At 46.8% G+C, this 121896-nt stretch overlaps 1 protein-coding gene across 2 annotated transcripts; it reads right to left on the bottom strand.

Moving 5' to 3' along the window:
- Nucleotides 1-689: 689 nt before the first annotated feature.
- LOC134980841 (zinc finger protein 354C-like) lies at nucleotides 690-56322 on the bottom strand. 2 transcript variants are annotated; one of them, XM_063947827.1, is made up of 5 exons: nucleotides 56132-56322; nucleotides 53378-53601; nucleotides 46095-46221; nucleotides 33351-33452; nucleotides 690-3218 (listed from the first exon to the last, which is right to left on the bottom strand). In XM_063947827.1, exons 3-5 carry the CDS (start codon nucleotides 46219-46221, stop codon nucleotides 919-921), a joined length of 2529 nt encoding a protein of 842 aa, XP_063803897.1. In that variant the 5' UTR covers nucleotides 53378-53601; nucleotides 56132-56322; the 3' UTR covers nucleotides 690-918. The 2 variants fall into 2 exon arrangements, with proteins under 2 accessions (XP_063803897.1, XP_063803896.1); XM_063947826.1 differs by having other exon boundaries at nucleotides 56174-56322.
- Nucleotides 56323-121896: the final 65574 nt, after the last annotated feature.

The raw sequence follows: 121896 nt of genomic DNA, 5'->3' as shown, positions 1-121896 counted from the left end.
GTAAAAGTTAACTATAGCGCCACAAATAGCAGCTAAACGGGTGCCGTTCAGTAGGATCTGCTTGGCCTCAAGGAGACTGCAAATGTGCGGCAGTCCCGCCGCTGCCGGATCCAACCGCAGCATGCTACGGTTGGGCCGGATGACAGGACGGCGGGATTTCAATGACAACACATATATTTCAATGTATGTATGTATGTGTTCACACAGTGCGGCACTGAAATCCTGTGGGTCACTGGCTGGATCCTGTTCTGCGGGAGTCCGCAGAACAGGATCCATGTGCACACAAATTCCCCCCTCCTGGCCAAGCGGGAACTGCTTGGCTGCTATATGTGGCCCCAGCCTAAGAGGGAGATGATCTGAAAGATCAAGCACTTAGGCTAAACAGTGGATCTTGTTAAACTGAAAAATGAATCTACTGTCTTTAATAAAGAGAGAGTGACAAAAAAAAAATGAAAACCATTGAAAATAGAATATACAAATGCCTAAATAAATGTGGATGGGTGTGAAATATATGGGGTCTATATAAAGTCCCAGCCAATCAGCACCGAACTGCTATGTCACAGGATGGGTTTGAAAAATTACACAGTTAGGAGCTGATTGACTGGTACTTTATCCCCGCCCACTTTATCTCCATCCAAAGCTTAGTAAATAGACCGTATGGTTTTGCTGAAATATGAAACTGGCACAGCAAGGGTCAAATAACTTTAAAAAGGCAACACATCAATACATTAGCACTTTTGTTAGTTACAATTTCACATTAATGGTGGAACAAAAGTCATAACAAAACAGGTTATTCCCATAAAGTTATGTACAGTAGACTTTCTATCCACGGTAAGTTATTGACATAAAAGGTGCCCTTCCTTATACTTCAGGCATATTACATTCTTATGTAATTGTTACATACACACCCGACAATATTCAAAGAGATTTTGGAGCATTAGTTGCCATTATATTCTCAAAAGGGATAAAATATAGCTTCTCACACAGCGTGCAAACGTGTCGATCTGCTTCATTCGGAAACACTTTCCGTAAGATTAGACTGCAATCTATGCTTTCTTTCTTCCCACAGGTACTGCATCGATGCACTACTGGCTTCTCATGCACAGCAGCATGTCTAACTAGTTGCGAGCGTGTTGAATATCCTTTCACACAAACTTTACACCTATATAGATTCTCTCTTGTGTGGCCTTTTAAATGTGTAGAAAGGCTGCATTTCACTGAAAAACTCTTGCCACAAGTGGAGCAGAAATAGGGTTTCTCTCCTGTGTGGGTTCGAAAATGTCTGACAAGTTGAGATTTCCTGCCAAACTCTTTGCCACATTCAGAGCAAGAAAATGGTTTTTCCCCTGTGTGAATTCGCTCATGCGCTTTGAGATTGTGTTTTAGAGCAAAGCTTCTTCCACACTCACCGCAAGTAAAAGGCTTAAGTCCTGAGTGGATTTGCTGGTGTAAACTGACTTGTGATTTCCTGCCAAAACACTTCCCACACTCCGGGCACGGGTGGAGTTTTTCTCCATGGAGAGTTCTCATGTGTGACTTTAATGCACTTTTTTTATGAAAGAACTTCTCACATATTGCACAGGGATAATTGTGCCCTGAATGGATTCTCAGATGACGGTCTAGCGAGGATTTACTGGGGAAAGTGGATTTGCATTTAGTGCAAACATATGTCTTCTTTATGTGTTTTCTCCTGTTTTTTAAAATTGCTGAACTGTTGTTATACGTTTTTTCCCCAGAGTCGCCTCTGGTCCTAGTCTTGCAAGCTGTGTGCACTGTAGTATGTAACATTAAACTGTACCTACTTTTATATACTTTCTTGCCTTTGTAACAAGAAAACACTTTCCCCATTACAACAGATCTACATTGTGGCTTACTCATCTTGTGCAGCTTTGTGTGCAATAGAAGATGGTATTTAGACCTGAAACATTTCCCACATTTAGTACATTCACGTTTCTTGTGGGTGTAACTCAGGGATCGCATGTGTTTTAACATATTACTAAAGCAGTTTCTGTGTGGATGTTTCACTCTTTTTGACATATGCACACTAGGTTGTGTAACACACTCATACTTTATATCCTGGGAATTACTTCTCTTTCGTTGAGATGATTTGGACAGATTTTTAAAGGACGATTCCGCTGAGTTACCAGTCAATAGGGACTTTGAGGCGTTTTTATTGGAATTAAATGCAGATTCAAACCTTGTAGCAGTATGCTTAGTGAACAGGTTAGAGTTCTGGCTTTTAGCTGTGTGACCTGGCCTGTCATTGCTTTGTGTATCACATTTACTGTGACATTTCCATGTTTGAGAATTATACACATTGGTTGTCTCTTTTCTCTCCATAATGAGGTGAGGTTCATTCTTTACATTTCCTTTAAGCGAAACAATAGTTCCTTCAAATGAGCTCGGACGTGGATCACTGTTTTTGACACCTGTGTTACTAATGTGCCCAGATATCGGATGCTCCACTGGTTCATCTTTTACTACTGGTGACACTGGTTCTTTTCTATTGCATAGCACTGCACTCTGATCACTGATCACATCATAGTGTTCCTGTTTAGGTGTGAGACATAGTTGGCTGTTGTCACTTGGCTGCACAGGAGTCAGAGCGCTCAATTTATACACACAGGATGTAACATCACTGAGCTGTGTGTGCAGACAGGGTTCTTTCTTTAGCTCTCTATCAGACAGAGTCACATCTCTTCTCTGCACTGGTATATGATGCAGATCACTGCAGTGTATGTTTAATGACATACTACAGTCTTCTGATTCATCTTTCACTATTGGTGCAGAACTGGAATCCACCCCATTAAACACCAAAGCCCAGTTGTTACTAGCCTGAAAACAGTCTTGTGTGTGACATGGGCTGCGGCTACTCAGTAGATTACACTTGTCTTTATATGGAAGGTTCTGAGCTATTGGATTATACACACACGTTATCTCTTCATGTAGACCCACTTCTCGGACAGACACGGTGATATGATCTTCATTACACAGCCTCTGATGCAGATCATTGCTCTCTTTGTGGGCTGGCAGCTGAATTTCCTCTGGTTCGTCTTTTACTACCCCAATGTATAGCGAAGATGCCTTTTTGTGTTTTTTGGGCACCACAGTACTTTCTACTAATGTTCTTTTAAGCAAATCAACATTCTCTCTTTCAGCTGTGATACTAAACCACTCAGTTATCTGAAGATCTTCTGGTTCCTTCTTCATCTCATAAACTGCATAAAAAAAGGAGTAATAATAAAACCGAGAGGTATATAGAAAAGGCATTCCAACACAAGCAACCAAATAATTCCAGTAATACACACATACATACATGTAGTGATGGTCACAAACTTTAGACAAAATAATAATAATAGTTCCTTCTATAACTAACCATATTATGATAACCTACAGTATCCGGGTCTGAAAAAAGTCTGGTAAGAATAATGAAGGGAAAAAAATCCTTTACTGGAGGTGAACAACAGGAAATCAACCTTCTTAAATTATGGAAGTTGCAATTTTGTTTTTTTTTAGCTCCTGTAAAACAAGAACCTTTTCACAGATTGTATTGTGTACTATCAAGGCTAAACTGACTGATTAACCTATAAGCTCAGTCTGTTATTGTTTTTGACGGCTGCCACAAACTAAGATCCTAACGCTCTCACAGTGGGGATAAATGTAAGAACGGGCGCTATGGGGGAGAAGCGGTATAAGCGCACGTTATGTGCGCTATACTGCCTCTCTCCCATGTAAGAAGGCTGCAGGGAGTGCACAGTGACAGGGGCGCTATGCGCTCCTGTCCATATCGACGCTGCTATCTATGAGGGCAATGTATGAACAGTCAGCATCGCGTGAGTAGCAAGATCCCACACATGTGCACTGGAGCCAGCCGGAAAGGAGACACAGCGCATCAGTACTGAGCTGATGCGCTGTGCACTCAAGGGTGGCATCGCCGGAGGGTGGGGGCGCGCTTCGGCAGACAAGATGTTAATACATCTTGTTTATGTCCCTTCCAGCTTCACCTCGGTAATGAGGCGAAGCAGGAAGTGTTAGTGCCGCTATAATACATTTACCCCTATGGGGCTTATTCATTAACATTATTTTTACTAAAATAAATGTGAAAAATTGTGTTTTCACACCCTTTTCACATTATGTTAGTATCACTCAAATGTATTAACCCCTTCAGTGGTTTGCCCGAAAATCTTCCAGACTAGCCAGCGCTGACAGCACTGGCAACCCCGGAAGACTTCCGGGCATACTACTGACTGATTCCCCGGGAACAGCCGTGCAGCAGTTGCACGGCGCCCGGGAATCAGTATGCTCCATTATGGAATTTAGCCCGCCCCCCGGACTCCTATTTGCCAGGGGGCACGCTTAGCAGTAAAATGGCTTATGCTGATTCCAGGGCACCGCAAGGCGGCCGGGAATCAGCGCTGGGGCTGGCGATCCCCGCAGGCAATCATCAGGCGATTACCTCGCCCTGCCCCATCAGTCGCCCCCCCCCTTACAACTCTCCCCACCACTTCAATTTAAAAACACCCCCCTCAGGGTGTGTTTTTAAATTGAAAACTTGCCACTGAAGGGATTTAGGGCTTTTGAAGCAGTTTTCGTGAAAACTGCTCCAAACCCTTTAATTGATATTTTGTTAGTAAGCCACATTGCATTTCCCATACTTATAATGGGAAATGCGACATGGGCGAATTTAGTAAACAAAACAAAAAAAAAAGTGAAAAAACACCGCAGTGTACCCTGTGATAATTACGCCAGCTTCAGCTGGTGTAATCACAGGGCAGCACTGCAATAAGCAGCCTTTTGCACAGTTTTCTCAACACCTCTCCCCCCAGCAGAGAAACCTGTGCGAGACCTGGCTCCGGCGATCAGCTCTGTTTGTCTGATGGACACACAAGCTGATCACCTTTAAAAACAACACAAAGACAAACATACTTACCAGTGGCAGGTCCGGGGATTGGTGCATCAGTAAGCACTGCCGGGCAACGGGTCCTCCATGTGATGCGCTGTGACTCCTTTGCAGTAGAGTGGCGCTGCAAAGCGACAGCTCACTTTACAGCACCAGGGGTCACAGCACAGAAGCAGGATACGGCGCCCAGCAGCCTCCTAGAAGCAGCGGACACAGACTCCTGGGACTGGTAAGTATAAATCCCAGGGGGGGAGGGGGGGGGGGTGTTTGCGGTGCGGGGTTAGTCGCGATGGGGGAAAGCCCACGGCAGCAGTAGTGACGGACAGCAGCACATGCGCAGAAGGACATCGGGGTATTTTGTACCAAAAATAAAAATACCCCCATGATGCTGCTGAGATGCACTACTTGGACAGAGTTTTCTTGCAAACTCTGTCCCTGCATGCGATAATTGATACATCCATGCAATGTACTCAATTATCGCATTGCGAGTTTGGCCGAATTTATCACCTGTTATCCGCATCATCAGATGCGGATGGTGATAAATCGGCTCCTTTGTATCTCGCTTTATATTTATGTGGTGTAAAATGTGTAACATATTTTTATAATTAATTAATTGGGTAGACTGTACTGTGAATAACCAGTCTGATTGGAGAGGAGCATCGTGCTATGTGACTCAGGAAGCCAAAGCAGTTACATGATACTCCGCACACTAGGGGGTCTATTCATGTCGCAGTGAAAAGCCCTATTTTGCTGATAACAGGGCTTTTCACTGCTTCCTCCTATTCATAGAAGGAGTTACGTTGGAGAAATCTCACATTTCTCCAGCGGTGCCCCAGCTCTGTGTCAGGATAGCTTCGCCATACAGTGGTATGGGGAGAGCGATTCATAGAAGCACACGAAAGCTCTGCTTTCCAAAACAGACTCGCCATCCCAGGATAGCGTAAGGAGGCCGGTGAGAGGAGAAGAGCAGTACTTACCCAGTAACTATGCAGTACGCAACTAAACGAAGTGGTACTGAACCAAATAACATAAGCAGGAAAACGAAGCGCTGGGCGGGCGCCCAGCATCCTCTACGGACTACGAGAAAAGGATTTACCGGTAGGTACCAAAATCCTATTTTCTCTAACGTCCTAGAGGATGCTGGGGTCCACATTAGTACCATGGGGTATAGACGGTACCAAAGCTCCCAGAATGGGAGGGAGAGCGCAGAGGCTCCTGCAGAACTGATTGACCGAACTTCAGATCATCGGAGGCCAAAGTATCGTACTTATAGAACCTTGCAAACGTGTTCGACCTCGACCAAGTAGCCGCTCGGCAAAGCTGCGTTGCCGAGACACCCCGGGCAGCCGCCCAGGAAGACCCCACCTTATGAGTAGAGTGGGCCTTAACAGATTTTGGACACGGCAGTCCCACCGTAGAATAGGATAGTGAACCTAATCCAGCGAGAAATAGACTGCTTGGAAGCAGGACACCCAATTTTCTTGGGATCGTAATAGGACAAACAAAGAGTACGATTTCCTGTGACGAGAAGTTCTCTTCACCTAAACCTTCAGAGCCCTCACGACATCCAAGGACTTTAAAGTAATCGAGGGGTCAGTAGCCACTGGCACCACAATAGGCTGGTTGATATGAAATGCCGACACAACTTCTGGAAGGAACTGCTGACGAGTCCGGAGCTCAGCTCTATCTTCATCGAAGATCAAGTAAGGGCTTTTGCATGACAAAGCCCCCCAGCTCCGAGACACGCCTAGCAGAAGCTAAGGCCAACAAAGTGACCACCTTCCATGTACGAACTTTGAGCTCCACCTCCTGTAGAGGCTCAAACCAAGCCGACTGGAGAAACTGCAACACCACGTTAAGGTCCCAAGGCGCCGTAGGCGGTACAAAGGGAGGTTGGATATGCAGAACTCCCTTGTCAAAGTCAGAAAAATATCCCCATACACGTTGCCATATTTGCACCGCACACTGGTCCGTGCTGCGCATGCGTACGCTCTCCCGTGAAGGCGCATACCCGCAATAGCGTGCACTCGCAGGCGCGGTATGCGTATTTACGGTAGAGTTTATGTAGTCGTAGCGTGCGACTCATTCGTTACATATTTTCACAATTAATGTAGTTTATAGATCATGATCCCTTTGATAGTTTCTGAAAGTTTGGTTAATATAGAAGGTCCCTGTTTAAAGTAATCCCTCTTTGTATTGTACGAAGGGTCTAACAGGAATCATACAGCAGTGTTTGGTACCCATCGGAAGAGTATTTAATTAGCAATATTCCGGTGTTGGTTTGGAGCGTATTAATCGCTCGTGCGAATAGTTATGGACATAAGAAGTTTATGTCCATTTCTATTATTTACTCATACTCAGGTATGCGGCGGGAAACCTAGTTTCCCACCCACCTGAGCTGTTGGAAATCGTCACAGCCCACCTGTATGAATCAACCTATGACCTTTTGTTGTGATACAGGGTCGAATTCCTTCATCCAATGGACAATGGGATTGTAGGGACTATGAGATTGCATTGTGTGTGGGGCATAAATAGGCAGGCCGACCACATCCAGCTCTCACTCTTCAACGGTTCTCATTGCTGAAAATCGGGTGCTGGATGTCCAGGCGCATGCGATCGTTTACCCTGTGCGTAAGTTTCTCTCCGTAATCATTGTCTTTCTGTGAGCCAATTTCTCTCATCTCTCTCCGTCTCTCTCTCTCTCTCTTTCCCTTCTCTTTCTCTCGTATCTCCCCTAGACTAGTATTGTATTGTATTAGATAGTATTGTATTTTGGTTAGGAAGTCTCTGTTATATTGTAGTGTATCATTTGTACTGTTATCCCCTTTTACAAGTATATTAGATATAATACAGTTAATAGGCTTTGGACCCTAAACCAGTATCTGTGTATTTCCTATAGTGTTAAGTGTTCACTTGAGCGTCGGTGACGCTCAAGCAGCTTTGTAGTTAGTCAGGTAACACAAGGTTGCACTTACACCCTGTATTCACATTAAGGTATTCCGTGTATTTCATTGGTATAAGGTTTAGACATAAAGGTATAGCGTTGTGAGCGTCTGCGCCGCTGGTGATCTCCTCGTGGTCTCGAGCGTCCGCTACGCCATAGCGAATCACTACTCTAGTCATAGCCAATAACGTGTCCTGTGATCACTGGGCCGTGAGCGAACGTGACGCTTGAGCGTCTCGCCTACGGCTGAGCGATCGTTACGCAACTAGCGTACCATTACGGTACTTCTTAAGTAAACAGCGTACAGTGTTCTTAGACTTCATAAAAGGTTGTTTATACGACAAGGGAATTTAGCATTGTCAATTGGGGACTCGTCCTATCCTTCTCATATCTGCACTAGGTAGATCAGCAGACATTATCCCCCCAGCAAAGGGTGGGAGGTTGTCTCGCAGTGCTGACGGGATAAGCGTCTGCTTCGCTTAGATAAAGAGTGCTGAAGGAATCCGGGAACCGGAAGTAAGAACAAAACGCTTGTGTCTTTTAAAACTGTTTTATTTCTCTTCTGTCTTGCGTATACACGCACGCATACATTTATCTGCATTTCTTTTTCAAATTTCGTATATCACTATTCCTGTTTGCCAAGTTTTATAGTTGATAGAAAGTGCTAAAAGAGATTTGCTGTTATTTCATAGTAGAGGTAATAGTTAAAGTATAGACCAACACACGGCTTGTCTAGGAGACAAGACAGTCAGTGTGGTGTGCGGTAGATGATCAGGGATCACCTACATTGATAAAGGTAGAAATTGTGTTACGGTGGATCTTTGTTTTGCGTACACGTGTCCCTAACAAAAGACTTGCGTACGCAATCCAAACGGCAGACGCACGCAGCGTACATTACGCAACGTAGCGTCTGGTTACGCAACGTAGCTCAAGTCACGAAAAGTTGAATTAGCGCAAAGCGATAATTAGCGCAAAGGCGATAAGTAACGCACAGCGGTAAATAACGCGACGCGGTAAATAACGCAAATCTATTTTTGGAAAAATCTGAAATTTAGTTTAACAGATCCTGCTCCTAATTAGTAACACTGTTGGACTGAAGACAATTTCTGCGCAGAAATAGATATAGAAACAAAAGTGTACATGTGTTGAGTGAGTGTGGTTTTGTATACAAAAGTTTATATAACTTAGAGGTTGAACCAAAAGGAAAGTCGGGTACTCGTCAAGGGACACACGTGTAAGTGACATATACGGTGGCTAGGGAGGCATCCTTGGTTAAATAATATTTGAGCATTAGAGTATAGCGGACCATAAGGTAACAGACCAGGAGGTCATAAGGTAACAGACCAGGAGGTCATTAACAGACGGTAACAGACCAGGAGGTCATAAGGTAACAGGTAAAATAGACAAAGAGGTCCGCTATAAAAGTCCAGTGGCACAATGCCTGGGGTGTTGGTGCAGAACCCATATAGGCCATAAGCTCTTGCTGAAGGAATCGCGGCCGGAAACATCGATTCCATTGATCTTTCAGTACATGACAAGTAGTGCTTATGTACTGAACGATTGGACCGCACGTAATTGTGTGCAGTAGTTAGTAATCTGACCTAATACCATTAGAGTAAAGTGGTCACAAACGCTATCTGTACATTCTGACGTGATTTGTGTAATTTTTTATTTTTGGAAGGGAAGTTCGCTGGTCACTCAGGAACTATCTAACAACCCCAACTTTACTGGAAAGAGTAAGTGTCCTTCGGGTAACCCTCATATGTTCCAGTAAACAGAAGGTTCCATAGGGGCCCTGTATCGAGTACGCCAGCACCATATCGGTGTGATCAGGTCGTATTGGTCGAGGTGGGCGAGTGAGTGGGGTACTCGGTAAACCGCCACCGCCGGCCTGCCCAGGACATCTTGGTTTGTTTGTAAGGGTTCGCTGAAAACCTTGAGATAAAGATCCAAGGAGGAATAAGCAACACCTGCAGAATTATGGGGGCCAGTTGTTCAGGTAGGGGGCGATCAACCTCGGTTCGGGTTGATTCAGAGAACCGACCCGTTGGGTCGGCAAGGTACATCATGTGTGAAAAATATGGAAGTCACACCGAATCTTTATGTGATGAATGGGAAAGAATGACTGTACAAGACAGGGACAAATTCCCAAGAATAGGTAGCTTCAGTCCAGACGTGTTACAAAATTTAAGGAGGAGGATATGTCTCGTAAAATCATCAAAGAGACGAATTCAGCATCATGATTACTTACAGTTATGGCACCAGGAAGGTGAGATACAGAGAGGTTTGGCTCTGGCGGCGGGATCTGGGGCAGTCAGGAAGCTGATAGCCACAGCTCCACCTCCACCATACATTGCAGGAGAGAAGTTGATTACGGAGAGAAACGCACTGGGTTGTAAAACACAAACTCTTAGTAACCCTGTAAATGTTAATGATGTTAACCAAATAACTCATGCAAGTATTAACCCGTGCAAGATGTACCCTGTTTTGAACCTTCCTCAGGAGTGTGATCAAGAAGAAGATTCGGCAACAATTTCAGCGCTCTCTCTAGCGGCCACCATATCAGAAACCACAGTAGGAACTGCACCACCCACGAGATTAGTTAAGGCCCCTAGCGGAGGGATAGGTGAGGTCGTGTCAACGGGTAAGTACGGCACCATGCATTACACTGAAACAATTGTACCACAACAAGCTGTAGAATCTATACAGGAAGAGGCTGTTAGAATTGCTCCTGTAAAGGTGATAGTAGTTCCCAATGGGAAAACAGATGCATCAGGAGCCACACCCGTCAGGAACATTGCCATGTATTGCCCGTTCACTAGAATGGAATTGAGGACCATAGTGTCTGAATTCCCAGACCCCAGAAAAGATTTAGTGGCAAGCCAAAAATACATCAGGGATCTAGGAAACACTTTAGAGCCCAATAATAAGGATTGGCAGATAGTGCTAAGAGCTTGCTTACCTTCCAATGTCGACTCAGTTAAATTCTTGGCTGATTGTGGACTAGATAAAGATGTACCGCTTACAGATGTGTACGACCAGGATAATGTAAAAAGGATAAATTTACAGCTAAAGGAGTATTTCCCAGCCGTTGTTAAATGGAATAAAATATTTTCCATTAAGCAAAAGGAGTCCGAAACGGCAGCAGAATATTTCCACCGGGCACTATCAGAAATGGCAAAATACACTGGTATAGAAGACATTAAGACCAACCCAAACCATCAAGAAGTAGCAGTATCTGTACTGATGGATGGTTTGAAAGAAACATTAAAAGCTAGGGTACAGACCACACAACCATGTTGGCGAGGTCTGTCAGTGTCCACATTGAGAGAGGCTGCTGTTGATCACGACAAAAACATCACTAGACAAAGGGAGTCGCAAAGTGATAAGTTGATGTCCGTAAGTATACAGGCGCTGACCACAAGGCAGCCTGCGTATGTACCACCGAATCCTGTGGGTAAGGCAAGTGTAATAACATGTTTTTCTTGTAACAGACCGGGACACTTTGCACGAGAATGTAGAACAAAGAATGTACAAAGATCTTTTCAACCCCCTAGACAACAACACAACACACGACATTGGGAGCAGGGTCCACAGAGGCGGAGTTTTGAGCCACATACAGGGGAAACAAAAAGATATCCCCCGAACAGAGACTGGCAGGCCTCTGGTAGTTCCCAGCTAACTCCCCCACAAGTAGTTGCTGCCAATGGGATTCAGGGAGGTCAGCATACCCAATAGGGGTGTGGCCACACCTGTAATCTGCAGCCAGTTAAATTGATTGCCAGTCTTGGAAGCGAACCAGAGATTGCAATCAATGTAGCTGGTAAAACTTTAAACTTTCTTGTAGACACAGGGGCGGCCAAGTCAGTGATAAATTCGACAGTGGGCATGAGAACCACTGGTAGGACAATTCCAGCCATGGGAGTAACAGGAGTAGTCCAGCACTACCCTGTTAGCAAACCAGCCGAGATTACAATAGGGCCTTTGCATACCAAGCATTCCTTTTTGCTGGCTGCATCGGCACCAACTAATCTCCTGGGTAGAGACTTACTATGTAAAATGGGTTGCGTCATTTATTGTACTCCTGAAGGTGTATTCTTGGACATACCTGAGAATCACGCTCAGGAGGTACGAGACATGTTAGACTCCCCATCAAAATTAATGTCACATTCCATTATGACAAATAGGAACCCATCCCAAGTAGAAGAGATGACATCTCAGATACCAGAGTCACTTTGGACAAAAGATGGACAGGACACTGGATTAATGGCAAACGTAGCTCCAGTAATTGTACAAGTAAAAGATGGTAGGATAGCTCCAAAAATCCCACAGTATCCTCTGAAGCCAGAGGTGGAGTTAGGAGTTTTCCCAGTAATAGAACGCTTGCTGCAACAGGGCATTCTGGTAAGAACGTCCAGCACAGCCAATAGTCCCATCTTCCCTGTTAAAAAGAGTGGGGGGAGGGGTTACAGGCTAGTGCAGGATCTAAGGGGGATTAACAAAATAGTTGAGAGTCAGTTCCCCGTAGTGCCTAATCCAGCTGTCATCCTAATGCAAATTCCTCCCACTGCCAAATTTTTCACTGTTATTGACCTCTGCTCCGCTTTCTTTTCGGTACCTCTGCACCCTGACAGCCAATATTTGTTTGCATTCACATACAGAGGAGTCCAATACACGTGGACTCGGCTACCCCAAGGTTTCATAGATAGTCCAAGTATATTTTCTCAGGCTTTGCATGATTGTTTACAGTCTTTCCAACCAGAGAGTGGATCAGTATTGATACAGTATGTGGACGATTTATTACTGTGTTCAGATTCACTGGAAGCATCTCTGAAGGATACGAAACAGCTCCTGTTTCATCTTTCAGACACAGGTCACAAGGTTTCCAAAGACAAGTTACAATTATGCCAAACTAAGGTAAAATATTTGAGACACTGTCTAACACAAGGACTGAGACACCTGACCGCTGATAGAATCCAAGCCATTAGAGACATGACACTGCCACAAACCCAGCAACAGATCAGGACGTTTTTAGGAATGTGTGGGTATTGCCGTAATTGGATCCCAGGGTTTTCCATATTGGCGTTACCTTTGCAGGAAATGGTCTCTTCAAACAAACCTGACCGGATTTCGCATACAGACGAATCCGAAACAGCATTTGAGAGACTCAAACAGTGCCTAACGCAGGCACCAGCACTAGGTATGCCAGACTATGGGAAACCCTTTGAACTATACGGAACAGAAAGTGCTGGGTGCGCAGCAGGTGTACTAACCCAAAAACACGGTGACGCCAGCAGGCCAGTCGCATACTACAGCGCCCAGCTAGACACGGTAGCGCGATCCCTCCCCACATGCTTGCGTAGCGTTGCGGCGATAGCATTACTAGTGACAAAAAGCGAAGATGTCGTGCTAGGCCACAACCTCACAATCCATACACCGCATGCGGTATCTGCCTTATTGAATTCTGCCCAAACCAGACACGTCTCATCAGCAAGGTTTACAAGATGGGAATTGGCATTAATGGCCCCAGTAAACATCACCATAAGGAGATGCAGTGCATTAAATCCTGCAACATTTCTCCCAGGTGTGCCTGGTCAGACACAAAGGGTGGAAGGTGAGAGTGATGGGGAAGGAGGATTTAATGCAAAGGGAGATACACATGATTGTATGGAATATTTGACCCAAAATTTTACCGCAAGGCCTGACATCAGTGACAATCCACTGGAAGATGCAGAACTAACGTTCTACACGGACGGTAGTTGTCATAGACAGTCAGACTCGGGAGACTTGTGTACTGGATACGCAGTCGTAGATGACCAAGGCACCATAGAAGCGGAACCGCTAGGCCCACCTCACTCAGCCCAGGTTGCTGAACTGGTCGCCCTAACCAGAGCATGTGAATTGGCTAAGGGTAAGTCAGCCAATATCTACACCGATTCTAGATACGCCTTCGGGGTAGTACATGATTTCGGAGCCCTATGGCGGCTCAGAAATTTCATGACGGCAGCTGGTACACCGATAGCGCATGCAGCATATATAAAAAGGCTTCTAACAGCGATACAGGAACCCGACAGAGTGGCTGTTATCAAATGTAAAGCACATACATATAGCCAAGACCCAATATCCCTTGGTAACAGCCGAGCAGACGAAGCCGCAAAGCTTGCAGCTGCTACCCCCATACAGACAGACACCACACAACTGATGGTATTTAATACCATCAACACACAGAAGTTGTGTGAGATGCAGAATTTGTGTTCCACACAGGAAAGAGCAGTCTGGAAGGCAAAGGGATATGGCCAGGAGTCCTCCGGGCTCTGGACGGATGGACATGGTAAACCAGTGGCCCCCAGGGCATACCTTCCATGTCTGGCTGAAGCAGCTCACGGGCTGACTCATCTAGGCAAGGAGGGGATGTGCAAATTGGTAAGAGCATACTGGTGCGCCCCAGGATTCTCCTCTCATGCGAGTAAAAGAGCAATGTCATGCCTTACCTGTCTGAGAAAGAATATTGGAAAGGCAATACCTACAGAACCATCCCATATCCCACCTGCCGGCGGCCCTTTCCAGGTAATACAAATCGACTTCATTCAATTACCCCCATGTCGAAATTTGAAATATGTACTTGTTTGTATAGATGTTTTCTCGAATTGGGTCGAAGCTTTCCCAGCAGCTACAAATACCGCTATGTTTACCGCTAAGAAAATTGTGCAGGAATTTGTATGTAGATATGGTATCCCTAGAATCATTGAAAGTGATAGGGGTACCCATTTTACAGGTGATGTCTTTCAAGGAATGTGTAAGTTGATGGGAATTGATAGCAAGCTGCACACTCCGTACCGTCCACAGGCGAGCGCGAAGGTCGAAAGAGTGAACAGCACTATTAAAAATAAATTGAGTAAAGTAATGGCAGAGACAGGATTGACGTGGCCAGAAGCTTTACCCATTGTTTTGTATAGCATCAGAACCACTCCCAGGTCCCCTCTTAATCTGTCTCCTTTTGAAATCTTGTTTGGTCGACAACCGCATGTCATGATTAACCCCCAGGATGATTTGAAATGTAACAATGAAGTAACTGTAAAATACTTGATTAACATGAGTAAGCAGTTGAGGAATCAAAATGATAATCTGAAGTTGGTGATTCCTGATTTACCAGATAGTAATTGTCATGACATTGAACCTGGGGATTATGTAATGATACGAAATTTTCTACGCTCAGGTTGTCTTATTGATAGATGGGAAGGACCATACCAGGTCTTATTGACTAGCACCACAGCATTGAAGGTTGCTGAAAGAGAGACTTGGGTCCATTCATCCCACTGCAAAAAGGTTGCTGATCCAGAGAGGTCCCGTGATAAGGAACAGACGGTAGAGGTTGTATCACTGGAGTGTCTGTTCCAGGAGGACTGAGGCGGCACCTGAGCCTTGAAGACCGAAAGCAGTTGTTGACTCCCTTCTCCCTTTTATTGTTTTCCTCCACTTCCCATCCCCTCTTCCTTGAAATTTCTTTTTCCCCCTTCTCATTCTTCTCTATTTCCTCCTCAAAGATGGACTTGCCCCAAGAGACTGTGATCCGGATTTTGATGTTAACCATGATGTTGACCAGAGCAGTCTGTTCCGGCGAGAGTACCATAGAGGTCGAGAGAGGTTCTGGAATGGGTTCCGATTATGATGATGGAGGCGTAGTTTTCCAAGATCAACCAAACCAACAAGCAAAGGCGAGTATCAGAAAACGATCCGATAGAAGAAATTGTGATGGATTGTTAGCTGAAGAAAATTGTATCTGTAGGCTCTGTGATAATCTGGTTGAAGATGGATGCATAAAGAAATGCCAATCTAGGTTTAATATCCATATGGACCGGCATCCATTGAGTGACTATCACTCCTTAGTGGGTAACGTGTTAAACCAAACAGATTGTTGGGTATGCTCTCAAGTACCTCAGGGTCACAGCAAATCAGGGCTAGTACCATTTCCTTTAACGTTAGGGGAGGTACTTGAGCTAAATGGTGGGAGACCGGTGGACCGGAGGTTTAACATCTCCAGCCCTCCTAGTTTGAAGCTCCACCAATACCATGTGGATAGGTCCCTCTTATGTTTCAACATCTCCAATCCCAGAAAACCGGGAAATTGGGAAGTGTCATGGAGCAACCTTACCATGACCTTTTCACACAGAGCAGATAGAATGCCTACAGATACAGAGCTGGTACGCCACATAGCCAGTAGAGGAAAATCTTTTCGGTATCGATATACCTTAGGAAATAGGATTACTAGAGTTGGAGAGGTATCACCAGGATACTGTGCACATATCGTACAAACTGATACGTGCATTAGGCAGATGGAAGAATTAGGGTCAGGAGATTTCACCTGGAAGGTTTGTAACATGGTCATGTCCTTCTCCGTCCCATATGTTCTCCCCGATGATGCATATTTCATATGCGGGAGAAAGGCGTACAAGTGGCTTGCCCCAAACTCTGAAGGATTGTGTTATATTGGAAAAGTATTGCCTGAAGTGATGACTGTTACACATGACAAAATGAAAGACATACACCGTGGTGCCCAAGCTCCTTATACTCACACTCATTACGAGCACCGAGTTAAAAGACAACTGTCGGAAAGGTTAGAGCATCCGGCCTCTGATCTTATCCATGAATCCACCGGGATTCAGGTTCTGGTAGCGTTAGATTTCACTCGCACCGCTCGAGGAGTGATGAATTATAGATACATTTCCGCACTCGCCAATTTGTTAGATAATATCACTGAAATGTATGATGACACGTTTAGATACACTGGAAGAGAACTTCAAGCTTATAAAACAGAACTAGTTCAGCATAGGATGGTTCTTAATTATCTTACAGCAGTAACAGGCGGATATTGTGTTACATTGGCAACACAGTACGGCATAAAGTGTTGCACTTATATCACGAATAGCACCGAGGATCCGGTAGAGGTCATAGACCAAAAGATGGATGATATTCTCCAATTGAAGTGGGAATTTCGTCGGAAACACAATCTCACCCTTGCTGCTGTAGGAAATGAGCTGACTGGTTGGGTGTCATGGTTGAACCCGCGAAATTGGTTCTCCGGTTTAGGAGACTGGGCTCAAGGAGTCATAATGGATGTTGGAAAGTTTCTCCTATGTATTTTAGGTGTCGTTATATCGATTGGATTGATATCTAGATGCGGGCAGGCTTTAATGAGGTGCAAACAAAGTACAAGAGTGATGAGCTTGAGGAGTGAGGAAACTGTAATTAACCTGGATTTGATTTATGACCCAATGATAGAAACCAGGATGGGATGAAAATGCGATTATACGGTCCGTTTCTTTCACCTGTTTTTCTGCTTTTCTCCAAGATACAAAGACCCCCTTGGACGAGGAAGTTGACGAGACGCTATACAGACAACAGACAAGCACCAAAGATGAAGTTTTGACTACCTATGATATGGACACTTGATGAACTTTGCCATGGATCCCCAGTTTCCCTAGTACATTTAAACTCACGCTAGCCCAACATTTTTTGTAAATCCGATGGCTCTGACAAAGCTATTTGCTCATGCCCAAGGAGCAATACAGCGCAAAGAAGACGACTCTCAACAGATACCGAACACAACTTCGACGACAGATGTACATTTCCCTGACATAGAATATCATTGCATTTTCCATAAGTGTTCTTTATCTTCATCTCTACAACCCTCAGGTAATGACACACATAGACGATAGGGAATACAGGCACAGATATCAGCAACCACATACCTCCCCCATTCATGTATCATCAACTAAAATGTGCTCCCCATTTTGTTCAAAATCCGAAAAGAGCTCGGTAAAGTTTGACAGCCCATCCACAGACCTGTACCACAGGATAAGAAGGAATTCAAATGTATACTTCGCAATACCTCGAAGCTTGATTTACAACACGTACGGCACGATGATACATGACCCTCCAAACATGGACTCATACACACATGCTTCTGCTATCACACTAGGTCATACCCTCTTCACACCTACTCCTCTCTCCTCCCTCACCCAACCATGGAAATGAATTAACCCCTGACATATATTTTTCTCCTTTTGAAATGTTTTAGAAGGTGGCAGTTATTATTGACTGCCAAAGGGTGGACTGTCAAAGTCAGAAAAATATCCCCATACACGTTGCCATATTTGCACCGCACACTGGTCCGTGCTGCGCATGCGTACGCTCTCCCGTGAAGGCGCATACCCGCAATAGCGTGCACTCGCAGGCGCGGTATGCGTATTTACGGTAGAGTTTATGTAGTCGTAGCGTGCGACTCATTCGTTACATATTTTCACAATTAATGTAGTTTATAGATCATGATCCCTTTGATAGTTTCTGAAAGTTTGGTTAATATAGAAGGTCCCTGTTTAAAGTAATCCCTCTTTGTATTGTACGAAGGGTCTAACAGGAATCATACAGCAGTGTTTGGTACCCATCGGAAGAGTATTTAATTAGCAATATTCCGGTGTTGGTTTGGAGCGTATTAATCGCTCGTGCGAATAGTTATGGACATAAGAAGTTTATGTCCATTTCTATTATTTACTCATACTCAGGTATGCGGCGGGAAACCTAGTTTCCCACCCACCTGAGCTGTTGGAAATCGTCACAGCCCACCTGTATGAATCAACCTATGACCTTTTGTTGTGATACAGGGTCGAATTCCTTCATCCAATGGACAATGGGATTGTAGGGACTATGAGATTGCATTGTGTGTGGGGCATAAATAGGCAGGCCGACCACATCCAGCTCTCACTCTTCAACGGTTCTCATTGCTGAAAATCGGGTGCTGGATGTCCAGGCGCATGCGATCGTTTACCCTGTGCGTAAGTTTCTCTCCGTAATCATTGTCTTTCTGTGAGCCAATTTCTCTCATCTCTCTCCGTCTCTCTCTCTCTCTCTTTCCCTTCTCTTTCTCTCGTATCTCCCCTAGACTAGTATTGTATTGTATTAGATAGTATTGTATTTTGGTTAGGAAGTCTCTGTTATATTGTAGTGTATCATTTGTACTGTTATCCCCTTTTACAAGTATATTAGATATAATACAGTTAATAGGCTTTGGACCCTAAACCAGTATCTGTGTATTTCCTATAGTGTTAAGTGTTCACTTGAGCGTCGGTGACGCTCAAGCAGCTTTGTAGTTAGTCAGGTAACACAAGGTTGCACTTACACCCTGTATTCACATTAAGGTATTCCGTGTATTTCATTGGTATAAGGTTTAGACATAAAGGTATAGCGTTGTGAGCGTCTGCGCCGCTGGTGATCTCCTCGTGGTCTCGAGCGTCCGCTACGCCATAGCGAATCACTACTCTAGTCATAGCCAATAACGTGTCCTGTGATCACTGGGCCGTGAGCGAACGTGACGCTTGAGCGTCTCGCCTACGGCTGAGCGATCGTTACGCAACTAGCGTACCATTACGGTACTTCTTAAGTAAACAGCGTACAGTGTTCTTAGACTTCATAAAAGGTTGTTTATACGACAAGGGAATTTAGCATTGTCACCCTTCAAAAGGGTCTGAACCTCCGGGAGGGCAGCCAATCGTTTCTGAATGGAAATGGGCAGGGCTGAAATCTGGACCTTCACAGATCCCAACCTCAGCCCCATATCCACTCCTGCCTGCAGGAAGAGGAGGAAATGTCCCAGTTGAAATTCCACCGCAGGAAACTTCCTGGACTCACACCAAGAGACATATTTCTTCCAAATACGATGGTAATGTTTAAACGTTACCCCTTTCCTAGCCTGTATGAGGGTAGGAATCACTTCTTTCGGAATACCCTTCCGAGCAAGAATCAGGCGCTCAACTTCCATGCTGTCAAACACAGCCGCGGTAAGTCTTGATAGATGAATGGACCCTGTTGCAGCAGGTCCTCCCGAAGAGGAAGAGGCCTCGGCTCTTCTTGCAGTAGATCCAGAAGGTCCACGTACCAAGCGCGCCTTGGCCAGTCTGGGGCAATGAGGATCGCTTTAACCCTTGTTCTCCTTATGAGCTTTAAGATTCTTGGGATGAGTGGAAGTGGTGGAAACACGTACACTGACTGGAACACCCACAACAGCAGGGCGTCCACCGCCACTGCCTGAGGGTCCCTCGACCTGGAACAATAACGCCGAAGATTATTGTTGAGACGAGAGGCCATCATGTCTATTTGGGGTAGACCCCAAAGATCTGTTACCTCCTTTAAGACCTCCAGGTGGAGGCCCCACTCTCCCAGATGGAGATCGTGTCTGCTGAGGAAGTCTGCTTCCCAGTTGTCTACTCCCGGAATGAAGATGGCTGACAGCGCCAACGCGTGCTTTTCCGTCCAGAGGAGTATTCTGGTGACCTCTGACATCGCCACCCTGCTCTTCGTTCCACCCTTTCGGAACTGGCACCACAATAGGTTGGTTGATATGAAATGCCGACACAACCTTCGGAAGAAACTGCTGACGTGTCCGAAGCTCAGCTCTATCTTCATGGAAGATTAAGTATGGGCTTTTACATGACAAAGCCCCCTAACTCCGACATACGTCTAGCAGAAGCTAAGGCCAACAAAGTGACAACCTTCCACGTGAGAAACTTGACATCAACCTCCTGTAGAGGCTCATACCAGTCTGACTGGAGGAACTGCAACACCTCGTTAAGATCCCAGGGCGCCGTAGGCAGTACAAAGATGGCTGGATGTGCAGAACTCCCTTCAAAAAAGTCTGAACCTCAGGGAGGGCAGCCAACTGTTTCTGGAAGAAAATGGATAGGGCAGAAATCTGGATCTTTATGGATCCCAACCTCATTCCCATATCCACACCTGCCTGCAGGAAGAGGAGAAAACGTTCCATTTTCCAAATACGATAGTAATGTTTAGACGTTACTCCTTTCCTGGCCTGTATCAGGGTAGGAATAACCTTGTTCGGAATGCCCTTCCGAGCTAGTATCTGGCGTTCAACTTCCATGCCGTCAAACGCAGCCGTGGTAAGTCTTGATAGGCGAACGGCCCCTGCTGCAGCAGGTCCTCCCAAAGAGGAAGAGGCTTCGGCTGTCCAGCAGTAGATCCAGAAGATCCGCGTACCAAAACCTTCTTGGCCAGTCTGGAGCAATAAGGATCGCTTGAACCCTTGTTCTCCTTATGATCTTTAGCACTCTTGGAATGAGTGGGAGTGGTGGAAACACGTACACCGACTGGAAAACCCATGGAGTCACTAGGGCGTCCACCGCCACTGCTTGCGGGTCCCTCGACCTGGAACAATATCGCCGAAGCTTCTTGCTGAGACGAGAGGCCATCATATCTATTTGAGGTACTCCCCAAAGATCTGTTACCTCCTTGAACACCTCCAGATGGAGACCCCACTCTCCTGGATGGAGATCGTGTCTGTTGAGGAAGTGTGCTTCCCAGTTGTCTACTCCCGGAATGAAGATTGCTGACAGCGCCAACGCGTGTTTTTCTGCCCAGAGGATGATTCTTGTTGCCTCTGACATTGCAGCTCTGCTCTTCGTTCCACCCTGTCAGTTTATGTAAGCCACTGTCGTTACATTGTCCGACTGCACTTGAATGGCCCGATTTCTCAGAATATGGGCCGCTTGGAGAAGACTGTTGTAGACGGCTCTTAGTTCCAGAATGTTTATCGGCAGGCCGGCCTCCAGACTTGACCACCTTCCTTGGAAGGTCTCCCCTTGAGTGACTGAGCCCCAGCCCGAAGACTTGCATCCATGGTTAGATGGATCCAGTACTGAATCCCGAACCTGCGGCCCTCCAGAAGGTGAGGCAGTTGCAACCACCAGAGGAGTGAAATCCTGGCCTTTGGTGACAGATGTATTCTCTGGTGTATATGTAGATGAGATGCCGACCACTTGTCTAGGAGATCCAGTTGGAAGGACTGAGCATGAAACCTCCCGTACTGCAGAGCCTCGTAAGAGGCTACCATCTTCCCCAGAAGGCGAATGCACTGTTGAAACGAAACCCGGGCTGGCTTCAGGACATCCCGGACCATTGTTTGTATCACCAACACTTTTTCTTCTGGAAGAAACACCCTCTGCACTTCCGTGTCGAGGATCATTCCCAGAAAGGACAACCTCCTGGTTGGTTCCAAATGTGATTTTGGAAGATTCAGGATCCAACAGTGTTTCCTGAGCAGGTGGGTCGTGAGAAGAATGGACTGTAACAGCTTCTTCCTGGACGATGCATGTTTCAGTAGATCGTCCAGATATGGAATTATGTTCACCACATGTCTGCGGAGGAGAACCGTAATTTTCACCATCACCTTGAATACCCTCGGCGCTGTGGAGAGGCCGATTAGCAGGGCCTGGAACTGATAGTGACAGTTCAACAGTGCGAATCAGAGATAAGCTTGATGCGGTAGCCAAATCGGAACGTGGGAGGTACGCATCCTTGATATCCAGGGATACCAGGAATTCCCCCTCCTCCAGACCTGATATCACCGCCCTTAGAGACTCCATTTTGAACTTGGACTCCCTCAGAAAGGGGTTTAGTTATTTTAAGATCAGAATGGGCCTGACCGAACCATCCGGTTTCGGTACCACGAAAAGGTTCGAATAGTAACCCTTATTTTGCATCTGTGGAGGAACCGGTTCAATAACTCGTGCCTCCACCAACTTCTGAATGGCTGTAGGATAGCCCTGTCTGCCGGCAAACCTGATTTGAAGAACCGGTGCGGAGGGAGATCTTGAAATTTCAGCCGCTACCCCTGGGACACAATATCTTGTACCCAGGGATCCAGGCCGGACGACACCCAGACATGAGTGAAATGTCTAAGTCTCGCCCCCACCGGCCCTACCTCCAGGCTGCGCGGTCCCCCGTCATGCTGAGGACTTCGGCATACCTGAAGCAGGTTTCTGTTCCTGGGAACCCGCAGCAGCAAGTTTCTTGGATTTTGGTCGACCTCCTCTAAAGTTGGTGTTGGATGGTTTGGCCTTTCTTGCTTTAGTAACCCGAAAGGACTGAAGCAGCTGAAGAAAAAGGTTTCTTCGTAGCAGGTGCAGCGGAGGGAAAAAAGGGTGACTTACACGCTGTAGCCGTGGAAATCCACACATCCAACGCTTCCCCAAAGAGAGCCTGACCTGTGTAGAGTAGGCTCTTCACACCTTTTCTGGATTCCGTGTCAGCAGACCACTGGCGCAGCCACAGTCATCTGCGAGCTGAGACCTGCATGGAAGAAATTCCTGCAGTCATTGAACCCAGGTCCTTCATGGATTCCACCACAAATCCTGCAGAATCCTGAATGTTACGTAAAAACAAATCAACGTCACTTTTATCCATTGTATCCAAATCCTCTAGTAACGTGCCCGACCACTTTACTATAGCTTTCAAAATCCATGCACAGGCAATAGTAGGACGTAGTATCGCCCCTGAAACCGTGTATATGGATTTGAGCGTAGCATCAACTTTGCGATCTGCCGGCTCCTTTAAGACGGTAGATCCTGGAACCGGCAAAACCACCTTTTTTGAGAGTCTGGATACAGATGCGTCAACTATGGGTTGGTTATAACATTTTTTACTATCCTCCTCAGGAAAGGAAAAAGCAACCAGAACCCTTTTAGGTATCTGAAATTTTTACTCCGGATTTTCCCACGCTTTTTCAAAGATAGCATTCAATTCTTTGGATGCCGGGAAGGTTAGCGAAGCTTTCTTACTGTCTGTGAAGTAAGCCTCCTCAACCGGCTCAGGTGTTGTATCAGTAATATTCAATACATCCCTAATAGACTATCATCAACTGCAGCCCTTTAGCAAGCGATGCGGTCGCCTTGAGCACATCCCCATCACCATCCGCCGTATCAGAATCGGTATCCGTGTCATCTTGCATAATCTGGGCAAGAGCACATTTATGGGAACCTACAGAGGTAGGCCCTGAGGTAACAGAACCGGACCAAACTGACAAGAGTTCTGTAAAACCTGAGTTGCAGATTCATTCTGTGCAACCCTAGTAGAAATCTCAGCCATCATAGATTTAAAAGAGGAAAACCATTCAGGCTCCCTTGCTGGTATCTGCACTAAAACAGCGCAATCCTGATTACCTGGAATGAGATCATCCTGAGAGGACAAATCCTCTGCAGCATATGACACAGAGTCCCTAGACAAGCTAAAATGAGACCCCAAACACTCCACACACACACACGGGAGGTTAGACTGAGTTTCACCCCCAAGAATGGCAAGAGAGACACAGAGATTGGATCCAACCCACACACAGCGCTTTCAAGGTAAGGGGAGACCCCCACCTTGATAGGTTACACAGCCTGTATACAGCCTCCCCCCCCCCTTCTACAACCCACTGGTACTGTTAGAGATAGCTGGAGTTGACATGGGAGGGACTTGCTTTCACTGACAGCGCTTCTGCAGGCAGGAAAATGGCGCTGAACGCTGCGGGGTCCTCTCCGAGAAGCTCCGCCCCCTTAATGATGCCGTCTTCCCGCTCTTCTGAAGATTATATTAACCTGAGGAATTGTGCATTGTGCTGGCAGCGATCCGGGGACCCTGACAGGCTTGGAGGTCAGTGTAGGGTTTAGGCGCTGGCTCAGGGCGCCCCTCACAGCGCCGCACTATGTACCGCTGAGCCCCGGAGCGCAGTTAGCACTGCTCTCCATACCCTGTTGCCGCCATCATCACACTGGCTTCCCGCTTGCCAGGGGGGCCGGTGACTTACTCGCTACTGATCTTCTGGCTCTGTAAGGGGTGGCGGCATGCTGCGGGAGTGAGCGGTCGCCTAGGGCGGCTAACGAACATCACCCTCAGGAGCTCAGTGTCCTGTCAGCAGAGATAGTGCCAGCAGCCTCCCTGTAAAATAATAAACTCTAAAAATAAACTTTACTAGAGAAACTCTGGAGAGCTCCCCTAGCTGTGACCGGCTCCTCCGGGCACATTTTCTAAACGGAGTCTGGTAGGAGGGGCATAGAGGGAGGAGCCAGCCCACCCTCTCAAACTCTTAAAGTGCCAATGGCTCCTAGTGGACCCGTCTATACCCCATGGACTAATGTGGACCCCAGCATCCTCTAGGACGTAAGAGGAATAAGTTGTTTTCTCTCCATTTTGCTTCACTTGTAATCACTGTGTGCATATGTTCCATTACTTTGTAAGGAGGTTCAAAACACTTATAAAATAACAGTAGTAAGGATGACATTAGGTGCTCCACTGACACATGATCCTTCTGACTACTCAGGTCGCACACAGTTCATCCGTCCATTGCTAAGATAAAGAATAATTTGTGCACATAACACTATACAAAGTATTATACACACGTCTCACAAAACTCCGTTCAGGATCATGTCTCAACATCATTAAAAATTATATATTCAATATACTGCCTCTTGAATTTTTTTTTTCTTTTCCCATTTTACATAACATTGCGACTAAGATGCATTTTTCGCAAAAAGAAAAAGACGCTGAACGCTTGCAGAGTTGCACAGGACCTGCTGGATCACTTGCACCAGGCATATTGAGGCTAGATGTAGAATGATGCATCTGTAGCAGGGTCCTGACACTCATGGACTTCCAACAATCCCCTTTGGCTCCACTTTGGCACACAATTGAACAGGTCCTGCCGGGCACCCAAAAACAATTATTCTCCCCACAGATTCTAATCAAAAACTTTAGAGATGCTGCTTTGGATCTCCCCTGCTACAAAGATAGTCAAGCAGCACTGAAGGTAATCATTCTTAAAACATATTTTACGTGCTGGCATATACACATGGTATTCCTAAAATGTTAAAGTAGTAACTGTAGCTTGAACCCCAAGCCATATGTTTTGGCCATATGCAAGTTTGTGGACCCTAATAAACAGAAGAGAAAAAATAGGATTTTAATACCTATCGGTAAATCCTTTTCTCTTAGTCCGTAGAGGATGCTGGGGTCACATCAAGAACCATGGGGTATAGACGGGATCCGCAGGAGACATGGGCACTGTAAGACTTTCAAAGGGTGTGAACTGGCTCCTCCCTCTATGCCCCTCCTTCAGACTCCAGTTATAGGAACTGTGCCCAGGGAGACAGACATTTCGAGGAAAAGGATTTATTGTTAAACTAAGGTGAGATACATACCAGCTCACACCTCAAGCACGCAGTACAACATGGCATTCAACATAACGCAAGTCAGCGGCATGAACAACGTCAGCAACAGGCTGACTAAAAACGTAACACAACATGTGTTGAAACGTAACAAAAAACTGCAGATACAGTACGCACTGGGACGGGCGCTGAGCATCCTCTAGGGCAGGGGTGGGCAATTATTTCAGCTGAGGGGCCACTTGACATTTCCTGTCAGTATCCGAGGGCCACATACAAAATAGCAGCTTGCCCCACTTGCCAAAAATATAGGGACGTGGCTTCATATGGAAGGGGTGTGGGCAAAAAATAATACAGATTCATATTAGGCTGCACAATAGTCTCCATTATTCAAATTGCGCCACACAGCGCCACTTACACACATTACACCAGGTAGAGCCCCTTTTACACACATTACGGCAGGTAGAGAACCTTTTAACACATTAACATTTTATTTAGGATAATTATCGTGCAGCAAGCAAATTATCCAGTGTCTTATGGACCCTGGGGAAAGGTGTGACACGGTGACAGAATACGGTGGGGGTGACACGGTGACAGAACACGGTGGGGGTGACACGGTGACAGAACACGGTGGGGGTGACACGGTGACAGAACACGGTGGGGGTGACACGGTGACAGAACACGGTGGGGGTGACAGAATACGGGGGGGGATGACACAGTGACAGAACACGCTGGGGGTGACACGGTGACAGAACATGGGGGGTGTGACACACTGACTGAACACGGGGAGGGGGGGTGACAGTGACAGAACACGGGTGTGTGACACGGTGACAGAACACGGTGGGGATGACACGGTGACAGAACACGGGGAGGGGGGGATGACACGGTGACAGAACACGGGGAGGGGGGGGTGACAGTGACAGAACACGGATGTGTGACACGGTGACAGAACACGGGGGGTGTGACACAGTGAAAGAACACGGGGAGGGGGGGTGACAGTGACAGAACATGGTGGGGGTGACACGGTGACAGAACATGGGGAGGGGGGTGACAGTGACAGAACACGGGGGGTGTGACACAGTGACAGAACACGGTGGGGGTGACAGTGACAGAATACGGATGGGTGACACGGTGACAGAACACGGGGGGTGTGACACAGTGAAAGAACACGGGGAGGGGGGGTGACAGAACACGGTGGGGGTGACAGTGACAGAACACGGGGGGGTGACATGGTGACAGAACATGGTGGGGTTGACAGCGACAGAACACGGGGAGGTGACACAGTGACAGAACACGGGGGGTGTGACACAGTGACAGAACACTGGGAGGTGACACAGTGACAGAACACGGGGGGTGTGACATAGTGACAGAACACGGGGGTGTGACATAGTGACAGAACACGGGGGTGACACGGTGACAGAACACGGTGGTGACACGGTGACCGAACACGGTGGGGGTGACACGGTGACAGAACACGGGGGGTGACACAGTGACAGAACACGGGGGGGTGACACAGTGACAGAACACGGGGGGGGGGGGGGGACATAGTGACAGAACACGGGAGGGGCTAGTACAGCGAGAGCTAAAGATCTCTCCCCCAAACCTAAAAACAGTCTGACGCCCCTGCCCGCACACACAAATATATGCACACTATCACACACACACACACACACACACTTTCTTTCACTTTTCCCATTAACTTACTGATCTGGCTGGCAGTGACAGGAAGGATGGATCTGTAGCAGTCTGGCTCTTGTCCCGTGTAGCTCCGCCCCCTGAGGTCCCGTGTAGCCCCGCCCCCTTCTCGGCTGAACACAGCCGTTGTCACTGGGGACTCTGGAGGAGGCTGCTACAACGCAGCAGCAGCAGTAGCAGGGGAGAGAGGCGCCGCTGGCAGCTTGGAGGAACTGCAGTGCAGAGCAATGACAAGCAGCTCAGCCGGTCGGGACGCTTGTCATTGCTCCCTGTTGGGAGGCAGTGGGCCGGGCAGGATTGGTTTGCGGGCCGCATCCGGCCCGCGGGCCGTATTTTGCCCACCCCTACTCTAGGGACTAAGAGAAAATTATTTACCGGTAGGTATTAAAAACCTATTTTCTCATACGTCCTAGAGAATGCTGGGGTCACATCAAGAACCATGGGGTTATACCAAAGCTCTAGAACGGGCGGGAGAGTGCGGATGACTCTGCAGCACCGATTGACCAAACATGAGGTCCTCATCAGCCAGGGTATCAAACTTGTAGAACTTCGCAAAGGTGTTTGAACCCGAGCAAGTAGCCGCTCTGCAAAGTTGTAATGCAGAGACCCCCCGGGCAGCCGTCCAGGACGAGCCTACCTTTCTGGTAGAATGGGCCTTCACCGATTTCGGTAACGGCAATCCAGCAATAGAATGAGCATGCTGAATCATATGACAGATCCAGCGCGCAATAGTCTGCTTGGAAGCAGGAGCCCCAATCTTGTTGTGAGCATACAGGACAAACAGAGCCTGAGCCGTTCTGGTGACATAAATTTTCAAAGCTCTGACTACATCGAGAAACTTCCATTCCAGCAAGGCATCAGTAGCCACTGGCACCACAATAGGTTGGTTCAAGTGGAACGACAAAACCACTTTCGGCAGAAATTGCTGACGAGTCCTCAACTCTGCTCTATCTTCATGAAAGATCAAATAAGGGCTCTTGTGAGACAAGGCCGCTAATTCAGACACCCACCTTGCGGATGCCAAGGCCAACAGCATGACCACTTTCCAAGTGAGGAATTTCAACTCTACCTTCTGTAAAGGTTCAAACCAATGAGATTGAAGGAACTGCAACACCACGTTAAGATCCCACGGTGCCACTGGGGGCACAAAGGGAGGTTGGATGTGTAACACGCCTTTCACAAAAGTCTGAACTTCTGGAAGGGAGGCCAATTGTTTTTGGAAGAAAACCGATAAGGCTGAAATTTGTACTTTAATTGAGACCAACTTTAGGCCCGCATCCACACCAACTTGTAGAAAATGGAGAAAACGTCCTAACTGAAATCCGTAGGAGCATTACTGGATTCACACCAAGACACGTATTTTCTCCAAATACGGTGGTCATGTTTAGACGTTACTCCTTTCCTGGCCTGAATAAGAGTGGGGATGACTTCCTTGGGAATACCCTTTCGGGCTAGGAACCGGCGTTCAACCGCCAAGCCGTCAAACGAAGTTGTGGTAAGTCTTGGAACACGCACGGCCCTTGCTGTAACAGATCCTCCCTCAGAGGAAGAGGCCAGGGATCTCCTATAAGTAATTCCCGAAGATCTGGATACCAAGCCCTCCTTGGCCAGTCTGGACAATGAGGATCACTTGAACCTTTGTTCTTCTTATGATCTTTATTACTTTTGGAACGAGTGGAAGAGGAGGAAACACATACACCAACCGAAACACCCACGGTGTCACTAGGGCGTCCACTGATATTCCTTGAGGGTCTCTCGACCTGGAACAATATCTCTGAAGTTTCTTGTTGAGGCGAGACGCCATCACGTCTATTTGAGGAATTCCCCAAAGACTCGTCACTTCTGCAAAGACCTCTTGATGAAGACCCCACTCTCCTGGATGGAGATCGTGTCTGCTGAGGAAGTCTGCTTCCCAGTTGTCCACTCCTGGAATGAAGATCGCTGACAGAGCGCTTGTATGCCTTTCCATCAAGCGGAGAACCTTTGTGGCCTCTGCCATTGCCGCTCTGCTCTTTGTTCCCCCCTGGCGGTTTATGTACGCTACTGCTGTTATGTTGTCCGACTGAATCAAGACGGACCGATTGCGAAGATGTTCCACTTGCAGAAGGCCGTTGTAAATGGCCCTTAGCTCCAGAACGTTTGTGTGTAGACAAATTTCCTGGCTTGACCATCTTCCCTGGAAGCTTTCCCCCTGTGTCACTGCTCCCCAGCCTCGGAGACTCGCATCCATGGTCACTAAGATCCAGTCCCGGATCCCGAACCTGCGTCCCTCTAGGAGATGAGAGCTCCTAGAGCCACCACAGGAGTGAGATTTTGGTCTTGGAAGACAGGATTATCCTTCGGTGCATGTGCAGATGGGACCCGGACCACTTGTCCAACAGGTCCCACTGAAACACTCTGGCATGGAATCTGCCAAACTGAATGGCTTCGTAGGCCGCCACCATCTTCCCCAGCAACCGAGTGCATTGATGGATCGATACTTTTGCTGATTTCAGAAATTGTTTGACCAGGTTCTGAATTTCCATAGCCTTTTCCACTGGAAGAAAAACTCTGTAATTCTGTGTCCAGAATCATTCCCAAGAAAGATAGCCGTCTCGTCGGAACCAACTGTGACTTTGGCAAGTTTAGGAGCCAACCATGTTGCTGCAGAATTGTCAGGGAGAGCGTAATGTTCTGCAGTAATTGGTCCTAGGATCTCGCCTTTATCAGGAGATCGTCCAAGTACGGGATAATTTTGACTCCTTGCTTGCGCAGGAGAACCATCATTTCGGCCATTACTTTGGTGAAAATCCTCGGAGCCGTGGACAGACCAAACGGCAACGTCTGAAATTGGTAATGACAATCCTGAACTGCATCAGGTAAGCCTGATGTGGAGGATAAATGGGAACATGTAAGTAGGCATATTTTATGTCTACCGACACCATAAAATCCCCCTCCTCCAGACTGGAGATCACTGCCCGGAGAGATGCCATCTTGAATTTGAATTTTCTTAGGTAGAAATTTAGGGATTTGAGGTTCAGGATTGGTCTGACTGAGCCGTCTGGCTTCGGGACCACGAACAGGCTCGAAAAAAAGCCTTCTCCCTGTTGCGATGGGGGAACCCTGACAATGACTTGATTGTGACACAATTTTTGTATTGCGGCGCATACCACCTCCCTGTCCGGAAGAGAAGCTGGTAAGGCCGATTTGAAAAATCGGTGAGGGGGAACGTCTTGAAACTCCAGTTTGTACCCCTGGGACACTATTTCTAAAACCCATGGGTCCAGGGCCGAACGAGCCCAGAACTGACTGAAGAGCTTGAGACGTGCCCCCACCGGTGCAGACTCCCGCAGAGGAGCCCCAGCGTCATGCGGTGGATTTGGCAGAAGCCGGGGAGGACTTCTGCTCCTGGGAACTGGCCACGGGCGGTGATCGTTTACCTTTTCCCTTTCCTCTAGTAGCAAGGAAGGAAGACCTTTGGCCTTTTCTGTATTTATTGGGCCGAAAGGACTGCATCTGATAGTGGTGTGCTTTCTTTTGTGGTGCAGGCACATAAGGTAAAAATTATGACTTACCCGCGGTAGCCGTAGATACCAAATCAGCGACGCCGTCACCAAACAATACACCACCTTTATACGGCAGAGACTCCATAGCTTTCTTAGAGTGAGTATCAGCATTCCATTGATGAATCCACAATGCTCTCCTAGTTGAGACTGCCATGGCATTGGCCCTTGATCCCAAGAGGCCAATATCCCTCGCAGCTTCCTTTAGGTAGACTGCAGCGTCCCTGATATAACCTAGTGTCAAAAGAATGCTATCCCTATCCAGGATATCTATTTCAGATGACAAGTTATCTGCCCATTTTTCGATAGCGCTACTCACCCACGCAGAAGCAATGGCTGGTCTGAGTAGCGTACCCGTGGTGACATAAATGGATTTCAATGCATTTTCCTGCCTATGATCCGCAGGTTCCTTTAGGGCTGCCGTGTCAGGGGACGGAAGAGCCACCTTTTTGGACAGCCGTGATAGAGCTTTGTCCACAATGGGGGGGGGGGGGGTGACTCCCATTTTTTCCTATCCCCAGAGGGAAACGGATACGCCACTGGAATCCTTTTGGGAATCTGAAACTTTTTGTCAGGATTTTCCCAAACCTTTTCACAAAGCGTGTTCAGTTCATGAGAGGGAGGAAACGTTACCTCAGGTTTCTTTCCTTTATCCATACAGACCCTAGTATCAGGAACAGCAGAGTCCTCAGTGATATGTAATACTTCTTTTATTGCCACAATCACGTACTGAATGCTCTTAGCCAGTTTTGGATCTAATCTGGCATCACTATAGTCGACACTTGAGTCAGTGTCCGTGTCGGTATCCGTGTCTGCCAGCTGGGCAAATGAACGTTTTTGTGACCCCGAGGGGGTCTGGACTTGTAACAACACATCCTCTACGGATTTCTTCCATGCCTGGTTCTGAGACTCATATTTATCCAATCTCTTATTTATCAGAGCCACATTAGCATTCAAAGCACCCAAAACATTCACCCAATCAGGTGTCGGCGGTGCCGACAGGGTCACTCCCACAGCCGTTTATGTCCCTAACATAGTCTCCTCCTGGGAAGAGCACTCCGCCTCAGACATGCCAACACACGTGCACCCAACACCCACAGACACACTAGGCCTATAGGGGACAGACCCACAGTAAAGCCTGTCAGAAGGACACAGAGGGAGTTATTGCCAGCTCACACCCCAGCGCTCAATCCCGATCTGAAACACCACTGAAAATGCCCCAGACATGCAGCGCTTTTATAATTAACATATAATGCACCAAAATAACTGTGTGCCCCCCCCCCCCCCCCCCCCCGTTTTTCACCCTGATGTCTCTGCAGCCTTGTGTAGAGAAAATGGCGCCGGGCTGTGTGCTGTGAGGGCTAAGCTCAGCCCCCGTAATGGCCCGTTTCAAACCCGCTCTTTTCAAATAAATTTTTATACTGGCGGGGGTCCGGACAGTGCCCTGGCACTATGTCCGCTCTTGCCAGTTACTTATAAAGGTCATATATGCTGCCCATGGCGCCCCCCCTGCGCCCTGCACCCTGTAGTGCCGCTGTGTGTGGAAGCATGGCGCGCAGCGTGCGAGCGCTGCGGTACCTCAGAAGCCGTCACTGAAGTCTTCTTTTCTTCTTCTGCTCACCTGTCTTCTGGCTCTGCAAGGGGGGTGACAGCGGGCTCTGGGAACGAGCATCTAGGCGTACCTAGCGATCAGACCCTCAGGAGCTAATGGTGTCCTGTAGCCAAAGAAGCAGAGCCTTTAAACTCACAGAAGTAGGTCTGACTTCTCTCCCCTAAGTCCCACGAAGCAGGGAGACTGTTGCCAGCAGTACTCCCTGAAAATAAAAAAACCTAACATAAAAGTCTTTTTCAGAGAAACTCAGTAGAGCTCCTCAGAGTGCATCCAGTCTCACTGGGTACAGATTCTAAACTGGAATCTGGAGGAGGGGCATAGAGGGAGGAGCCAGTTCACACCCTTTGAAAGTCTTAAAGTGCCCATGTCTCCTGCGGATCCCATCTATACCCCACGGTTCTTGATGTGACCCCAGCATCCTCTAGAACGTATGAGAAATGCTCATGATCACAAACTATTTTCAGACTGAAACCAAACAAACAAAGCAGAATCAAAAGACACTGGAAAATGTTAATGGTTTTGGAATTACACTAATATATGTCTAAAAGCGCACACCACCAAAAAATAGTTTCTGAGTGTCTCTTAAGTGAAAAGCCATTCATGTCATATTGCTTAGGTTAGAAAACTATTTTTTATGTTCAGTAGCAAACAATTTTGGATGCTGAATTACCTCTTGATAAGTCTTTGTGTATTTCTGTATTCAACACAGCAAAACATGGATCCAGCCCATTTTCAATTAATGATATTAATTCAGGCTTCAGACACAGCGTACCTGGAAACAATTCGTAAAGTTTTAATAATTCATATCATACAGTATATTTGTGTTGCTTTCATCTTCTCCCAAATCATTTGTGTACATTTGTTGTTAAAACCACCCTTAATAGATCAGAAACATAGCATTTTGACGGCAGATAAGAACCACTTGACCCATCTAGTCTGCCCTAAACACATGTATATGCACAAACTTCGGATGCCCTGGAACAGGGGGAGGGAAAGAGTGCAGCATGTGGTGATGAGGGGTGGTCTTCAGGTTGCCGGCTGTCGGGATCCCGGCGCCGGAATCCCGCCACCCGGCATACCGACACTTTTTCTCCCTCTTGGGGGTCCACGAACCCCCTGGAGGGAGAATAGATAGCGTGCCACCGTGCCCGCAGCGAGCCCGCAAGGGTCTCATTTGCGCTCGCCCAGCTGTCGGTATGCCGGCTGTCGGGATTCCGGAGTCGGTATGCTGGTCGCCGGGAGCCCGGCCGCCTGCATACCCTACTACACCCGGTGATGAGGGGTGTGTGTGCCTCTGGTCTTGTCTGTACAATGAGCCAGATGTATTAAGCCTGGACAGGTGATAAGGAAGTGATTAGTGGAAGGTGAAAGCACACCAGCCAATAATTACTGGTTTGACAAATGACAGTTAGGAGCTGATTGGCTGATGCATTATCACCTTCCACTTATCACTGCTTTATCACTTCTGCAGGCTTAATACATCTGTCCCAGTGTTCCTTGTCACTATCTCCCCGTCACCCCTGCCTCACACCAGTCACCCATTAACTCCCCGTCACCCCTGCCTCCCCCAGTTACTCACTATCTCCCAGTCACTCACTCTTGCTCTGTACAAGTGCGTGGCCATGCTCTTTTCTTGTGAAACCACACCCCTTTTTGTGGCGCATGCCTTCGGCGTGCACTGTCCCTTTAAGAAGTTTATCCCATCAAGGGGCGCCAACATTTATTTCTCCTGCAGGGTCCACAGACTATCCACAGGATAAACATTGGGATATGAGGTAGCGTCAGCGGATTGGCACTAACGATCAAAGCTTTCGGCCTCCCAGAATGCAACGGGCCTGTCCCCGTCTCCTGGTTCAGGCAATTCAGTATTTTGTTTGGTGCAGCAGGAGCCGGACCATGGTCAATGGGCTGCTGGTTTTTAGCAGCCATAAGTTTATTTTATTTTTATAGTTTTATTCTTTTTGAGCGATCTTTCTAAAAAGAGTCTTATACGTATCTTATAAAGAGTCGCTCCAACAACTCCCCGCCAGGTCGCGACAAGGCTTACCCACGTGTACAGTGCTGTTTTGGTGGGCATCTGTGTAGGATGTACTAGCAATTCCAGCAGACGTTATCAGGCTGTGGCCGGAGCACGGGGAGAAGGTAAGGCGCTGGTTCCGCTTAGCTGGGGAGATGCGAGACACAGCCGCACTCTTTTCGGGATGGAGCCTACCAAACAGTCGCTGACACGTCTGCCACCTCGGGTAGACCAGCGCTAGGCCCCAGGGATCATAAGCTCCAAGGATTAGTGTGAGGCTGGGATCCCTGGGGGTTGAAGTCAGCAGTGGGGAGTAAGATGTTCCTTGTCGCCCCTCCCCCCGGCTCATGATCAGTTTCCCACCATGAACTAATTTCCCGCTTCCGTCTGAGACGCTGTGCATCAAAAGGGACCCAGTCACAGCATAGGCAGCTGTGTGACTGGTGCATCGGTGTTCACTTGGGCATCTGTGTTGAATGTTGGGTTCACTGGGCGTTTGTGTTCACTATATGCGTCTGGATCCACTCAGCGTCCACTAACGTATTGATCGATCCTGGAAGCTGGATGAAATCTCCATGTATCCCACTCTCCTGAGCCAGGTGATGCAACACTAAGGGGGTCATTCATGCGTGGCCGGACCGTGCAGGGAGTGGCCTACAGCGGCAGCGTGACGTCTCACGCAGCCACTGCGGGCCAGGGAGCGATGAGTAGCTCCCGGCCAGCACGCTAAAGCTGCGCTGGCCGGGAGCTACTCTTAAAGTGCAAAGGCATCGCCGCTGTGCGATGCCTTTGCACTTCTGCGGGGGAAGGGGGGCGGCACTGACCTGCGGGGCGGACTAGCCCTGTGCTGGGCGTCCCCCCGCAGTTCTGAGTTCATGTGCTAAATTTAGCACAGCTACGATCAACTCGTGATGACCCCCTAAATCTCTACCTACCATTGGGTACGAGTAGTTGGATAGGTGCCTGATGCATATGAGTCTATAAACTATTGCTGCCGTTTCTTTCGCTGTGCGACTGAATACGTTAAAAGTCCTATATACAGATGGGTTCATGTTTATCTTGACCTTTAATAGGATTAACTGAGATTGGGCAGTCTGACTTAATCCCCTGCTGTAATGATTTAATCCCCTGCTGTATTGTTCTCTGTATTGTATTGCAGCTGAGAACAATAGTTGAAGGGTTTATGTTAATAAACCATGTTGTGCCTAGGCGCAGCAAACTAGCCAAGATAACAGTGGACCCATCTGTAAAAGGTAATGCAGTAATATGTTTTTCCTACATACCTGAAATGTATCTGTAGTTGAATATGTGCTCATATTGACTATACTAATGTATAACTTGTGAGTAATTGCTAGTGTGATTGCCTACTTTACTATTTCTTGTCAGTTTCTGTGTATAATACCAATCTACAATGCTGGTGCAAGTCAGGGAGGGATCGGATTGTATGTCACTTTGACAAGCTTTAAAGTGATTTCAGTCACAAATTGTGTAGCTAATACCATACAGGTGTGTGATTTGTTTACTAAGTCTAGGAGAGGCAAGGGTGAGGAGGATACACTCTCCACAGCAGCACCAACACTGATTTCATGTTTGTCCTGCAAAGCTGGGTTAACCTCTCAGGATCTGGTTCAAAATGGATTATGTGCAAATTGTTTTAGCTTTCATCAAAGCCTCCTGAATAATCAAAGGCAGGCACAGGTTCAAATCTTACCCCCATGGGCTGCTTTTGCACAGACATTATCCAATATAGCTGAGCGGATAGCTCAGCTCCTATACCAGGGATAGGTTACCCTATTCACCCTTACATGCAACATTCTCCCTGGGTTTTATCACATCCAGTCCAGGAATCTGCAACCTTTCAACAAAAACAGGCTGAAAGGCCTGGGGGAAGGTAAATCACAGTCTACACGTGTTTCAGATGGGGACTCGTCGGAGGATGAGGATTCCTCGCATTCTGGTTCTGCATACAAAGATGAGGCTGAAGGTCCCAGCTCAGTGGATACACCTGAGCTAATTAGTGCTATGAAAGCCATTCTATCCTTAGAGGAAGCAGCAAAGCCTTTGTTAAAATCCAAGGCTCCTGTGTTTAAATGTCCCAAAACAGTCAGAACTGAATTTCCAGAGTCAGAACAACTGATGGAGATTATGCAAGAGGCTTGGGTCATACCCAGTAAGAAGTTTAGAATTCCAAAGAAATGGAATTCCTATTATCCTATTCAAGCTGGGGACTGTTTAAAGAGGGAGTTGGCTCCCATAGTAGATACACACGTCATTCGATTGGTGCACTAAACTACATTTGCCTTCAACATCATTAAATGATGTTATGGATAGAAAAATAGATGTTTTTTTTTTTTTTTAAAAAGCCACTTTCTCGTCGGTGCAATTGTAAGACCAGCCATGGCTTCAGCCTGGATGGCAAAAGCAGTGGCGGCCTGGGCTGATGCATTGGAGGATGACCTTTCATTGACATCTAGAGAGCAAAAATCCCAAATTACACATATTAAACAGGCGGCTATTTTTATGGAAGAAGCAGCCTTCAGAAAGTATTTTTACCTCTGAACAAAATATCCACAATACAGTCGAGGATTCAGGAGCTGCTACACAGTCAAAGGGCATCCATTCACGCAGCTACGCGTGTGATGGGATCAAAGGTGTTGACACACAACGTGGTGGAGTATGCGCAATTCCACTCCAGGCCTCTTCAACATCTGATATTTCCAAATGGAATGGGTTACACAAGACAAAAACTCAGACTATGGTCCTTCCTCTGGAAGTACGGAGGTCGTTAGCCTGGTGGCTACAGACATCCCATCTGGACAAAGGGAGACCCTTTTGGATCTCAGATTGGGAGGTTCTGATAACGGATGCCAGTCTTCAGGGCTGGGGAGCAGTGTCAGGAAAAAGTTGCTTCCAGGGACAGTGGACCAAGGAAGAAAGTTGCCTGCCAATAAATATATTGGAGCTTCGGGCCATATATGTGGCACTCATTCAGGCAAAGGACATTCTTCAGGGGAAACCAGTTCAAATTCGCTCGGACAATGCAACGGCAGTAGCGTACCTCAATCATCAATGAGGAGCTCGCAGCCAAAAGGCAATGAAGGAGCTAAGCCACACGTTAAGGTGGGCAGAACTTCATCATCCAGCCTTGTCTGCTGTGTTCATTCTAGGAGTCCTAAACCGGGAAGTGGATTTTCTCAGTCAACACGCCATTCATGCAAACGAATGGGCTTTACACCCCGAGGTCTAACAGACTCTGGTAGATAAGTGGTGGTTACCGGAGATAGATCTCATGGCTTCCCGTCAGTACAACAAAGTTCCCGCAAATGGGTCAAGGACAAAGGATTCCAAAGCGACCTTTGTGGATGCCCTGTCAGTAAGATGGGATTTTCATCTGGCATATGTGTTTCCACCGATCGCCCTCTTGCCCAGGGTGATGCGAAGGTAAAATAGGGAAATGGCTCCAGCTTGGCCCAGAAGACATTGGTACACAGATCTGCAGAGGATGTCGGTGGATACTCCTTTCCTACTCCCTCAATGTCCAGATCTACTGCCTCAGGGTCCCTGCTATTACAAGAACCTGGATCGGCTGTCTTTGACGGTGTGGCTCTTGAGACTTCCATCCTGAAAGCAAGTGGATTCTCACAACAGGTAATTCAAACAATGCTTAGAGCAAGGACACCATCCTCAGTTCACATTTATTACCGAATATGGCAAGCCTATATTCAATGGTGCATTGACAGGAAATTTGACCCTAGATCTTTCAAAGTTTCCAGAGTCCTAGCATTCCTTCAGGCAGGAATGGACAAAGGTCTACGGGTGGCTTCCTTGAGAGTTCAGGTGTCAGCATTGACTGTATGGTTTCAAAAGAAAAATTGCTAACCTACAGGATGTTCGCACTTTTTTCCAAGGAATGCTTCACATCCAACCTCCTTCTGTTCCTCCTACAGCTCCTTGGGAACAAAGTTTAGTCCTCTAGGCGCTTCAAGTTGTCCCATTTGAACCACTGAAGCAAGTGGATCTTAAATGGTTGACAGCTAAAGTTCTCTTTCTACTGGCTATTGCTACAGCTAGAAGAGTTTCAGAGTGTCGCCGTCCTTTTCTGATATTTCATCTAGGATAGAGCGGTTTTCAGAACTAAATCTGGTTATATTTCTAAGGTGGTGTCTAAATTCCATCTTAACGAAGAAACTGTAGTCCCGGCTTTCCAAGGGCCGGACCTTTCTGCCGGAGATGCATCATTGGACGTAGTCCATGCTTTTAGGATCGACATGGATCGTACCCAGTGCCATCAGAAAGACAGACACTCTCTTTGTTCTCATTTGACAAGAGAGGATGGCCTGCTGACCAGCAAACACTGGCGAGGTGGCTTTGGTTGACTATTTCAGAAGCATATTCTTAAGCTGATCTCCCTATTCCGGCTAATGTCTCTGCTCACTCTACTCATAAGGTAGGTCCTTCATGGGCAGCACAACGTGGTGCTTCAGCTGAACAGATATGTAAGGCAGCCACATAGTCTACCATTAACACATTCATTAGACATTATGCCTTTGCCTCTCAGGACACTGCATTCGGGCGATGGATTCTCCTGTGCAATCAGGAGCGTCTCCTCCACTAAAATTGCTTTGGGACATCCCAATGTTTATCATGTGAATAATCTGTGGACCCTGCAGAAGAACTATGTAGTTATGGTAGACCGTCGATAACTCTATTTCTCCTAAGTCCACAGAATCCATAGGGATCCCACCCTGATGCACCTGATTTGAGGATCCTTACACCTACTAACCTCTTCCTTCTTGTACTTAAGTGTGTGTATGTGTATTCTTCTCGCCTGATTAGGGCTCTCTATGATGCTCCTGCCTTAAGCTTTGGAAAACAACTGAATTGCCCGAGCCAGGAGGCAGGGATATAGGGGACTGGCCCTTTGCATTCTGGGAGACCCGAAAACTTTGATCGTTGGTGCCATATCCCAATGTTTATCTTGTGGATACTGTGGACTTAGGAGAAATAGAGTTATCGACAATAAGTCTACCATAACTACATATTTTTGCTTACCAAAAAACAAACAATAAAACTGGACTGACCCTGAATGTGGGATGAAACCATAATACCCAGAGGAGAGTATGGAGCAAGCAGAGAAAGCATGTACATACTGCACACAGTAAGGGCTAGGGTGGGAATCAAACCCATGACCTCAGTGCTGTGAGGCAGTAATGCTAACAATTACAGTACACACATCTGTACTGCCCTAAATGTCCTCACAACTGTGATCACATATTGTACTCCAAGTATCATAATCTTATGGTGTTGGATATTAAGTATCACTAGTAACATGCAGAATCATTTGAAATCTCTACAGTTTAATTTCTTGGAAAGTACATTGCACTGGTTACTGACACCAGCGACCACATCCCCTGCTTATAACCTGTTAAAATTGTCACCTATGCCCCTCTCAGAAGTGCTGCCACTGCTGATTCGTATCCTTCTGTATTCAGGTGCAATGTTGCCAGGTCCTGTTAGATTACCCATTTTATTGCTTATTTAAAACGAGATTTATGGTAAGAACTTACCATTGTTAAATCTCTTTCTACGAGGTACACTGGGCTCCACAAGGAACAACATCGGGGTGTAGAGTAGGATCTTGATCGAAGGCACCAACAGGCTCAAAGCCTTGACTGTTCCCAAGATGCATAGCGCCACCTCCTCCATAACCCCGCCTCAGTGCACAGGAGCTCAGTTTTCATTAACTAGTCCAATGCAGTAGCAGGTAACAGAGACGGCATCGTTAGCAGCCACACACACACCACACACTCGCGACAGGAGAAGGTGTCAGCGGCTAATGCCATACCAACCCAAAGAAGCAAAGTGCGTCAGGGCGGGCGCCTTGTGGAGCCCAGTGTACCTCGCAGAAAGATTTAACAACGGTAAGTTCTTACCATAAAACACGTTTTCTGCTGCGGGGTACACTGGGCTCCACATGGAACAACATCGGGGATGTCCTAAAGCAGTTCCTTATGGGAGGGGCCGCACTGTAGCGGGCACAAGAACCCGGCGTCCAAAGGAAGCATCCTGGGAGGCAGAAGTATCGAAGGCATAGAATCTAATGAACGTGTTCACTGAGGACCACGTAGCCGCCTTGCACAATTGTTCAAGGGTCGCACCACGGCGGGCCGCCCAAGAAGGTCCAACAGACCGAGTAGAATGGGCTTTGATGGTAGCAGGAGCTGGAAGACCAGCCTGTACATAAGCCTGTGCAATCACCATTCTAAACCATCTGGCCAAGGTCTGCTTGTTAGCAGGCCAGCCACGTTTGTGATATCCAAACAGCACAAAGAGAGAATCAGACTTCCTAATGGAGGCAGATCTCTTCACGTAGATACAGAGAGCCCGTACCACATCCAAAGACCGCTCTTTGGAAGACAACTCAGGAGAACTAAAGGCTGGAACCACAATCTCTTGGTTAAGGTGGAAGGAAGACACCACCTCAGCCAAATAACCACCTCGCAAGCTGCCTAACACCTTTAGATTTTGACTATATAGTCAAAATCTTACAGATTTATCTCAGTGTGTGTACACACCATAAGTAAAACACCCTATACTTACTTAACATACTTATCAAGAAGTAAGTGAAACATTCATTTTTAACAAAGACGAATACTGGGGTCCCTTGTGCAGCCATATGAGCAAGGTTATCCGATCTATTGATCTACACTAAAAAAGGTATACAGTCAATAGGTCTACCACTAATGGTCGACAGGGTCAAAAAGGTCAACATGACAATGGTCGCCACAAGTTTTAAACTTTTTTCAACTCTTTCATACTTTACCATCCACGTTGACTACGAATGTGGTAACCTGTGGCGAGCGCAGTGAGGCTCCTTGCCCGAAGCATGGCGAATCGAAGTGGTACAGCAATAGGCTGTTTTGGTGGCAGAAAAGTGACAAAACAACCCAATAAATATATATCAGAATCCGCTTTATTGGTCAGGTATACTTGTGCATACTAGGAATTTGTCTTCGGATTGCTATACAACAGCCAAGTAGGTAACAGATAAGCAGGTGGTGGGGGCAAGTAAAGTCAGACAGATAGGTATACCGTAGGGAAACAAGTGAGTTGCATGTACGTCTAGTCAGTCAATGCTCAGGAGTTCAGCAGGAGGACCGCTTGGGGAAAGAAACTTTTGAGGCTTCTGGTGGACTTGGCAGGGACAGCCCTGTAACGCCTGCCTGAAGGAAGCAAGTTAAACATGCTGTGGCTGGGGTGTCGCTGGTCCTTTACTATCTTTGTTGCCCGATTTTTAGCTCTGGACAGGTACAGGTCCTGGACAGAGGGAAGGCCGGTCCAATGATCTTCTCTGCGGTTCTGACCATCTTTTGGAGCCTGCATCTGTCCCTCGTGCTGGCGGAGCCGTACTATACCAGTATCGAGGAGCACAGTACCGACTCCACAATCGCGGAGTAGAAGAGGAGCAGAAACTTCTGTGGGATGTTGAACTTCCTTAGTTGCCAGAGGAAGAACAACCTCTGCTGCGCTTTCCCGACAGTGGCGTCAGCATTGGACCCCAATTTAAGGTCCTGGGAGATAGTGGACTTCTTTCATGTTCCTGGGGACCACAATCGATACCACACTGTCAGCAATTGTTAGCGGAGGTGCACTAGCGGACTTCTTCCTGAAGTCCACTATCATCTCGACAGTTTTGAGGGGGTTGAGCTCAAGGTTGTTGTGGCTGCACCACTGGGCCAACCGGTCTACTTTCCGTCTATAGGCCGATTCGTCCTCGTCCTTGATGAGGCAGATGACAGTGGTGTCATCAGCGAATTTGATGATCTCTACTGATTGCACCTTTGAGGTGCAGTCATTTGTGTACAGGGAGATGAGCAGGGGTCAGAGGACACAGCTCTGAGGGGCCCCTGTACTAATGGACCACGCTTGAGAGGTGAATTCCCCCGCTTTCACCACCTGTGTCCTATCTGTCAGGAAGTCTACTATCCAGGAACAGGTAGCTTAAGGGATCCCTAGCCGAAGTAATTTGGGGTGGACGACTGTATTGAAGGCCGAGCTGAAAATCAACAAACAGGACCCTCGTGTAGGTATCGGGAATGTCTAGGTGCTGTAGAATGTAGTGCAGGCTAACTGCATCCTCGACACACCAATTCGATCGATAGGCGAACTATAGGGGATCCAGTTGGGGACCAGTCACAGTTTTCAGGTGATTCAAAACCAGACGCTTAAACGTTTTCATGGCCACAGACGTTAGTGCTATCGGCCTGTAGTAGTTCAGGTTCGTGATAGAGGGTTTCTTGGGGACCGGGACGATAGTGGACATATTGAGGCAAGTAGGGACTTTCTGTAGCTCCAGCAATTTGCTGAAGATCTTGGTGAAAATGGGGGCGAGCTGACCCGCACATGCTCTCAGGGCAGATGGTGACACTCAGTCAGGACCCGGAGCTTTTCTGGGTTTGGCTCTTTTGAACAGTGCCTCCACCTCTTCTTGGTCGCCTTGCAGTGCCTGGAGTTGGCCGTCGGTGCTCGGGGCATCATAGAGGTGATTGTTTGGGTCGCAGGGGACTTCTTTTGCAAACCTGCAATAAAAAGTGGTTCAGCTCGTCTGCTAGGTCTTGGTGCATGGTGGTGGACTTCAATGTTTTCCAGTAGTCTGTTATGGATTGCATTCCTTTCCATACAGACACGGGGTCATTGGTGGAGAGATCGTTTGTCAGCTTGTCCAAGTACCGCTTTTTTGGTAGCCTGATTTCTTTAGTCAAAGAGTTCCTAGTTCGGTTGTATAGTGCTCTGTCACCGCTGCTATAGGCCTCCTCTTTGGCCCGAAGAAGTTGCCTGACCCGGGCATTAAACCAGGGCTTGTTGATGTTCTAGATGCAGTAAGTCTTGGTAGGTACACACATGTCCTCACAGTAGCTGATGTAGAATGCGACAGTGTCTGTCAGGTCATTCAAGTTGGCTGCCGAGGCCTCGAATACCCCCCCCCCCCCCATTCCGTGCAGTCGAAGCAGGACTGGAGCTACCTCTTAGCCCCGTTGGTCCATTTCTTAACAGTCTTGACGACAGGCTTAATCGCTCAGCTTTTGTGCATACTGCAGGTAGGGAGTAGGTGGACGAGGCAGTGGTCAGATAGGCCAAGTGCAGCACGCGGGATAGACCGGAAGGCAGAATTGAGGGTAGGGTAGCAGTGGTCAAGGGTGCGCACTTCCCTAGTGGGACACGTGACTTGTTGTTTGTACCTAGGTAGCCCTTTGCTCAGGTTAGTTCTGTTGAAGTCACCCAGCACTATAAGCAGAGAGTCTGGGTGTTTTTGTTCTATGTTGGATATGCATACGGCCAGGTGGTGCAGTGCTTTGTTCGCGCAGGCAAGGGAGGAGTGCACTCCCACAAGGACAATTGAGGCAAATTCCCGGGGAAAATTAAAGGGGTTGCAGTTGATACTTAGCATCTGCAGATGAGGGCTACATGATTTGCCTAGGATTGTGACATTGGTGCACCATCTGTCGTTGATGTAGAAGCAGATGCTTCGTTTTTCCTGAGAGAACCTTGGAGCGATCAGCCCTGAAGAGACCAATGCACAGCAGAGACATTGGGTCGCCGGCAATATGGTCGCCCAGCCACGTCTCCGTAAAGCAGAGGAAGGACGACCCTGCGCTGCCCAGGAGGGACAGTTCGTTGAACTTGTTTGCCAGTGAGCGCAAGATCGAGAGCAGGATCGCGGGTAGTGCAGACCGTTGCCCTCGCCGCCACCTCACTAGGGCGCCTGCGCGACAGCCTCTCCTCTGAGCCAAGGTCCTTCTACTAGGGCTGACATGAGGGCCTCCGTCATTCTCTTTCCGGGGTCGCCGATCCGCCTGCCAGTCACCGTCTGGGCTGCGGAGTGCCACGGCCGCTCGCTCATTCACTTCGGCGTACATGACGTCTGCATCCCTGCCACACAGGGCAGCGAGGGCTGCAAGGGCCGCTGATCCACCCACCGGTGGGCCCGAACGTGGGGTAAGCACGCGGGAGCGCTCCAACTTAGTAGGGCTTCCCTGCTGTATTTGGTCACCGGTGGGGTAGACAAGGACAGGGGAAAACAGGTATTTTGGCTGCGCTGCATAGCTCTGAGGCAGGCATCTGCGGCGCCATCTTGAATTGTACTCGCTATAATCGTTGATGTTATAACCTACTGCTGCTGTTTAATCCAATGGGTATATTTGAAACAAGTAATAAATAAAATAACTTTGCTTTTTCAGTTGCTGATTTTGTCAATTATTTCAGGACAAAGTAGGCTTGTAGAAAGGTGTTAGAATCCAATTCCTATTGTATAGGTGTGAAAAATCTCAGTGAGAGAGGCATTTGAAGTAGATTTCTTGTGGGGGTAGTGATAATGGCTGGGATCCTGCAAATTGAAATGAACAGTGACCCTCAGCAAATCAGAGCTTGAATATACTGTATATTAGTTGATTAATGCAAGAAGTCAGTTATTTGTTGCTCAGAGAACAGAGATAAATGATGTCTAAGTAAGGGGCTGTATGGAGCCAAAGAAAGGTTGCAGTCCACAGTACATTGTCTGGGATTGCCAATGCAGAGTACAGTAGATTCCAAACTGAAGGACTTCTCAGTGGAGAGAGGCAGAGATTTCAACCCAGTGTGTATCACAGCGCAGGAATGCAATCCGTTGGTTTTGATGAGATGTCCGCGTAGAGTAGCACAAGTTAAAGGTAAGTACTTGGATATTTATGAGGATTCATAGGTCACTTGTGGTGAATTTAAGCTGTGTTATGGAGATGATCAGGAGCATGCAAAAGGTGAGGCAGCCATCTTGTCTGGCTGTTCATGGGTTCATATACTGTGTGAACTTTTTTTGTGTCGACCCTGTCTACCTTTTCTACTGTCTATCTATTCCATGTCGACCTTCTGATCCGGTCGACCAATAGTGGTCAATGTATTGACTGTAGACCTTTTTAGTGTAGATCTAATGATCCACACCCATGAGCAAGTGCTATGACAATATGACCCAATTCTTCTTCCGTTCTTCAATGGTATACACTGGTATAACAGCAGTATGGCCGATGATGAACTCCAAAATGGCTTAGGGAAGGGTGTTTTCCTGACAAGACACCCAAGCCTTACACAACAGATGGATTAAGGCCAAAAATGAGTAATTTATCACAATGTCACCCAATAAATAAAATAAAATGTATGGCTATGTTTGGTTTAGAGGTGTTATTTAAAAAATAAAAAACATTTCAAGCAATTAGTTGTTCACAGTCAACAACATGGTAACAACTGCACATCCAACTTACTGTAAGTATGAATCACAGAGAACCAAAGATCCAATAGAACACATTGACACCATGCAAAGGGCAGGTAATTTCCACCTACACCACAGCTATCTGTATTCCGACTCACCCAGTGACAGGAAGTTCTGATAATTCTCCATCATCACTTCTTTGTAAAGTGTCTGCAATGGCTCTTCCAGACTTTCCCACTCTTCTTTAGTGAAATACACAGCAATATCTTCAAAGTGGATATGCATCTGCAACATATATATTTAGTTCACAGTGCATGTTTTTAGAGGTCCACAACTTTACAAATATTTTAATGAAACAGATAATAACCCCCGGGTACATGTAGAGCCTCGTACACATCCTGGCGCTCGAGCGGTATGCTATATGTTAATGACATCACCTCCAACGCTACCTTCCCACAATTTGCAGATGTTCGAGAAGGATCAGTAATCCCTCCTTCGGATTTTTTTCGTTATCTGCAAATCAGACATTTTCACTCCACCATCACCACTACCCTTCTACACAGACAACTGTCCCCCTTCGAATATATTAGCTGGAAACGCACAAATACCAGAGGCCTCATCTCAGATATTTATGCTTTACTTAACGACCACCCCACGCCGTCCCGGGCCCCCCACGAGCTAGCATGGGAAAAGGAGTTGGGACTCGCTATAGACAATGAAGATTGGGTGGATATTTGGGATAATGCAGCCTCCAGCTCCATTTGTGTACGAATAAAAGAAAACATCTATAAATTACTCTATCGCTGGTATTATGTCCCCTCCCGTCTACACACTATGTTTCCTGACACCTCGGATAGATGCTGGAGAGGCTGCACAGACGTTGGCTCGTTCTTGCACATGTGGTGGTCCTGTCCAAAAAATTTTAAGATTTGGAGTGAGCTTATCACCTTGCTCTCGCGCTTATTTGACACTCCTATCCCTCCCGACCCCCAATACTTTCTGCTCCCCATGACCCTCCCTACCCTTAACAGGCAACAAAACAAGCTATTTCGGCATATAGTTTCGGCAATGACATGCCAAATAGCCACGGACTGGAAGAACCCGACTCCCTCCCCAATACCGGTGATACTCTCCCGAATTTGGTACGTACTCAAAATGGAATATATGACAGCTGTTATCCGTAACACCTCGAAACAATTTGATAAAATCTGGTCCCCATGGCTAACCTTACAACAGGCCCCTTCCCCATTTGTAACTTGACACCATGCATCGCAGCTCTATTTATCTTTTGTCTCTGTAGGCCACCCCCAACCCCACCCCCCTTCTCTACTCCCCCTCTTTCCTCTTGGATTGGATTTGATCCAACTCCTCTATTTTCCCGATTCCTACTACTCTCTCTCTGAGTATTACCCTCCACTCATTTCCTCCGTTGACTCTCTTTGACGGACGGCCACTCCGTTGCCGAGAGTTACTCTTCTTAATTGCCTTAACTTTCTTTTAAAAATTAAAAAAAAGGGATCCACTCAGTTGATGTTATAAAGTAAAGTAGTTACATATGTCCTACAAATATTTAATATGCTTGGATGTTCTGTTATTAATGTAACAATTTTGTGATCCTTCTAATAAAATGTGTTTAAAAAAAAAGAAACAGATAATAACAGAAATAAACTAGTAAATAATCTCGTAGACCGTGTTCACTCAGGTGTTGAACACAATTCCATTTTCTGAGTATACAGTATTTAGTATTTTCTAATTTTCAAACCAAGTGTACCAAGTGTATGTAGCTACAGGTAGGCATAACTGGGCTGTAAAGCAGATGTCCAGATATACTAATTTCAAGTATGCACGGTTGCTGATAATACTATTAGACTATACGTACAAATCCAGCTGCAGATTTGTACGTCTCCGCATACAGGAGAAAATATGCATTGAGCTCTGTGTATGGAACAAAGGGGTCTATTTACTAAGCCTTGGACGGAGATAAAGTACCTACCAATCAACTCAAAAATACCATGTTTCAGGCTGTGTTTGACAGTTAGGAGCCGGTTGGCTGGTACTTTACCTCCATCCAAAGCTTAGTAAATAGACCCCTAAAAAGGAGATTTATGATGGACATACCATGGTTAAATCTCTTTCTGTGAGGTATATTGGTTCCAAAGGGAAACATCGGGGTATAGAGATGGATCTTGATCCTGGCATCAACAGGCTAAAGCTTTAGACTGTCCGAGGATGCATTGGGGCCTCCTCTATAACCCCCCCTCCAGGCACTGTGAGCTCAGTTTCGTTAACCAGTCCAATGCAGGAGCAGGTAAAAGAGAAGGTAGATGTTAGTCACATAAAACCACATTCTCACGACAGGAGAAGGGACTAGCGGCTAATGCCATACAAACCCATAGAAGCTAGGGGTGTAAGGGCGGGCGCCCTGTGAAACCAATGTACCGTGCAGAAAGAGATTTAACCATGGTAAGTATACCATAAATCTCCTTTTCTGTAGCAGGGTATATTGGCTTCCACAGGGAAACATCAGGGATGCCCTAAAAGCAGTTCCTCATCAGGCCATTTAAGGTCCACTGACTCACGAGGCTCAAATGGAGATTCTTGCAGGGCATTCAGGACAACAGACAGATCCCATGGAGCCACAGGAGGGACATAGGGAGGCTGAATCCGTAAGACACCCTGAGTGAAAGTATGAACGTCAGGTATAGATGCAATTTTTCTCCGAAACCATACCAACAAGGCAGATACGTGAACCTTGAGGGAGGCCAGATGAAGGCCTAAGTCCAGGCCTCTTTGCAGAACTCTGAAAATTCTGAATCTGTATGCATCATAATTCTTATCAGTACACCAGGTGAAGTAAAAATTCCAGAACATTTAATACATCCGGGCAGATGCCGGTTTGCGGGCTTTTAACATAATTTGGATGACCGCCTCAGAGAATCCTTTGGCTCTCAGGAGTGATGCCTCAAGAGCCACGCCGTCAAAGCCAGCCTGGCCAGGTCCAGAAAGACAAGGACCCTGTCTGGGTGCTGAGGAAGTAGAAGAAGAGGACGTTCTATCCTGCAATAGGTATATGCAGGTAAGCATCCTGCATATCTAGGAATACCATATAATCTCCGGGTTCCATGGCCAGTACAATTGAGCGCAGAGTTTCCATACGGAACTTGGACACTCTCACAAACTTGTTCAGTGATTTTAGGTTGCGTATGGGCCGGAAATACCCATTGGGTTTCGGTACTAGAAACAGGGTCGAGTAGTATCATCTGTCTCTCTGGGACAAAAGGTACCGGCACCACCACTCCTGTATCCAGGAGGATACGCACAACCAATTGAAGAGCTTGCACTTTTAATGAATCCAAAAGGGATAACCATGGTGCAAAACTGGTGAGGGGGACATCTCTTGAAAGAGACTGAGTACCCGTAAGAGACAACTTCTCGCACCCACGCTTCTGAAGTGGTCTTTAACCAGACCCGTGTGAATCGCAGAAGTCGGCCTCCCACCCTAGGTTGCCCCAGGGGGAAGCCCGCTCCGTCATGCAGAAGGCTTGTCGTGTTTAGAAGCAGGCTAACGGGCCACCCAGGACTGTTTTGTCTTGGGCTTTGTGGTTTTGGAAGCACGAGTTTGTCTCAGGTATGTCTGACCTTTTGCTTTCCCTTGAGGTCGAAAGGAGTGAAAAGTGGTACCTTTTGTCTTCTGTGCAGAAGGAGTAGTATTAGTCTTAGCCGTCGCTAAGTCAGCCACAATCTTATTGAGGTCTTCCCCAAATAAGATGTCTCCCTTAAAAGGGAGAACTTCCAAGGTCTTTTTGGAGTCCAGGTCGACCTTCCATGACCTCAACCACAGAATACGGTGAGCCAGGATGGATGTAGTCCACGCCTTGGCTGCCAACACACCCGCCTCAGAGGACGCCTCCTGAATGTAATAGGCGGCGGTGGTAATATGAGACAGGTATTGTCTGGCATTGTCAAATATATCCTGGGACAACTTATCCTCTAATGCCTGAACCCATGCTTCAATTCCTTTTGCAGCCCAGGAGCCTGCTATAGTGGGTCTGTGCACAGCACCTGTAAGGGAGTAAACAGACTTCAGGCATCCCTCCACACGCTTATCAGTCGGTTCCTTCAGTGAGGTGACAGTGGTGACAGGCAGAGTAGATGACACCACCAGACGAGTGACATGGGAATCCACTGGCGGTGACTTTTCCCACTTGTTACACAACTCTGTAGGGAGAGGATAGCGAGCTACCATCCGTTTAGATGGGGAGAATTTCTTCCCTGATGTAATCCAGGGTTCTTGTCGTATGTCCACTAAATGGTCAGAATGCAGCAATAATGTTTTAGTTACCTTCTGATGTTTAAACTTATCAGGTTCCTTAGACACCGTAGTGGAATCCTCATCAACACCTGATTTTTGCAGGATCTGCTTAATAGCAATCACTAGGTCAGGGACTTCAACCCGAGTTGTAGATTCCACGTCAGAAGCAGCTGTGTCAGTGTCTGACAGGATAGTGTGCTCCCCGTCCTCTTCAGAAGAATCTTCTGAGAAATTAGTGGATTGTGAGGAGGAAGTGGTCTGCTGAAAAGACCTCGTGACACGAGAGTCTCTTGGGGCAGTCTTATGTCTAACCAAAGATTGATTCAATTGCTGCAACTGGGTAGACAAATTATCCATCCAAGGTGGATTTACCACAGGGACAAGATGTGACTGTAATGGTACAGGAGGTCCCATAAGGCGTGTCACAGGTATATTTAACATAGTTGAGAATGCCGCCCAAGGTGGCTCCTGATTGGTTACAGGAGCTGCAGACTGACTGGGAGATGTATGGCACATAGTACACAAACCATCATACAAAACCTTGGAGCGTCCTCGGATTTCCCGACCTTTGTGTTAGACATTTTCAGTTATGTAACAACAGAGCGTATTAGTACGATACAGCCAGACAGAGTACAAAACCTTGCGAATAAATTCCCTAGTAGGTGACTGCAGACACAGTACACAACACCAGCGATTAAATCCGGTATTATGTGGCTGTGTACACAATAGAATACCTTAGTTGGTAAATACTGTGAAACACTATATATGAGACCCTGATGCACTTAGTCCTTTTGGGTACAGAATACAGTGATAGACAAAGCTGGGATACACTGAAAGTGAAATCCACACAGCAGATACAGGCACACACAGTCACAGTGACAATGCAGATAATTATTTTAGTAAGACAATAAAACTGCACTGGACTAATTATATATAACAAAGCGCGGTCTGAGACCGGATGTATATATCAGAATACTCATACAAAATATATTCAATGTATTCTGGCACAGGTACACATGTTCTTATCTAATGCCGTCTTAATATTGACATGTAGAATACTTAAGTGTCTGTAAAATCACAGCGCTGACGTACAAGCGGATTTACAGGGGAGACCTTGACCTGCAGTCCCGGAGATCAGTCGCAGCTATGCTTAGAAGATGGTGACCAGCATCTCAGTCAGGGAGTGAGGGAGAGTGTGAGGCAGCTCCAGGACGGGAACACCAGCAGTAGATGGCGCCCTGAGCCGGGGAAGGGGCTACAGGTCAAGCGCCGGCTTCCCTATGCTGGTCCTCACCACCTGGTACTATGGAGTCTTATTAAAGTGGGCATTAGTACACCCGACCTGTACTCCTATGACCTGGTGGATATAATGGGGTCCCTGCTCAGTGACAGTGTCCACGCCAGTGTCGCAGTCAGTCTCCCTAGACTGCGATCGGAACGCAATTTAATGGAGGGTCCCACCTGGGGGACCCTCTTACCTCCTCCCTTCGTAGCAGCCACTCAAACCAGGAGAGCGCTGCGACCGTGTGCCCAATGCCGGAGCGTCCCCGCCGCAAGTACCTGGGAACTGAACCAGCGGGAGTATGCAACGCCGCTGGGGAGGTGAAGGAGCCGCAGCACAGAATGTCACCCTGACATGTAAGTGCTGTGGCCCTTGAAGTCTTCAATTTAAAGCTTTTCCAGAGCTGCCCAGTGCAGCCCCGTTAGGTGACCTGCTCTGCAGGGCACCAACTCGAAACTCAGCTCACAGTGCCTGGAGGCGGGGTTACAGAGGAGGCCTCAAAAGCTTTAGCCTGTTGGTGCCTGGATCAAGATCCATCTCTACACCCCAATGTTTCCCTGTGGAAACCAATGTACCCCGCTGCAGAAATGTAGATATTCATCCGCATGCATAGTTGTACACTTATGTAACTGCACAGACTGATCCATCTGGTTGTGGGCATAGCTGTCATCAGCATTCACTGCCCCAGTCCTAAGGGGTCTACTTACTAAGCCTTGGATGGAGATAAATTCGCTGGAGATAAAGGGGGTAATACAGAGTGGATCGCAGCAAATTTGTTAGCAGTTGGGCAAAACTATGGGGGTCATTCTGACCCTATCGCACGCTGCAGTTTATTGCAGCGCCGGGATCGGGTCAGAACTGCGCATGCGCCGGCGTTTGGCTGCCGTTTCGTGGGCGCAGTCCGGCCAACGCAGGCGTGGCCGGGGCGGGCCGGGGAGCGACGAGTAGCTGCCGGCCAGCACGCTAAAGCTGCGCTGGCCGGGAGCTACTACTAAGGTGCAAAAGCAATCGCCGCTGTGCGATGCTTTTGCACTTCTGCGGGGGGGCCGGCACTGACATGCGGGGCGGGATTGCCCTGCGCTGGGCGTCCCCCGCATGTCTATGGACATGATCGTAACCCTGCAAAATTTGACAGGGCTACGATCAACTCGGAATGACCCCCTTTGTGGACTGCAGGTGTGGCAGATATAACATGTGCAGAGAGAGTTAGATTTGGGTGGGTTATATTGTTTCTGTGCAGGGTAAATAATGGCTGCTTTATTTTTTCACTGCAATTTAGATTTCAGTTTGAACTCACCCCACCCAAATCTAACTCTCTCTGCACGTTATATCTGCCCCCCCTGAAGTGCACATGGTTTTGCCCAACTGCTAACAAATTTGCTGCTGCGATCAACTCTGAATTAGGCCCAAAGTACCAGCCAATCAGCTCCTGTCATTTTTCAAACACAACCTGTGGCATAGCACTTAGGAGACGCTGCAGTAAAAGGCTCAAAAAGAAATCACTGATTTCTTTAACAGACCTGTTTTCGGGTGCCATAACAGTGTTAACCCACAGGTCCAGGAAATGATCCCGAATTCTGTGTATTAACGCCTGGAAATGCGGTAATTTACTAGCCAAGAAAAAGGGTCTCTAATTGAATAGCCCCAGTTGTTAAAGCCCAAGGGTACCACCCTTTGGTAGATTACTGCATCTGACTGAATTCCACCCTATGTATCACTCGTAGATACAGATGTGTGAGTTTGGCAATAGAGCATGAACAGTGCGAAACATTACAAGATGTGCAACTCTGCATCAGGAAAGAGCGAGAGGGAGAGAGAAAAATATAGGAGGGGGAAGATAAGTTTACCTCTTTCCAGAAAAGGATACAGCCTTTTATACTGGTTTCAAGGGAGCCACAGGATAAAACTACTCCTGTCTGTAATCTGTGGATCCCATTCAAAATTGTTCTCCTTAGGCCGCTAAGAGCTCTTGCCTGGGAAGCAGCTTAATCTCAGTAGTTGTGTACTCATCAACCATCTCCACACCTGTGCAACCCTTTCTCTTTTTCTGAAGGAGATTACTTATGTTTATCTGCAATAACATGAAAGTTAGAAAAGTAATTGGCACCCATGATTGTTTATTCCATATTTAATAAAAATAATAATAATCAGACTTTGTATTTGATTCAACAGAATATTTAAATACAACACATGAAAATGACATGGCAGAAATGATGGGACCCATAGGGGTATATTCAATTAGCGTCGGATCCATTCCGACATGCATTTGTCGGAATGGATCCGACAACTCCTATTTAATCTCATCTCAATTCGACTTTTTCAAGTCGAATTGAGATGAGGGACCCAGAGGAGGAGTGGGGGGGCGCGGGGAGAGCCGCCGGCAGACGGTGGAGATCAGCGCTACAGTAGCGCTGCAGGAGGATGTCACACAGCCGCCCGACTTCACGGCAGTGTCCACCCGGCTTCAGCAAGCGTGACGTCACTTGCTGGAGCCAGGTGGACGCTGCCGTGAGCGGCGCGGCTGTGCGACATCCTGCTGCAGCGCTGTGCTGTAGCGCTAATCTCCCTATATGCCCGCGGCTGTCTCCCGTCTCCCTGCGGCTATTCCACCTCTCTTCCACTGGGTCACACATCTCAGTCCGACATTATTTTATGTCGGACTGAGATGGTCAAAAAGGGCCCCGTTTTCGACACAAGCAGGTGGATCGGTAGCTATTCCGCCGATCCACGTGCTTTTTGACAACTCGAAAAATTTTGGGTTATATTGAATAGGTCGAATCACGATTCGACCTTAAAAAGTCGAAAACTGACGTCTTTTTGACAGATGGCAGCTTTCGACTTCAATTGAATATACCCCATATTTGATTACAATTCAGATTCAAAGCACCTTATGCCAGACGCAGCTCCAAAAACATAACAGAGCCTCATTCATGTTTCGCAGTAGGTCTAGTGTTCCTGTCCTTGAAAGTTCTTTTTTTAATGCGTGAATATACAGTACAGCTGATGTGACTTGCCAGAAATCTCCAGGACATTGCCCCAGAAGCATTGTGTCAGTTTGCATTTTTGCAAACCCCCCCCCCCCCCCCCAGAAGTGGAGTCCTCTTGGGTCTACTTCCATGGAGCCCTCTCTTGCTCAAAAAGCGTTGGATGGTGCGATCAGACACTGAAGTAGCTTGACTTTGGAGATCAGCTTGCATCTCTTTGGAAGTTTTCCTTGGCTCTTTTTCTAATATAATCATATACAATATAATCATTATACTTCCGTTTAATCTGGGGTCAATTTTCTTCTTGTGGCTATGTCCAGGGAGGTTGGTTAAAGTCCCAGACTTTAAACTTCTTAATATTTGCAACTGTAGGCAAATGAACATCAAGCTGATTGTACATAGTCTTATAGCCTTTAACATGCTTGTCTAGAATTTTCTTTCAGATCTATTCATATAACTCACTACTTTGCTTTCTCTGGTCCATTGTTCATTGCGGTGCAGAATAATATGCTACCAAACAACAGTGACTAATAATAATTTAAGTCTTTTCAGTTTCTTTATTCTATGACATGACAAAAGGCATGCAGGTAATACATAAGACAATAGGTTTTAATTTCACGAGTTTTGAAGCATTATTTCAATGAGTTGTAAGGATACCAAGAAATTTGTCATCACACACGTTTGGGTGATGACCCAATTGCGTCAGTAGCATGTGCACGTCAAATCTAATTTGCACAGTGCGCGCTCCAGCTCCCACTGCAAGCGCCATGTACGTTAGGTGCAATATTCAGGCAGCACGGACGGTGTAATGCCTCACAGCACTGAGGTCATAGGTTCAATTCCCACCACGGCTTTAACTGTGTGTAGTTTGTATATTCTCCCCATACTTGCAGGGGTTTCCTCCAGGTACTCCAGTTTCCTCCCACAATCTAAAAATATACTGGTAGGTTAATTAGCTCCCAACAAAATTAACCCTGTGGTGCCTGTGTCTGTATGCTTTACGGTGTATGCTTAGAATGAAAGCCCCACTGGGACAGGGTCTGATGTGAATGGCCAAATATTCTCAGTAAAAGTCCTGTGGAATATGTGTGCGCTATATAAATAACTAGTAGTAAATGCATGTGCTACGGCATTGACAAGAAGAAAAAAAAATAGGACCAGGAACAAAAGGTGGTAAGTATAACGGAACAGGCGGAGCTGGTGAGCAGATGGTGTATAAGCTGGTTTTAACAACAGAATACTTTTTTTTCTTGCTTTAAATATAAGAAGAATTCTCCTACAACAGAGTTTTTGATGCATCCATCTAAATGAACAGGATAAAAAGGGATGTTCCTAAAATGGTGTGTATATAAATAATTTAATGTTGGAAGCCCTCACTGCACATGAAGTAAACATATAAATGCACACAGAATTGCAGACATATTGTCTTCTATTGGAAAACACACACGTACAGTACAGTAGCTGCAATCTAATGAAGGCATAATAAATGCAAAGATGCACAAGAGCGATAAGGAATGATGCACAATAACGCATTACTAGTAACCAAAGCATTTAGAAAAAATAGAAATAAAAATTCCCATTATCAATCCAGTATCTTTATATAACGTAATACATTACCACACATTATATGCCTCTCCCATCTCTATGCGTATCATTCACCTTCATCCATCCATGTGTCACGTGTATGGTGTTGTATTGTACAGTATACAGTGTATGTACTTCCTTCTATGGGATCTGCCTCTTGTCTCAAATCTTCGGGAAACAGGAAGCAAGGCTTTCCAGCACGTTTCCAGCGATTGGCTGAAAGAGTCACATGACAATACAGAGCATTCTGGGAAACGTAGTTTCATTGTCACATTCTGCAATTATAACACATACCACAGCATTCAGTGAGTGCAGCTGCTGAAGTTGCAAGCGTTGTTCAGACAGGATGTCAGAAAGATTGTTAGTCGGTTACTTTATGGTAATCATTGTAAACTGCATGAGGGTTTGAGGATATTACAGAAGGCCCAAAATAAATAATATGATTTGAAAAATATAGAGGTGAACAGCCCATAACTAGGCTTACCACACTAGACCTTTAAACCGGTACGCTCATGAATCACACAGGTTCTGTGACTGATTAAAACTAGAGATGAGCGGGTTCGGTTTCTCTGAATCCGAACCCGCACGAACTTCATGTTTTTTTTCACGGGTCCGAGCGACTCGGATCTTCCCGCCTTGCTCGGTTAACCCGAGCGCGCCCGAACGTCATCATGACGCTGTCGGATTCTCGCGAGACTCGGATTCTATATAAGGAGCCGCGCGTCGCCGCCATTTTCACACGTGCATTGAGATTGATAGGGAGAGGACGTGGCTGGCGTCCTCTCCGTTATAGTAGAAAAGAGTAAAGACTGAGTGACTTAGTTATAATTGTGGGGAGGATTGGGGACGGGGAGCAGCTGTTAGGGAGTACAGTGATTTAGATTAGGAGAGAGAGAGAGAGAGAGATTGACCTGATTTACTGGAGCTTAGGTGTACTGTAGAAGAGAGTGCAGAGTTTACTAGTGACTGACCACAGTGACCACCAGACAGTGCAGTTTTATTTAATATATCCGTTCTCTGCCTGAAAAAAACGATACACACAGTGACTCAGTCACATACCATATCTGTGTGCACTGCTCAGCCCAGTGTGCTGCATCATCTATGTATATATTATATATCTGACTGTGCTCAGCTCACACAGCTTATAATTGTGGGGGAGACTGGGGAGCACTGCAGTGCCAGTTATAGGTTATAGCAGGAGCCAGGAGTACAAGACAGTCACATACCATATCTGTGTGCACTGCTCAGCCCAGTGTGCTGCATCATCTATGTATATATTATATATCTGACTGTGCTCAGCTCACACAGCTTATAATTGTGGGGGAGACTGGGGAGCACTGCAGTGCCAGTTATAGGTTATAGCAGGAGCCAGGAGTACATATTATATTAAAATTAAACAGTGCACACTTTTGCTGCAGGAGTGCCACTGCCAGTGTGACTGACCAGTGACCTGACCACACTGACCACCAGTATAGTTAGTAGTATACTATATTGTGATTGCCTGAAAAAGTTAAACACTCGTCGTGTGACTTCACTTGTGTGGTGTTTTTTTTTTTATTCTATAAAAAACTCATTCTGCTGACAGACAGTGTCCAGCAGGTCCGTCATTATATAATATATATACCTGTCCGGCTGCAGTAGTGATATATATATATTTTTTATATCATTATTTATCATCCAGTCGCAGCAGACACAGTACGGTAGTTCACGGCTGTAGCTACTTCTGTGTCGGCACTCGGCAGTCCGTCCATAATTGTATACCACCTAACCGTGGTTTTTTTTTCTTTCTTCTTTATACGTACATACTACGACATCTCTTTATCAACCAGTCTATATTAGCAGCAGACACAGTACAGTACGGTAGTTCACGGCTGTGGCTACCTCTGTGTCGGCACTCGGCAGTCCGTCCATAATTGTATACCACCTAACCGTGGTTTTTTTTTCTTTCTTCTTTATACATACATACTACAACATCTCTTTATCAACCAGTCTATATTAGCAGCAGACACAGTACAGTACGGTAGTTCACGGCTGTGGCTACCTCTGTGTCGGCACTCGGCAGTCCGTCCATAATTGTATACTAGTATCCATCCATCTCCATTGTTTACCTGAGGTGCCTTTTAGTTGTGCCTATTAAAATATGGAGAACAAAAATGTTGAGGTTCCAAAATTAGGGAAAGATCAAGATCCACTTCCACCTCGTGCTGAAGCTGCTGCCACTAGTCATGGCCGAGACGATGAAATGCCAGCAACGTCGTCTGCCAAGGCCGATGCCCAATGTCATAGTACAGAGCATGTCAAATCCAAAACACCAAATATCAGTAAAAAAAGGACTCCAAAACCTAAAATAAAATTGTCGGAGGAGAAGCGTAAACTTGCCAATATGCCATTTACCACACGGAGTGGCAAGGAACGGCTGAGGCCCTGGCCTATGTTCATGGCTAGTGGTTCAGCTTCACATGAGGATGGAAGCACTCAGCCTCTCGCTAGAAAACTGAAAAGACTCAAGCTGGCAAAAGCACCGCAAAGAACTGTGCGTTCTTCGAAATCCCAAATCCACAAGGAGAGTCCAATTGTGTCGTTGCGATGCCTGACCTTCCCAACACTGGACGTGAAGAGCATGCGCCTTCCACCATTTGCACGCCCCCTGCAAGTGCTGGAAGGAGCACCCGCAGTCCAGTTCCTGATAGTCAGATTGAAGATGTCAGTGTTGAAGTACACCAGGATGAGGAGGATATGGGTGTTGCTGGCGCTGGGGAGGAAATTGACCAGGAGGATTCTGATGGTGAGGTGGTTTGTTTAAGTCAGGCACCCGGGGAGACACCTGTTGTCCGTGGGAGGAATATGGCCGTTGACATGCCTGGTGAAAATACCAAAAAAATCAGCTCTTCGGTGTGGAACTATTTCAACAGAAATGCGGACAACAGGTGTCAAGCCGTGTGTTCCCTTTGTCAAGCTGTAATAAGTAGGGGTAAGGACGTTAACCACCTCGGTACATCCTCCCTTATACGTCACCTGCAGCGCATTCATAATAAGTCAGTGACAAGTTCAAAAACTTTGGGTGACAGCGGAAGCAGTCCACTGACCAGTAAATCCCTTCCTCTTGTAACCAAGCTCACGCAAACCACCCCACCAACTCCCTCAGTGTCAATTTCCTCCTTCCCCAGGAATGCCAATAGTCCTGCAGGCCATGTCACTGGCAATTCTGACGAGTCCTCTCCTGCCTGGGATTCCTCCGATGCATCCTTGCGTGTAACGCCTACTGCTGCTGGCGCTGCTGTTGTTGCTGCTGGGAGTCGATGGTCATCCCAGAGGGGAAGTCGTAAGCCCACTTGTACTACTTCCAGTAAGCAATTGACTGTTCAACAGTCCTTTGCGAGGAAGATGAAATATCACAGCAGTCATCCTGCTGCAAAGCGGATAACTGAGGCCTTGACAACTATGTTGGTGTTAGACGTGCGTCCGGTATCCGCCGTTAGTTCACAGGGAACTAGACAATTTATTGAGGCAGTGTGCCCCCGTTACCAAATACCATCTAGGTTCCACTTCTCTAGGCAGGCGATACCGAAAATGTACACGGACCTCAGAAAAAGACTCACCAGTGTCCTAAAAAATGCAGCTGGACCCAATGTCCACTTAACCACGGACATGTGGACAAGTGGAGCAGGGCAGGGTCAGGACTATATGACTGTGACAGCCCACTGGGTAGATGTATGGACTCCCGCCGCAAGAACAGCAGCGGCGGCACCAGTAGCAGCATCTCGCAAACGCCAACTCTTTCCTAGGCAGGCTACGCTTTGTATCACCGCTTTCCAGAATACGCACACAGCTGAAAACCTCTTACGGCAACTGAGGAAGATCATCGCGGAATGGCTTACCCCAATTGGACTCTCCTGTGGATTTGTGGCATCGGACAACGCCAGCAATATTGTGTGTGCATTAAATATGGGCAAATTCCAGCACGTCCCATGTTTTGCACATACCTTGAATTTGGTGGTGCAGAATTATTTAAAAAACGACAGGGGCGTGCAAGAGATGCTGTCGGTGGCCAGAAGAATTGCGGGACACTTTCGGCGTACAGGCACCACGTACAGAAGACTGGAGCACCACCAAAAACTACTGAACCTGCCCTGCCATCATCTGAAGCAAGAAGTGGTAACGAGGTGGAATTCAACCCTCTATATGCTTCAGAGGTTGGAGGAGCAGCAAAAGGCCATTCAAGCCTATACAATTGAGCACGATATAGGAGGTGGAATGCACCTGTCTCAAGCGCAGTGGAGAATGATTTCAACGTTGTGCAAGGTTCTGATGCCCTTTGAACTTGCCACACGTGAAGTCAGTTCAGACACTGCCAGCCTGAGTCAGGTCATTCCCCTCATCAGGCTTTTGCAGAAGAAGCTGGAGACATTGAAGGAGGAGCTAACACGGAGCGATTCCGCTAGGCATGTGGGACTTGTGGATGGAGCCCTTAATTCGCTTAACAAGGATTCACGGGTGGTCAATCTGTTGAAATCAGAGCACTACATTTTGGCCACCGTGCTCGATCCTAGATTTAAAGCCTACCTTGGATCTCTCTTTCCGGCAGACACAAGTCTGCTGGGGTTGAAACACCTGCTGGTGAGAAAATTGTCAAGTCAAGCGGAACGCGACCTGTCAACATCTCCTCCTTCACATTCTCCCGCAACTGGGGGTGCGAGGAAAAGGCTCAGAATTCCGAGCCCACCCGCTGGCGGTGATGCAGGGCAGTCTGGAGCGACTGCTGATGCTGACATCTGGTCCGGACTGAAGGGCCTGACAACGATTACGGATACGGACATGTCGTCTACTGGCACTGCATATGATTCTCTCCCCATTGAAAGAATGGTGGAGGATTATATGAGTGACCGCATCCAAGTAGGCACGTCACACAGTCCGTACTTATACTGGCAGGAAAAAGAGGCAATTTGGAGGCTCTTGCACAAACTGGCTTTATTCTACCTAAGTTGCCCTCCCACAAGTGTGTACTCCGAAAGAGTGTTTAGTGCCGCCGCTCACCTTGTCAGCAATCGGCGTACGAGGTTACATCCAGAAAATGTGGAGAAGATGATGTTCATTAAAATGAATTATAATCAATTCCTCCGCGGAGACATTGACCAGCAGCAATTGCCTCCACATAGTACACAGGGAGCTGAGATGGTGGATTCCAGTGGGGACGAATTGATAATCTGTGAGGAGGGGGATGTACACGGTGATATATCGGAGGATGATGATGAGGTGGACATCTTGCCTCTGTAGAGCCAGTTTGTGCAAGGAGAGATTAATTGCTTCTTTTTTGGTGGGGGTCCAAACCATCCCGTCATTTCAGTCACAGTCGTGTGGCAGACCCTGTCACTGAAATGATGGGTTGGTTAAAGTGTGCATGTCCTGTTTATACAACATAAGGGTGGGTGGGAGGGCCCAAGGACAATTCCATCTTGCACCTCTTTTTTCTTTTATTTTTCTTTGCGTCATGTGCTGTTTGGGGAGGGTTTTTTGGAAGGGACATCCTGCGTGACACTGCAGTGCCACTCCTAAATGGGCCCGGTGTTTGTGTCGGCCACTAGGGTCGCTAATCTTACTCACACAGCTACCTCATTGCGCCTCTTTTTTTCTTTGCGTCATGTGCTGATTGGGGAGGGTTTTTTGGAAGGGACATCCTGCGTGACACTGCAGTGCCACTCCTAAATGGGCCCGGTGTTTGTGTCGGCCACTAGGGTCGCTAATCTTACTCACACAGCTACCTCATTGCGCCTCTTTTTTTCTTTGCGTCATGTGCTGATTGGGGAGGGTTTTTTGGAAGGGACATCCTGCGTGACACTGCAGTGCCACTCCTAAATGGGCCCGGTGTTTGTGTCGGCCACTAGGGTCGCTAATCTTACTCACACAGCTACCTCATTGCGCCTCTTTTTTTCTTTGCGTCATGTGCTGATTGGGGAGGGTTTTTTGGAAGGGACATCCTGCGTGACACTGCAGTGCCACTCCTAAATGGGCCCGGTGTTTGTGTCGGCCACTAGGGTCGCTAATCTTACTCACACAGCTACCTCATTGCGCCTCTTTTTTTCTTTGCGTCATGTGCTGATTGGGGAGGGTTTTTTGGAAGGGACATCCTGCGTGACACTGCAGTGCCACTCCTAAATGGGCCCGGTGTTTGTGTCGGCCACTAGGGTCGCTTATCTTACTCACACAGTCAGCTACCTCATTGCGCCTCTTTTTTTCTTTGCGTCATGTGCTGTTTGGGGAGGGTTTTTTGGAAGGGACATCCTGCGTGACACTGCAGTGCCACTCCTAAATGGGCCCGGTGTTTGTGTCGGCCACTAGGGTCGCTTATCTTACTCACACAGTCAGCTACCTCATTGCGCCTCTTTTTTTCTTTGCGTCATGTGCTGTTTGGGGAGGGTTTTTTGGAAGGGACATCCTGCGTGACACTGCAGTGCCACTCCTAAATGGGCCCGGTGTTTGTGTTGGCCACTAGGGTCGCTTATCTTACTCACACAGTCAGCTACCTCATTGCGCCTCTTTTTTTCTTTGCGTCATGTGCTGTTTGGGGAGGGTTTTTTGGAAGGGACATCCTGCGTGACACTGCAGTGCCACTCCTAAATGGGCCCGGTGTTTGTGTCGGCCACTAGGGTCGCTTATCTTGCTCACACAGTCAGCTACCTCATTGCGCCTCTTTTTTTCTTTGCGTCATGTGCTGTTTGGGGAGGGTTTTTTGGAAGGGACATCCTGCGTGACACTGCAGTGCCACTCCTAGATGGGCCAGGTGTTTGTGTCGGCCACTAGGGTCGCTTAGCTTAGTCATCCAGCGACCTCGGTGCAAATTTTAGGACTAAAAATAATATTGTGAGGTGTGAGGTATTCAGAATAGACTGAAAATGAGTGGAAATTATGGTTTTTGAGGTTAATAATAATATGGGATCAAAATGACCCCCAAATTCTATGATTTAAGCTGTTTTTTAGGGTTTTTTGAAAAAAACACCCCAATCCAAAACACACCCGAATCCGACAAAAAAAATTCGGTGAGGTTTTGCCAAAACGCGGTCGAACCCAAAACACGGCCGCGGAACCGAACCCAAAACCAAAACACAAAACCCGAAAAATTTCAGGCGCTCATCTCTAATTAAAACCAGGTAAAATGCTACGCGAAAGGACTTTTTTCGCTATTTTTAGGGCGAAATGGGATTTGCCCTATTCAATAGCAGGGCTGTTTTTTCGCCTAGTTGAAAAATTGAGCCAAAGTGAAAAACGTGGATCGGCGAATCCACGTTTTCTCACCTGCCCTGCGCCTGTGGAAACAGCCCACGTTTTTCACCACCGCAGGGGAGAAAACATGTGGATTTGCTGATTTTGAGAAACATTTTTTCGCCAATGCCTTTTCACAAAAAAAAGGGTGAAAAGGCACTGGCAAAATGCCTTGAAAACGGCCCGCAATTGAATATGCAGTGAGTAAATCCGATAGCGAGATTAGAGATTACCGAAACTAATTGAATACCACCCATAGTATGGTAAGCCTACCCATAATAATACCCTTTCTTGCATATTTTGCTTTCTGTTTGTTACATTTTGTGGTGCTGGAGGACTGGCACACCCAGGGGACTGATTGTCATCTATAAATATAATAGGCTAACGCTGCTCCTCACCTCTGTGGTGCTGCCGGCAGCCACTGGAGGGCTCCAGACGGTGCCATATAATAGACTAACGCTGCTCCTCAGCTCTGTGGTGCTGCCGTGGCCCTGTAAAACACATATGGTATGACAGAGGCACCAACTTTGTTGGAGCAGCCATGGAATTACAAATTCACTCAAGCACTGACACTAAAGGTGTGGCGAAATCCCTTACTAAACAAGGTTGTATGTGGACTTTCAACCCTCCTCATTCTTCTCATTTGGAGGAACTTGGGAAAGGATGATCAGCATAATGGGGGTAGTTCCAAGTTGATCGCAGCAGGAATTCTGTTAGCAATTGGGCAAAACCATGTGCACTGCAGGGGAGGCAGATATAACATGTGCAGAGAGAGTTAGATTTGGGTGTGGTGTGTTCAATCTACAATCTAATTTGCAGTGTAAAAATAAAGCAGCCAGTATTTACCCTGCACAGAAATAAAATAACCCACCCAAATCTAACTCTCTCTGCAAATGTTATATCTGCCACACCTGCAGTGCACATGGTTTTGCCCAACTGCTAAAAATTTTCCTGCTGCGATCAACTTGGAATTACCCCCTATACACATACTTGCCTACCCTCCCGGAATGGCCGGGAGGCTCCCGAAAAACGGGTGACCCTCCCGGCCCCCCGGAAGAGTAGGCAAGTCTCCCGATTTCCGGGGGCCCGCCGCCCACTTAGCGAGTAAAGTGGGCGGTCCGGGCAGGTGATGACGCGATTCTTGTTGAATCGCGTCATCGTAACCACGCCCCCTGCTGTATAATGCCGGTAATCGCGGCATTACACAGCGGGGGGGCTTAAATGACGCGATCCAGAAGCCACACCCCGTTCCTCCTCTGGCCCGCCCCCCTGCCACGTCACCTCACTGCCCGCCCACCCTGCTGAGCCGACCGGCTGCTCTCTCCCGGAGAGAGCAGCCCAGAAGTCAGCAACTATGCCTATACACAGAATCCTTGATTCTATCTATCTCCAAGTAGGAACTGCAAGACTTACAAGAGTTTAACTACCTTCATGGCTGAAGTCTCAGTTATTGTCAATGGCAGACCCTTAACTTCAGTTTCTAATAACCCAGAAGATCCACTTCTGTTTACTCCTGTCACTCTTCTTACTAAAAAGACTGGGTCTACCTATGCTCCCTCTTCTGCATGTTTTAAATACCAGGAAAAGGTCTGTGAATGCAAAACAGACTTGGTAACTCTTCTGGGCTTTAGTAAAAAACAGTTAAGGGGTTATGGATGGAGACTGAGGGAGGGCTCCATCCATTAGGGCCATTTCAGGTCTTCAGCCTGAGAATAGGCTATTTAGTACTTGCTCCTGAAAGAGGCTGATAAAGGTGTGTCAGTGTTTTACTCAGTGTCTCACTAAGAGACACTGTGATGTACTAGTCGTGAGTACTGTGCACATGCCTACAGTATGTTTGTGGTAAGGGCATTTTTTGAGTGAGGGAGCCTTTTTGTTTATTTAGATTCCAGATGGGCTAGAATTGTATTTTATGTTTTACTATGTCGAAGTCAAAAAAATATTACATAAAGAGAACATACAAACTACACACATTATGAGTCGCTATACTTGCAAATACGCGCAGCGAGCACAGCAATATATGGTAACACACGCATTTACACGGACATGCCACAGAGATGCATTCGACACTTATCTCATACAGTACATAATTATAATAATATCAAGCGCCAGACATCATGATGATTTAAAATGATATATAATGAAGTAATGTCATGTATGTGTATTATTTGAACGAAACCAGATAGACCGGTCATGTTTACTATTGAAGCAACCAGATTGATGTGTAGATTCATTTGATGCTTGTTGTGAAGTTGTGGGACATTGCAGCGGATAATTATGATTACATGTATAAAAGCTAAAATCACTCTTATTAGGACAGTGGACAGGAAACTCAGGCCAGCCCTTTGGATGTCTTCAAGGCTGAACCTGATTAGCATATACAAAGGGACTGGTGACTCATCGTGAATCCCTCCCCCAGAAACTAGATAACACATTGATCACACAGGAGCTCAGTTGCTGTAAGGTCTGAGACGATGATGGAGTTATTGCCAGCTCAGTTCCTGTTTTGGTCTCAGGAGGTAAGAGGGTCCCCTAGGCGGGACCTGCCGAAATCACGATCCAGATGCGGTCTCCATTGACGGATCGCACCGCTGGTGAGGACACTGTGGCCGTGCAGGGACCCCACTATATCCGCCAGGACAAGGAGCACAGGTCGGATTTATTAAAATCTGTTTAGTACAGGCTCCATAGTACCCGGTGGCGAAGTCCAGCAGAGAAGATAAGTCTCTGACCTGTAGCCCCTCCCCCAGCCCCAGGCGCCATCTACAGCAGATGTTCCCACCCTGGAGCTGCATCTCTCTCCCTCACTCCCTGTCAGCGCTTGGGCGCCATTACACAGAGCTGCGCTGATTCTGGGACTGCTGGGCACTGTCTCTTCTGTAAAGCCGCCTGCCTCATCAGCGCTGTGCATTTTCAGGACACTTAAGTATTCTACATGTCGTTTAGACAGTGTTAGTTAAGAACAAGTGCATAACTACAGGGAAATTTAGAACAAGTATCCCGTGATATACATCCAGTATTTACTGTGCATTGTTATATCTGGATACATACATAGCTTTACTTAGTATTGCTAGTCCAGTGCAGTTTTATTGTTGTTTGTAATGATTTCTGCAGTGTGCATGTGACTGTGTGTGCCAGTAGCTGCTGTGTGGTTCCTATTCTGTGTATCTCACACATCTTGCTATCCCTATATTCTTTACCCTGACCGAGGGCTAAGTGCGTCAGGGTCCTATATATATATATATATATATATATATATATATATATATATATACACTGCTCAAAAAAATAAAGGGAACGCTAAAATAACACATCCTAGATCTGAATGAATGACATTTTTTTTTTGTTATAAAAATCTTTTATTGAGACATCATGAAAATCACAAGTTGAATATAGATCATAAAGTAAAATTAAACAGATATTAAAGTCAAAAGGTGTACATCAATTTCTTCTACTTTATCTAATAATAAAGACATTAGTTTTCCAATAAATCATCAGTTATCATGCTAGTGTTATTGTACACAGTATAGGCAACCAAGAGGGAGACCGCCACAGCTGCCCGCACCTAGACCAAAGATATAGGTTGTTCCTGTGCAGCCAATCTAGTCAGGTACCATGTGGTGTTTTTGAGGCTGTTATGAATGTTTAGACGTGTAGTAAGGGGCAAAGTGGAGATATAGGATTCCCACAGGTGAAAAAATCGTTCCACTTGTTTACCTTTATCTACAATAGCCTCCACCCAGTCCATCCTAAATATATGATGTAGCTTATTTAAAAATAGTGGTATCTGTGGTGGTGTACTATCTATCCACCCCTGTAATATTGTCTTTTTCACCGCAGCACTTAATGCTGTCAGTATTTTTTTACATTCCGACGGCATGCGAAGGGCGGGGTCAATGATACCCAAAACTGCCCATTCGGGGGTACAGGGCACATAGGTTATTAGGTTTGCCTCCGCATATCTCCTAACTAGATGCTAAAAGTATTGCACAATCGGACATGTCCACAAACAATGAAAGGTATCCGCTTCACTCTGATGGCATTTTGGACAAGAATGTGAGTCAGTCGCTCCCATATGGAAGCGCCGCAATGGGGATAAGTAAGTGTTGTGATACACATTAAGAAACAATTCAGTTTACATGCTTGCTGGGAGGACTTTTCGGGAGTAAAGTAACGATTTTTCCATAATTGGTATGGTCAGACCAGGAAAGTGAGCCAACCATGTGGACATACCACCCCTCACAGTAGCGTGATCTAAAAATGTTCTCAAAAAAGTGTAGTGGATGGAAATGGCCTTATGACTCGGTACAGGGTGTGTTAAGAGGTTATCCAGAGGGTTGGTCCAGTCCCCATCCGCAAAGTGTGCAAGGACATGCCTGACATAGAATTGTGTCTGTAGAAATGGAAGAGGAGATGAAGCAATCACATCATGCTTCGCTGAGACCTCTGAAAGGGTGAGTAGACGGTGGTCTTCCACAGACACCAATGAGCGAATTGACGTTATACCATCCTCCCTCCACATTTTGAATGGATGGGCAGCCATACCGTCTAAGAAGTCTGGGTTTTTAATTTAGGGTAGGTGTCGCAGTATGTGCCACATCTTCCTGGTAGACCATAGAAGAGGGTTAGACCGAATATGATCAGGTATTTCCCAATCATGCTGGTGGAGGAAACATGTCAAGGCTACAGTCGGTAAGAAGCACTGTTCGAGGGATGTATTCGTATAGATAGAGCTGTTCTGCAACCAGTCCCTTAAGTGTCTCAAAAGAGCAGCATGATTATAAACCACTACATCTGGAAAATTGATACCCCCATTGGATTTAGGTTGAGCAAGCTTGCGCAAAGCGATACGTGCTCGGCCCCCCTTCCATATGAAGGTTCTAATAAGTTTATTAATCTGTTGTGAGTCCTGCTTCGTCAACAGTATGGGAAGCGTTTGCAAGGGGTACAGTATGCGTGGTATAGCCACCATTTTTAAAAGGCTAGCCCTACCAAGATACGACAATGGAAGACGCTCCCATCTCTTAATATCATCGGTTAGGGTGTGTATTACCTTATGTATGTTGAGTTTGTATAGTTCTGAAATATAACGTGGTACCTTAATACCCAAGTATATAATATATGTGGACACCCAATGTAAGAGGAAACATGTGGCCCAAGTCGGACACGTCACATTGCCACACAACATCAAGGCTTTAGATTTGTCCATATTAATACTAAAACCCGAAATGTGGCCGAATAATTGAATCTTGTCCAAAATCTGAGTAAGGGAATGTTCGGGGTCCGATATATAGAGAAGAATATCGTCAGCGAATGCTGAAAGTTTAATTTCCTGACCACCCACTTTTATACCTCTAAAAACAGACCAATCCTGCAATGTCCTAAGCAGCGGGTCGAGGGCCAAGTTAAATAGCAGAGGCGATAGAGGGCATCCTTGACGGGTTCCCCTTTCCAAAAAGAATCGTTGGCCTCTGATTCCGTTAATTAATAGGGAAGCAGATGGAGCATAGATATATCGTATATAGTTAATAAAGCTCGTATCAAACCCCCTTCTCTCCAATACAGCAAACAAATGGGGCCATAGTACCATATCAAAAGCCTTATTGGCGTCGAGGCTAAGAAGCATGTTTGAGTCTGTGCAGGGAGACTGGGACGCCGCTACCGCCGCCAGTGCCATGCGGATAGCCTTAACCGCATGTCTGCCAGTCACAAAACCCATTTGTGTCGTGGTGAGAATATCAGGGAGAATGGATTGGAGCCGCGTCACCATTATCTTGGCTAGTAGTTTGTAGTCTACATTTAGGAGACTAATTGGTCTGTAGGAGGAAAGGAAATTGGTGTCCCTACCAGGTTTAAGGATAAGTGTAATAAAGGCTTCATTAAAAAGCGGGGATGGGGAACTCCGTTCGTGTATTGCGTGAAACAATTCCAGTAATGAAGGGACAATTTGGGCCTGTAACATGCGGTAATAATCGCCCGACAAGCCATCTGGGCCTGGGGATTTACCATGGGGTAAATTGGAAATGGTGGTGTTAATTTCCTCCGCCGTTATAGGACCCACAAGGGCTTCTCTCTGGTCTCTGGTCAGGTGGGGCAATACTTCATCTGTGAGCAACTGTATTTGTATATCAGTATCTATTTGTGTCGATTGAAACAAGGACTGAAAGTAGGACTGAAATTGTTCTACTATTTCCTGAGACTTTGTGATAACCCGGACGGATCTGGGGTGGTGTATGGTGGTTATAACATGTCATTTTTTGGGGGGTCTAGAAATGACCGCCAATATTCTACCAGCCTTATTGCCCCATCTATAAAATTTATTTTTGGTGAAATCTAAGGAATGTTTCGCTTGGGTAGCTAAGTAGGTTTCAAGTAGGCGTCTAGCCTGTTTGTATCGTCAAGGGTAGTCTCTGTTGGGTTAGAAGTATACGTTCAGAAGGTCCTGGACAAAGTTGCTTTTAACATAGTGTATTCCAATTTGGAATCTCTTTTTTTCCGGGTGACATAACTAATAATATGACCCCTCATCACTGCCTTTGAGGCATTCCAGAAAATTTCGGGTTTGTCACAATATTCTATATTGTCATCAACGTAATTAGTCCAATGATATGTTAGGTATAGTTTAAAGTCCTCCGAATTTGCCAGGTATTGTGGGAATCGCCAGATACGATCTGTCGAATGCATTTGGGGATGAGCCAGCGCTAATGTGACGGGGGCATGATCAGAGATCAATATGTCTAGTATATCTACCCCAGCAATCTGGGACATTAAGTCATCGGCAATTAAAAACCTGTCAATACGAGACAAAGTTCCATGTGCCAACGATAAATGGGTGTGCGTCTTGTCAGTTGGGTGCAGCAATCTCCATGGGTCAGAGAGGTCCAAGGAGTCTCAAAATGCCAATAGGTGTCTGCTCTGGGAGTCAGTGGTTCTCGGCACACTCGGTGATCTGTCAACTGTAGGATCGTCCACCATGTTATAATCCCCATCCACTATTAGTGAGTAGTTAGTTCTGCTTAGAAGAATATGGGCAATGTCCTGAATAAATGTATGTGTATTGACATTCGGGGCATATAAGTTGACAAGGGTATATTTGGTATGAAAAAGCTCTATGTCCATAATTATATATCTGCCTTCGGGATCAATGATTTCTGTCAGGACAGTAACAGGAAGGGTTTTCTGAAAAAGTATGGCTACCCCTCTGGCTTTTGTGCGAAAGGGAGCAGCGATACAGGGACCAAGCCATGGTGCCTTCAATACATTTTCCTCACCCGCCAGCCAGTGAGTTCCCTGTAAGAAAATCACATCCGGGTGGAAACATTTAAGGTGCGTAACCACACGTCGTCGCTTGACTGGGGAATTAAGTCCTCCTACATTCCAAGAAATGAATTGTACCGGCTTCGGGGGTAGTACCTCAGATGAGGAAGAAACTACAGACGGCATGGCTACCCAATCCCTTCAGGGCAGTGAGAAACTTGACTGGTAAGCAATAAACTCAAGCGAACAGCGGCGGCCCCCCTCCCAACCCAAGGCTGCCAGAACATCAGCGATTTCAACAGCATAAACATCAGCATGACATGAAATATATAGCACAGTCTTAATATGTGAAATAACAATAGTGAACCATAATGACTCATAACTCTTTTTTCCAACATTTTCTTAACATCCAGAACCATAGTGGGCACCAACTAGGTCTAGTGGTGTGCACACAAAATACCAACAAAGTAATTACTAAATTAGTAATAGTATACACTCATAGTAAAGTACTATATTAACTGTAGAAAGAAAAATAAACCAATAATTGGCGAACTCACATCCGCCCGAGGCGGGAGTACCCGATGTGATCAACCCATAGCTCCTCCCCGACAGATACCCTAATTGACAGGTGACTGTGATGGGGATTTGTGAGTCAGAAAATGAGATCTCGCCACCTCCGGGTCTGTGTAAAACACTTGATTACCATTCTCTGTGACCCGTAGTTTGGCTGGGTACAACAAAGCAAACCTGATATTTTTACTATGTAAATGAGAACAAACTTCAGAGAATTCCTTTCTTTTCTGAGCCACTGCAGCTGAGAAGTCTTGGAATATCAAGATCTTGTGACCCTTGACTAACAATTCTCTAGTTTTACAATAAGCTGTGAGAACATGTTCTTTGGCCCTATAGTCAAGGTAGCGAGCAATGACCGGGCGTGAGCAATTCCGCGCTCCGTCCTGTATCGCCCCCAGCCTATGGACTCTTTCAAGATGTGGGATTTCCATATCATCTATAATTCCCAACGAATTTGGGAGATCTACAGAAAGATATGAGGAGAGGGGCACCGGAACACCTATAAATCGAAGGTTATTCCTATGAGATCTATTCTGCAGGTCCTCAACTTTATCCTGCAGTTGTTGTATATATTTATGTTGGGATGATATCCCCTCCTGACAGGATTGGACCAAGTCCTCAGTGTCACCCAGTCTTGTTTCCAACGCAGTAAGACACGTCGCATGAGAGTCTATGCGAGCCAAGCCCGTTTCTAATCGGGCCTGTAGGTCATCAAATCGCTTATCAAGCAAGGGCATGAGGAAATCAGAAATCTCTTTAGCCGTAAGGGGAGGGGTTTTGTCACTAGGTAAGCTAGGTGATTCCGACCCGTGTCCAACCGGGGAGGGTGGGCCTGATTTAGGGAGGGTCTCTTTCCCCTTATAAGAGGTGTTGGACTGTTTCGGGGGCATGGTCTTGTCGAGGTATTTGTCCATACCCCAGACAATGAAATATGTAACAGTCAACGTCACCTACAAATAGTGGGGGTAATTCCAAGTTGATCGCAGCAGGAAATTTTTTAGCAGTTGGGCAAAACCATGTGCACTGCAGGTGTGGCAGATATAACATTTGCAGAGAGAGTTAGATTTGGGTGGGTTATTTTATTTCTGTGCAGGGTAAATACTGGCTGCTTTATTTTTACACTGCAAATTAGATTGCAGAGTGTACACACCACACCCAAATCTAACTCTCTCTGCACATGTTATATCTGCCTCCCCTGCAGTGCACATGATTTTGCCCAATTGCTAACAGAATTCCTGCTGCGATCAACTTGGAATTACCCCCAGTGTTTCCCCCGATATAGACAATGGCAAAAATACAGAGGCGATTACATATAAAGCTCGGGCGGAGGTGCTAAGCCAAGCCCATTATCTAGAGCATACCGCAACCTGCAAGAGAGCCCATGAAGCAGCCCTGGTAACAAACTACGGCAGTTCTCGATTAGAGTGAAAACATATATCTAGAAACAATATACTATGTATCTAGAAACAATATGTTATGTCAAGCAATACAGAATAGAGTATCTGAATAAAAATAACAAACGTCACGTTAGTATTAAAAAAAATAAAAAATTAACAAACGGTACATAAATGTTGCCTCAGGATCTAGCAGAGCTGAATATATGGCTAAAACTATCAAAGAGATACAGAAGAGGAACGCAATCACTCCGTGACTCTCCTAACAAAGAGTCACTGGGCAGCACTATTCCCTCCGTTGCAGATCAGGGAAACATTATCCAGAGTCCTCTTCGGGAAGTGTAATATCTCCACACAGCACCAGCCGGTGCTAAACTGCACTGAACGAGGCGGGAGGCACCCCGACAGGGGGTTCTATGTGTTGCCCACGGATGCAGTAGCTGTCCCAACCAGAAATTAGTTAAGAAAATACTGCAGGGGGCAGTGAGACAGTCTATAAGGAGTGTGGATACACCCCTGTAGTAGCACCTTGGGGGGATAAGGTCCTGCAAAGCTCAAAGAAGTGGTCAAACTGTCCCACGCACTTACAGGAGGCACCCAGGTACACACTTGGTGTACAGATCACTGTTATAATAGGGGAGAGGAGAAAAGGATCAAGCAAGGGTAACTGTAATCAGGAAGGGGGGAGTGTGCTGGAGGAGAGGGAAGAGGGTCACACAAAAAGGGGGACGGTACCAAGCAAGAGGTAGTGAAAAAGGGGGAAAAAAAGGGATTGTTAGTAAAAGATGATGGGGGAGACAAACAATGTTAGTACCTGGAACGTCGGCGGGTCACAGACTGCTAGCCAGCCGTCCAGTACGCTGATAGACAGGCCCTCAGGAAGATTTCAGCCAAGATCTCAAGGAAGTCCCCCGTAGCGATCACCTCCCCTCCCCAGGATCGCATAGGATGGTACTAGGCAGAGGGGTATTTCCAGGACTACCAGTCGGCAGGAGGACCAGGAAAACGCAGTTTTTAAGATCCCCTGGACAACAGTGGCAAGAGGGTTCACATAAGCTGCGCCAGGCTCAAAGATCTCGTTCAGCGGCACAAATTGGGACAGTCCTTAATGAACATGAAGCAGATCCAGGGCATCTGGTAGATTCGGGTGATCAGGTACAGGCGGATGGGCACGGGAGGTGGCCGGCAGAGGTCCAGCAGTCAGAAAGGGATCGGATCTAGGTGGCAAATATGCGTAGCCAGGGAGGAGAGGTTCCCGACACCGTAGGGCCCCGGAGATCCCGTCACCACAGCCCACCGGTCATCCAGCCGCTCGACATCCAGCCATCGCCAGCACCCAGGCGTCAGTGCAGGAGAGGGCAAATCACCGCTGACAGGGAGAGAACGGGGGATCCGTCACTGTAGCTCATCCAGGGGATCGTCGCTAAGCCCCACACAGGTACAGGAGGGTAGATCCGAGGAGCGCCCCAACTCGGCCAGCGAGGAGGAGGTGAGGGCTCACCCACTGCAGCCACCCGACACCCGGGGAGTACGATGAGCAGCACTGCACCGCCGTTCGAGGGAGGATGGAGGCTCAGGCACAGCGGCTCCTCGAGGGTCCAGTAAGCGCTATGAGCGGGTAGTCCAGGTAAGCGCAGTGCCAAGAGTCTGTCGCTGGGAAGGCAGGTGGGTTCGCTATGATAATTAGAACGTGGCCAGTATCTTCAGCACGAGCGTTCCGACCACCACACCACTTTTCGCGCCAAAGAAATGGCGGACATTCGGGCCACTAAGTTCTGTGGCTAGACTCCGGTGGAAATATCACTACCCGACGAGATAGAGGTATGAAGAGAGTCCACTCAGTTTGGGCTATGCAGCGGTGTGCAGATTTCCCCCAAATCAGCACTCCAAACAGGGGATGTTATTAGATTATAGATGTCTCCGTCGGGAGAGAGGCTAAAAAGCGGCCATTCCAGATGCCCCGCCCACCGGAAGTCCGAATGAAATATTCTTATTAAATACTTTGTTCTTTACATAGTGGAATGTGCTGACAACAAAATCACACAAAAATTATCAATGGAAATCAAATTTATTAACCCATGGAGGTCTGGATTTGGAGTCACCCTCAAAATTAAAGTGGAAAAACACACTACAGGCTGATACAACTTTGATGTAATGTCCTTAAAACAAGTCAAAATGAGGCTCATTAATTCAGATCTAGGATGTGTTGTTTAAGTGTTCCCTTTATTTTTTTGAGCAGTGTATATATCATACTTACCGACTTTTTGGCTGCTCTCTCCGGGGTCGGCTCGGCAGGGGGACGGGCTGCGATGTGCGTGCAGAGGGGGGCGGGCTGGAGGCGGACCGGGGGTGTGACGGAGGCGGACCGGGGGGGGGGGGGGTGACCACGGGATTGTGTCATGTAAGCCCCGCCCCCACTGTGTAATGCCGCTATTACTGGCATACAGCAGGGGGCGTGGCTATGATGACGCAATTCAACAAGAATCGTGTCATCACCTGCCCGGACCGCCCACTTTACTCGCTAAGTGGGCGGCCGGGCAGGGGGGGACCCCTGAAATCGGGAGACTTGCCTGCTCTTCCGGGGCGCCGGGAGGGTCACCCGATTTTCTGGAGCCTCCCGGCCATTCCGGGAGAGTAGGCAAGTCTGGTATATATATATATATATCTATCTGGAAAAAGAATTTAGGAGAATGCGCCCATAGTGCAGTGCAAGTAAAAGGTAAGTGTATTCCCGTAACGGGAATACACTTACATGTATATAATAAATGACTATATTCCCTGTGTTTAAAAGTATAGATATATAGCCCAAGAGGCAAAAGGACAAAGAAACAATTATCAAATGCCGCATGCCTTTAAATGAACAGATAATGATTCTCCCATTGGGAGAATCATTATAGTCATTTATTATATCCATTCTCACCATAGACACTATTCCAACGGTTAAAGAAAGAAAAGTGTCCTTGTCCATAGAGATATATATATATATATTTAATAAAGTTTTTTTTTTGTAGAATAAAATATATGCCTGTTTGAATTTAAACATAAGATCCTACAGAGTGCGACTTCCTTCTCCTAATAGGAATATTCACTAACTCATAAAAAGAGAGAGACGTGGAGATTGTAGAAATGAAATACACGTGCACTCAGGTTACCATGGGAAACCACTATAGATGTCTGAAGTGATGTTCCATTTAGCAGTCAATGAAATCCCTTTTCATTTATTTTTTATTTTTTGTGTTCACATGTCTGTTTATGATGCATTATTATTACTGTGTTTTATATAATCATATAGTTTATCTGTACATATATAATTTTTTATGTAGATGTTACCAATATTACCTGAACCCATTTGCAATATATGTATGTTAAAACTGTTTCCTGAAGTCCTTTGGAGACACAAATTACCCATGATGATTAATACCTCCTGTGTTAAATTACGATGGGGTTTTAAATAGTGTGCTGACGTCTGACAGGCCAGCCTCCTGACGAAGTATCCACGAAATGCGTTGGGGCGGAGCCTGCCAGACGTGTGTGCTTCTCTTCACTCGGCCTTCTTCTCCCTGTGTCCGTTGCGAGTGGCCAGACGGGTCCGGAGTATCGGCGCGGTGCATGGTCCTGGCGTCTGTACACAGAGGTGGAGGTTTGCCTGGTGGATGGTTTTATGCTTTTTACTGGCCCAAAGTGTGGGTCTTATTTGGTACGGGAATACACTTACCTTTTACTTGCCTGTGTCTAATGATGCATTCATAAAATAAAAAAATGATCTGCACTATGGGCGCATTCTCCTAAATTCTTTTTCCAGGTATCTTTCTGCTCAAAGGGATTCTGAGCCTGTGGGGAATTGCTGCGGTGCTCATCACACCAGTGCTAACAGCATAAGGTTTCATCACCTGTGAACTGTGAATGCTCAATTGAATGAACACCAGCGCACCTGTACATCTTTTCTTTCAGCATATATATATATATATATATATATATATATATATAAGATTTTCACAGGATATGCTGGTATTGGTATTTTTCTCTGTGTATTTCAGTCACTTTACACCACTTAAATCCTCTGTTTGTGATCTGCATTGAAATCACCCTCCATAGGGGTTTTTTGTCAGGTCCTGTGTCTGGCTATATTGTACTGTTACGCCCTAGAGCTACAGTCTCCAATAATGTCTGCGTCACAGGCCGGGAGATCTGTGACTGATCCTGTGTCATGCAGCACTAACGCCGCAGATTTATCTGAGGAAAATATTCCAGTTGAGGGTCCAGGTATTCAGGGTTCTGTACCCCTTGGTCAGCCTGCAGCACCGGTGGCACACCAAGACCCACCTTGGGCTGCTTTTTCTAATTTACGGACTACGCGAGTAGTAACGAGACTTGCTCCCCCTGTGGGAATTCCTGTGCCTGTACAATCACATATTGTCGCTGTAGTAAATCCACCATGGGTGGATTCTCTGTCGACTCAGTTACATCAGTTAAATCAGTCTTTGGTTAAACAAAATCCTGCCCCTCGCTCCCCTAGGACCAAAGGGTCATCTAAATGGGCCATTTCTTCCTCACAATCCACTAAGACTAAGAAACCTGATAAGTTAAAACGTCAGAAGGTTACTAAATTAATTTTTTCCACATTCTGACCATTTGGTTGACATACGTCAGGAATCCTGGGAGTCTCCAGGAAAGAAAGTCTCCCTGTCTAAAAAGATGCTAGCTCATTATCCCCTCGCTGCAGAGTTAAGTAAAAATTGGGAAACGCCGCCACTGGTGGACTCACATGTCGCACGTCTGGTGGTGTCATCTACTCTGCCTGTTACTACCGTCACCTCTCTGAAGGAACTGATGGATAAGCGTGTGGAGGGTTGCTTGAAGTCTATTTACACTCTTGTGAGTGCTATGCATAGACCTACTATAGCAGCTTCTTGGGCTGCAAAAGCTATTGAATCCTGGGTTCAAGAAGTTGAAGCGGAGCTACCTTCTAATTTTTCTGATAATGCCAGACAGTGTCTCTCATATATTACCTGTCACGATCCGGGTATCTGGACGCCATTACTTACCCTTCAGATGCCTCCTAAGGCTGGCTCAGCGTTCCAGGACCGGATCCCGCTGTTCCTGAGTTTCCACATGCAGAATGTCAGAGTGGTGATTTCATCAGCCGCGGCCTCCGCTGTGCCCGCGTGGTTAAATGTGCGCTTGTCAGTCTGGCGTCTCCTGTCTCCTGTGGCCGGCGTCGCCATTACTGTTTCAATTCTCACATGGATTACAAACCAAACTTCCCTCCAAGTGTCTGCATGGGCGCAGCCATCTTGGATTTTGTCATCTGATCATTTCCACCAATCTGCTGTCTGTATTGTTGATTTGCATAATTGCCTAGCCAACCCCTTCCTTGCTGCAGGTATAAGTATGCTGTGCCTGAGCAAGGAAGGCGTCAGTGCTTTGGTTGTCTAACCTAGTTCCAGTTTGTCTCTCTCCTGTGATTGTCTTCCAGGTTCCAGCTCCTGTCTCCAGACTTCTGCTATAGAGACCCGCACCAGCATTCCATCTGCGGTGTAGCCTGACTCCCCGATCCATTCTGGACTCACCTGTTTCCAGCTACAACAATCACCTGCTTCCAGCCCAGCTTCCAGCAGTGTATAGCTTCTCTTAAAGGGCCGGTGTCCTTTTCTGCAGTTTACCACTCTCCACCGGTATTATTATTTCACCGCTCTCAAACAATCACCTGCTTCCAGCCCAGCTTCCAGCAGTGTATAGCTTCTCTTAAAGGGCCGGTGTCCTTTTCTGCAGTTTACCACTCTCCACCGGTATTATTATTTCACCGCTCTCAAACTCCAAACTTCATTATTATTTCATTGCTCTCAAGTTCGTTTATTATTTAACTGGTTCCAGCCAGTATCCACTCCGTACCAACAACAGTCTGGTTCCAGCCAGTATCCAACAGCAGCCGTTTTACCTTCAGCAGCCCAGCCTTTCCTGGAACATCAGCTGGTACGATCCTGGGTTCTCTCCATTGCTACAGTCAGGCCTGGTAAGGACTTTCCAACTAGAAGATTATAAGAACTGTCTCACACTACCAGTGCCTGTGGCCCTTGCCACCCTGTAGTACCCAGGAATAGTATTTATCCTCTGTTGACTTTTATGTTTCCTTTTACTGCTGCTGTGTTACGGAGTTTGTCATAATAAACATCATTGACTTTTATCCTGGTTGTCGTGGTCACGCCTTCGGGCAGTTATTCTACATGTTACTTACATGTCTAGGGGTCTGATACAACCTCCCAGGTTCCGTTACATCTCAGCCCCTACAACTGAGGCTGCCTCCCGTCAGCTCAGGCCCTCAGTTGTGACAGTAAGCACTGACCTAATGAATCCAGCCGGAGACCAGGATCAAGCGGCCAGGCCGATGCAAGAACTGGCAGCCCGACTTGAACATCAGGAGGCTGCACAGGGCCACATCATCCGCTGTCTCCAGGATCTCTCTACACGGCTGGATGGGATTCAAACGACCCTCCGTGGACCTGGCACGTCCGGTGCGTCCACTACAGTGACACCAGCTGTAACCCCACCCACCTTACCCATTTCCAGTCCACATCTTCATCTTCCAACGCCAGCAAAATTTGATGGATCTCCAAGGTTCTGCAGGGGATTTCTCAATCAATGTGAAATCCACTTTGAGCTTCTACCTGGCAATTTCTTCAGTGACCGTACCAAAATTGCCTATATCATCTCCCTTCTCAGTGGCTCAGCCCTTGACTGGGCATCACCTTTATGGGAGAAGTCTGATCCCCTGCTATCCTCCTATACTGACTTTGTAGCTACATTCAGGCGCATCTTCGACGAGCCAGGCCGGATAACATCTGCTTCATCTGAGATTCTCCGTTTACGCCAGGGAACACGTACTGTGGGACAGTATCTTATACAGTTTAAAATCCTGGCATCCGAACTGGCATGGAACGACGAGGCCCTGTATGCTGCATTCTGGCATGGCTTATCAGAACGCATCAAGGATGAGTTAGCTACCAGAGACTTGCCCTCTAAGTTGGATGAGCTAATTTCTCTTTGCACGAAGGTTGATCTACGTTTCAGAGAGAGAGCAACCGAGCGAGGAAGATCATCTACTCCTAAATCTTCTGCTCCTCCTCCTCGTCAACCATCTCCATCCAAGGATGAGCCTATGCAAATTAGTCGTTCCCGTCTATCTCCCGCTGAGCGCCGAAGACGTCTCTCTGTCTCTACTGTGCAGCTCCGTCGCACACTATCAATGCCTGTCCCAAACGTCCGGGAAACTCCAGATCCTAGCTCGCCAAGGAGAGGGCCGGCTAGGAGTAATGATCTCCTCTCCATCTCCTCATGACTGTAACCTCCCAGTGTCGCTCCAAATTGCTCAACGTTACAGGAACGTCATTGCCCTCCTTGATTCCGGAGCAGCTGGGAATTTCATAACCGAAGCTTATGTTAAACGGTGGTCCCTACCCACCGAGAGACTGTCCTCGTCCATCTCTTTGACTGCCGTGGATGGCAGCAAGATTTTTGACGCAGTCATTTCCTTAAGGACTCTTCCAGTTCGTCTGAGAGTGGGAGTTCTTCATTCTGAGTATATTTCTTTTTTAGTGATTCCAAGAGCCACACATCCAGTGGTTTTAGGCCTTCCATGGCTCCGTCTCCACAACCCATCAATTGACTGGACGACTACGCAAATACTGGCATGGGGTCCCTCCTGTGCTGAGACTTGTTTAGCCAAAGTTCTTCCTGTTTGTTCTTCCTTCCCCAGGTCATCTGATGTTCCGCCTCCTCCATATCAAGACTTCACGGACGTGTTCAGTAAAGCCTCTGCTGATATCCTTCCTCCTCATAGAGAATGGGACTGCCCAATCGACCTCATTCCAGGGAAGGTTCCACCGCGAGGCCGAACGTATCCGTTGTCTCTGCCTGAGACACACTCCATGGAAGAGTACATCAAAGAGAACCTGGCGAAGGGTTTCATCCGACCATCTTCTTCTCCAGCCGGCGCAGGCTTCTTCTTCGTTAAGAAGAAAGACGGTGGTCTGCGTCCGTGCATCGATTACAGAGGTCTGAACGACATTACCGTCAAGAACCGATACCCTTTACCCCTGATTACCGAGCTCTTTGATAGAGTTAGTGGTGCAACTATTTTCACAAAGCTGGACTTGAGGGGTGCCTACAATCTCATCCGAATCCGTGAGGGTGACGAGTGGAAGACCGCCTTTAACACCCGTGACGGACATTATGAGTACCTCGTCATGCCCTTCGGATTGAGCAACGCTCCAGCAGTCTTCCAGCACTTCGTGAATGAGATTTTCAGGGACATCTTGTACCGCCATGTCGTGGTTTATCTAGACGACATCCTCATCTTTGCTAATAATCTCGAAGATCATCGTTTCTGGGTAAAAGAGGTTCTTTCCCGTCTCCGTGTCAATCACCTCTATTGTAAATTGGAGAAGTGTGTGTTTGAAGTTAAAACCATTCCGTTTCTAGGTTACATTGTGTCCGGTTCCGGACTAGAGATGGATCCTGAGAAACTCCAAGCAATCCAGAATTGGCCTATACCCTTAAGCCTCAAAGGGGTCCAGAGGTTCTTAGGGTTCGCCAATTATTATAGAAAATTTATACGAGACTTTTCCACCATTGTGGCGCCTATCACTGCATTAACCAAGAAAGGTGCTAATCCGTCCAAGTGGTCCGAGGAAGCTACACAGGCCTTTCACCTTCTGAAGCAACGGTTCATCTCTGCACCAGTTCTGAAACAGCCCGACACCGACTCTCCTTTTATCTTAGAGGTAGATGCCTCCTCCGTTGGAGTAGGAGCAGTGTTATCCCAGAGGGCCAAAGATGGACATCTACATCCTTGCAGTTTCTTCTCCCGGAAGTTCTCCCCAGCTGAGCGCAACTATGCCATTGGCGATCAGGAGTTGCTAGCCATCAAGCTCGCTCTGGAGGAGTGGAGATACCTGTTGGAGGGAGCTTCCCACTCAATCACCATACTTACCGACCACAAAAATCTTTTATATCTCAAAGGCGCACAATGTCTGAATCCTCGTCAGGCCAGATGGGCACTTTTCTTCTCTAGGTTTGACTTTAAACTCCAGTTCTGTCCGGGTTCTCAGAATCGTAAGGCCGATGCCCTTTCCCGCTCATGGGAGCAAGAAAATGAGTCCGAGTCTGCAGACAAGCATCCTATTATTAATCCGTTGGCATTCTCCACGGTAGGGATGGACTCTACGCCTCCACCAGGGAAAAGTTTTGTTAAGCCAGTTCTAAGGAAGAAGCTCATGCATTGGGCCCATGCTTCCCGTTTTGCTGGACATACAGGCATTCAGAAAACCCTTGAATTTATTTCTAGGTCCTACTGGTGGCCAACTCTGAAGAAGGACGTTATGGAATTTATTGCCTCCTGCCCAAAGTGTGCCCAACACAAAGTCTCCCGCCAGTCGCCTGCGGGGCAACTGGTTCCATTATCTGTTCCCCGTCGACCTTGGACCCATTTGTCGATGGACTTTGTTTCTGATCTACCTATCTGCAACAAGTTTAATACCATCTGGGTGGTAGTTGACCGGTTCACCAAGATGGCACATTTCATCCCTCTCACCGGTCTTCCGTCAGCTTCCAAGTTGGCTCAAGTGTTTATACAAGAGATCTTCCGACTTCACGGTCTTCCTGAAGAGATCATCTCGGATCGTGGAGTACAATTTGTAGCCAAATTTTGGCGAAGTTTGTGTCAAGCCCTCCAAGTCAAGTTAAAGTTTTCCACGGCTTACCATCCTCAGACCAATGGTCAAACCGAGAGGGTGAATCAGGACTTGGAGGCCTTCCTCCGTATATATGTGTCTTCCTCTCAAGATGACTGGGTTCAACTCCTTCCTTGGGCCGAGTTCAGCCACAACAATCAATACCATTCCTCATCTTCTTCTACACCATTCTTCATTAATTATGGATTCCACCCTAAAGTCCCAGAATTCCAACCGCTTCCCGCAACTTCTGTTCCAGCAGTGGATGTCACCTTGCGTCAGTTTTCAAATAACTGGAAGAACGTCCGCGCAGCCCTGCTTAAAGCCTCATTCAGGTATAAGAAGTTTGCCGATAGGAAGCGTAGAGCGGTTCCTGCTCTCAAGGTGGGTGATCGTGTGTGGCTGTCCACGAAGAATTTGAGGTTGAGAGTTCCCAGCATGAAATTTGCACCTCGCTACATCGGACCCTTCAAGATTGAACAAGTCATCAATCCTGTTGCCTACAGGTTACAGTTACCATCCTTCTTGAAAATACCCAGGACATTTCATGTTTCTTTGTTGAAACCGCTGATCCTGAATCGGTTTCATTCCGCACTTCCTCCAGCTCCCAAAGTTCAGACTCAACGGGGAGTCGAGTACGAGGTGGCCAAGATTTTGGATTCACGTTTCCGTTACGGTCAGTTACAATACCTCATTGACTGGAAGGGCTATGGTCCTGAAGAACGCTCTTGGACCAATGCCTCAGACGTCCATGCTCCTGCCTTGGTCCGAAATTTCCACGCAAAGTTTCCTTTAAAGCCTAAGAAGTGTCCTGGGGCCACTCCTAAAGGGGGGGGGGGGAGCTGTCACGATCCGGGTATCTGGACGCCATTACTTACCCTTCAGATGCCTCCTAAGGCTGGCTCAGCGTTCCAGGACCGGATCCCGCTGTTCCTGAGTTTCCACATGCAGAATGTCAGAGTGGTGATTTCATCAGCCGCGGCCTCCGCTGTGCCCGCGTGGTTAAATGTGCGCTTGTCAGTCTGGCGTCTCCTGTCTCCTGTGGCCGGCGTCGCCATTACTGTTTCAATTCTCACATGGATTACAAACCAAACTTCCCTCCAAGTGTCTGCATGGGCGCAGCCATCTTGGATTTTGTCATCTGATCATTTCCACCAATCTGCTGTCTGTATTGTTGATTTGCATAATTGCCTAGCCAACCCCTTCCTTGCTGCAGGTATAAGTATGCTGTGCCTGAGCAAGGAAGGCGTCAGTGCTTTGGTTGTCTAACCTAGTTCCAGTTTGTCTCTCTCCTGTGGTTGTCTTCCAGGTTCCAGCTCCTGTCTCCAGACTTCTGCTATAGAGACCCGCACCAGCATTCCATCTGCGGTGTAGCCTGACTCCCCGATCCATTCTGGACTCACCTGTTTCCAGCTACAACAATCACCTGCTTCCAGCCCAGCTTCCAGCAGTGTATAGCTTCTCTTAAAGGGCCGGTGTCCTTTTCTGCAGTTTACCACTCTCCACCGGTATTATTATTTCACCGCTCTCAAACAATCACCTGCTTCCAGCCCAGCTTCCAGCAGTGTATAGCTTCTCTTAAAGGGCCGGTGTCCTTTTCTGCAGTTTACCACTCTCCACCGGTATTATTATTTCACCGCTCTCAAACTCCAAACTTCATTATTATTTCATTGCTCTCAAGTTCGTTTATTATTTAACTGGTTCCAGCCAGTATCCACTCCGTACCAACAACAGTCTGGTTCCAGCCAGTATCCACAGCAGCTGTTTTACCTTCAGCAACCCAGCTTTTCCTGGAACACCAGCTGGCACAATCCCGGGTTATCTCCATTGCTACAGTCGGGCCTGGTAAGGACTTTCCATCTGGAAGATCATAAGAACTATCTCACACTACCAGTGCCCTGTGGCTCCTGCCATCCTGTAGTACCCAGGAACTGTATTTATTATTTGCTGACTTTTACGTTTTCTTTTACTGCTGCTGTGTTGCGGAGTTGTCATAATAAACATCATTGACTTTTATCCAAGTTGTCGTGGTCACGCCTTCGGGCAGTTATTATTCATGTTACTTACATGTCCAGGGGTCTGATACAACCTCCCAGGTTCCGGTACATCTCAGCCCCTACAACTGAGGCTGCCTCCCGTCAGCTCAGGCCCTCAGTTGTGACAGTAAGCACTGACCTAATGAATCCAGCCGGAGACCAGGATCAAGCGGCCAGGCCGATGCAAGAACTGGCAGCCCGACTAGAACATCAGGAGGCTGCACAGGGCCACATCATCCGCTGTCTCCAGGATCTCTCTACTCGGCTGGATGGGATTCAGACAACTCTCCGTGGATCAGGCGCATCTGGTGCGTCAACCACAGTGACTCCAGCTATAACCCCACCCACCTTACCCATTTCTGCTCCACGTCTTCATCTTCCAACGCCAGCAAAATTTGACGGATCTCCAAGATTCTGCAGGGGATTTCTCAACCAGTGTGAGATTCAGTTTGAGCTACAACCTGGCAATTTTCCCAGTGACCGTACAAAAATGGCCTACATCATCTCTCTTCTCAGTGGCTCCGCCCTTGACTGGGCATCACCGTTATGGGAGAGGTCCGACACCCTGCTATCTTCTTACACTGCATTCGTGTCAACATTCAGGCGCATCTTCGACGAGCCAGGCCGGGTAACCTCAGCTTCATCCGAGATTCTCCGTTTACGCCAGGGGTCACGTACTGTAGGACAATATCTGATACAGTTCCAGATCCTGGCATCCGAACTGGCATGGAACGACGAGGCCCTGTATGCTGCATTCTGGCATGGCTTATCTGAGCTTATTAAAGATGAGTTAGCTACCAGAGACTTACCTTCTAAGTTAGATGAGCTAATCTCACTCTGCACGAAAGTTGATTTACGTTTCAGAGAGAGAGCAACTGAGCGTGGAAGATCATCTGCTTCAAAATCTTCTGCTCCTCCTCCTCGTCAACTGTCACCATCTAAAGATGAGCCCATGCAAATTGGCCGTTCCCGTTTAACTCCTGCTGAGCGCCGAAGACGTCTCTCTGAGTCTCTTTGTCTTTACTGTGCAGCTCCGTCTCACACCATCAATGCCTGTCCCGAATGTCCGGGAAAACTCCAAACCCTAGCTCGCCCAGGAGAGGGCCGGCTAGGAGTAATGATCTCCTCTCCATCTCCTCATGATTGTAATCTCCCAGTCTCGCTTCAAGTTGCTCAACGTTATCGGAACGTCATTGCTCTCCTTGATTCCGGAGCAGCTGGGAACTTTATTACTGAAGCCTATGTTAAACGGTGGTCCCTACCCACCGAGAGACTTCCTTCCTCCTTTTCCTTAACTGCCGTGGATGGCAGTAAAATTTTTGATACTGTTATTGCTCTAAGGACTCTACCAGTTCGTCTGAGAGTGGGAGTTCTTCATTCCGAACTTATTTCACTTTTAGTGATTCCAAGAGCCACACATCCTGTGGTCCTGGGCCTTCCATGGCTCCGTCTTCACAATCCTACAATTGATTGGACGACTACGCAAATCCTGGCATGGGGTTCCTCCTGTGCAGAGACATGTTTGTTTAAAGTATTGCCTGTCTGTTCTTCCTCCCCCAGGTCGTCTGATGTTCCACCTCCTCCATATCAAGATTTCACGGATGTGTTCAGTAAAGCTTCTGCTGATATCCTTCCTCCTCATAGAGAATGGGACTGCCCGATTGATCTCGTTCCAGGGAAGGTTCCACCTCGAGGCCGAACTTATCCGTTGTCTCTGCCTGAGACGCATTCTATGGAGGAATACATTAAAGAGAACCTAGCAAAGGGGTTCATTCGACCTTCTTCTTCCCCAGCCGGCGCAGGCTTCTTTTTTGTAAAAAAGAAAGATGGTGGTCTGCGGCCGTGCATCGACTACAGAGGTTTGAACGACATTACCATCAAGAACCGTTATCCTTTACCCCTGATTACTGAGCTCTTTGACAGAGTTAGCGGAGCTACCATCTTTACAAAGCTGGACTTGCGAGGTGCATACAATCTCATCCGGATCCGTGAGGGTGACGAGTGGAAGACCGCCTTTAACACCCGTGACGGACATTATGAGTACCTCGTCATGCCCTTCGGATTGAGCAATGCTCCAGCTGTCTTCCAGCATTTTGTCAATGAGATTTTCAGAGACATTCTATACCGTCATGTCGTGGTCTATCTAGACGATATCCTCATTTTTGCCAACGATTTAGAGGAACATCGTTTTTGGGTTAAAGAGGTTCTGTCCCGTCTCCGTGTCAATCATCTCTATTGCAAATTAGAAAAATGCGTCTTTGAAGTCAAGTCCATTCCGTTTCTAGGGTACTTTGTGTCCGGTTCCGGACTAGAGATGGATCCTGAGAAACTACAAGCAATTCAGAATTGGCCGGTACCCTTAACCCTCAAAGGGGTCCAGAGGTTCTTAGGGTTTGCCAATTATTACCGAAAGTTTATACGAGACTTTTCCACCATTGTGGCGCCTATTACTGCTTTCACCAAGAAGGGTGCTAACCCGTCCAAGTGGTCTGAAGAAGCCATGCAAGCTTTTCATCTTTTAAAACAGAGGTTCATCTCTGCGCCTGTCCTGAAACAGCCTGACATCGACTCTCCTTTCATCCTAGAGGTGGATGCCTCCTCCGTTGGAGTAGGAGCGGTGTTATCTCAGAGGGCTAAAGATGGCCATTTACATCCTTGCAGTTTCTTCTCCCGGAAGTTCTCCCCAGCTGAGCGCAACTATGCCATTGGCGACCAGGAGTTGCTAGCCATCAAGCTCGCTCTAGAAGAGTGGAGGTATCTGTTGGAGGGAGCTTCTCATTTAATCACCATACTTACAGACCACAAGAACCTTTTATACCTGAAGGGCGCACAATGTCTCAACCCTCGTCAGGCCAGATGGGCACTTTTCTTTTCCAGGTTCGACTTTAAACTCCAGTTCTGTCCGGGCTCTCAGAATCGCAAGGCCGATGCCCTTTCCCGCTCATGGGAGCAAGAAAATGAGTCAGAGTCTTCAGACAAGCATCCTATTATAAATCCGTTGGCATTCTCCACGGTAGGGATGGACTCTACGCCCCCATCAGGGAAAAGTTTTGTGAAGCCGATGCTAAGGAAGAAGCTCATGCATTGGGCCCATGCTTCCCGTTTTGCCGGACATACAGGTATCCAAAAAACCCTGGAGTTTATCTCTAGGTCCTATTGGTGGCCAACTCTGAAAAAGGACGTCTTGGAGTTTATTGCATCTTGCCCAAAGTGTGCCCAACATAAAGTATCCCGCCAGTCGCCTGCGGGGCAACTGGTTCCACTATCCGTTCCCCGTCGACCATGGACCCACTTGTCGATGGATTTCATTACAGACTTACCCATGTGCAACAAGTTCAATACCATCTGGGTGGTAGTTGACCGGTTCACCAAGATGGCACACTTCATTCCTCTCACCGGTCTTCCGTCAGCTTCCAAGTTGGCTCAAGTATTCATACAAGAGATCTTCCGACTCCACGGTCTTCCTGAAGAAATTATCTCAGATCGAGGAGTTCAATTCACAGCCAAATTCTGGCGAAGTTTATGTCAAGTCCTCCAAGTCAAGCTAAAGTTTTCCACGGCTTACCATCCTCAGACCAATGGTCAAACCGAGAGGGTGAATCAGGACTTGGAGGCCTTCCTCCGCATCTATGTGTCCTCCTCTCAAGATGACTGGGTTCAATTACTTCCCTGGGCCGAGTTCTGTCATAACAACCAGTATCATTCTTCATCTGCTTCAACACCATTCTTCACTAACTTTGGATTCCACCCTAAAGTTCCTGAGTTCCAACCGCTTCCAGCAACTTCTGTTCCCGCAGTGGATATCACCTTGCATCAGTTTGCCAATATCTGGAAGAGCGTACGATCAGCTCTGCTCAAGGCATCGTTCAGGTACAAGAAGTTTGTGGATAAGAAGCGTCGAGCAGTTCCTGCTCTCAAGGTGGGTGATCGGGTATGGTTATCCACGAAGAATTTGAGGTTAAGAGTTCCCAGTATGAAGTTTGCACCTCGCTATATCGGTCCTTTCAAGATTGAACAAGTCATCAATCCTGTTGCTTACAGACTCCAGTTGCCTCCCTTCTTAAAAATACCCAGGACATTCCATGTTTCCCTGTTGAAACCGCTGATCTTGAATCGGTTTCATTCCTCACTTCCTCCAACTCCGAAAGTCCAAACTCAATGAGGCGTTGAGTATGAAGTGGCCAAGATCCTGGACTCACGTCACCGTTACGGTCAACTACAATATCTTATTGACTGGAAGGGTTATGGTCCTGAGGAACGTTCATGGACCAATGCTTCTGATGTCCATGCTCCTGCCTTGGTCCGGAGATTCCATTCCAAGTTTCCTCAAAAGCCAAAGAAGTGTCCTGGGGCCACTCCTAAAGGGGGGGGTGCTGTCACGATCCGGGTATCTGGACGCCATTTCTTACCCATCAGATGCCTCCTAAGGCTGGCTCAGCGCTCCAGGACCGGATCCCATCTGTTATCCTAATGTTCACATTCCTGCATCCTCTCCTGTCTCTCTGAGACGCTGTCACAGTAACGCCTTATTACATCTGGCATGGCGTCTCCCGCGGCCTCCGCCGCCGTCCCTGAGCTTCTGCATGCAGAGTGTCAGAGTGGCGATTACGTCAGCCGCGGCCTCCGCTGTGTCCGCGTGGTTGGATGTGCACTTGTCAGCCTGGCGTCTCCTGTCTCCAGTGGCCGGCGCCGCCATTACTGTTTTCATTACCACATGGATTACAAACCAAACTTCCCTCCAAGTGTCTGCATGGGCGCAGCCATCTTGGATTCTGTCAGCTGATCATTTCCTCCAATCTGTTGTCAGTATTGTTAATCTGCATAATTGCCTAGCCAATCCCTTCCTTGCTGCAGGTATAAATACACTGTGCCTGAGCAAGGAAGGCGTCAGTGCTTTGGTTGTCAAACCTAGTTCCTGTTTGTCTCTCTCCTGTGATTGTCTTCCAGGTTCCAGCTCCTGTCTCAAGACTTCCACCATAGAGACCCGCACCAGCATTCCACCTGCGGTGTAGCCTGACTCTCCAATCCATTGTGGATTCATCTGTTTCCAGCTACAACATTACCTGCTTCCAGCTCAGCTTCCAGCAGAGTACAGCTTCCCTTAAAGGGCCGGTGTCCTTTCTACACTTTACCACTCTCCACCGGTATTATTATTTCTCCGCTCTCAAGTTCTACATTTCAGTTCATATTTCATCGCTCCCAAGTTCATTTATTATTTAACTGGTTCCAGCCAGTATCCACTCCGTGCTAACAACAGTCTGGTTCCAGCCAGTATCCACAGCAGCTGTTTTACCTTCAGCAACCCAGCTTTTCCTGGAACACCAGCTGGCACAATCCCGGGTTATCTCCATTGCTACAGTCGGGCCTGGTAAGGACTTTCCATCTGGAAGATCATAAGAACTATCTCACACTACCAGTGCCCTGTGGCTCCTGCCATCCTGTAGTACCCAGGAACTGTATTTATTATTTGCTGACTTTTACGTTTTCTTTTACTGCTGCTGTGTTGCGGAGTTGTCATAATAAACATCATTGACTTTTATCCAAGTTGTCGTGGTCACGCCTTCGGGCAGTTATTATTCATGTTACTTACATGTCCAGGGGTCTGATACAACCTCCCAGGTTCCGGTACATCTCAGCCCCTACAACTGAGGCTGCCTCCCGTCAGCTCAGGCCCTCAGTTGTGACACTGTCGTGAGAATGTGGTTGTCTGTGGCTATTATTGTCGTCTCTTTTACCTGCTACTGCATTGGACTGGTTAACAAAACTGAGCACCAGTGCCTGGAGGCGGGGATATAGAGGAGGGAGCACAGTGCATCCTGGGAACAGTCAAAGGCCCTCATTCCGAGTTGTTTGCAGCAGTTCATCGCATTGCAAATGGCGAAAATTTGCAAACTGCGCATGCGCGGGTTCCACATTGCGCATGCGCAAAGGCAGCGTTACGACGCCTGTGCAAAAATACTAACTGACTTTCAGTACGTACTACTCTACTGAAAAGAGGGTGTGACGGAGGCGGTGCGGAGGCTTGGCTTCGCAATCTAACGAACTGGGCGTGAAAGTAGGCGGCTTGTGTAGGAGTATGCAAATGGCAGTAGGCGTGTTTTGTGCAAAAATGCGTAGCAGATGGTTAAAAGTACACAACAAATGTTCGCTAGCTGAACGCAGCCGAGGAGTAGGTCTGCAGCTACTCAGCCCTTGCGAACTACTGCTACAAGTGTCTGCCCAATTTAGCAATTATTTTGCAAGTTAAGTCACCTGTTGAGCAATTACTTGCCAAACACTGCAGTTACAAATGACTGTTGTCAGCAATTGTTTTTACACATCCCAATTTAACATTTACCATGTCTAAATCTGACACACTCACAAATAATGTTTTTTTTATTGTTGTTGCAAATACTTTGATGTTAACAGCATGTTTTTTAAAGTTTTACCCTTCATCAACTGTGAATAAACCAACTTATAAACTACATCAGCTAAATGGCAACATGCCATGTTTTCTGCATTGTCATCTTCCTTTGTACATACCAAACAACATGAGCCACATAATGCAGCCTACACTTAATGTTACTTAATAACACACTTATTTTTGTTTTGGAACATGTGACCCTTTGTAATACTATGGCATGTTGCCCCTAGTAACCCCAGTTGATTTCAAATGTTGTTTTTATTTCTTGGCACAGTTAAGTGTTGTGAAAGGCATAAATTTAGTAAATTTGAGTTTACAATGTTTTTAAGAATATTCTATGTTTGTTTCCTTGTACCACAAATGTCAATGTGCAATTTACTGTTCACATTTTTCAAAAGTGCATAACCTTAAAAAAAAAAAACACAAGCATTTTTTAGAAAATTTTGCTTTACTGAAGAAATTATAGCAATTGAAAAAGCCAACATGGCTAGAAATTAGCATGAAAAACAAATTTGGTCATAGCAACAAACAGCTGCCAGTGGTGATTTTTACAGAACAGAACCCAGTACTGTGGTGCCCCCATCTACTGGCAAAATTCAATTTGTAATCATAACAAAAAAATATGTTGTGAACCCCCAGCCAGAGGATACTTTTTTGAAAACTGAAGTAGATTCTGGACACAATACACAAACCCAAACATACACAGCACGCTAGGAAGAGGAAGATGGCTCAAGTGTACAGGAAAATACCTCACAGGCTAGAAAACAAAAAACAATACAACAACCCCCTTTCATCATGAGGGAGTTGTCCATTCTGGCCACACAAGCCAAAAACAAAATACATAAAGGCAACATGTCAAACATGGGTGCTGGGCATCTGGAGAGACATTACTTTCTCTTCTTTTGCCCCGCCTGATGTTGTTGGTCACGGCTCGGTCTGTGAAGTGATCTTCAAGGGCCCTGCCCAGTGGGATCTTCTTCCTGGGCAGGGGGAGGGGAGGGAGCAGATGTGGCTGGCTCCCTGCCACTGTGGCCAAGGCGGCTAGTGATGTCCTGGAGCCCTTGCACAACAGAGCTGGTGAGTTGTTGGAACGAGGATGCGAGTTCGGCTTGTCCCTGCCTGATCTCTGCCAGACCTTGGTAGAGTTGAGCTACACCTTGCCCAACACAGGTTGTGTGTTCAGTGAGCCGGACAGGTATCTGGCTTACCTCCCGGATCATCCTGTCCTGAAATTGTGTCAGTTTCTCACCATAACTGGCAATTTCAGACAGAATGGCCGGGATAGCAGAGGGTTGGGTGGGGGGGCCAGTTGGAATCTGGACCGGTGGAATCTGGTGACCCACACTGGTGGACTCACTAGGTCCCCCCACCTCAGCCTCAGCCAGATAACCCTCCTTTGACTCTACCTGCTCACCTTCCTGTGCTGTGTTATATTAAAAGCAAATAGAAGGAGAGAAAAAATGACACAAATTACATGAAAAAGTCAGAACTTTAATTTTTTTTTTTTTTTTAAGTGTGTTAATTTACCTGGCAAGTCATGTAGATTAACAATTTCAGGCAGATCCGTGTCCATATGAGACACCCCACCCGCCTCCTCGTAGCTCACGCAGTCCATCGCCAGCTCCTTAAGATCTGTGTATTCCACAGTGGCAGTGGGTCCTCCCCCTGTTGCACTCGAGGCATTCCACTCCGCAGACCTCTTGCCCTTCGGGCGGGACTTGAAGTCGGCCCAACTGCATATGTGATTAGAATTAGGGGTTATGGATATAAAAGTTATGAATACCTGTTTTGTTTGCTTGTACACATGTTATGTATTTGGTTGCTATAGGCAACATCACATATAGGTAAGTTTTTTTTAGAAATTGGGCATGAAATTGTGTGCCAATATACACTTACCGTCTTCTAACTTCCTGTGGGGTGCGGACAATTGAGTCGACTTCATTTACAGAATCTAATGTCCCTCCAGATGCGATCTTTGGTTGCAGCACCCATGTTTTTGCTGCCTCGATGTATTTTGTCCATGGCTTGTGTGACCAGAACTCTAAGCTCCCTCTTAGAAAATGCGGGCTGTCATTTCCGTTTTTTGGCTGTAGCCTGTGAGGTATCGTCCTGTACCTCCTCACCATCTTCCTCTTCACTTGCTGGTTGTGTTGTTTGGGTTTGTGATCGTACTCCAGAATCTACCTCAGTTTCCCCAGTATCTGTGTCTGGCAGGGGACTCACAGCATACCCCTGTGTATCAGAAGATGGGGTTGCCCCAGTACTGGGTCCTGCTCTTTCAACAGCACCACTGGCAGCTTGTAGCATCTGACTCCGTAGCACTATTCTGCGAGATGTCAATGCTGTCATCTGCTGCTGCACCATCTCCAACTCTGCAGCTATTTCCTCAGGTGTAGCCATGTTGCTGGAGGCATGTGTGTTGGCACAGCTGTCTGGCGATTTATAGCTGCGTGTGTTTCCAGTGCGGTAATTCACACAGGTGCGCCAATTATGCTAATTTCTCCAGTAATTGCAGTACTGGCTATTTGAAGGCCTTGCATGCAGCCTGTGTGCGTGAGTGTATGGTATGGCACAATACAGACAAGGCGGATGTGTTGGGAAGAATATTTACGAGTGAGTTCTTTAGCAGTATACTGCATACTAATGTGCGTTTTCTAGCATGCAAATTTAAATTTGTTGCTTTGCGGGCGGCGTGTTTAAATCAACTTTAAGAATTTTTGTAAGTTAGTGAGTATATAGCAGCAAAGGGTATCTAGGAGGTAGTACTGTTTTGTTTTAAAGTTATTCTCTGTGTATCAGGGACATGCGGTGAACTAAATGGCTCAGGAGGCACTGGCTAGCACCAGAGCCAGAGTTAGATGCAATATATGAGCCAAAGGGTACATCTGGGCATTATACACAGTTGCAGCAGTATAAACTCCTGGAAATTTGGTGTGTTTTGATCAGAGATGTGCGGAAAGGATACACAGGTGAGGCACTGCCTAACCTGCCATAGACTTTTTACTCCAGAGTTTTGGCTATAAAAATGATTAGAATAATGCAAACAAGATATTTCAAACAAATGATTTGTATTTTTCGTTTACTTTATACAGTCAAATCTCTGGCACAAACATTAGTATGACAGGAAAGGCTCTGCCTCACCTGCCTCACCCCACCGCACGTCACTGCTGTGTATACATGTAGTATCTAATAGTTGTGTTACATGTAATTTGCAGTGTTACAGTTCTAGGGGTGACAGTGTGTTTGTTCCTATTCTCAGTGTCCTGTCCTGTCTCTTGTAGGTTGCTATATTATTATTGTGGAAGTTTTTGTTTGGATTTGCCAAAGTAGGCCCTTTCTTTGCACTTTTGGAAGTCTTTTTTTCCATTTCTGAGCAGGTAAGTGTCCTGGCCCTGGGTGGGATGGTGTTCTAGGGGTGACAGTGTGTTTGCTCCTATTCTCATTGTCCTCTCCTCTCTCTTGTAGGTTGCCAATTTATGATTTTGTTTGTTCTTCGGGATTTCTGAGGCAAATTAGCCATTTTTTTCCCTTTCTTGAAGTTTTTTTTCCCTTTTCAGAGTAGGTAAGTGGTTTGTCCGTGGGTGGGATGGTGTTCTAGGGGTCACAGTGTGTTTGCTCCTATTAGCATTTTTTTTTGTGTGTGTTTGTTTTCTTAATGTCCAAAGTTGGTGTGCCAAAGTATGCAGTTTGTTGTGTTATTCCTTTGCAGGTTTTTTTTGTTTTGTTTGTAAGTTACATGTCGTTCCCATTGTTTTTCTTTCTTTTTTCCTATAAATAATCTGGGTTTGTTGGTTGTCTTTCTTTAATTTATTTTGGATTGATGGAAAACAATGTTGTAGGTACGTAGGTAAATGTGGTTTAATGCTTTTTTTGTTTGTTTGTTCAGGATTTTCATCAGGAAGATATGGAGTACGCTCCTGCAGTAAGTGTTTGACCTGCCATACACATAATTGTTTATTTACCAATGAGTGTTGTTAATGGATGGTGTGTTTTAATGTTTCCTACCTTCATTTGAAGTTGGTGATGTCCGTATATGTTGGTGCGGAAGCAATACCACCCCAACAGGCGGACGCACTCCCACCCCAACTGGCGGAAGCACTCCCACCCCAACCGGCTCCTCATCCTTCAAGGCAACGGAGGCGTACAAGGCCAACAATTTTCAGAACCCGTGTCACCCTTTTTGGGATGCCTGATGATGTAGTATTGCGCAGATACAGGCTGCCACCTCATCTAATCTTAGACACTCTCTCCATAAAAGAGAGTGATCTAGAACAATCCATTAGGTATCCTACAGCAATATCAGCATTGACACAATTCCTTGCTGTGTTACATTTTTTGGCCACAGGATCATACCAGCATGTAGTTGGTGACCTGGTTGGCATGTCGCAGGGCAAGTTCAGTAAGGTCCTGCGGCGTGTCAGCCAAGCATTTATCCGACGAGTAAAGCAGTTTATATCAATGCCTTTGGATGCTGGTGCCCTGGCTGTGGTGAAGCGACAATTTCAGGAAGGGGGTAGTCGCATCCCACACGTTATTGGGGTTGTGGATGGGACACATGTTGCCATAGTTGCACCAAGACATAATGAAGAAATCTATAGGAACAGGAAACTGTTCCACTCTCTGAATGTGATGGTTGTTTGTGGCCCATCCCTCCAGATCCTGTCCCTGAATGCTAAGTTCTCCGGGAACTCCCATGATGCACATGTCATTCAACAATCAGGGATATGGCAAAGATTAAGAATGATGGAAGGCCAAGACATGTGGCTATTGGGTGAGTGTTGTTGTTGGTGTTTTTGATCATGCAAGTTTTTTTTAAAGGTTTTAATTGTGCTTATCTCCTTTTTCTCTTCTCATATTCGAAAACAGGAGATCGTGGATATCCTTGCACCCTCTGGCTCATGACTCCTTACAGCAAACCCAGGCCAGGACCACAGTCGGCATTTAACTCCGCGCTTACTGCCACTAGACAGCTGGTGGAGCGCACGATTGGGGTTCTTAAAGGGCGTTTTCATGTGCTCCACCGCACTGGTGGCGACATCATGTATTCGCCGGAGATGGTGAGTAAAATTGTGGTCCTGTGCGCTATTCTCCATAACATCGCTGCAAGGAGTCGCGTAGATCTTCCCCACATGGAGGAATTGCCGGATGAGGAGCCAGGGGTTGGACGGGCCTTCCGTGGGGGGAGTGCTAACCAGCGGGGTCATGCCGTAAGGGCTCAAATTGTGCTGGATTATTTCAGGTATGTTTATGTTATTTTTTTGTTTTTATCTCCCCCAATTTATCTGTACGTGTTTTTTTTTTGGACTGATGGCATTTAGCTGGCTTGGTAAAGTTCAGAGTGTGTTGCTAGTGTTTTGTGAGTATTTTATAGTGTCTGAGTACAGAATTTATCTTTAATGTTCTCCTTATCATGTTTGTTGTGTAATATTGTTTTATACAATTGTATTACTGTTACTGTTTTTTGTTGTTGGTGTAATTGTGTTATTAAACAACAATAACAGCAGCCTTTTTTCTTTTGTTTTTGCATGTTTGGCTTGTGCATCTGTTTACCATACAAATGCCACAACATCTGTTCCTACAAAAAACAAACTTTGTGACTTTGTGTAGCTGATTGTTCCAGCAAAATGTGGTGAGTAAACTAAAGAAATAACTTTTCTCTAACGTCCTAGTGGATGCTTGGGACTCCGTAAGGACCATGGGGAATAGACGGGCTCCGCAGGAGACATGGGCACTTTAAGAAAGAATTTAGATTCTGGTGTGCTCTGGCTCCTCCCTCTATGTCCCTCCTCCAGACCTTAGTTTGAATATGTGCCCGGACGAGCTGGGTGCTGTTCAGTGAGCTCTGCTGAGCTTGCTGTAAGAAAGTATTTTGTTAGGTTTTTTATTTTCAGGGAGCTCTGCTGGCAACAGACTCCCTGCATCGTGGGACAGAGGGGAGAGAAGCAGCCCTACTCTCTGAAGATAGGTCCTGCTTCTTAGGCTACTGGACACCATTAGCTCCAGAGGGATCGAACACAGGATCTCACCCTCGTCGTCCGATCCCAGAGCCGCGCCGCCGTCCCCCTCGCAGAGCCGGAAGACAGAAGCCGGGTGAGCATGAGAAGCAAGAAGACTTCAAAATCGGCGGCAGAAGACTCCAGTCTTCACTGAGGTAGCGCACAGCACTGCAGCTGTGCACCATTGCTCCCACACACACCTCACATACTCCAGTCACTGTAAGGTTGCAGGGCGCAGGGGGGGGTCACCCTGGGCAGCAATTGGGACCTCTTTGGCAAAAGTTTAGCATATATACGGTTGGGCACTGTATATATGTATGAGCCCCCGCCAAAAATTGTACATTGAAGCGGGACAGAAGCCCGCCGCTGAGGGGGCGGGGCTTCTTCCTCAGCACTCACCAGCACCATTTTTTCTCCACAGCTCCGCTGAGAGGAAGCTCCCCAGGCTCTCCCCTGCAGATACACGGTAGAAGAGGGTAAAAAGAGAGGGGGGGCACATAATTAGGTGCAAAAATCAATATAAACAGCGGCTACTGGGTTAACATTAAGTTACTGTGTTATTCCTGGGTCTATAGCGCTGGGGTGTGTGCTGGCATACTCTCTCTCTGTCTCTCCAAAGGGCCTTGTGGGGGAACTGTCTTCAAAAAGGGCATTCCCTGTGTGTGTGTGTGTGTGGTATGTCGGTACGCTTGTGTCGACATGTTTGACGAGGAAGGCTATGTGGAAACAGAGCGGGAGCAAATGAATGTGGTGTCTCCGCCGACGGCGCCGACACCTGATTGGATGGATATGTGGAAGGTTTTAAATGATAATGTTAATTCCTTGCATAAAAGGTTGGAAAAAGCTGAAGCCTTAGGACAGTCAGGGTCTCAGCCCGTGCCTGATCCTATGTCGCAGAGGCCGTCAGGGTCTCAGAAGCGCCCACTATCCAAAATTGTTGACACAGATACCGACATGGATTCTGATTCCAGTGTTGATTACGATGATGCAAAGTTACAGCCAAAATTGTCTAAATCCATCCGTTATATGATTATAGCAATTAAGGATGTGTTGCACATCACAGAGGAAACTCCAGTCCCTGACAAGAGGGTTCATATGTATGGGGAAAAGAGGCAGGAGGTGACCTTTCCCCCTTCACACAAGCTAAATGAGTTATGTGAAAAGGCTTGGGAATCTCCAGATAAAAAACTGCAGATTTCCAAACGGATTCTTATGGCATATCCTTTCCCGCCAACGGACAGGTTACGCTGGGAATCCTCCCCTAGGGTGGACAAAGCTTTAACACGCTTATCCAAGAGGGTAGCCCTGCCGTCACAGGATACGGCTACCCTCAAAGATGCTGCGGATAGAAAGCAAGAGGGTACCCTGAAGTCCATTTATACACATTCAGGTACCTTACTGAGGCCAGCGATCGCGTCGGCCTGGGTGTGTAGTGCTGTAGCAGCATGGACGGACACCCTGTCTGAGGAACTTGACACCTTAGACAAGGATACTATATTGATGACCCTGGGGCATATAAAAGACGCTGTCCTATATATGAGAGATGCTCAAAGAGACATTAGTCTACTGGGTTCTAGAATAAATGCTATGTCGATTTCTGCCAGAAGGGTCCTGTGGACTCGGCAATGGACAGGTGATGCCGACTCAAAAAGGCACATGGAGGTTTTACCTTACAAGGGTGAGGAATTGTTTGAGGAGGGTCTCCCGGACCTGGTCTCCACAGCTACTGCTGGAAAGTCAAATTTTTTGCCATATGGTTCCTCACAACCTAAGAAAGCACTGTATTACCAAATGCAGTCCTTTCGATCACAGAAAAGCAAGAAAGTCCGAGGTGCGTCCTTTCTTGCCAGGGGCAGGGGCAGAGGAAAGAAGCTGCACAACCAGAGGCGTAACTAGGGTTTTTGGAGCCCAGGGCAAGATCAATAATGGCGCCCCCCCAAAAAAATAATAATAATTTTTTCTTAATAAAAATAATAAATTAATAAAATGATAATAAAAAAAAAATACAAAAGGAAAGTATGTGCAGACGCCACCGGTGTCACTGCATATAAAGATGTCAGGGTGTGTATGTATGTGCAGTGGTCGAAGTTGAATTTTTGAAGGTGGAATGAAAGAGTGCAGATAGCAATTATGCGCGCGCCGAAGGCGCGCGCGCTCCGGAAAAGGGGCGCGGTCACTCAAAAGGGGCATGTCCTTCAGTGTAGTAGGACCCCTTATACTATCTAGTACTGGTGCCCCTTTCACATTATAGCACACGGTATGAGCCGAAATTCACATTATAGCACACAGTATGAGCCGAAATTCACATTGCCCCACACGGCATGAGCCGAAATTCACATTATAGCACACAGTATGAGCCGAAATTCACATTACCCCACATTGTATGAGCCAAAATTCACATTATAGCACATGGTATGAGCCGAAATTCACATTATAGCACACGGTATGAGCCAAAATTCACATTACTCCACATGGTATGAGCCAAAATTCACATTTCCCCACATGGTATGAGCCGAAATTCACATTACAGCACACGGTATGAGCCGAAATTCACATTACAGCACACGGAATGAGCCAAAATTCACATTACCCCACATAGTATGAGCCGAAATTCACATTATAGCACACGGTATTAGCCAAAATTCACGTTACAGCACATGATATGAGCCAAAATTCCCATTATAGAGTTAGGGGATCCTGCACCCAGAATTAACATGGCCTGTGGGGCACTATGATGAGGGGAGCCCACCCCCTTAATAGACTAATTGCAGAGTTTAGCAGCGGAAGGGCTGCAGCGGTTTCTCACCCCAAGCTGCGGCGCTTCTGCCACCTCCGACACTCCACATCTTCGGCACCACCCGGGATGCAGAGCACCGCACCGGGTATGCACCCTTTTCAGTGTGGTCTGCTGCGCTCCGAAGGGGTTCTTGTTTCATGCTGCAGGATCCCGATGTGCGCCTTCCTCCCCGCTGTTACTGTCACGGTAAGCATTAGTATCGTTTACCGCAGAGGCCATTTTCTGAGGCATATGTGTTAAACCTCAGGAACTGAGATGCCCTTCTCACCATACAGCTGTGTGGCCGAGCCGGGCGGGGGGACAGCCAGCAGCAGCATGCCGGATATCAGCAGCAGAGGGTGCGGGCTGTACATACTTGAGGCAGCTGGATATTCAACAGTGCTGAAAGCCTCCGGAGCCCGCACCCCCGGAGCTGCAGTACACCGGCAGAGGACACCCATCCCCCGAACCCTGCGTAGCCCAAAGCCGGAGATCAGCAGCATGTTGAACGCGGAAGCAGAAGCTGCTTATTGCCGGTCAGCATGCTGCTGATCTCCGGCTTTGGGCTCCGCATGTGCATTACAGCCCCCACCCTCGGCTGCTGATATCCGGCATGCTGCCCCTGCTGCTGGCTTTCCACCCGCCCGGCTCGCCCACCCAGCTGGATGGTGAGTGAGAAGGGCATCTCAGTGCCCGTGGTTTAATACATATCTCTGTTCGGTAAATGGCCATTAGTACATCCCACACACACTGATTACACACACACAGACTGGCCACCCCCAAATCCTACACACACCCACTCAGACTACACACACACATTCTCATACTTTCCTCTCCCCCACACACACACTGGACTGCAAAAATTTACACACACTGACACTGTTCCACACACACACAATTAACACACACTCACACTGTCCCACACACACAATTAACACACACGCACACTGTTCCACACACCAGTGGCGTGCGGTGAGGTCAGTGGCGTGCGGTGAGGCACTACAGCCATAATGTCCGCCGAATCCTGCCGATGACCCCTACCGCCACCGAGCCAATGCCCGCCACTGCCTCTGAGCCGATGCCCGCTGCAACCACCAATTGCTTACAAACTCGCCCACCATCAACTGACCCAGCCCTCCGCCACTAATTTGCAACTCAGTCCAAAGTCGCCAATGCCCGCTGCATGCCTGCTCATCATACTTGTGATATATTGTACATTTTTATAGAAAAAAATAATAATCAGTGTTTGGGACTGGGAAGGGAGTGGGAGGAGGACATGAATGCAATTTTGTTGTCCAGGGTTTCCATTAACTTAATGGAGAAGGGTCTGAATGGGTTAAAAATTTAAAAAAAAACTGCGTGAGGTCCCCCTCCTAAGTATAACCAGCCTTGGGCTCTTTGAGCCGGTCCTGGTTGTTTAAATACTGGGAAAAAATTGGACAGGGGTTCCCCGTATTTAGACAACCAGCATCGGGCTCTTAGTCCGGTCCTGGTTCCAAAAATACGGGGGACAAAAGATGTAGGGGTCCCCCCATATTTTTAAAACCAGCACCGGGCTCCACTAGCCAGGGACATAATGCCACAGCCGGGGGACACATTTATGTAGGTCCCTGCGGCTGTGGCATTACCCCCCCAACTAGTCACCACTGGCCGGGGTTCCCTGGAGGAGTGGGGACCCCTTAAATCAAGGGGTCACCCCCCCTCCAGGCACCCAAGGGCCAGGGGTGAAGCCCGAGGCTGTCCCCCCCATCCGTGGGCTGTGGATGGGAGGCTGATAGCCATGTAAGTAAAAAAAGAATATTGTTTTTTGTTGTGGAACTACAAGGCCCAGAAAGCCTCCCCCGCTTGCTGGTACTTGGAGAACCTCAAGTACCAACATGCAGGGAAATAACGGGCCCGCCGGTACCTGTAGTTCTACAACAGAAAAAATACCCAAATAAAAACACAACTCACACACCGTGACAGTAAAAATTTATTAAAGCACACTGACACACTCACACATACTTACCTATATCCCACGCCGGTCACGTCCACTTGTCCAGTAGAATCCAATAGGGGTAGCTGTAAAAATGAGAGACAGATTACTTACCTACATCCCACGCTGGTCACGTCCACTTGTCCAGTAGAATCCAGTAGGGGAATCTGTAAAAATGAGAGACAGATTACTTACCTACATCCCACGCCGGTCACGTCCACTTGTCCAGTAGAATTCAATAGGGGTACCTGTAAAAATGAGAGACAGATTACTTACCTACATCCCACGCTGGTCACGTCCACTTGTCCAGTAGAATCCAGTAGGGGAATATGTAAAAATGAGAGACAGATTACTTACCTACATCCCACGCTGGTCACGTCCACTTGTCCAGTAGAATCCAGTAGGGGAATCTGTAAAAATGAGAGACAGATTACTTACCTACATCCCACGCCGGTCACGTCCACTTGTCCAGTAGAATCCAATAGGGGTACCTGTAAAAATGAGAGACAGATTACTTACCTACATCCCACGCCGATCACGTCCACTTGTCCAGTAGAATCCAATAGGGGTACCTGTAAAAATGAGAGACAGATTACTTACCTACATCCCACGCCGGTCACGTCCACTTGTCCAGTAGAATTCAATAGGGGTACCTGTAAAAATGAAAGACAGATTACTTACCTACATCCCACGCTGGTCACGTCCACTTGTCCAGTAGAATCCAGTAGGGGAATCTGTAAAAATGAGAGACAGATTACTTACCTACATCCCACGCTGGTCACGTCCACTTGTCCAGTAGAATCCAGTAGGGGAATCTGTAAAAATGAGAGACAGATTACTTACCTACATCCCACGCCGGTCACGTCCACTTGTCCAGTAGAATCCAATAGGGGTACCTGTAAAAATGAGAGACAGATTACTTACCTACATCCCACGCCGATCACGTCCACTTGTCCAGTAGAATCCAATAGGGGTACCTGTAAAATTGAGAGACAGATTACTTACCTACATCCCACGCTGGTCACGTCCACTTGTCCAGTAGAATCCAGTAGGGGAATCTGTAAAAATGAGAGACAGATTACTTACCTACATCCCACGCCGGTCACGTCCACTTGTCCAGTAGAATCCAATAGGGGTACCTGTGAAAATGAGAGAGAGATTACTTACCTACATCCCACGCCGATCACGTCCACTTGTCCAGTAGAATCTGTCACGATCCGGGTATCTGGACGCCATTTCTTACCCATCAGATGCCTCCTAAGGCTGGCTCAGCGCTCCAGGACCGGATCCCATCTGTTATCCTGATGTGTACATTCCTGTATCCTCTCCTGTCACTCTGGGACGCTGTCACAGTAAACGCCATATTACACCTGGCATGGCGTCTCCCGCGGCCTCCGCCGCCGTCCCTGAACTTCTGCATGCAGAGTGTCTGAGTGGCGATTACGTCAGCCTCGGCCTCCGCTGTGTCCGCGTGGTTGGATGTGCATCGGTCAGCCTGGCGCCTCCTGTCTCCGGTGGCCGGCGCCGCCATTACTGTTTTCATTACCACATGGATTACAAACCAAACTTCCCTCCAAGTGTCTGCATGGGCGCAGCCATCTTGGATTCTGTCAGCTGATCATTTCCACCAATCTGTTCTCAGTATTGATAATCTGCATAATTGCCTAGCCAATCCCTTCCTTGCTGCAGGTATAAATACACTGTGCCTGAGCAAGGAAGGCGTCAGTGCTTTGGTTGTCAAACCTAGTTCCTGTTTGTCTCTCTCCTGTGATTGTCTTCCAGGTTCCAGCTCCTGTCTCAAGACTTCCACCCTAGAGACCCGCACCAGCATTCCACCTGCGGTGTAGCCTGACTCTCCAATCCATTGTGGATTCATCTGTTTCCAGCTACAACATTACCTGCTTCCAGCTCAGCTTCCAGCAGAGTACAGCTTCCCTTAAAGGGCCGGTGTCCTTTCTACACTTTACCACTCTCCACCGGTATTATTATTTCTCCGCTCTCAAGTTCTACATTTCAGTTCATATTTCATCGCTCCCAAGTTCATTTATTATTTAACTGGTTCCAGCCAGTATCCACTCCGTGCTAACAACAGTCTGGTTCCAGCCAGTATCAACAGCAGCTGTTTTATCTTCAGCAACCCAGCTTTTCCTGGAACACCAGCTGGCACAATCCTGGGTTATCTCCATTGCTACAGTCGGGCCTGGTAAGGACTTTCCATCTGGAAGATCATAAGAACTATCTCACACTACCAGTGCCCTGTGGCTCCTGCCATCCTGTAGTACCCAGGAACTGTATTTATTCTTTGCTGACTTTTACGTTTTCTTTTACTGCTGCTGTGTTGCGGAGTTGTCATAATAAACATCATTGACTTTTATCCAAGTTGTCGTGGTCACGCCTTCGGGCAGTTATTATTCATGTTACTTACATGTCCAGGGGTCTGATACAACCTCCCAGGTTCCGGTACATCTCAGCCCCTACAACTGAGGCTGCCTCCCGTCAGCTCAGGCCTTCAGTTGTGACAGTAAGCACTGACCTAATGAATCCAGCCGGAGACCAGGATCAAGCGGCCAGGCCGATGCAAGAACTGGCAGCCCGACTAGAACATCAGGAGGCTGCACAGGGCCACATCATCCGCTGTCTCCAGGACCTCTCTACTCGGCTGGATGGGATTCAGACAACTCTCCGTGGATCAGGCGCGTCTGGTGCGTCAACCACAGTGACTCCAGCTATAACCTCATCCACCTTACCCATTTCTGCTCCACGTCTTCATCTTCCAACGCCAGCAAAATTTGACGGATCTCCAAGATTCTGCAGGGGATTTCTCAACCAGTGTGAGATTCAGTTTGAGCTACAACCTGGCAATTTTCCCAGTGACCGTACAAAAATTGCCTACATTATTTCTCTTCTCAGTGGCTCAGCCCTTGATTGGGCATCACCGTTATGGGAGAGGTCCGACACCCTGCTATCTTCCTACACTGCCTTCGTGTCAACATTCAGGCGCATCTTCGACGAGCCAGGCCGGGTAACCTCAGCTTCATCCGAGATTCTCCGTTTACGCCAGGGGTCACGTACTGTAGGACAATATCTGATACAGTTCCAGATCCTGGCATCCGAACTGGCATGGAACGACGAGGCCCTGTATGCTGCATTCTGGCATGGCTTATCTGAGCATATTAAAGATGAGTTAGCTACCAGAGACTTACCTTCTAAGTTAGATGAGCTAATCTCACTCTGCACGAAAGTTGATTTACGTTTCAGAGAGAGAGCAACTGAGCGTGGAAGATCATCTGCTCCAAAATCTTCTGCTCCTCCTCCTCGTCAACTGTCACCATCTAAAGATGAGCCCATGCAACTTGGCCGTTCCCGTTTAACTCCTGCTGAGCGCCGAAGACGTCTCTCCGAGTTTCTCTGTCTCTATTGTGCAGCTCCGTCTCACACCATTAATGCCTGTCCCAAACGTCCGGGAAACTCCAAATCCTAGCTCGCCAAGGAGAGGGCCGGCTAGGAGTAATGATCTCCTCTCCATCTCCTCAAGATTGTAATCTCCCAGTCTCGCTTCAAGTTGCTCAGCGTTATCGGAACGTCATTGCCCTCCTTGATTCCGGAGCAGCTGGGAACTTTATTACCGAAGCCTATGTTAAACGGTGGTCCCTACCCACCGAGAGACTTCCTTCGTCCATTTCTTTAACTGCCGTGGATGGCAGCAAAATTTTTGATGCAGTTATTTCTTTAAGGACTCTACCAGTTCGTCTGAGAGTGGGAGTTCTTCATTCCGAACTTATTTCTTTTTTAGTGATTCCAAGAGCCACACATCCTGTGGTCCTGGGCCTTCCATGGCTCCGTCTTCACAATCCTACAATTGATTGGACGACTACGCAAATCCTGGCATGGGGTTCCTCCTGTGCTGAGACATGTTTGTTTAAAGTATTGCCTGTCTGTTCTTCCTCCCCCAGGTCGTCTGATGTTCCACCTCCTCCATATCAAGATTTCACGGATGTGTTCAGTAAAGCTTCTGCTGATATCCTTCCTCCTCATAGAGAATGGGACTGTCCGATTGATCTCGTTCCAGGGAAGGTTCCACCTTGAGGCCGAACTTATCCGTTGTCTCTGCCTGAGACGCATTCTATGGAGGAATATATTAAAGAGAACCTAGCAAAGGGGTTCATTCAACCTTCTTCTTCTCCAGCCGGCGCAGGCTTCTTTTTTGTAAAAAAGAAAGATGGTGGTCTGCGGCCGTGCATCGACTACAGAGGTTTGAACGACATTACCATCAAGAACCGTTATCCTTTACCCCTGATTACTGAGCTCTTTGACAGAGTTAGCGGAGCTACCATCTTTACAAAGCTGGACTTGCGAGGTGCATACAATCTCATCCGGATCCGTGAGGGTGACGAGTGGAAGACCGCCTTTAACACCCGTGACGGACATTATGAGTACCTCATCATGCCCTTCGGATTGAGCAATGCTCCAGCTGTCTTCCAGCATTTTGTCAATGAGATCTTCAGAGACATTCTATACCGTCATGTCGTGGTCTATCTAGACGATATCCTCATTTTTGCCAACGATTTAGAGGAACATCGTTTTTGGGTTAAAGAGGTTCTGTCCCGTCTCCGTGTCAATCATCTCTATTGCAAATTAGAAAAATGCGTCTTTGAAGTCAAGTCCATTCCGTTTCTAGGGTACATTGTGTCCGGTTCCGGACTAGAGATGGATCCTGAGAAACTACAAGCAATCCAAAATTGGCCGGTACCCTTAACCCTCAAAGGGGTCCAAAGGTTCTTAGGGTTCGCCAACTATTACCGAAAGTTTATACGAGACTTTTCCACCATTGTGGCGCCTATTACTGCTTTCACTAAGAAGGGTGCTAACCCGTCCAAGTGGTCTGAAGAAGCCATGCAAGCATTTCATCTTTTAAAACAAAGGTTCATCTCTGCGCCTGTTCTGAAACAGCCTGACATCGACTCTCCTTTCATCTTAGAGGTGGATGCCTCCTCCGTTGGAGTAGGAGCGGTGTTATCTCAGAGGGCTAAAGATGGCCATTTACACCCTTGCAGTTTCTTCTCCCGGAAGTTCTCCCCAGCTGAGCGCAACTATGCCATTGGCGACCAGGAGTTGCTAGCCATCAAGCTCGCTCTAGAAGAGTGGAGGTATCTGTTGGAGGGAGCTTCTCATTCAATCACCATACTTACAGACCACAAGAACCTTTTATACCTGAAGGGCGCACAATGTCTCAACCCTCGTCAGGCCAGATGGGCACTTTTCTTTTCCAGGTTCGACTTTAAACTCCAGTTCTGTCCGGGCTCTCAGAATCGCAAGGCCGATGCCCTTTCCCGCTCATGGGAGCAAGAAAATGAGTCAGAGTCTTCAGACAAGCATCCTATTATAAATCTGTTGGCATTCTCCACGGTAGGGATGGACTCTACGCCCCCATCAGGGAAAAGTTTTGTGAAGCCGATGCTAAGGAAGAAGCTCATGCATTGGGCCCATGCTTCCCGTTTTGCCGGACATACAGGTATCCAAAAAACCCTGGAGTTTATCTCTAGGTCCTATTGGAGGCCAACTCTGAAAAAGGACGTCTTGGAGTTTATTGCATCTTGCCCAAAGTGTGCCCAACATACAGTATCCCGCCAGTCGCCTGCGGGGCAACTGGTTCCACTATCCGTTCCCCGTCGACCATGGACCCACTTGTCGATGGATTTCATTACAGACTTACCCATGTGCAACAAGTTCAATACCATCTGGGTGGTAGTTGACCGGTTCACCAAGATGGCACACTTCATTCCTCTCACCGGTCTTCCGTCAGCTTCCAAGTTGGCTCAAGTATTCATACAAGAGATCTTCCGACTCCACGGTCTTCCTGAAGAAATTATCTCAGATCGAGGAGTTCAATTCACAGCCAAATTCTGGCGAAGTTTATGTCAAGTCCTCCAAGTCAAGCTAAAGTTTTCCACGGCTTACCATCCTCAGACCAATGGTCAAACCGAGAGGGTGAATCAGGACTTGGAGGCCTTCCTCCGCATCTATGTGTCCTCCTCTCAAGATGACTGGGTTCAATTACTTCCCTGGGCCGAGTTCTGTCATAACAACCAGTATCATTCTTCATCTGCTTCAACACCATTCTTCACTAACTTTGGATTCCACCCTAAAGTCCCTGAGTTCCAACCGCTTCCAGCAACTTCTGTTCCCGCAGTGGATATCACCTTGCATCAGTTTGCCAATATCTGGAAGAGCGTACGATCAGCTCTGCTCAAGGCATCGTTCAGGTACAAGAAGTTTGCGGATAAGAAGCGTCGAGCAGTTCCTGCTCTCAAGGTGGGTGATCGGGTATGGTTATCCACGAAGAATTTGAGGTTAAGAGTTCCCAGTATGAAGTTTGCACCTCGCTATATCGGTCCTTTCAAGATTGAACAAGTCATCAATCCTGTTGCTTACAGACTCCAGTTGCCTCCCTTCTTAAAAATACCCAGGACATTCCATGTTTCCCTGTTGAAACCGCTGATCTTGAATCGGTTTCATTCCTCACTTCCTCCAACTCCGAAAGTCCAAACTCAACGAGGCGTTGAGTATGAAGTGGCCAAGATCCTGGACTCACGTCACCGTTACGGTCAACTACAATATCTTATTGACTGGAAGGGTTATAGTCCTGAGGAACGTTCATGGACCAATGCTTCTGATGTCCATGCTCCTGCCTTGGTCCGGAGATTCCATTCCAAGTTTCCTCAAAAGCCAAAGAAGTGTCCTGGGGCCACTCCTAAAGGGGGGGGTGCTGTCACGATCCGGGTATCTGGACGCCATTTCTTACCCATCAGATGCCTCCTAAGGCTGGCTCAGCGCTCCAGGACCGGATCCCATCTGTTATCCTGATGTGTACATTCCTGTATCCTCTCCTGTCACTCTGGGACGCTGTCACAGTAAACGCCATATTACACCTGGCATGGCGTCTCCCGCGGCCTCCGCCGCCGTCCCTGAACTTCTGCATGCAGAGTGTCTGAGTGGCGATTACGTCAGCCTCGGCCTCCGCTGTGTCCGCGTGGTTGGATGTGCATCTGTCAGCCTGGCGCCTCCTGTCTCCGGTGGCCGGCGCCGCCATTACTGTTTTCATTACCACATGGATTACAAACCAAACTTCCCTCCAAGTGTCTGCATGGGCGCAGCCATCTTGGATTCTGTCAGCTGATCATTTCCACCAATCTGTTCTCAGTATTGATAATCTGCATAATTGCCTAGCCAATCCCTTCCTTGCTGCAGGTATAAATACACTGTGCCTGAGCAAGGAAGGCGTCAGTGCTTTGGTTGTCAAACCTAGTTCCTGTTTGTCTCTCTCCTGTGATTGTCTTCCAGGTTCCAGCTCCTGTCTCAAGACTTCCACCATAGAGACCCGCACCAGCATTCCACCTGCGGTGTAGCCTGACTCTCCAATCCATTGTGGATTCATCTGTTTCCAGCTACAACATTACCTGCTTCCAGCTCAGCTTCCAGCAGAGTACAGCTTCCCTTAAAGGGCCGGTGTCCTTTCTACACTTTACCACTCTCCACCGGTATTATTATTTCTCCGCTCTCAAGTTCTACATTTCAGTTCATATTTCATCGCTCCCAAGTTCATTTATTATTTAACTGGTTCCAGCCAGTATCCACTCCGTGCTAACAACAGTCTGGTTCCAGCCAGTATCAACAGCAGCTGTTTTATCTTCAGCAACCCAGCTTTTCCTGGAACACCAGCTGGCACAATCCTGGGTTATCTCCATTGCTACAGTCGGGCCTGGTAAGGACTTTCCATCTAGAAGATCATAAGAACTATCTCACACTACCAGTGCCCTGTGGCTCCTGCCATCCTGTAGTACCCAGGAACTGTATTTATTCTTTGCTGACTTTTACGTTTTCTTTTACTGCTGCTGTGTTGCGGAGTTGTCATAATAAACATCATTGACTTTTATCCAAGTTGTCGTGGTCACGCCTTCGGGCAGTTATTATTCATGTTACTTACATGTCCAGGGGTCTGATACAACCTCCCAGGTTCCGGTACATCTCAGCCCCTACAACTGAGGCTGCCTCCCGTCAGCTCAGGCCTTCAGTTGTGACAGAATCCAATAGGGGTACCTGTAAAAATGAGAGACAGATTACTTACCTACATCCCACGCTGGTCACGTCCACTTGTCCAGTAGAATTCAATAGGGGTACCTGTAAAAATGAGAGACAGATTACTTACCTACATCCCACGCTGGTCACGTCCACTTGTCCAGTAGAATCCAGGAGGGGAATCTGTAAAAATGAGAGACAGATTACTTACCTACATCCCACGCCGGTCACGTCCACTTGTCCAGTAGAATCCAATAGGGGTACCTGTAAAAATGAGAGACAGATTACTTACCTACATCCCACGCCGGTCACGTCCACTTGTCCAGTAGAATCCAATAGGGGTACCTGTAAAAATAAGAGACAGATTACTTACCTACATCCCACGCCGGTCACGTCCACTTGTCCAGTAGAATTCAATAGGGGTACCTGTAAAAATTAAAATGATACTTACAAACTGCAATCCACAGGAGGAGAGAGAGAGAGAGAGAGAGAGAGAGAGAGAGAGAGGGGGGGGGGAGAGACTAACCTGCTGCTGCTGCTGGGGAGACCGGCACACACTGCAGGGCCACGACGGGAGGACGGAGCCGGCGGAGGAGGGGGAGAGCCGCACACCGCCGCTCCTGTCAGCGGCAGCGGAGGAGGACGGGGCGCACACTACAGACGCCAATAACCGCCGGGACAATTAACACACACACACAATTAACACACGCACACTGTCCCACACACAATTAACACACACGCACGCACACTGTCCCACACACACAAATAACACACACGCACACTGTCCCACACACACAAATAACACACACGCACACTGTCCCACACACACAATTAACAAACACGCACTGTCCCACACACACACACAATTAACACACTCACACTGTCCCACACACACACAATTAACACACACGCACACTGTCCCACACACACACAATTAATACACACGCACACTGTCCCACACACACACAATTAACACACACGCACACTGTCCCACACACACACAATTAACACACACTCAAACTGTCCCACACACACAATTAACACACTCACACTGTCCCACACACACACACACACACACACACACAATTAACACACTCACACTGTCCCACACATACACAATTAACACGCACTCAAAACTGTCCCACACACACAATTAACACACTCACACTGTCACACACACACACACACACACACACACACAAACACACACACAATTAACAAACACGCACTGTCCCACACACACAATTAACACACTCACACTGTCACACACACACACAATTAACACACGCACACTGTCCCACACACACACACACAATTTACACACACTCAAACTGTCCCACACACACAATTAACACACTCACACTGTCCCACACACACACAATTAACACACGCACACTGTCCCACACACACACACACACACACACACACACACACACACACACACACACACACACACACACACACACAATTTACACACACTCAAACTGTCCCACACACACAATTAACACACTCACACTGTCCCACACACACACAATTAACACACACGCACTGTCCCACACACAACACACACGCACACTGTCCGACACACACACAATTAACACACACACACTTAACACACACACACACATACAAAATGTCCCGCACCCCCTTCCCGCTCACCTGCACTCACTGCTGTTCAGGGGCCGCACGCCCCCCCGAGGTCGCGCACGCGCATGCGCGCACCTCCGCGGTCGCGATCGCGCACGCGATCGCGTACACAGTCACTTTGCAGGGGGGAGTAGGGGGAGGCTCCTGGCTGCCGCTGCCTGTCTATTGTGACAGGCACAGCAGCCGGGGAGACAGGGAAAGCGCCGCGGGTAGCGCCGGCGGAATCCCTGAAGCATGGGGCGAGTGGGCCGTGCAGGTGCCGGTGGCGCCCCCCTCTGTTGGGGCTGCCATGGCGCCCAGGGCACGTGCCCTGCTCGCCCCGTGCTAGATACGCCTCTGTGCACAACACAGCTAGTTCCCAGGAACAGAAGTCCTCCCCGGCTTCCACAAAATCCACTGCATGACGCTGGGGCTCCACAAGCGGAGCTAGGCCCGGTGGTGGCGCGTCTCCGAAATTTCAGCCACAAGTGGGTTCACTCCCAGTTGGATCCCTGGGCAATAGATATTGTGTCTCAGGGATACAAGCTGGAATTCGAAGAGATGCCCCCTCACCGATACCTCAAGTCGGCCCTACCAGCTTCCCCCCTCGAGAGGGAAATAGTGTTAACTGCAATTCACAAATTGTATCTTCAACAGGTGGTGGTCAAGGTTTCCCTCCTTCAACAAGGAAGGGGTTATTATTCGACCATGTTTGTAGTACCGAAACCGGACGGTTTGGTCAGACCCATATTGAATTTAAAATCCCTGAACATATACCTGAAAAGGTTCAAGTTCAAGATGGAATCGCTCAGAGCGGTCATCGTAAGCCTGGAAGGGGGGGATTTTATGGTGTCTCTGGACATAAAGGATGCATAACTTCATGTCCCCATTTATCCACCTCATCAGACGTACCTCAGATTTGTGGTACAGGATTGTCATTACCAATTTCAGACGTTGCTGTTTGGCCTCTCCACGGCACCGAGAATATTTACCAAGGTAATGGCGGAAATGATGGTACTCCTGCGGAAGCAAGGGGTCACAATTATCCCATACTTGGATGATCTCCTCATAAAAGCGAGGTCAAGAGAGCAGTTGCTGATCAGCATAGCACGTTCTCTGGAAGTGTTACGGCACCACGGCTGGATTCTAAATATTCCAGAGTCGCAGTTGATTCCTACGACTCGTCTGCCTTTCCTGGGCATGATTCTGGACACAGACCAGAAAAGGGTTTATCTCCCGATAGAGAAAGCTCAGGAACTCATGACACTGGTCAGAAACCTATTAAAACCAAAACAGGTGTCAGTGCATCACTGCACTCGAGTCCTGGGAAAGATGGTGGCATCATACGAGGCCATTCTCTTCGGCAGGTTCCATGCGAGGACCTTTCAATGGGATTTACTGGACAAATGGTCCGGATCACATCTTCAGATGCATCGGTTAATCACCCTATCCCCCAGGGCCAGGGTGTCTCTCCTGTGGTGGCTGCAGAGTGCTCACCTTCTCGAGGGCCGCAGATTCGGCATTCAGGACCGGGTCCTGGTGACCACGAATGCAAGCCTCCGAGGGTGGGGGGCAGTCACACAGGGAAGAAATTTCCAAGGTCTGTGGTCAAGTCAGGAGACTTGCCTTCACATCAACATCCTGGAACGAAGGGCCATATACAACGCCCTACGTCAAGCGGAGACCCTGCTTCGCGACCAACCAGTTCTGATTCAGTCAGACAACATCACCGCTGTGGCTCATGTAAACCGGTATTTAGGGAAAGAAAAGAAGACTCTTTTTTGGGGGCACTCTTAATGTTATTAAACCTGTACAGGAAAAATGCTGTTATCAATAAAATATAACTTTTATTAAGTGTATTTAAAATATCTGAGATTGTATGTAATCAACAAAAAGTTTTTTTGCAGCAGTGAAATCATGCCTTGCAATTTAATTGGGTATAGAATTACTCCCAAGTAATTGGGTATAAAATTATTCCCAAAGTGGGTATTTTTGAGAGCCCGCAAATGTATTATCCACACACCTCTATTGTCATAGAGAACTATAGTGGTATTTGATTAATTGTTCAATCTGCAATTCTTAAACGGCACTAATTAATACAGGACAACTTGCCATAATAAACCTAAGTATCAAAATGCATAAAGCACTACTGTAGGGTTTCTTCCTCTGTGATGATCACCTCATTCTCTATAATATTCACGTATTGGGGAATCTTAAAGTATACCTCAATCAGCGACACATAATGCGGGTGTGTTTCAATTTTGTATACGCAGAGTCCTATATTGAATTACAGTCACATTCTTATGAGGTAAAGCACCAAGTGTTTCTGACATAAACTGTTGTACCTGCAGCCTGTTCTGTGTGTCGAAATCAAGCCTGCACAGAGACCAACCGTGAGCCACGGAGTGGATAGTTATTGTATCATCAGTCTACGGAGACAGCAAGATTGTGTTTAGAAATTACTGTGTCTTTATTGATACAATTGCCGGTGAGTTATTCCCACATATCTGCAGGATTATAAAACTGTCAGCAGATTGACCCAAATGTTCACCCTTCTTTTGGTGTTTACAACCCAAACACACGTTTGACAATTTTGTACAGAAATCACATAAATTATGTTACAGCACCAGGCTGAGAAAAGAGCAAAACAATTATGTGCTCTATAAAGGGACGTAGCACGCCCCTGTTACTGCACCCGCCGGTATTATTGCTCAATCACATCTATGCATTACAGATTTCTCATATCAAAAAGCCTCAATATAAGGGTTAGTCTTCTCATCTGAATCATGGGGGGTAATTCCGAGTTGGGCGCTAAGTTTTTCGTTCGCACAACATATTCGCAAAGTTGCGATAATGTTGTAAAATTGCGAACATCCGCCTCCAACGTATTTTTGCAATTTCGTACGCAGTATTACACAAGGTAGGCGTATGCCATATTCCAACGCAGTAATGCGAATCCAACGTATACGCACAAACTTCATAGCAAAAATACGATGTCATCTTAGATTTACACATTTCTCTTAAATGTGCTAAGGCTTTAGCAAACAAACGCATAGCAATGGTATTTATCTACTAATTTACATGATACCTTGCAATTCTAACTCAGCAAGCGTCCCTCAATTCCAATTCCAATTAGTGTAATTGATTGTGTGCATGACCCATTAAGTCTGCAAAGAATACCTCAAGAACACTTTGTATGCATAATTGTACATTACCATGTTTATTTTTAAAGAAGTGCAAGAGATGTGTAAGCCGTGCCTTGCCGAAATGAAAAGAGTTTAATTTGTTGTGGATGTTTAGTGTGTGAATGTATGTGCTTACATGTTTTTATAATAAATTAGCTACTAACTAACCTAATTTGTATGTTTTAAATATGGCTTTTTTTGTGTGTTTTTTGTTATTTTATTTGTTTGTTAACCAATTTCTGTTTTGTAATATCCTTTAATTTTTGGGCAATCAAAACATCACAAGCGCATAACGGTTCAAAATGTGTATTTATTTGTTACACAATTTTTTTTTTTTTAAACAAAAAACTTTTAAGAATAATTTTTAACAAAAAAACAGTTTTATTTCTTGAGAACAAATTCTTTTAAATTATTCAGTTCAGCCAACATGGCCTCCAAATTCGACTGCATTCTTGCAATTATGCCTGCCAGGCTTGAGGGATCTCCAATGGCAACATCTGAAATGCAGAGTAAAAATTTTTTATAATAAAAAAAAATATTACCTATTACATTACAATTCCACAAAGCACACTTTAAGATAAAATGAGATACATCATGGAAGTATAAATTTCAAAACAGTAGCATAGCACCACACAAGCATACTCAGCAATGTTTTTTCTAAAAAATTGCCTATGTGTAAAAGTTTAACACACCATGATGTACATTTCCTAAGATGGGAGTTATATTTAAGATGTGATGTTGCCCATAGCAACCAATCTCATTAAACTTATCTTGTAGAAGGTGGTAAATTTCAGAGAAGTTGTTATTGTTTGTTTGCTATGGTAAATCTCCAAGCTACAATCACACCCCAAAATTAGTACATGTAACCCCATACTGGTCAGCAGTCACATCTGTAGTGAAGCAGACATTTTTTGTGTGATGTTTTCACCTGCATCATCATACTGCATATTATCATCTTCAGAAGGACAACATATCCTAGCATCCCCATACTCCCTGTAAGGTTGCCTTACATCAAATATCACGTCAAACATGTGTTTCAAAAGCAATTTATTTTTTTTGGCGTGTAACTTTCATAACACATATCATTGTGTCGTTAGTCTGGCTAACAAAGTGACTCCTGCGACTTTTGTTTGTAAAATTTGCAATAGCCAAGCTCAATTGTAAAAGTAAAAACACACCCAAAAAATAACTGGGGTCTAAATGTGTATCATAAAATGTTTCACATACAAACCTTGTTGTGCATGCAAACCTGTCAACATAGTGATTAACAACCAGATGTACACACTGTACATATAATGTCACGCACACAAATGTGAATGCATCATCCATACCATGATGAAGAAGACAAGCATTTAACCTAGACAAAAGATTGGCCACAGTACAAAACAGCATTTTTTAGAATGTTTATATTTTTACATTTAAAAAATAATAATTAATGTGTGGGAACTTACTCTCCTCTGCCACTTGGACACTTCCCTGTAGTGGCTCCGGGGCCTCTGCTGCCCATTCTGTCTGCGACGTCGGCTGGCTGGGTGATGGAGGCTGGATGGGTGGTGGTTGCTGGCTGGGGGATGGAGGCTGGAGGGGTGAGGTTGGCTGGATGGGGGATGGGTGCTGGGTGGGGGAAGGAGGCAGGATGGGGGAAGGAGGGTCAAATTGTGTGAGTGGATGGAAGGGGGATGTAGTTAGAGAGTGGGATTTTGAATTATAGGGTGAGGGTGTGGGTGAGTTATTTAGGGACACAGCGGGTGAGGGGGGCAGAGAGGGGAATTTGTCCAAACTGTGGGCTTGGGCTGGAGAGGGGGTGTGGCCTGCAGAGGGGGTTTGTGCAGGTGAGGCATAGGTGGCAGGAGAGGGGGATTGGGCAGGAGAGGGAGAGGTGGCAGGAGAGGGGGATTGGGCCGGAGAGGGTGATTGGGCCGGAGAGGGGGATTGGGCAGGAGAGGGTGATTGGGCCGGAGAGGGGGATTGGGCAGGAGAGGGTGATTGGGCCGGAGAGGGAGATTGGGCAGGAGAGGGTGATTGGGCCGGAGAGGGGGATTGGGCAGAAGAGGGTGATTGGGCCGGAGAGGGGGATTGGGCAGGAGAGGGTGATTGGGCCGGAGAGGGGGATTGGGCAGGAGAGGGTGATTGGGCCGGAGAGGGGGAGGGTGATGGTGAAAGTTGCTGGTGTTGCCTTCCAGCACCAGCCCCTTGCCGTTGTGCTCGCCCTATAATGACATATGTTAAATTTGTATTAAAACATAATTATTTTGTCCCACAGCATATTCCTATTACTCGGTTCTGTACCATGTTAAAGAGACAGGGTTAACATTACTAAGTTAGTGAAATATATATTAGGCTGATGTTGGCCTTAGCAAACAAACTTATTATCTGTAAAAAAAAAAAAAATACCTTCTATCCAAAAAAAAAAATATTCACATTTTAAAATCTAAACAACATCCCCAGTGTGCACACATTTTTAACATTTGGTGAACCACTGAGTAGGTTATTTTGTTCAGTTTTCTTCCTGTGTAGTAATTATGCACAACATACAGTCAGTACCATACCTCCCAACAGGAGTCTCTCCAGGAGGGACATAATGTTCTGCTCCGTCACTTCCCTCTTAATGTATGATTGCCATCACTTGTGCTGAGAAAACTTGAGACTAACAATTAAGTGACAAATCCCTAAGCAGAGTATTCTGTTCCTCTTGCAAAAGGTCATATTGGGAGGTATGCATCACTGCATAACCTACCTACACACACTCATGCTAATTTTTTTATAAAACATTTTAGCACTCACACTTAACTAAAGTTTGCAAAGGTTATGCGTAAAACCCGTCACAGCACGAAATGTTACTTACTGCGGACACGTAGGGTCCTGATCTGTTGGCGGAGCTCCACCAGGAGGTCTGGCGTGCGCCTCCGCAGGTCGCTCCAGCGCCTCTCTAATTGGATTATGCTCCTGCGGCAGCGGAGGCGGCTCCGTAGCAGACGGCGGACCTCCGCGTAGGCCTCGCGTTTAACCCTATTTGGGATAAAACGTCCTACGCGTCGGTCCATCACCGCCACTAGCAAGCGGAGTTCCCGCCGTGTGAATGGTGCTGCACGCATCATGGCAATGGCGTTTTCCCTTTTTGGGCATATATTTATAGTGTGTGTTAGCATGTGATTGGTCTAAAATCTATGCTGTCATTAAAATAAACTTTATTGATGTCTGCAATGCTGTGAAGAACAGAGTGGTAAGTTCTCTAGAGCGGAAATACGCAGTCGCGGAAGCGAAAAAATAATAACAATATTTTCACACAACCCCCAACACAAACACCCACACACACACGGACACACACACACACACTTAGAATTAAATTAACACAAAACTCTGTGTACTCACCACATTTTGTGTGATAAATCAGCTGCACAGTCACAAAGTGGACAACATTTAGTTTCATTTGTTGGTGTTTATTTTTGTAAAAAACAGGATTAGATGAAAAAAATCAAATAAGGACACTATTTAGGCACGTCACATTATTAGATTCAATGAAAAAACATTGTAAGCTTAACATGTTTAATGTTATTTTTTAAAAACATAATCAGATATTCCCACACACCCTAACAATTACACAATGACCTTACAATAGCTACCGAAATGACATTTGACCAAAATGAGCATAAGCATACAGTGTTTTTTATTAATTTCTAAAAGTAAAACCAAAAACACTATACCTGAAATATTCTTCCACAATGCTTGCCCTTACTTGTCTTCCCCTCCGTGAAACACTCCCCCCACCGAATCTACGGACAACCCCTGGCTCCTCATCTGGCAATTCCTCTGTGTGAGGAAGCTCTACGCGACTCCTTACCGCGATGTTATGTAGTATAGCGCACAGGACCACTATTTTACTTGCCATCTCCGGCGAATACATGATGTCGCCACCAGTGCGGTGGAGCACACGAAAACGTCTCTTAAGGACCCCAATTGTGCGCTCCACCAGCTGTCTAGTGGCAGTAAGCGCGGAGTTAAATGCCGTCTGTGGTCCTGGCCTGGGATTACGGTAAGGAGTCATAAGCCAGGGGGTGCAAGGATATCCACGGTCTCCTGTTTGATGAGAAGATAAAATTAGAATGAGAATATTCTTTATTTTTTTTAAATTTGCAGGAAATTATGTTGGCCAACTCACCCAATAACCACATGTCTGCTCGTTGACTTGATCTTAATCTCTGCCATATCCCTGATTGTCTAATGACATAAGCATCATGTGAGTTTCCGGGAAACATGGCATTCAGGGAAAGGATCTGGAGGGATGGGCCACAAACAACCATTACATTCAGAGAATGAAACAGTTTCCTGTTTCTATAAATTTCTTCATTATGTCTTGGTGGCACAATAGCTACATGTGTACCATCCACAACCCCAATAACATGTGGGAAGCGACTACCACCTTCCTCAAATTGCCGCTTCACCACATCTAGGGCACCATCATCCAAAGGCATAGCAATAAATTGCTTCACACGCTTTATGAAAGCCTGGCTGACACGCCGCAGGACCTTACTGAACTGGCCCTGCGACATGCCAACCAGGTCTCCCACAACATGTTGGAATGACCCTGTGGCCACAAAATGTAACACAGCAAGGAATTGTGTCAATGGTGGTATTGCTGTAGGATACCGAATTGAAGACTCCAGATCACTCTCTATTATGGAGAGAGTGTCTAGGATTAGATGTGGTGGCAGCCTGTATCTTCGCACAACCACATCATCTGGCATCCCAAAAAGGAGGACACGGGTGGGGAAAATTGGTGGCCTAGCACGCCTCCGTTGCCTTGGTTGATGAGGAGCCGGTTGTGGTTGGCGGGCTGGCGGTTGGGGTGGGAGTGCTTCCGTGGGTTGGGGTGGGAGGGCTTCAGCAGCCACAAATACCGACATCACCAACTTAAAATAAAGGTAATAATATTGAGAATAAGACAATTTCAAATTTCAAATTTACAACCTTAATCAAAGTAACATTGTCTGGGTGTAAACTTACTGCAGGAGCATACGACATTTATTCTGGATTCAATTACGGACCAAGTATAAATTGTGTAAAAAAAAAGGGGAAAGCACAAATTAAATTGTAAGAACAAACATAGGTTAACCAAACAAAAACTCAATGTGTAAACAAACCAAACATACACATATAATAAGAGCATCACAAATATTTCAAACAGCTAAGTATAACTAATGAAAAATATGTAAAAAAGTAAAACTACATTCTAAACAAAATGGAGCCCTTTAGTAGCTATTACAGGCAAGAACAGCACTACTTTGCGGATCAATCCGGTAAAATAAAAGAAAAAACAAAAAAATTAGTGATGACAAACATAAGCTAAACACTTTGAACACACACTGACTCCACAACACACAGGCCTAGGGGACTTACCTGCTCCAGAAAACAACAGAGATGATTTTGTGCTTAAACTGGGCCAAAGAAAAAAGGCTAACTTGCCAACAAAATAAATGCGGATTAATTCTCCAGCCAAAAATACCTACAAGAGACACAAAATGAGGGTAAGAGCACATATAGACCATTAGCACAAACAGACACACACACAGGCCTAGGGGACTTACCTGCTCCAGAAAACAACAGAGATGATTTTGTGCTTAAACTGGGCCAAAGAAAAAAGGCTAACTTGCCAACAAAATAAATGCGGATTAATTCTCCAGCCAAAAATACCTACAAGAGACACAAAATGAGGGTAAGAGCACATATAGACCATTAGCACAAACAGACACACACACACACACACACACACACACACACACACACACACACACACACACACACACACACACACACACAGGCCTAGGGGACTTACCTGCTCCAGAAAACAACAGAGATGATTTTGTGCTTAAACTGGGCCAAAGAAAAAAGGCTAACTTGCCAACAAAATAAATGCGGATTAATTCTCCAGCCAAAAATACCTACAAGAGACACAAAATGAGGGTAAGAGCACATATAGACCATTAGCACAAACAGACACACACACAGGCCTAGGGGACTTACCTGCTCCAGAAAACAACAGAGATGATTTTGTGCTTAAACTGGGCCAAAGAAAAAAGGCTAACTTGCCAACAAAATAAATGCGGATTAATTCTCCAGCCAAAAATACCTACAAGAGACACAAAATGAGGGTAAGAGCACATATAGACCATTAGCACAAACAGACACACACACAGGCCTAGGGGACTTACCTGCTCCAGAAAACAACAGAGATGATTTTGTGCTTAAACTGGGCCAAAGAAAAAAGGCTAACTTGCCAACAAAATAAATGCGGATTAATTCTCCAGCCAAAAATACTTACAAGAGACACAAAATGAGGGTAAGAGCAACATTTAAAATTTTTAAAACAAAACAGAAACACTAAAGTACAGGTTAGGCCAAAAAAAAAAAAAAAAAAAAACGACAAACAACATCTAAAAACAGATATTCTTACAAATTCAGAAAAACACCTGCATTGCACCAACAAACATACTTGCATTTAACAAAAAGACGATTGCAGGAATACTCACAAACGGAAATTCGCAAAAAAAATACAATACGGTGTATATGCTATAAGCTAATAAACGGAAAACTGTATGCTTGACAATGCTAAAATTACTCACTCTGCAAAGTACAAAAGAGCACCTTCTCGCACGACACAGAAACTCCATTCATCACCAACACACTCACAGCGTGCAAACCAGGCACTTAAATAAGCAGTACAATCAGTAGCACTATTAGCATACTGTACACCTGTGTGAATGAACGCGCCGCACGTAGGTATAAATAGCCACACACCTGGCCGTACAGACATCTCCAACATGGCTACTCGTGAGGATTTAGCAGCAGAGATGGACCGCATTATGCAGCAGCAGATGGCATTGGCAAAAAAACGCATAGATTGCCAGAGACGAATGATGGAATCCGCCTCTGCGGATGTGGAAGACGCAGGACCCAGTACTCAGGAAATTTCAGCTTCTGAGCCCCAACAATTAAGTGGGGATACCCTGCCAGACACACATACTGGCCAAACTGAGGGAGAATCATCATTAGCCACACAAGCACAACAGACAGAAGCTGCTAGTGACGAGGAAGATGGTGAGGAGCAACAGGAGCAAAGCTCACAGGCTACCTCCAGACGAAAAAAAAGACAGCCAGCATTCACTAAGAGGGAGTTGCGTGTTTTGGTCACGCAGGCCATGTCCAAAATACATAGAGGACCAAAAAACATGGGTGCTGCTACGAAAGATCGCATCTGGAGGGACATCACACATTCTGTGAATGAAGTTGGCTCTATCGTCAGAACATCACAGGAAGTTAGACGACGGTAAGTGCATCTTGCCAGTCCATTCTCTGTGCTAAGTAGTCTTAAAAATGTAGTTACATGTGATGTTGTGTATAGCAAACAAAAGCAGAACATGTGTCCTATATATTTATGTCCAAAATGAATAATACTCTACCTTGCCCCTATTTCCCCAAACATATGTAGTTGGGCCGACTTCAAATCCCGCCTGAAGGC

The sequence above is a fragment of the Pseudophryne corroboree genome, chromosome 12 (genome assembly GCF_028390025.1).
Source record: "Pseudophryne corroboree isolate aPseCor3 chromosome 12, aPseCor3.hap2, whole genome shotgun sequence".
NCBI classification, from domain to species: Eukaryota; Metazoa; Chordata; class Amphibia; order Anura; family Myobatrachidae; genus Pseudophryne; species Pseudophryne corroboree.
The sequence above is the reverse complement of the archived record's forward strand: the minus strand, read 5'-3'. Positions and strand labels throughout refer to the sequence as shown.

Excerpts from the sequence above, each read along its gene's own strand:
- LOC134980841 (XM_063947827.1), bottom strand. The coding sequence starts at position 46,221 with ATGCATATCCACTTTGAAGATATTGCTGTGTATTTCACTAAAGAAGAG. Across the intron at positions 33,453-46,094 it reads TCAGAACTTCCTGTCACTGG|GTACGCTGTGTCTGAAGCCT; the intron begins GTGAGTCGGAAT and ends AATTGTTTCCAG. Across the intron at positions 3,219-33,350 it reads ACACAAAGACTTATCAAGAG|TTTATGAGATGAAGAAGGAA; the intron begins GTAATTCAGCAT and ends TTTTTTATGCAG.